Here is a 141,635-nt window from a genome sequence, read left to right as displayed (position 1 = left end):
AAGCGCTTTGCACTGCGGGCTTCCTGCATCTCACCCTCAGGCAATCCGCTGCGGTTTTATCCCGACATCCCTTTGAAATCCCAGCGAACTCCTCCCCGCTCCCCTAAGGACCCAACTCAAGGTTTGGGGCAGAGCGTCCTCTAGTGGCCCCCCAACCCTCCCACAAACACAGGCTGCGTGAGGCGGAACGAACGCTTCAGCCTTCACCCAACGGCTGGCAGCTGAGAGCGCGCTGCCCCCAGTGACTGATACCTTTTCACCCCAGCTTGAGAAGCGAAGTGCATCAGAAGCGCATCCTTCGTGTACATCAGGAAAGACAACGTGGATTATGGTGAAGTCTTCCAGACTTTAGCCCCGTGCTCCTGATTGCTCCCCATGGCACTCACCTCTTCCCCAAACACACGGAACTCTGTTGGGACAGGGCAACACAGCCACTTAGGAGCTGCTGTGTAATGAAGTATTCATAGGAAAAGAAACAAAACCGCTCTCTTCAAGCCATGTTCCAATGTTTAGGAAGGTCATCAACACCTTCCGCAGCACATCTGGCCACCTTACAAATACAAGGCTTCTGCCTCCAATTACATCCCTGTGCATAAACTCTGAGCCCTAAACCACCTGCAGAGTAATAATCCCTCCCAGGTTTATTTATGCTGCTAGCAGGAGAACTGGGCTAAGCACCAGGCACGGTTCTATACGTACCATCATTGGAATCTCGCCCCAGCGCCTGGAAGGATTGATGGGTATCTGTCGACTGCATTGGAGAAATGGGCTCTGCTAAATGGAAGCAGATTTAACAGTGGCCGCACAGGGAACAGCTCGAGTGCAAAAGGGCAAGTTCTGCAACCTACGCATTGACTCAGAAGCAGATCTTCACGTGAACTTGAACCACACGTCTTCTACCGGATCTCCCCACATGATGAATGGGATGCTCGTGAGATGTTACAGCACACGGCAACCACCACTCCCTTCCCCTCACATGCGTTTATCTTATTTTCCATCAACATGATGAATTGTTTAGAAAGGGGTGTGCAGCTCTGAGCAGGAACCAGCAGTTAACTCCTAAGCAACAGGAATGAAAGCTCACGCTTGTGTTCCATGGTTAAAGAGCTCCAGCCTCTGCTAGACTGACCCTTTCACACCCAGGGAATGCAAGGAGACTTTGGGGTTGTTCTTCAGGTGTGGGTGTTTTCCCTTCCCAACCCTTCCTTGTTTTACCTTTAAATTCCCCTTCACTGGAGGAGCTCATCACTACTTCCCAGGGAATTAACCTCCCATATTTTACCATGGAGTGAACATAAACCTTACCTGATCAATTTAACTTACTTGATACCCTTTGTATGACACATCCATCGCTTTCCAAAGCAGAAGAGGAGTTTTCCAGCATCACATGAAGGAAAACATTAACACAGAACTACCTGATGTTATACTTGGTAAAAGGACATCATACACAAGGGTGAGAGGAAGGAACACATCCTACAGGCAGTTATCCTGTGCAATACAGGTGGTCAGATACAAGTACCACTGCTGCTAATTAAATGTATCATGATCAGTTTGCTATTACAGCTGAAGTATTATTCTCAATGCTAGTGAAAAGGAAGCTTTGAACACCAAATCTGCATTAACTAAGCACTGAAACAGCACAGGAGACAAGTTTAATGCATTCTGTATTGATACAGAATGCATTAAACTCCTGACACGTTCAACAATTCCCTGAGGGACAGAAATGGACTAAGTGACCTCTTGGTATCTGCTGTCTCCAGGTCTAACAGCCAGGTAAGTGAACTTACTCTTTAACCATCTTGATATATAAAATCTGGATCAGTTCTACGTGGCTAATCCCAAAACACATCTTGCACAACTTCATTACATAAAGATTTATGGGCAGGTTTCTTTTGAGAGATTATATTCTAAGGAGTTAATCTAAAACTATGCGCCTGCACCATGTTATTAAGTGCTTTCTCTAGCATCTTAACCTTCACTTAAGGAAATAAGCACCTATGTACAAAGTATTCCAATCACAACATGATGCAAAGCCATGTTAACAACACTAAAAAGTCTTTACTGCATTTATTGATACAGAAACACTTGGGAATAAAGGTTCAATTGCATAACACTTCTGCAGGCCTCAGGCCAATTCATCCCTAGTTTCTACACAGAGATTCTTCCACTAATGATGAAAGCGGCTTGAAGTTCATTTCTCTTTGCAGATTTGCTGCTGTACTGAAACCTAAAGAGAGCCAAATACAATTCAAGTGAAGACTACTTGGAACACAAAGGGAAACAGAGCAGGTAAAAGTTCCCAGACAGCTTACAAACTATACAAGAACAGTTATGCTGCAGTTACTCTATGGATGCATACAAAACTACAGTGCAAGTGCTTGTGCACAGGGAAGATGTATTTACAGTTCCCCTTTATTTACAGGCTATAAGCAAATGCTATTTCACAATTATATTACACAAAAGTCTCTATCATGTTTGTCTGGATTTGTGGGGTTTTGGACAAGGGGTCAATTTGACAAGCTAGAACATAGATTTATTGCATATATATTTATTCAACCTTATGCAGGAAAAATAGCAGTATTCTATGTATCTTCTAGAATGCTATAAAAATCTAGCAAATGTAATAAAAAAAGGCAAATCTGGTGAAAAAACCTCAAAAGTATCTTTTAGAATTGAGGGATAAAAACCAAACAGGGATAAATGAAAGGGAATTCTCCCCCAGCTGGCCAGCTTTAGCAACCACCTCAGCATGGCTCATCAATACAAACCTGGAGCTTAATGTCATTTTTAAAGCACTTTCTTCCAAAGTGGTGTAATTAAACTGAAGGACAACCCTGTACTTTGTAGGGTATGGAAACCGTGCCACAATACAGAAAGGCACATACCTGGTATGATGGCCATTCAGCAGAAATGGCTAACAGAGGCCAGAGCCTTTGGGGAAGCACAGAGATGTGTCACACGTGGATTATATTAAACCTCTATTTACCACCACAGTCAGGATTTTCATTTGGAGAAAGAAATCCATTGCAGTTGCCAGAATTACAAGGTGGCAACTTGCATGTTTACAGGAAGCCATCAACTCAGTGGCCACAGAACTGCCCCAGAAAGAAGTTAAAATCTGAGGGAGCACAATAGCTTGGGTACCATTTGAACCAGAAGGAGAGACTTAGAAAACCAGAGGCAAACCAAAGCCTATGTGTTATGTGCCAGCAGCCACACACCACCACATTATCAGATGATGTTCTCAAACACGCACAAAAAGCCTGTTAATCAAGGAAGAGTTCTCCACCTTAGACATACAAGTTATTCCTTTATTTCCAAAGCCACACAGGAACACTGTTTATCATTAAGCAAGTTGTGCAACTCAGTACCACAAACCGAAAACCCAGCGTGTTTTTGGGAAGACAGTTTTAATTCATTCCCCCTCCGAAAATGAGGAGACAGCATAAAAACAGTAAAAGATATCAAAGTGATACCAACTTAAGTGTTTCTGATGGGGCAACACCTTAACATAGCTTCACTACCTACCGAGAGCAGGTTTTCACAACCTCCCCCAGGTTTAGGAGTACTTCACATCACCACAAGCCCAAGGGTTTCTTCTCTAGCCCTTAGTAGTTTAAGTAGATTGTTTTCAAACAGGCTGAACCAAGTAAAACTTCCCCTTGTAAACCATGGTGTCTCCTTCCATCGCCATCCCAGGAAGACTTAGGAATAAAAACGAAGAGTTCACATCCACAGAATTGCATAGTATAAAGTCCTTCTATACAAGCCTGTTGAACCATCTACTTAATAGTTGCAGGAATAAAATAACCTACCAAGTCAATCAGCTCCATTCCACCTACAGTACACGGACCGTGTGTGCTCAAGTTGTTTTCAGGCCACCTTGCTACAGCAAAGCCACACACACGAACACTCAAGAACCGCATCAGTTTAGCTTTCTAGACTGTTTTCAGGTTCCTCAAATAACTACATTCAGCTGATGTACCAGGACACAAACGACTCTGCTCAGGGTGGCACTCTGCACTTCACTGTCCAGCCCAGCAGACAGAACAGCAATCACACAACAGCAAAATCCACTGATGCTGCTTTGACAGTCAGTTCTCACAAAGCCACCTCTCTAGCATCACCTCTCCACTCTCTTCCCTATTCAGGATTACTCTGCTAACACTCCCAGAGACAACAGTCACAACCCTGCCTACCCCAGCATCCTGTCACAGCCAACCAGCTTTGCAATTCTTCACTTGCCTCCATTGCTCTGAAAAAAGCCAAATAAAACCCAACAACTTTGCATCGCAGACTAATTCATCAGAATAAGAGTCTCCCATTGATAAAACCAGTATTCTGTAAAATAGTTAGACCTTTTACTGAAAAAAATCAAGTATCGTTTCTAAGCAAAACTGAGACCAACCAAGGGGGAGCCGACACTTTTTCTCATTCAAAACCTGGATGCCCCAAGGGTAATGCCAAGAATTCTGTTGTGCTTTTTCAGATTACTGGAGGAACTAAGATTTGCCAGGTCAGTTTTTACTAATAATCCTCTTTCTCCATTAAACACACACCACGGAAAACACATGGCAGGTTTAGTGGGAGAGAGCACAGACAGCAAAGGTCTTTGGGGAACTGCTAAGGATATTAAAAGCTGCAATTCAGTAGAGCAGCCACGAGATTGAGAGCATCTCTGTGCAGTTAGTTCCAGGGACTGAAATCCTGCTTTCCATAAGCAGCTGAGCATTTCACCAACTTGCTGCCTCAGTAATCCCTGCTGTAGGATAAAACTATAGCACACAACTGAGAAGAAAGAAGAAACTCAAGTAAAAGCTATAATGTTTAAGTATACAGCAGCCGCATCCCCCAGCTAGCCTACTGCCTTGGGTGGTCGTATTAGCAGGCAAGCAAGTGGTATACATTTGTCAAGCCCTAAGTAGTACTTTATTTTCTGCCTACTTCCAGCTTTCTAGAAGGAGGAAATTACTTCTCCCTGTAATAAAGCAGGTAATACTTCAAGGGATCAGGCAAAGGCAGACTCAAGACCTTTTCCCTCAAAAAGTTTACAGGGGGATCTGGCTTTAGTTCAGAGGGTTTAGTTTCTTCCTCTTCTTGTGCATCATCCTCGATATCCTCACTGTTGTTGTTATCATCTGATGGGTTGGAGATCCGACTAGCAAAGACCTCTTTGTCCAGAAAAACAATGGTTTCCATGCGACGGCGCCGCAGACGTCTTCGTTTGAACTTTGAGGGGCTCTTGAGCCCATTGCCACTTTTGCCCATTGTTTCTTGATGTATGAGTTTCTTGATGGTTCCTCGGATGGCAATGCGAGCCAGGTCCTGCAGGCTGCGAACAGCCACTGGGGCTGCAACAAAAAGAAAGCCATAAGCAGATATGGAGAAAATCCCCCTCCAAAACACTCGCAGGAAAAAGTTGTATTTGCTCAAGTTAAATCAGGCCACTTGAATTCCCTGCTGCGATTACAGAACCAGCTCTATTCAATCCCTGTCAACTCGAATCAACTGGATTGTAACTTCCCAACCAAAATTTAATCATGCATTTCTCTCATTAACTGAAGAAAAAGAATGGGATGAAAGAAGCTTGCTATCTTCATGTCAAGTCCCCACAATTATTTTTAAGATATAACATCTTATAGATTATAAGAATGAAGACTTAGTGACTGAAACTGTGACTGTTTAATAAAGGTATTTTCCTCCTGTATGTAACTAGACCTAAAGTCTATTTAACTCCTCCATAAAATCATTTTTCCATTGTAAAGTTCCTTCAGCTTTGCCAAGTTCCTCACTTATAAAACATGAGTGCTATTTATGCTCTTCAAAAGCTGCTTTGGCCTTAGTGGTGAAAACAGGCTGGAAACCATTTGGTAAAAGTAATTACAGAAGCACACAATAAGTTATTGTATTAAAATACCTCCCACATTAATGGGTTGGAAGACTGTTCTGTCATCTGCACTTACTTGCTGCCAGCCCATAAACGCACAACGTAATTCATGCAGCATAAAGAACAAAATTTATTGATGCACACACATCCATGTACTGAAATGAATTCAAACTGAAACAAAACCCCCTGTCTTCTACTGACAAGTCCTGTGACCTGAAGGAAGTAGGGAAAAAAGTTACATGTAATATATATACAGGTCTCACTACACAGCCACCACATGCTGAAATGTGCTTGATGGACTTCATAGCACTGTACAGTGTTAGTGAGCTGCTTTTTGTCATGCAAAGACACCTTTCCAGAATAAGAACAAAGCCCAACTAATCTCTTTATGGAAGTATCTCTGTCTTCTTGTGTTCTTAAGAGGCCTCTCTACACTCAAGGATTAATCTAAAGATTGAGGCCACTGTGTACAACGTGTATTTCAAAAGAGCTAACCAAAAATTGCACAACTTTATCCCTCAAGCATTCCAGGCTCAGGATAATTCTGAACTGTTGGGCGGTGAGAGCTTTTGAGTAGATAGGTTTGTTCACAGGTACTGCTGGTGTATTTGCCATCACTATGGCACCATGGCTGGGAACCATAACAGTATGTAATTCAGGCTGTTTGCATGCGCAAAAACAAATTACCAAACATCCCACAAAGTTCAGGTGTATTTTCACAAGAAATAATTGGTATTTACAATCTATTTTATGCAATTCTGATCCTTGCACCAGGCCTCACAGATATTCACAAAGATGAACTGGGATGAAACACAAGACTTAAGCAACTGTTCAAAGAAGGAAGCAGTTGGAGTCATTGGCCTTTGAAGGATTCACAGAGATGTTACATCTAAGGTGCAGCTTATAGCCAAACAGCAGGAGAAACCTCCCCCATACCCAAGAATGTGTGTACTCACGCAAGTGAACAAGCCTTGATTTTCCTGAATCTGCGTGGTTAGGCTGAATCAAAGGAGCAAAAGAAACAGCAAGAATCTTCTTGGTTTCCCAGGCAGAAGGACCAGTGCGAGTTATCTTTGTCAACTAAACCAAAACAAAGAGATTACTGTCCATTGTGTGAACTGCAGTAAGATTTCTGAACAAAACCAATATGAACAAATGACTTAGAACTCCTTAAAGGATTAGCCCCAAGTGATTTCATCTGTTGCAATGAGCACGGGCAGTTTGGGTCACCCTGCTCTCCCAGATCATCCTCAATTCTGAACTAGAACTGCTGCATCTGACCACTCGGAAACTGTCAGTCACTGAAACATCCACTCTTGAAGGGAGTCTGCAGATCACTGGGTTTCTGTTCCAGCTCAAATCTCTTACACTACCTCACTGTAGAGTATCTTAGTGGGAAAAAACTCTGCTCATCAAAACTATCCTGACAGAGGCAGAAGGTCTGATACCTACATCTCAGCCACTCAAGTCCATTACACGAATATACCTTTACACTGAACAGATAATCTGAATTACCATCCTGAGCTCACACACAGGGCAGTTACCCACCTTTCACTAAAAGGAATCCACTGACACTAGTAAATAGGGACAACTTGCTCCTTCATAGCCACTCAGGGTGTAGTATTTTGTATTTTGCCATGAAGTACAACACTATACGACTCAAGCAAAGACTTGCGAACACTTTTCTGCAGCATGAAAGCAAGTTTGCAATTAGCAACAGATTGGAATATGTGGGAGACCTGTAGAACTATGAATTTCTTAGATATTATGAAGTGTGCACAGTTCAGTTTTCACTCACGGTGAGAAGTGGTGCCCTTAATACTTTTTTCAACCTGCCCCAAGGTTGCAAGCTGAAGGAACAGCTATTGACTGAACAGAGATCAGGATTAAGAAGAACTGAAAGAGAAACACGAGTAGAAAAGCACTCAACCTTCTCTTCCAGAGGCATGACGAGAATTCCCCCAACTTTCAACAGGTTCTTCATGTAGTCTTCATGTTCCTTCTGTACTCCAGCCCCACAGTAAACCCGGTCATACTGAGTGCAGTCTGGAGAGATCTCCAAGCAATTGCCAATTACAAAAGATGGCTCACAAAATTCAAACCTGAAAAGGAAATAAAGATGTGCAGCACACAAGAATATCACAAGTCAGCAATGAAACCCCCAGTTTCACAGCATTTCTCCTCTGAAGCCCATATACTCTAGACCACAGCAACAAGACTCAAAACCACAGAACAATGAGGTAAGAATACCTAGATGGAAACCTCCAAAGGATAACGATGTACAATTTCATACTTGACTTCCATGTAACTTCAGAAGGGCTATTTTCAGTCTCCCAATGCTGACTCAGTTATAATATGCAAATTTAAATATAAGACCTGCAGTTCCAAGTGTTCAAGCCTTTTAAGCATCACACCAGGGTGGGTTTGGCATTTTCAAAAGCCTTGAAAGGGCCTTCAGATGTTGTGGGGAGGTATCACCTGATTCCCCTGAAAGTTGCTTTGCTGAAGCCAATGGAAGTTTTGCTATTAGCTTCAAAAACTGTGATTTCACCCCTCATAAGAAGAATTTCTGCCTATAGCATTTCTGATACAGTTTGGTAGAAAAATGAATGATTCTATGATGCTTCTGGTTTTTTTTACATGCTCCAAAACTACATAAGGTTTAAGCCCTACATTTAAGGGCTGATTTTGATAGAAGTTGAAGAACAGATCCGTTCTTCTCCTGCTATCTTGTGAGGCAGCTTAATATAGCACCTATCTATTCCTAAACACCTGCTGAAGCTTTCTGCTTTTCCAAAGCGTGCCACACATTCAGAGCAGGCAGCTAACAGTGCCTGTACACGGTGTTCTAACAGCATCACCCAGCAGACACTGCTCTCAGCAATGCCAATTTTCCAATCATGTTGATTCCTGAATTCAGCTCACTTTTCTTCCATAGCTGTATTTGTCTGGAGGGAGGAAAAATAAGTATTTCTTAACACACCTATTCAAACAGCAGTAATGTGACTGAAAAAAACCCATGTGCAAGCACCATCCATGCTGAAAACTGCCTGCTGCCAGCATCAAGAAAATACAGTTCTCTCATCACCAGCTTTCCAGTCCAGCAGTAACAGCACAAGGCTGAGTAGTTTAAACTCCAGCATGTAATGACTTTCATTCTCTTCCTCCTAGGAGAGGAGGACTACCAGCTACCCAGAGATGCTTTACTTCCCTGTTTGAACAAACTGAGACTGATTCCAAAATATGACAGCTACAACTTTTATTGCTGAGGTTAGTATTGGCAATGGTTATCTTGCTGGAGAGGTATTATTTGTGACAGCAGCAAAACAGAGATTCTAAGGAGGAACGTAAATCAAATTCCAAGCACTTTTAGTACCACTAAAACTACCATCGTATTTTAAAACACCGTTTTTCTCCTCAGATAAAACCTGTTAGGCCTCCACTGAAATCAGTTCATATTTCTCTGATGTATGCTCTCAGATCACAAACATAATTATTACTGTTATCTGCAAGTTTCAAGTTGTACCTGTAAGAGTATTACTTTAAAGCAACCTTCTTTGGCTCCCTCTAACCTCTGCAACAGCAGCACTGCAAAAATTCCTAACACTCCCCCCCTAACACACATCAGCTTCAAAGGTCACACACTGCAGCTCAGCCAACCTAAGGAGCCAGAATCCTCAGATTACCCTGATGCAGAGCTGCCACACAAGAGCAAGAATTGCCATGACTAAAGCCAAACACACAAAATGAATCCAAACAGGCATTCCACATTGTTACTTGTCAAAGCTGTCACTTGTTTTAATGAAGAAGTCCAATTTCTGCTTCGCATATTCGATCACGTCGGAATGAAGCTCCACACCGTGGTTAACACCAAAAGGACCTGCAAGTTTAAAACACTAGGATAATATAACAGACAACAACAGCAAGATTGAATAGAGTCTTGGTTACTTCCTACAACAGATTGCTCCTCGAGGGTCTGCCAGTGCTCATGTAAGGTCAGCTACCTTAGTACTACAGTGGGAATTGCAACCCTATACCTGCACTTTCTGGCAGAAAATGAGGCTGCTTTGCACAATTGATTTTGAATCATTTGCTCTTAACTCTGCAGGAAATTCCTCTGTGGGAGAGAAACACTGCTCCTACTGCTGTAAAACTGATCACCTGGAAAAAGTGCCAATGCAGAACAACAGCCTGCATGCTTTAAAGGGTTGTTTGTTTTTTTCCTGAGGAATTTATTGTGTTATTTTTATACCTCCTTGCTGATATGCTAAAAGTCTCCTCAAAGGAATCAGGAACAGTCACCACTGTACCTTATTTAACAGCAAAAATACATTGGAAAATACAGAAGTTGTGCAGCCCTCATGCTTTTTATTCAGAACTGGCTTGATAACTTTTCCAGAAACATAAAAGCCTTGGAGTTAGGTATGAGCATTCCAGGTAATCTCAACAGACCGGGAGAAAGCCATGGCTGGGAGATTGGGAGCAAGGCTCTATCCTGACAACAAATACTTCAGCAGTTAAAATTCCTGACACTCCCACAACAGGAGAATACGTACCCAACAGTCATTTGCTATCATCTATCCCGGCAACACAACTGCTGGCTGCAATACTTAAGTGTAAATTGCAATTGAGTAATTGCACTTTGATGCTTTGCCTTGTGCCTACATGGCCATAAAGTCAGTTCTGATGCACTAACTGCTTTCCAGAGACTATTCCCACCTGTATGCTGCCAAGAGTTAAAACAGGATCTCAAACATGTTTCAGTGTAGGCAGGACAGTGTAAAAACAGAGCAAGCACAGAGCAGCCATAGTTACAGCTCAGCTCAGGAGCAGGAGTGCCTCATTTAAAGGGCAACAAACCCAAGCTTGCATCCAGTCCTGCAGGAATCCCATAGCCATCTGTACAATTACATCCTTGCTTGTTCTGAACTGCCACAGAAATCTAGATCCCACCCAAGCCCAGAGAGAAGGTTGCAAGAATCCTGATAAACTGGCCACTTGGAATAATGCAGTCTTTATTTTCCCAGCTACCTTTTAGTTTCTTTACTTGAGGAATGCTTCATTCCCAATTTCAAAACTCTTTAACAGGATAGTTAACATGATTTGAAAGGTATTTACCCAAGATGAGTCCAACCATAGAACTCAGGTAACCAGTGCCACTGCCAAGATTCAAAAACGACAGCCCTGGTTGCAGATCCAAAGCTTCCATCACCTCAGAGTAAATGCACGGTGCTGAGAGATGGATATTTCCATGCTTCCATGCCAAGTCCTTGTAGGCATTTTCTTTGAACTCTTCCAGGTAGTAATCTGCTCGATCAATAGCTCGGAACGCCTGCTCCACCAGTTCTGTCCTGATGTATTGTGCCTCCTTCAGGTTATCAATTAATTCATCATTATCTTCTCCTGCACTCACTGCACCTCCCATATTCAAGGGCACTAAAACTAAAAGAGTAATAAAGGTGAGGTATAGAACATGCACTTTCACACTGAATTATGCTGCTGTATACGAAGTACTTTGAGACACCTTTGGGTACTCTAAAGACCCCAAGCACAAGAAAAACATCACCTCAGTCAAACAATGAAAACAAAATGCAGCAGATCTGGCATCTGGTATCTGATACTAGTGGGGAAAAAAATCACAGTATACAAATGTGCCCTGCCTGTCTTCAAACACTACCAACATTTTACTAGCACATCAGCTTTTCTGCTGAACCCTTCATACAAAGGATTATTCTGGCTCCTATGCTTCGAGGTCATTTTCCATTGCAAATCCAACCAACAGCGCAAGTTTGGCTTGCATGTTGGAATTCTTGCCACATGCAGGCTTTCTATCTCTAATAGTAACAAGGGGAAATTAAGAGACTAAGCAGCAGAAAGAACCAGAAAACTCTCAAATAGCATTTCCTTGAATATGCCTCAGGGTGCTGATTTCACTGATGTTAAAAACCCTCTGACCTAGAGCACAGCCTTGCTTACTTTAGCAAACGCACTTTCACACAACTCATCCTTATAGCTTGAGCCACCAGCATTAATAAAGCACTTAACAACACAGCAACTGCAGAGAGAATTCCCACTGAAGCCTGTGGAACTTCTGAGCTCCTCTTAAAGCCTTAGAGGAGGTAACTGCCCATTTGGAAACTCTTCGGTGACACAGATGTACGAATTACAAACACTTCTTTCTGACTTCACCAATGTGATCATCTCCAGCAACATATCCAGGCTTGTTGCTGTGGGGCAGAGAAAAGCAGGCACCTCCCCTGACTGTGCATCACTCTAAGCATGGCTATATGCTTCCTGTAGTAAAGTATCTATAGGTTTTAAAGGAAAAGGTGCAAGGGAGGAAACACAGAACTTATTTGCCACTCAAAATTAATCTCTTTCTTCTTCCCTTCCCATTACTTAAACATAAAACCCTTTCAGAATACACATGATTTTTGCTAAGCATTTATTTACTCTGCCTTTCTCTGCTCACAATAACAACCCCAGAAACAGCAGCTTTCGAGTTCATTCCTGGGATCAGAAGATCTGCCTACGGCTAAATTGTTGGGTTGATTTGTTACATTCAGCAAGAGCAAATTATACACTTCCATTTGCAGAGGAAACAAGGAAAAGCTACAGGAGTCTAAGGAAACTTCACAGTTCCCTCTGTATATTTCACAGTATAATAACACTGTTGTTGTATATAACACACCATCCTGATTACCTGTAGGGACACAGAAACGAGGATATACTTAGGCAGGGAACTCAAGCCAGTTTTTTAATACACTCATGTCTCAAACACACCAATCCACTTCCACACCATTAATAAAACTTGAAAGAAATTGCTACCCCTCTCCTTCCTATAGTTACTCCTTCATTTTCTCTATAAAAAATAACTGTATTTATTACTTCACAGTGGAAATGCATCAAAAGTTGAAGGCTTAGGCAGGTTCACCAGCCAACTTGATTCTTTCTCTTTTTTCCTTCCTCTTACATACACAACTCTTTGCACCTGCACACATGAGACTGCTTATCTCTTTGGTCAGTCTGTTTGCTATAACATTATGCATTGAAACCTTCTGCTCCCTCAGGGTGTTGATTCCCTTAACCTTCGTCTATCTGTTCTCAGGCTTATTTGTTTCTTCCACTGATGCTCTTTTTGCTGTTAAAAACCGACGTTTTTAGCTATAAAGCATAAACAAAAAGTTGTGTCTCTAACAGTGTTCCACTTTAGATCCCCAGCAAACTTTCCACTGTACACAAGCCCCACTGGAACAACCGGTCCAACCTGGTTTTGGCTCAGCTTTATGATCACCAGCTGTTCTTCCATGTTCTTCAACATGGAAGGCTTTTTTCTAATGAAACCAAGAAGTACCCAAGTCGTGCCAGGTGTCAGCTTCTTTTGAAACACTTTTACTCAACACTAGCTTACGACAAAACGCATGTTTTAGACGCAGGATATAGTACTCTGATGGTTAAATTCCTCCTTGGATAACTCCTCATCTTTGTTTAACCTTCACTTCTCCCACTGGAAGCTGAAACAAATGAGTAAGACTTACTTTTGACAAGCTTTTTAAAACCAGATCCTCTCCCTCCACAATCAGCCCAGTTGTGCTTTTCACGCTCCTAAGCAAAGCACCGACTGTCACGAATATGAGCAGAGACCAAGGTGATCCTTCACTGGTCACAACGCAGGGAGCAAACCAAGCAGCCCCTCAGTGCTGACGCATCCCTTTAATTGCACGATACCATCTTCCCCTTTAAGAAAAACAAAGCAGAAAAGCAACCAAGTCTGACATGAGAAGCTGCATTCAGGCTCTGAAACAAAACACTTGAGATTAACACAATTTCTTGCAGGGCAAACACCAGCAGATGCACAGGGGAACACTCAGAACAATACACAAGGCACAAACATGCAATTCTTCACCCCGACAGCTTTACAGGGTAATCCCTGCTCTGACATAACATGCTCCAGAAGGAATAACAAAACTGAGGCTATTTACCCATTAGACAAAGTTACAGCGGGCACAGATTTCAATCTGATCCCTTCTAACCCTCCCAGACAACGCATTAAAAAGCCCCACGCCGCTCAGCTCAATCACTGCAGGAGTTATCATGCCGCTGATAAGGAAAGCGATGGAGAGATGGGAAGGAAGCGAAGGCAGCCTGATGCTGCTACCCCCGCCCCGGTTCAACTACACCCGGGTGCGCCAGCTCTCCGCAATGCCCCAGTCCGCGACCGGCCGCTTAACGGGGAGGCGGTGCTGGGGAAGGGGTGAGGCCCCCAGAAGGGCCATGCAGGAGCGCGGACCCCACCGCCGGAGGAAGCCGCAGCCTGACGGGGGCAGCGGCCTGAGGAGGCGGCCGGGGCGAACAGGAGCGGGGTGGGGGGGTTGGGGTTAGTGCTGCAGCGGCCCGGTGAGGTCGGGTCGAGCCGGGACCGGCCGCACCGCAGCGGACAGGGTCTCCCTGCCCCGCGGGTGTACCTGAGCGGCGGCGCGGCTCGGTGTGGCCCGGCAGGACCCGCTCCAGGACGCAGCGCCAGCCCCAGCACCGCAGAGCTGTAAACAGAGCCCAGCTGAGCGCCGGCCGCAGCACTACGCCTGCGCAGCGCGCACCACCACAGCGGGATGGAGCGGGGGGGGGCTGGAGCGTACCACTGCTGCCGGCGCTGTACCACGCAGACCCGGCGCGGAGGGGGGGGGACTGTACCACTATAAGTTGAGGGGGGAGACAGGGTGGTGAGGGTTTAGCCCCTTACGGTGTGGCCGCTGCCGAAGGGGTCCGTGGTCCGGCACAGGGGGAGCTCGGGGTGCCCTGAGGCTGCAATGGGATTGGGCACTGTATGGGGCGTGCTCACAGCGGGGTCTGTCTATAGGGCCTGCATACAGTGCTACAGAGCAGGTCTTACTGCGAACCACAGCACTGAACACGCTGGGCCCGCGGGTTAGAGCGAAGTACAGCCCGGCTCCAGTATAAACTGGGTCTAAATACTGCTGGGACAGCAGGCTGGGCTTAAATAGGGACCTGAGCTACAGACTGGGGCTAAATACAGCCTAGGTCAGCAGGCTGGGGTTAAATAGGGACCTGAGCTACAGACTGGGGCTAAATACAGCCTAGGTCAGCAGGCGGGGCTTAAATAGGGACCTGAGCTACAGAATGGGTCTAAATATAACCCAAGTCAGCAGGCTGAGCTTAAATAGGGACTGGATGAGCTACAGAATGGGTCTAAATACAGCCTAAATCAGCAGGCTGTGCTTAGCTATGGACCAGAGCTACAGACTGGGGCTAAATACAGATGGAGCCAACAGACCAGGCTCTATACACAAACTGGGCTCCTTTCTAGGTTGATGTGGTGTAGTTGAAGATGCCCCTGCTCATTGCAGAGGGTTGGACTGGATGAGCTTTGCAGGGCCCTTCCAACCCAAGCTATTCCCTGATGCTCCAGCTGCAGTTACTCTTGTGCAGCAACTTTTACCCCTTAATGTGTTATCCCAGAGGTGCTGCCACCATTGCTGATGGGTCAGTGTTGGATCCATCTTGGAGCTGCTGGTATTGGCTTCATTGGACATGGGGGAACCTTCTAGAAGCTTCTCACAGCAGCCACCCCTTTAGCCCCTGCCATGCAAGCCTGATACAAGAGACCATGACTAAATAGAGACCAAGACTCTTCTTACCTCATCGTTCCCATTGCACAGCTCCTGGGATCATCTCCCCATCCCAGTGTGGCTGTTTTCCTCCTGCTCTGTACCCTGCCCTAATTCCCAGTTCCCAACACAGGGCTGCATTTCCACACCTCCCTTTCCAGCTCAGCACCCAGTTTTCCCAGTCCTCATCCTTTTCAGGACACCTCCACAGCAACCCCTGCTGTGACAGCACGTTGTCCCAGGATCGGGGGCATTGGGTGGGTGGAATTGGGGATGGGATGGGGGTGGGATGGGGATGGGATTGGAGTGGAATTGGGGGGTGGGATTGAGGGTGGGATGAAGACTTCCCAGGGTATGGAAGCGGATGCGTGGAGCAGCCCAGCAGTGGGAGCTGGGAAGATGCCAGTCTCCAGCTGGCACACGCAGCCCTCACGCTGTACTGAACCTCCTGTGTGAAGCATGGCCAACACCAGATGTTCTGACAGCATGAGTCAGGCGTGGGGTGGGGGGGGAAACCATAGGAACATAGGGATAAACCCATTACTCTGGGAGCTGATTGCTGTTCCTCATCCTGAGCCCATGAGCGCCCAACCTGAGTCACGTGCTGGGCTTTTATTGCTTTAGTTCTGCAACCATAAATGCCAGATGTAAGATTCCGGGGAGGGGAATACGTGAGCTGCGTGTTCACCTGACTGCAGGGGCTGGAAGGAAACATGGAATATAGGGAGAATGACCAATAGCTGACTTACCCTTTGTGCAGTGGAGGGGTCCCTGTCCGCTAACGTGATCTGGCTGAGAGTTAGGCACCTAATTTAGGTTTTACCCACCTGTTTTGGCTTCTTGGTTGGAACCAACATAGGATCATATCAGGTTGGAAGGGACCTCAGGTATCATCATGTCTAGACAAGGTCCCAGCACCCTGTCTGGCTGAGTCTTTAAAGTATCCAATAGCAGGGAATCAGGGACATTGGGGAAAGGTGGCTCCTGTCACCTATCTCAGACTGAGGGGAATTGCCTTCTAAAAGTACACTTCTCTCTTCATCTGTAAGTGATGCACAGAGCACTGGATGAGGCTGAGTGATCTGTGTGACCCCTACCGCTGCAGATGGAGCCAGATGGTCTGAGCTGGCCTACGATCTAGGACTTGATTCTATAAAATGAGAAGGAACAACCACATTTTGACAGGAGGCTGCTTGAGTTAACTTGTCTGGAGGTGAATTGTGGGAGAAAGAAATAGCTGTTCCCTGCAGACACAACAAGCCCACAGTGGAAAAAATAACTACCCTGGTAAATGAGGCTCGGAGAGGAGAAAGTGAATCAGCAAGAGAGATTTATTTATGCTCTAAGTGATTATCTCAGCTCCCTTCATTAAAGCGATAACAGCAGACTCTGCAAATGGGCACGGGGTAATAGTGTAGAGGTCTGCACTTTCAGTGCGCACAAGACAGCTGCCTGGGAGAATGGGATTGTTCGTGGGGAGTGAGCCCTGGAACTCCTCCTTGCTGATTCAACCAAACCAGGACATGGTGATTGCTCTCGCCTCGTTCTGTTTAATACGGAAAGCACTCAGGTGCGATGGCAGCGCAAACGCAGGACAGACTCCTCACATGTGTGATTCTAAGGGTTCCATTCAGCATCTGCTGCCCTCGCCGCTGGAGCGGCTGGAAAAATAGCGCTTGGTTTATTTTTAGCATTAAAATGGTTAAAATGAAACAAAAGCTGCCAAAAAAAGTGGCCCATTATTGCTAGAGCAGCTGTGCTGCAGGCAGAGCTGGCTGCAGCAGAGGGGGGCACTGCTTGTGCCTCCCTGCAGACTGCTCCTAAGGCAGAGAGGAAGATGTGGAGGCAGCAGCTGCTCTCGCAGCAAGTCCTTGAGAAAGCCAGGAGGAGCTTGAGGAGTGTTTTAGGGATTCCTGAATACCTTGAGCCCTCCAAGTTGTGTTCCTGATTCCTTGGATTTCACTGGGTCCGTGAGGCAGCCTCTCCGTTTCTAGATGGAGAATTGCAGGAATTAACTGGGAGACACGCACAGGGAAAACACTTGCCCTCTGCAAATCCCCATCTCCTTGCCTGCACCCCAAACATACCTGGGGGCACAGCCATGGAAAGGGGATAGCTGAAGGGAGATTGTCTCCCCCAAGGGATAGGTTGTTTCTGCACCTCTAACTCATGCACATCTCTGGAGTGCACGGCCCAAATGTGTGCTAACAGAACAGTGCAGCCAGGCTGTGCTTTGCGTGCTGCTCCCCCAGCTTCCCACTGGCACCCAATGGCTCTGCTCCCCTCAAAGCTTTTTCCCCTTTGGCTTCTTTGAAAACACAGTTAATGCTGAGAACACCGCCCTGCAGCTCACAGCACCGGGCTCCAGTGATGGAGGAAACCAAAAGATGGCTGGTAATATCACAAAAATACTCGTAGTTAATGAAACGGAATGGTTGTGTACTTCCTGGGTTTGTGATTGCTGGTTCTTTGCGCTACTTCTCTCCCTGCTCTTTAAAAAGACCTTCCTTTCATCCTTACATCTCTCCTGGGGCTTTGTTATGCATGAGCCGTAGTCAGCAATAGATTCGGAACTCCTCCATCTGCCTTGTCTGCAAACGTGTGTGGCTTGAGGAGCCTCAGCAGCCTCTGAGAGAGGAAACAGCAGAGCAGGGTTAGGAAGCAGGGCCGACAGCACCGGATAAATCCCAGCGTTACTGTATTTCTCATCCACTTACCACAAGGTGTCTCCAGCAGCACAGGCATTGCTGCGGGGCTGGAGAGTGCAACTCAGCATCTTCTCCTGGGCAGGGACCCTCACTGGAGCAGTGCAGCCTTGGCCCTACTCTGAGCAACCTCCAGCTCTTGTCTTACCAGTGAGAATGAAGTGTCCATCCTTCCTTAATGGAGATTGTTGAGAGCAAGCCGTGATTTTTCTTGTTTTTTCCTTTATTTCCCTGTGTTCCCAGTTTCCTCCTTTTATTAAACCCGATTTCTTTTATACATAATTTGAAAACACCAGTTGACACGAATGAACTTCCAAAGTCCATCTTAGTGACAGTCCTTTAAAATGGGATGGTTTTATTTGTTTGAAAGAGCAGATAGTGAAAAGGCATTTTAGCACCTAAGTCAGGGCCCAGCAGCCTAAGCCTGACCTGCAGCTATGTGATAAACGGTTGCTTAAGTCAGTGGAGTAATTTGTGAGTGACAGGATGAGTCACATAGATCAAGACTTGGAGGAGCGTTAAATCATAGGGTTCTATTGTCACCATTTTCTTTTCTTTTTAGTATTTTCCAACATATGCTCTATTGTGTTTCCTGATGAGTTCCAGAAACATATACTATATATGCGTACACACATCTATGCATATATGTATGAATAGAATCATAGATTCAATGTAAATACACTCAGACATAATGCATTTCCACTAGTATTACTAGATTTATAGTTGACTGTTGAAGTCTATGAAGTACTGAAATAGAAAACCATTTTCTGATCAATATGTGAGAACATTGAAAAGTAAAGCTCATTGGCACATGAAGTGCTCCTAGTTTTTGTCTTACAGAAAAAAATAAGACATTCAAATTATAGATAAATCCCCTCATTTGTGTTATATAGATGAAATATATATATTAATGTAGAATATAAATGATATTTCATATATATATTTAATGAAATAAATGCATTTCATACCTTTCTTCTTTGCTTTTCTGTTTCAAACTGTGAAAGCTCCTGTGTTTGCTGTTGAAAGGCTGTTTTGTGTACCTAAGCTCTGCAAATCTGATTTTGAGTTTCAACATGACAGCAAATCACTTGAGATCCTCCTGCCCATGCAGAGGATATAGATGTATGTGTGTGTGTCCTAAAGCTCCTCTTGCCTGACTTCGTCAGAGGGCTCTATGAGTAACTGCTGAAGCAAGAGGAAGAACATATGTCTTGATTTCCACTGTATTGCACTGTGCATAACCACTGCCACTTGGAGAAAGGACTCATAAAGACCTGGATTCATCTCACTTAACTGCAGTGTCAAAGGAAAGTAGTCAGGAGACTGCTCAGCCTGAGAATGGGAGAAAGCATCACCAGAGGTCCCTGCTGCTGGGGACATAGAGTAGCAAGGTGCTTCATCCCTTCTTGGTGCTGCCAAGAGCACCAGTGAGCCCTGTTCAGTGTCCTGTCTCTCTCCATCTCATTATGACCCATCTGCCATGATTCAGGGGAGGACTGATGAATCAAAACGTCAAAAAAACCCAAGCTTTGCGTATTTATGGGGGCAGGAAATGATTCCTGAATCTTTCAAGTGATTCATGGATTAAATAAAATCGATGGATTCTATGGATTCATAAATAATAGAAATACCACAAGACAGCAGCCCCGTCCCATTTTCCTGCTGCTGCTTTGGCTGTGGTAGTCCTGCATGTCCTTACCTGAGATCTGCCTGTTGGGCTGCCCAGCCTCAACGGGTGTCCTTGGGGCTAGGCTGTCCTGCTCAGAAGGTCTTGACAAAACCTCCCTTCTCCAGCAATAAGGAAACACATTCAGATTTCCAATGGAAATTTATTCCTGGGCAAGATGCACCTTATTTGATCTCCCACCCATATTATCCTCGAACTTAAATCATTCCCTTCCTCCCACCCTGAATGTATTTATGAAGAGTGATCATATCCCCTCTTAACCTTTGTTTTTCTGGGCTAAACAAGCCAAGCTCTTTTAATCTCCACTCCTAAGATAGGTTCTCCTTCTGCTAATCACCCTGTCAGTCCTTCCCACACCTGGTCAAGGAGAAATTAATCCTTTCTTTTTCCAAAGAGAAGCCCCAGAACTACCCACGATATCCCATATGAGGTCGTTCCAACTCCAGTACTACTGTTTCTCTATGTCGACTAAATACATAGTTTGATGCATGAGCCTTTTTGCACAGCAAATGGAAAATAGATACAAATCCATAAACCAATACCATCACACAACCTTACTCAAGGAGATCTCTGTTTCCCTTGCAAGGGCATTCTACTGCTTTGCATCTGTGGGTCCTGCTCTTTAGGAGGCCTGAATCAGTGGGTTTCCATATGTCATTTACCTTGGATGAGCATCAGGGCCTTGTGTTAAAGGAGGCACAGAGGGAAGGCTTGTCTGTGTTTCACTCAGCCTTTGCTCTGGCAAAACTGCCTTTGAAATCATGGCTGAGGGTTTGAACGCCGAAGACGCGGAGTTAAGCGATGAAAAGCATTTTGCATTCGTCTCTTCTCTTTTCAAAGTGATTTTCCAGTTTTACTTGGGGTTTAATTAAATCTCTGTGACCCAGGCAGGGAATTCAGCCTTTCTTGATTCATGCTCTTTTAGGTGGCTCTGATAAGAATTTAGCATCAACAATTGAGCTAACAAGCCCCAGTGAACAGTTTATAGCAGGAGACTTAATTCTATTAACACTTTGCAGTGTCAGGACTCCACTTTGAGCTCGCAGCCGAGAGGAGAGATGGGGAAAGAGGGAGCAGATGTAAAATTTGGCAACTAAATCACCAAGATTCAGCTTCTTTGTGGGCAGAACTCATCTGGAAACTATTTTAGCTGACAACATCAGAATTTCACCTGGTCTGGCCTTTTTTCCCTTTCTCTCCTTGCTGCTGCTCTGCACTTTCTTGGCTCATTGTGATAACGCTGGCAATAAGGAGCGGAACTGAACGGTGGCATTGATAAGAGAAATGAAAGGGTAATGTGATGACATGATACTGGGGTAGGTCCTCTGCAGTTATCCTTGCCTGTGGTGGAGGTGTGCTGGAGTACAGCATGGTCAGGATAAAGATGCTTGTGCTGATGGTTGCAAATAAATCTGTTGCAAGGGAAAAATTGAGGTTATCACACTGCAGAGATGGTTCTCTTTTTGGTGGCAACAGAAATATCTTGCAGGTCTGTTGTGATTCGTAAGCATTTTGTCTCTCTCTTTCCCTCTCCTCCCTACCTTGCTTAAGGTACCACTAAAATCTCACCCTATCCCCTGTGCACTGGGTTCAGATGACAGCTCTTTGCTGTCCCTAGAGGAGATGGTGACAAAGTATGCTATGGGCACACAGACACCCTCCCTTATTCACGAGTTCTTCTGCAGCATCGCTGCGAATTGCAGTTGTCAATGGAGAAGAACGCTCATCAGGGGACTCCATCCGTAATCACTACAAAGAGGATGTGTACATCTAAGTCCTGGATGCTGCCCGATATCAGATCACTGCACGGACTGAACTAACACCCATGTTCCCTCTTCTGGAAGTGTGAAGACTCACTGAGAAACCACAGATGAGGGAAGGTCTGACAATGGTCCGGACCTCTCAGGACAGGAGGCAGCCAATGCACTGGCCTCCAAAGGCTCCTGCCGTTGTGATGCTGCTGGGTTCAGACTCGCTGCGGGAGCCACATCATGAACAAGCGGTGAACACTGACAAAGATCCTCCTGCCTTCATGTCTCCAGCTGTTGGGAATGGCCTCGTGCACAAAAGGCAGCGTCCTCATTAAATTCCATGGAGGGTTGCCATGTGGCCAGCAGAACTTCTGTTTTGTCTCATTTCGATAAGCAGCACAGTAATAGATTCAGCACCTCGGAGCATCGTAGGGTGACAGATGGGAGCTGGGCTCTGGCTCTCATAGGAAAGGCTCCTCTCAGCAGGGAGGCAGTAAGTTTCCCACCTAATCTTCTGTAACCTTCAGACTGCTAACAAGTGTAAGAAGCAAAGCAATGGGTAGTTATTAAATTAATGACTTCATCCCCAAGCTGGTAATAAATATTTTGCAGTTTTATCTCTCCACCCTGTAGACTGCTGTAGACAGACTAGACAGTTTATTAATCTAGCTTCTGGATTTATGTTATTTCACTGTTGAACAGCCTCAGCATGGTTGGGCTGGGTTATTGAACGCTGAAGCCCAAGAAGGAGTCCTCTGGCAAACAGCAAGACCTGAGGAGCTGATTCTTGATCTTGGACTTGGTGAGCTTCAGGCCAAAGACAACTCCTCTGTGGTGCTGAGGCCAAGTTAGCCCCTGTTTGAGTCCACTGCCTCCTGCTCAGATTGGGTGGACTCGGGCTTGTGAGCGAGGAAGAGGCAAGGAGAAGTTTTGGCATATGTTGGCTTCAGTAAGGGCATGACCAAGTTAACCACAGCCATGATGCTGCAGGGTCAGGCATCGTATCTTAGCATGGACAGGTCCTCCTGGGATGGTCTGGCCCTTTGTACTAGTCCTGGAGCTCAGGCAGAGCATATGTCCTTGCTTCATCCTTTCATGGCTCGTGTTTCGTAAGATCACGGATACTCGCTGTCATTCAAATAGAAGAGCGCTGCAGTTATATAAATGAAAGCAAGCTTTAATGGTTGTTATACTTCCCTGTTGACAGGGTCGAAAATGTCTTTAAATCTGATCTTACCATTTTTACAACAGTTGGTGATTTATTCATCCCACGGAAAGATGGGGATGAAGGCATCTGGAATAACGAGAGCTATTTGTCTGAAGGATGCATCATCCACGTGCTTTCCTACAGCCTCAATCCCAGGAGCCCTTCTGTACAAAGAGAAGGTCGTTTCAGGATATATCTTCCCATAAAAGTGTAGGAAAAGTGAGTGTGTTAGCCAGTGCTGGCCAGAGCCTTTAATCCAACCAAGCTGTGCTCAGTGCTGGTTGGGAGGGGAGCAGTTTCCACCCAGGGGCTTCTCTGTCGACCGCAGTGTCATCTCCAGCCCATCCAATTGCTCCCCAGCCACAGCAGCATCTTTCTGCAGCCCAAGGGGGGTGAATTTGATGCCAAATAGCATCTCTCAAGAGCCAAGTTTCTCTCTCTCCCTAGCAACCCCTTCCTGACCAGCCAGCTGTGTGTTTCTCAGGTTGTGGGAGCAGGGTGAAATGAACCAAGCATTAAGACTTCACCCAGAGGAGTTCTGGAGCAGGGGGACCAAAACTGAGGGAAATTGAGACTGGGGAAGAAACCCTTTTCTGCACACATCCAAAATCCATTGCCAGAGCCTGAGTCTCTCAGGGAAAGACTCAGTAAATGTTGACAAGAGGAAGGTACCACTTGAGCAGAAGACTAGAGGAATGGGTCATTAGCAGCTACAATTAACAGTGGCATCAGTGAGGCCAAATGATGCTCTTGTTGGTCAATGGTTTATCAGCATGTTTAGAAACAACCATATGCTGACAAGTATCTTTCCACTTACCTCCTTTAAGCAAAAGACCTGCTCTCCTCTGCAGCCAGCTCTCACCCTGTGCATGGTGGAGGAGGCTTAAGAGCTCTCCTAAGCACACCTATAAACTGACAGTGTACCATCTTAAACCAATTCAATTCCCTTCCCTGCGATAAAGGGCTCCAGTTCAGAGAAGATAACATCTCACAGTGATGGCTCCCAAAGCTGCAGTTTAATACAAATCTAACTGCTCTATTATACAGCACAGCAATTCGTTAAGAAAGGACAAGCATGCATGTCTATTAGCTCTATCTTCATAAGCAAATATTGGCACAAGAAGCTGCTCAGTGGTGCAAAGTCTAATGAACCCCCCTAAAACAATTACATGCCCTTCAGAAACACAGTGTGCCAGCCATGGGGTTTTCTCCTTTAAAGCTGTGCAGCCCTCTGTGGAGAGGACAAAACCTCCTCAACTCTCAGTCCTTGCTCCCAAGGCTGTTTCTGCCAAGGCATTTGGGACCACACGGCTTGGGGATGCAAAGCAGGTCCTACATCTGACTGCTCAGAGGGAGGAAAGCCAGATGCTGATAGAAGAACCTGGAGGACCCCTCCTCAGTCACCCCATAAGCCTGTCCTAAGCCTCTGCCAGTTGTCTTGCCCCAGGGCAGCTTGCAGACATCGAATGAAGACAAAGACCTTCCAATGAACACCCATGGCCATGTACAAGCTTGAGGAAAGGCTTTAAGAAATCATCTTTCTACCCCAAACTCTGCTTTAAATTTTTCTGTCTACAGTTTTTACCCTTTTGGCTCCATTTTACTCTGCCCTTCACCTGTGGGTATTTGTGAGCATCACCTCCTGCTGTAACCCAGCAGCACACGTGCCTCTGCGTGGGGACAGTCAGAGAAGTTCAGCTTAGTTAAACAGAGAATTGAACGTCTTGGCACTGAACCTGCCCGAAATTCCCGTTTGGCCCAACTCGCTCAGCTTGGAATGGCTTTAATATGATTTACCTTATTTCACCTTGGAAGCTACAGCTGCAGCACAGCGATTTCGGCAACTTCAGCAATGACATCTCCAACGCAGAGACCAGAGAGGAATCCTCTTCTTTGCCACAGCTTCCAGATGTGAACGCTCACCAGTGAAAAAGCCCCGTTGTTCCAGGAGGGAAATCTGTGAACATTAGAGTCAGGTGGATAAGTGAGGAAATTTTGTTGACCAAACCAAGCCATCTCCCACCATTTTAGCTAAACCTTAGAGAGAAATTTGATGAGGCTTTTTTGTACATCCAGGAGGGGAAAGCATCCGTCTCTGTGTCCCATCCCAGCGCTGGCATTTCCTGCACTGCTCCCGATGGCATCTCCTCTGCTTGTGTGCTTTGTGGGAGTACAAAGCTGTGAAATCTGAGGGATGCTGAGTGCTGGGAGTGCAGGGTGCAGCCCCCCTGCCTGGGGGAAGGGGCTCCAGCAACCTTCTGGAGCACAAGTCTTGTGAAGAACAGCCAAAGGAGCTGGGGGTGTTGGGAGCCTGTTGAAAAGAGGCTCAAGGGAGACCTTATCACTCTCTACAACTACCCAAAAGCGGGTTGTAGTAAGGTCAGGGTCGGTCTCTTCTACCAAGTAACAAGTAATAGGACAAGAGGAAAAGTTCTCAAGTTGCTCCAGAGAGGTTTAGACTGGATATTAGGGATAATTTCTTCCCCAAAATGGTTGTCAAGCATTGGAATAAGCTGCCCAGGGCAGTGGTGGAGTCACTGTCCCTGGAGGGATTTAAAGGACGCGTAGATGTGGTGCTTGGGGACATGGTTTAGAGGTGGCCTTGATGATCTTTAGGCCTTTTACAACCTAAATGATTCTATGACTAAATAAATACGTACCTTTGCTTGCACTTTTGATTCTCCCCGTCGTGGGCCTAGTGTGATTTTAGGTGCCTGCATGGCTGCATGGTGACAACTTCTTATTCTTGAAAGTCTTCAGAGAAACCAAGCCTAAATTTCCCTTTAATCCTGGAATTGAGTCACTGGGGAGAGCCACATTTGGGGTGGGCAGCCCCCATCCAGAGCTCCAAGGTGGGGGAGCACACCAACCCTCTAAGCCACAGTGCCGAAGGATGGAACCCTCTGGGGACACCGGCAACAGCTCGAAGAAAGACCATAGGAACTAAAGTCACAAACAGAACTGGGTTTTATTATGAAATAACCCTGCCAGTACATAAGGAAGTTCTGTCTGCAAAGTACATTTCCTGAGGAAAGTAGATCACAGTATTCGTTTGCACAGAATAACATGTAGCCTGCTATAACTTTCAATGTGACTCTTTATTTAAATAGGAACAGTATTCCTTCACAGAAACAAGTACTCAGTCATCACGTAACCAACACACAAACGACAAAATAAATATACAACAAGAGCACAGGTCAATGCTTTTTTTCCCCCCCTCCCCGACTTAAATATTAAATAAATAATAAATACACGATTCTCATCTCCTGTTATCAGTGCCTGAAACGATAGGAATGGAAAAGAAAGATCGAACTGAAAAGGTCTCTCTTTTGCCCCACCGTCCCTCCCCCCCCTCAAGTGCCCCCGCAAAAAAACAAACCAAAAACTTATCAAAAGGTCTCAGGTATAAAATATCTTTAAAAAAATTCCCTTCCTTAAAAGAATAAATAACAAAATATATAAAAAATAACTCGGTTGCATCAAAATTCCAAGTAGGAGTTGGAGATAGGGGTTCTTTTTTTTTTTTTTTTGCCTTTTTTTTTTTTTTATTTGGAATATCCTTTTGTTTTTTTATGGTCAAAAGTTTTAGATTTTAAGGTTTTATTATTTTTTTGCGTTTCCTTTTTTGTTTTTCCTATGGTGCAGTGTCCAGTTTTTCAAACCAGTAGAAAATTAATAAATAAAAAAAGATAAATAAATAGCAAAAAAAAAAAAAAAGTTAACAGAAGGTGTTGTCAATATAAATTACATACATCTTGCCAAAATTAAATAATTTACAGGATAATTAAACTAACTACTTATGGGTTTTTCCCCTCTCTTTCTTCCAGGAAGTGCAATTTCTCTACTTTTAAATACTAACTGAATTGCAGTCACAATCAATTTGGACTCTATTTACATGTTAAGAACGCTGTGTTTTTAACACCTCAAATTATTATTATTTCTTTTTTTCCCCCTTTCTTTTCTATTTTTGCACTTGGAATGGGTTCTAAAATAAGTGAACTCATGGAGTCTGATCCTGCAAACACTTACGGACATGAGCAAACCCACCCACCCCAGCTGCCCTGTTGAGCTCAACAGGGGAGCCAATATGAGTTGAGTCACTCGTGAGCTCCAAGGACAGACCCAGTGGCTGCTGCAGTCGCTGGGGAGCTTTCCATCAACTCCAAATCATGGATTACACCCTAAACCCCAAATATCTGCAGGATTGGGCTCAAAATGGCACCACAGTCGTGCCTTTAGGAGTGCTCAGCAAAATCCACCCCGGCTCTGCCTGCCCTGCTGCTGGGAGGGATGTGGGATGCAGGATGCGCCCCATGCTGGGACCCATCAGGGGGCTTTTCCCCTTTTTGCTTCTAAAGCATTTGCAGGAGGGGAACAGGGAGCTCCAGATGGGAACGAACATGGGGAGAGCATGTGGGGTGCTGCAGAGCAGCGTCGCAAAGACATTCATTGAGTTGTTCTTTAAGTGCACAGTGGGCTGCATGGACCGAGCTGCTTACAGAATGCTTCTTTGGAAGAATACCCAATACCTGAATACTCTTTTTTTTCCTCCCTTTTTACAGCGCTTGTGCTGTGATTTTGCAGCAAGCGTAGAACACCGAACCCAAAAATACCCATTGCCCTGTGGATACCTGCAGGGAATCAACTACTGATTGGTGGTAGTAAGCACTTTGCTTGGCCTTTAATTGGCATCTCTCTTCTTGTTGGTTTTTGTTTCTTGGGTTTTTTGCTGTTCATCACAATCTCAGCCGTTTCTCTGGCATTCGATGCATGATCTCTGGACTGGCAGTACTGCGCCACTGCAAGGGTGATCCCAACAATGAAAAGAACCAGAACTGTCATCAAACAGACTTCCAAAAAATCATATACACCGGACCATGACACATTAAAGAATTCTTCTGTAGGAAATATCTGGTATTGGCCTATTCATAATAGCTATTCTCATATTTAAGACAGACAAAGGAATACTGTAGTTGCAAACTCCAAAAGCTTCCCTGAGAACCTTTTTTCCATTGCGCTTTCCACTGGAGATCCAGAACTGCTCTTCAGATTTCTTTCAGAAAATAAAAATAAGCTACTTTATAATACTTAAAGAGTTCCCATGCCCAGTGGAGATCTGAACACTTCAGGGCTGGGAGGCCCAGCACCGGTTCAGATTTACAGGTGGCTTGCAGCTCCAGCACTTGTAGCAACACAGAACATAATTCATGTGTGAGTAGGTGATCTGGACATAGGACCATAGACAACATGAGGGTTTAAGCCAGTCAGATGCTAGTCTTGGATCAGACAAGACCCTGTTCCTGTAACGTTTTAACCCTTGGATCAACTCTGCAAGAGCATGGCAACTCAGGAAAGATGCCTGCTCTTCACCAGCTACCAAGCCCCACAGCCTGCTGGAGAATTCAGCCTTCCATCCTGATCTACCTCGTGGTCCAGGTAGAGAAAAAAATCCCACTTTTCTCAAGAAGGTCCAAAGTTAAGTAAACGAGAACATTGAGTTTGATCAGTTCCATGTCTCAGAAATGGCCTCTTGGTTACATTTTGGTCCTTTTTTTTTTTTTTTTTTTTTTTGTCTTTTTTACTTTTTTCATTCATTAAACAAGTTTTCTAACTTGTAAACCTGAATATTTGGAGGGATAGTTCCATCTTGCTTGCTCATCTCTGTCCCGCATCTCTAAACCTGGATGCCCTTGACGGCTTGCTTGATGGTCTCCAGCAGGTCCTTGTTCTCTGGGTTCTGGTAGCACTCCTGGTTGGTGTACATGTCAGTCAGTGTGTTCACATATGCATCAAAGTTCTGCTCACTAATTGGCTCCTGCAGCCAAAAAAGCCAAATAAAAGTGTTAGAAGTAGAGCAAGAAGATGCTGAGATGTTTCTTTGCAATTAATCCTTGAATTGGTTTGGGTTGGAAGGGACCTTAGAGCTCAGCCAGTTCCAACCCACTGCCACGGGCAGGGACCCCTTCCACTGGAGCAGCTTGGTCCAAGCCCCTGTGTCCAACCTGGCCTTGAGCACTGCCAGGGATGGGGCCACCAGCGCCTCAGCACCCTTATAGTGAAGAACTCTTCCTAATATCTAATCTAAATCTCCCCTCATCATCTGTGCCTGTACCAGCAGCTGAAGGTCTCCACGTTGGAGCCTTTTAGTGTGTGGTGCTGTAGGTATTGAAATCTCATCATGTAATCCCTGCTCCGGCCAGATCCTAGCTGGGTTCTTGATTATGTGCATTGGCCTCATGGAACTATTAACAGCACCAGGTTAAGCATGTGCTGGCAGATTGACAAGCTTGAGGCTGAATTAAGGCATGGAAATGAAGGGCTGGAGGACAAGAGGACTGCTGAAACATCACAGAGAGAATCAAAGGCAAAGTTAGGACAGAAGCCTGGTCACCTTGGGCTGAATGCTGCTGTGCAGCTTCTGCTTTTGAGGGGCATGGTGGTAACCTTGCAAATGCCTAACTCAGAGTTAATGGGGAGAAAAGAAAGGGAGGAGGAAGAAGAAGAAGAGGACTAAAATGAGCAGATGAGTCTCGTGGGCATTCTTTAATTGGAGTTGCCTGAAACCATGAAAAAAATATTTGCTGAACAGTTTATTTGACCTTTATGTGTCAAACACTTGACAAAAAAATAGCTCTCAGCGAGCGGTTTGCTGCCAGTTAGGCAGCTGGGTGAATGCTATCCAAAACTGCTCTGCTGGAGGATGGCTTCTCTCCAACCAGCCTGGATTTAAATACAACCCCCAATGAAAAGGATTCCCAAAAAAAAAAAAAGAAGAGGAGAAAAGATGGCAGAAAGAAAGAAATCAAAAGCTCGCTCCTCTCATCATTGCCATGGTCTTCATGAGTTGTGAGAGGACAGCTTCTCCCGACAACACGAGCCCCCATCCACACACCTGGCTTTGACAACAGTAATTACATTGCTGGGAATAGAGAGAAGGTAATTAATAGCCTTTTGTGGTTTTACTATTTTAATGCAGGCTTTTCATTTTGCAGTAACTCTATGGTAACATGCTGTGGGCTGTGAGACCTTGTTAAATTAAACAAAATGCACTCTCTTTAAGAATGCTATTCTTTGGCTGCCAGCTATTCAAAACTGAATTGAAACTACCTGCATTATAATAGGAGCTCTAAGATCTTTCTGACGTTGAGATCCAATCCCTCCTGATCTCTGCTTGTGCTGTCTTAGCCTAAAAGGTGCTGGGTGCCCTTGATAAAGTTTCCTATTTTGCGATAACGCTCCCAGATGTAATGAGACAGAACAATAGACACAAAAGCAGATCAGCAGAAAAATGACAACAAAAGGGAGATACAATGCAAGCTTCAGAGATAAGGCAAAAGTACTGATCTTATAAAGGACACGTAGGTGTGCGTAGAGAAATCCTTCCACTCTTTAATTGTATATAACCCTTATTGTGGATTGGGTTTGGCACAGCTGCCTCCATCAGGGCCGGCTGGGGTGAGCACTGTCAATGTTTCTTACCATGTGCGGAAGGCGGATATTGGCAAGACTTTGGATTAGAGCCTGGCTCAACCCTGAGAGCTCCAGGAACAGGGCTTCGTTTTGCTCCTCTATGATTTTGTTTTCCTCCTCAATGTTCTTCAGGTTCTTCTCCATGCTGGAGATCTGCAGAGCAAGGAGCACAGCAGGGTCACCAACCCTCATGCGATGGTACCCACCACCATCCACCCAAGGGGCTTGGCCATGCGTTTATGGGCTTGGATCCACATCCAAGCACACAAACCTGTGACTGCAGTTTCACCATGGCTGCTTCCATCTCCGAGTTGGACTCGTTCAGCTCACTGATCTCCTTGTTCAGCTGCTTGATCTCTTCATCGTTCTCTAGAACTGCAGGAGAGATGATTACGGGGCAGTTACCAACATCACTACTCACAAAGTAGCCTTTGCTTTTACATCCTTGAAACGGGACGCACATCTCACCTGCTTCATATACGTGTGTGTTTTTTGTAGTAAGGGTTTTTATCATCACAGTTCAATGACACTTGAATAGGTCAATATGTAAATGCAAAAGCAAATGACGGTGTAGCAGTTGGGGTCCAGCGCATCCCTTGCAAGGTCAATTGGGTCACTTAAAGATTGGGAAGATGCCATTTGACAAACTAATGCATGTCTCGATTAGAAATTACAAAGTTCATAAAACAAAGAATTATTTATAGAAGAGTGCAAGTATTTATAGGTTCCAAGCTATAGAAGTACTCAAGTTAAATGCCTGAACCTTGTCAGAGACCACAGAAACCTCAGTAACAGAACTGGAAACGCAAAGTGCCATCGCTAACAAAATTCCACATCCAGAAATATCTCAGGATTAAAAGCCCTGAATAGGTGGAAATTGCTGAACGACTGCAAGGGGTTTGTAAAACTGCCAGTGAATATTTGATTAAAAACCCCGCAAAAACCTACTACTTCAGCATCATTTTTTACTTGCCTGGAATTTCACTATGGAAACTCCTTCTTTATCGTGTCGCTCAGGAGCGGTGCTGGTAACCACCCCCCAACACCCAGGAAACCCAAGGAGTGGGTGCTCATGACACAAATCATCCTTGCAAACCTGCGGCCAGATTTGAGTTGTTGAATCCCCCCCTCGTCTGCAAAGAAGGGTGCATGGAGCCAAGACCTTTGTACACTGCAAGGCAAAAGGAGTACGAGTCCTTACCATCGCTGGTCTTGAACTTTGTGTTGAGAATTTCATCCCCTGAGAGTTTTCCTTTCTTCCCAGCAAAAGTAGCTCTTGGACACCCCGACAAACTGAAAAGCAATTAAAAACGGGTTTCATGAACTCTTGGTATTTATAGGTGCTTATGTTCCCAACAACAGCTCATACCATTTGGTGGAGTTCATGCTGTGAGACGGTTCTTGTAAAAGCTTTTTATGGCACAGAGGAAATTGCTTTATGAATAATGCCACAAAACTCCTCGTTTATAAAGCGAGAGCAATTTTCTCGAGCAAAGATTAAAAAGCACACCATTTCCTAGAAGAAGGGCTATGACAGGTCAGGAAGGAGAGATGGGTCTGGTCAGTGGTATGAAACCTTTGTTTGGGGTACCCAAGTCCTGTCTGGCATGCTAATGAAAGGACATTATATTACCAGTTTCCTTTATTTTGCTGAATCTAGTTCCATCCAGGGAGACCTTAGAGCAGCTTCCATTAGCTAAAGAAGTTATATGAAAGCTGGAGAGGGGATTTGGACGAGAACCTGTAGGGTCAGGCCAAGGGAGAATGGCTTTAACCTGCCAGAGGGGAGACTGAGCTGAGCTCTTAGGCAGAAGCTCTTCCCTGGGAGGGTGCTGAGGCGCTGGCACAGGGTGCCCAGAGAAGCTGTGGCTGCCCCATCCCTGGCAGTGCTCAAGGCCAGGTTGGACACAGGGGCTTGGAGCAAGCTGCTCCAGTGGAAGGGGTCCCTGCTCGGGGCAGGGGTTGGAGCTGGAGGAGCTTTAAGGTCCCTTCCAACCCAAACCAGTCTGGGATTCCATGATTGTCACTATTGCAATATTAAAACAATCATGCATTTACTTCTAAGTAGAAAATTGCACATAAAGCTGCAGCTATTGAGCCTTGCATGTAGAGCTGACTGATGCTCAAGTGGCATCTGCACACAGATGGGTTAGTCTATGGCAATGTCACACTCACAATGATTTCGACGTTGTGATTTACCTTCTGTGAGTGAGGAAGCTCCCATTGGCATGGCCAGAGCCGTCGCAGCCTGGGGTAGGGCAGGTCGGGCCTTCGTTCTTCAACGACTTCCAGGAAAAGGAGGAGCCATTGAGTGATCCTTCCTTCTGCCTGCGGGCTGCCAGGGGGCACCCCGAGGCGCTCCGGTGGGAGGCGTATTTGCCACTGATGTGTCCAAGCCCAACGCAACCAGGAACCGGACACCTGGGCACAGGGAATTACAGCACAGGAATGAAAAGGGAAGTAAGGAACCTGGGGAGGAGCAGGAACCAGAGCGCTCAACCCTACAGCAGGTCTGCATGATGTGGGAGCACTGCCTGTGCCCACAGGGACATAACCCTTCCCATGAACTGGTCCCTGACCTGGAAGCCCATCAGGCTGTGCAATGAGGTATCTGAAGGGTTTCTGAGCCTGTACCTCTTAAGACAAGACAAATAGACCCTGTGGCACTGCTCAGCCTCGCTTGCCTCCTCTTCTCGGTTCACTTTCCATGGCTACAGAGAGATAAACTTTTGCTCTCAAGGGGATGAAAGGGGGAATTACGGTCACCAGCCCTCCCATCCTTGTGCTTCTGCCACCGTTTCAAGCACACAGGAGCTGTGAGAGGTGTTGTGGAAGCACGGACACAACTTGTGCTGATTGCCAAGAGGATGAGGACCTCTCTAAAGGGCATCTCCTTCCTCCCTGCTCGCATCCTCCCCACCTAATGGCATACTCACTAAATTCAGCCGTTCCACAAAGCCCTTTGTGTCTATTAGTGTTTCTGCTGTAGCTTGCATTTGTTTATAAAGATACTGGTCAATAAGAAATACAGTTTAAAGTTTATTACTCAAGGGAGGTTGCTCTAAAAGAAGGGGAGGTGGAAATAGGTAAGAAATGGCAAAAATAACCCCCGTCTCCTGGCTTTGAAAGCACTTAGGGACTCAGTTTCCCCAGCAAAACACCCATTGAGCTGCTCCTGCCAATCGCGAGCTGCATTTCACTGCCCTGATTGTTTGTGTTTCGTACAAAAGGGAGATGACAGCAAAAGGATGGGGGGGGGGGGGGGGGGGGCTCTGTACATGCAGCCCTTTCCCAAGATAATTTGAAAACTGCTGATCTTGATTTTAATCAGCTGCAAATGCAGCACAATTCACTTATAATATCCCTGCCAGCAGGATCCTCAGTAAATTCATAACATCATTGCTTTTATATGATCACGAGCAAATTACTGAATCCTCAGGAGGAAAAGGATGGGGAAGGGGGGAGGAGGAAGAGCAACAACGAGACAAACCCCAGCATTTAGCGCGCAGCCGTTACAGCCCACCCATTACATATTTTACGCTGTTAATTTAACTTCCATTACGTTTTCATTGTTAACAGATAAAGCAGAGCCTCGTGGTGCAAAACAGCTGGATGGGCCTTTGCTATTAGTATTGGTTCTTTAATTATTAGCATTATTTAACAGAAGCACCAATAGCGTCTGATCAATTCGGCACCTGTGGATGCTCCTGTTTGATGCCAGGGCTGGGCTGAAGGTTGAGGTGATCTGTTCAGTCATGTCTGTAGGAAATTACTTGAGGGATGAACAGCAAAAACAGCAGGGACTCAGTGACTTTCCCCTCGGTGGTGATGTGCAAATCTCGGCTGGGTTCCAAGTGGCGCCCGGTGCAGGTGGAGGAGGGAATTAGAACCAAAGCTCCTTAATGCAAACCCACACCGGGTGCACCTTGCTGTGAGCACTGGGCTGGGGGAAGGCAGCAGGGAAGGGGTCATTGTGCTGGGTTGTTTTGTGCATCTCAGAGGAGCTCCTGCCTGTGCCATGGGATAGAGGGGGAATGCTTTCATGTCCTTATGCCACTGAGACCCTCACAGCCCACCCGGCACTACCTGCAACCACACTCAGCAAGCAGCAGAGGCACAATGAGCCTCCAAGGCCAGAATCAGCTTTATAGCCAGAAAATCCAACCCCATTTCTTGCCACTTTAGCTTCCTGGCATTTGCATTTTTAGGGTGGACTAGGTTAAAGTATACAGGGTGTTCAGTCTGGAGAAGTCTCTGAAGAGACCTTAAAGCAGCTCCAGTGCCTAAAGGGGCTACAAGAAACCTGGAGTGAGGCTTTGGACAAAGACCTGTAGGGACAGGACAAGGAGAATGGCTTTAACCTGCCCGAGGGGAGATTGAGATGAGCAAAGAACCCAACACTGGGGGAGCCACTGGGCTCATTTCTCACTGGTCCCAGCCCTGAGTGGGGCAGGAAAGGAAGAGCAAAGCCTTGCCTTCCCCATCCCACAGGGCACACGTCCCTGGGTGAGGACATAGAGAGGAACAACCACCCAACCAGGGGCTCCGGCTGCACTAAAAGAAGCAACTGTGAACGGTGCAGCAGCTGGGAGTTGCACAACAGCATTTGCTGCCCTTTCCTCCTTTGTGTCGGTGGTTAATGGCGCAGCATTCCACCACCAGCAGCAATGTATTGGAGCCAAAACCGGAGTTTTTATCCCACAGATTCTTGAGGAAGTTGCTTAATTTTTAATAAACTCGGCTAACTCCTGCTAATTACCACAGGGCTCATTTAACCGGGAGCTTTCCTTCCTGTACGCCGAGAACACAGCAGATGGCTCAAATACCATCTTCTTCCTAAAGGTCCTTCCCCCGGCTGGCGCATCCCTGTTTCCCGCAGGGCTCTTCCGCTCCCACAGCCTCCCGCTCCGGCTCAGCCTCTGGTCCAGGGCAAAACCCACATACACAGAGGTATCCACCGTGTTCTGCAAGGGCAAGACCTGCCCTGGGGCTAAAATGAGCCCAAATAGATGCATTTGGGGACAGGCTGCTGAGCCAAAGGGGTTTGGGCAGATAAGCCAGTGCTCGTGGCAAATGGAAACTCTAATGGGGTTAATAAGGTTTTCTTTATCCCTCTCCGTTTCCTTTTATCCCTCTCCGCCTGCACTTGCTGGGTGAGTGGACAGGCCCTGGAAAAGCTGGGAATGCTCTGGATTAGGATCTTGGAGTCAGTGCTGGCCCCAGCATTGCTGTAAAGGCTTTGATGTCTTGTAGCAGCGTGAGAGGTCAAGACGCAGACCCTGAACCTCACATCAGGCTCTGAATGCTGAGCCCGTGATGCTCAGCCTTGCTAAAAGTCAGGACAAATGGATTTCACAGCAAACGAAAGCTGAGTGATTTAAAATCTCCATTCCCACTAGGAATAAATCCCCTGGGATGTTTAGAAAAAATCAGCCTGAGGCAGAGAGAAAAGCTTTTTGTTTGCTTTGGGTATTCAGCCATAGCAAAGACCCTACAAAACACATGTAAGTCCAAGTTACTGGACCTTAGTTGGACTCAGTTCCTGTTTCTGCTGCATTCCTGGGAGATAAGCACCACCAGCACCCCTCACCTGCCCACTGATGCCCAGAAACCTACAATGGTTGGTTTGTCTGTGGGGTTTTACCCTCATTTACAACACTTTAGGAATTATATAAAGCACAGGTAGGAGAGGAACTGCTTGCACCCAGCAGCTTACCTTTCACATCCACAAAAACAAATACACCATTATCTTCCCACTGCCCAATTTTCCAATCACATTCCAACACCACAACACCATTTTTGGGATTAGGGGAAAATTCCTCCCAAAAACCAACAGAAAAGCTTTGGCTCCAGCGCGGGCAGATGATGCTCTGAGCATCATTGTGCTGCTCCGCATAAACCTGTGCAAGGCAAAAGGGGATAGAGCGAAAGGCTCCACTCAGGAGGTATCTCCAGACTTACTTCATCAGCTCTGGGTCTTCTTTGTCATCCTTTGTCGGGGTGATCTTGATCCCACTTTTCTTGGCACGAGGGCAGCCTGACAGACTGTGGTTAAAAAGAGAAGAAAGGCCTGTCTCACTGGCAGAATCACTGCATTTGCTATTCCCCCGCTTCAGTCAGCTTTCCCTTGCATTTGGCACAGTGTTTTTGATCTCCCTCGTTTTGCAGCTTCACATCACGGGGAGAAGTCAGGAGGAAAAAAAAAAGATAATCAGAAATTGAGGGAGATGGACAGTAATTAATGGTGTCTAGATAAGAAGATCTCTGCTAACAGCCTGCGATGTTTAATGGAATTGTTGAAACAGAAGGCTCAGATCTCTGCTATTAATGCTCTAAAGTGATAATAGAAGTCATAAATAGGTAGCATTATTAACAGGAACATTGCATCAGCTAAAATCTGACCCTTTGTCTTTTATGCTGTTGAAAGGAGCTTCTAATCAGATGCTGGAAACATCAGAAAAAAAGGAGAAGTCAGATTAAAGAGATGAAAATAGGCTTCAGTTGTCAGTAACATTAATGTTTTATTCAGAACTTTACAACTCTGCCCACTGCAGGGGGGAGAAACACACACAAAAACCCCCAAAATCAAAACAGAACAGAAAGAGGCTACAGAAAAACTAATTGAAGGGAGATCTTACCTTCTATGCGATGCATAATTTCCTGTTATGTGACCGGAGCCATCACAACCAGGAGTAGGGCACCTGTGGAGGAAAGGGAGGCTCAGATTAGCCTGGGGATGGGAGCAGGGGATCGGTGCTTTGCAGCAGCTCATTGCAAAGAGAAAGTGAGGGACTGTCAGCACAGAAGCAGGTTTTTCATCCTGCCCCTTCTCCCTCCATAAGAACAAGGCCTGGAATATCCACCGGAGCCGATGTATGATGCATGATGGTGGTGTTGGAGAGGAACATCGGTGGGAAGAGGTGGGATGTCGGGAGCACAGTGGGTGGTGGCTCCCAGCTTCTGTCCCCCCTCCTCACAAAGGGGACAGCTCAGGAGATGACAATAAGCCAAATAAAAGATCTTCAGGGCGATGGATGTCATCCTGAAGCCATAAAGAGACAGCAGATGCCATCCATGGCCGTTGGGCTGGGTATAAGCCTAGGCAAAACCCAGAACAATAGCCTACAGCTCTGGACACCTCAGCCACCACCAAAAGGAAGCCCAACTGAAGGTCTCAGCTCTGGCCCCTATGAGTGAGTGGAGCAGTGATTTCCACAGATGCCCTTAGCTTTGCAGCTTGGAAAGAGCCTTCTAAAATGTCCTTTTGGGTTTTTTTTTTGTCACAAAATACCCAAATCCTCCTCTTTGCACCAGCTCTGGGAAGGGTTTGGCATTTGTGGAGCAATGAATTGTTTCCATTGGTGAAAACTTTCAGCACCTTATAGATAAGGTAGGGTGGGAGAGCAGGGACATGTCCTGGTCCTAGAAGGGTGTCAGGGAGACTAAGTCAGGAGCCAAGCTCAGCATGCTCAGACCCAGGAAACCATAAATACAGACAGGGCTGGTGCACTAAGAGAAGGGACACATCCAGCAGGACCTTAGAGAGGATGCACGCTCCGTAACGCATCTGGAAGTACAGGCTGAGGAGATGACAGTGACATCTCCCTATTATGTGCTGTTAAAGTAGAAAGCAAAACTATTTCTTTGTTGTTCTTGCTTCAGGGCGGGATGGAATTATAAACCCACTCCTTTTGCCTTGCAGGACTTTTAAAGAGGGGAAGAGAAGTGATTTGATTTTCATTTTTAATTATCTGGAGACAAATCATACCGACAGAGACCTTTTATTGAATGTTCCAGCCTGGAGCTATTTTTTTTATACCAGGTATATTAACCCCTGAAATAGAATTTATAATAGAAACACTGACATGGCCTTATCTGAAGTTGTGAAAAGCTCTGTCTACGCTATCTGTAATATCTCCAAATCCTCTTTCCCTTCCTTCCTCCTCTGCTCCCATCCTCACTAGGACACAATAGTCCTTGGGAAATAACATTTAAAAGCTTTGTTTTGTCCAGAATTCCTCTGTTTTACGCAGTAATTTGATACAAAGCACTGACACTCGGTACCCAAGGGGAGCAGGGGATGCTGCCCACCAAGGCTTGGTGTGATGCTCTCTTAGGACCAACCCAGTTTGCTTTCTCTCCAGGTCCTTACTGGCAATGGGCACTGTTCCTGAGAGCTTTTAATATCTTTAACACTGATTGCCTGATCACTGGCTATTCTTTAAGGCTGTTGGAGAAACACCAGTTCAGCAAAGCTCTCTTAAGAGGTCCTTTTCAAAATGTATATTGTCTATAATGCATGATTAAGTGTACTTAGTGCTAATCATGCGAGTCCTTTCCATCCACTAGCATATTCTATTAATATCAACTAATCCAGCTACTTTTCCACCTCTGTGATAAGGAGCAGGCTTTTAACAAGCATTTTTCCTGGCACAAGGATTCACATTGGTGGTGGAGTGTGGAGCACTCCCAGCCCCACAGTGCACTACAGGGCACCAAAGAGGGATTTAGGACTTTACCAATCACCTTAATGCCCAAAGGGGCTCCTGCCTGACTCTGCTATGGCTTCAACATCACTGCCAGCACACAGGACACAGGGCATTATTGGTTTTCATTATAAGCCTATGCAATATGAAGTCCGCCATGAGGTTTTCCTCTCTGTAGAGGCTCTTCAGTTATAGATTTCAGTGTCTAAATAACCCTGAAACTGGATTCAAAGCAGGGAGCTCAGAGGAGAATCAGCCTCCAAAGGTAAGCTGGATCCATGGAAGAGATGTTGAAAACAGATTTAAATGAGGTTTCCCCCAAAGGTGCAGGTTGGGTGGAGGAGATTTAAGGTCCCACCAGTGTCTCCATCTCTTTTAAATAAGATTTCTGTTAAACCTCTCTTTAGGGGAAGCAACCAAAGAGAGCATTTGGGAAACCCTCTTGTGAAGAAACCCCCCTACTGAAAATGAGGAGTTTGGGGAAGATGGAAACAAAGCTGCAAACGGGATTCCAAGGAATACATTTGAATGAAAGAGGCAAAACCAGATTCCTCCCTTCAGGATCGGAAATGGGAACATAGGAATTCGGGTGCCCACGAGCCCTTTACCCCTGGCTCTGGGTCCAGCCTCACTGGAGCCTTGTGTGCAGTTCTGGTGTCCTCAACATAAAAAGGACATGGAACTGCTGGAACAAGTCCAGAGGAGGCCATGAGGATGATCAGGGGCTGGAGCACCTCCCGTATGAAGACAGGCTGAGGAAGTTGGGGTTGTTCAGCCTGGAGAAGAGAAGGCTGCGTGGGGACCTAATAGCAGCCTTCCAGTACCTGAAGGGGGCCTATAGGGATGCTGGGGAGGGACTCTTCATCAGGGACTGTAGTGACAGGACAAGGGGTAACGGGTTCAAACTGAAACAGGGGAAGTTTAGATTGGATCTAAGGAGGAAATTCTTTCCTGTTAGGGTGGTGAGGCACTGGAATGGGTTGCCCAGGGAGGTTGTGAGTGCTCCATCCCTGGCAGTGTTCAAGGCCAGGTTGGATGAAGCCTTGGGTGGGATGGTTTAGTGTGAGGTGTCCCTGCCCGTGGCAGGGGGGTTGGAACTGGATGATCTTGAGGTCCTTTCCAACCCTGACTATTCTATGATCCCTCACAAATCAAATTCCCATGGAAATTAATAGGAGCCAACTGTCACTGTATCCTGAATGGCCCCTAAAATTGAGGGTATTTTCCCAGCTGTGCCTCTTCCCTAAAATTAAGCATGTGCCTTTATCCGGGCTTTGGATTATTTGAAAGACATGCGAAAACACTGAATGAAAAGGCACAAACTAGGGAAAAGAAGCCAAATGAAAAAGAAGGACATTTTCCTTGTGGGAAGGAATTCCCAAAGGAAATCTGCCTGGGGTCCAGCTTATTTCTTATCACTGCCCTGAACCCCGCTCCCAAAAATAACCCTTCCTCTATGCCACTGCCTCTCCTCAATGCAGCGTCTGGAGGTTGGACCCCATCACTGCTCTTCGCAGGTGGATTTTGATCGGCTCTTTGAAAGGAGAAGGGAAGGGATGGAAAAGCAAAAGCAGAGCAAGAGGAGGGGGGGGCAGGGAAGGGGGGAAGAGAGAAAAAAGGGTGGAAATAAAGAAAAAAAAGGAGTTTCAAGTTGAGCGCAAACATACTTGAGGTCAGCAGAGTGGGCAGCCATGAGGTTTCTGAGGCTCTTGTCAGCAAGAGGACAACCAGAAAGGCTGAAAGAGAAGAGATGGAATATCTGGATAAGCCAAAAAAAAAAGGGGGGGGGGGGGGGGAAGGGGAAAAAAAGGGGGGAAAAAGGAAAAAGAAAAAGGGCTGGGGAGGGAGAGGGGCAACAGAAGGGGGAGGAACAAGAACCAAACTAAAGGACAAAAATCAAGATGTCTTTAGAGCCCAAACCATGAGCAAAAGGTTGACCCACCTGCGGTGAGAGGCATAGTTTCCTGTTATGTGTCCGCTGCCGTCACAGCCTGGGGTTGGGCAACTAGATAAGAAGAATAAGGAGGATAAGTGGATGGATTCACCTGAGAGCCATGGATCTGCAAAGCTGGCTCCTTCCATCAGACCTCAGTGTGTGTCTAATGTTTGCACGCAAGCAAATGAGCTCTTTCCCCATCAGCTGCCCTTCCTCCTTTTTTTATCCCCCAAAAGATCACAAACATCCTGAAAAAAAAAAAACTGAAAAAATTGGAAAAACTTGTGGAAAATGTGAAGAAAACATTTGGAATACGGAGCTGCTTGGTTTGCTCGGTGGCAGTGGGAGAATTGAAGCAGCTGGTTGGGTGGCACGGACAAATGGGCATGAACACCCTGTCTGGGTGCTGCCAATGTGGATGATATTTGCCATACTGAAGCTGCAGGAATCAGCTTATTCCTTGAAAGCCTCAGATTTCAGCTTTATGAAATGGTTTTCTTTCTTTCAGCCCTTGTATCCGCAAATAAAAGCTTGGGAATACTGTTCACAAAGGGAATGAAAGTAATCTCCGATTGATGCACCTGAGGGATCCTAAAGTGAGGATGGGCAGAAGCTGCCACATCCCGTCTGCTGCATTCCCCCTTTCCCTTTCTGCTGCCTTCCCTGTGAATTGCCCTTGTGCAGTGATGGAAAAAGGTGCCATTCCTTATGGGTGTCCAGGGAGTAAAACCCAGTCTGTGTCTGAGCAGTGGGTCTCTGGCACAGTCATGCCCTGCCTGCCCAAGGTGTGCAAGAGTGGGGATGTCCTGGGATACCACAGGGATATCCTGGGACAGTTCGGCTCAAGGTGGGAGGAGAAGAGAACTCAAGGGGCTCACCGTTGCATCCTCTTCACAGCCACAACACCCTCACAAACACAGCAAGCCCTAGAGCCAGCACTGATCTGAAGATGCTCAAGCAGCAGTGATGTACGTGGTACCCACTTGTGCACCAACAGGAGAGTGACAGAGGTGAGGAGCATCTTCACAGCAACTGCCATCAGCTACACCCAGCCCTGGACCATCAGACACAGTGGGCAAGTCTGCTGCTGTGTTAACTACAGCTAATTCATTACAGCCCTTGGGCCAGAAAGGAGCAAGGATGCTAAACAGGGAGAGAAGGCTCAGGGCTGCCCATAACACCATTTATTTATTCCAAGGCTCTTTCTATTTAGGAAATTTCTCTACCCTTGTAATTCAATTAAAGCACAGGAGGATTTCAAGGCTCTACCTCAGAAATTGCTGTTCGCATCACTGCTGGGTTTTAAAAAGCCTTTAGAGCTTTGCACAGGGCAGCTGCTCTGTGCTTGGCTCATTTAGGGAAGATGCTGCTGCTGCTCTGCCCCCACGGATCTCTTCCCTGCCTGTCTGTTCCTTCAGCCTCCTGCTGCATCACCAGATAACAATCTATGTTGTATAGGGTCAGCAAAACCATGCCCTGTTTAACATATAGGAAGGTCAAATGCACAGGAAAAGCCAAGAACAGCAGACCTGCTGGGACATCATGGTCACAACCTGCAGACTGATCCCAACCTGCCATTTGGTCAGAGCCAGGTCCAAGCTGCAGCATTTGGGTCAGACTCTAAACATTAACCACTAATTTGGAGATCATTGTGGATGCAGAGCGATACCCCATCTAACAGAACAGACCTGGGTCTGTGTTTCCACCCACCCAGTGCCATAACTACATAGACATGAGCAAGGTCAGGATCTTTCTCCAATGTGAGATGCACCATGACAGCCCCCATCCATGAATCCTGAAAGCACGCATTTTGTCTCCCACCAGCCTGGCTGTGCTGGGTACGTATTTGATAGGTCTTGGGGGCAGAACTTACGTGAGCAGCTCTTTCTTGATGTCCTTGGAGAGGAATTTAAGCTTGAAGTTGGTTAAAGTCACCTCCCCTGGGTATTTTCGTTCTTCAAAGTTTTCCTCCGACACTTCTTGCTCATCTGCTTCCGAGGAGGCAAAAGAGTGGGCAGCAGGCTCTGACTGCAAGAAAAACAGACAGGAAAAGTGGTTGTCGTGGTGGTCATTGCTGCTGAGCAATGGGAAAAGGTGGGATCCCAGGTTCCTCCCAGTTGAGAGTTAGCGCAGCATTACTGACACCCTCTGTGGTACCCACACCAGAGATCCAATCATTTCTAATCTCTAATTTCATCGTTTTAGAGGAGAAATGTGGAAACCATGTCTGTACAGGGATTTACACCTGGTTTTTCACAAGGTTTTGGAGGGATGAAGATGGGCGCAATCCCCCCACGCTCATCCTCAGCAGCACCTAGCTCAAAGGACAAATTAGGGGTTCTGGGGGAAAATAGGACAACCACACAAGCAACCATGGCATTCAATCCCGCAAGAGGCATTATTCAAGCATCAAAAGTCACCTCTCACCTCTTCCGGCTCCTCTTCCCGCTGACGGTTTGGTTTGGTGTAGTCAATGGGCCCATCCCATTCATCCTGGCGGGAGGTCTGGCTGGACTGGGGGGAGGTCATGGTGCTGCTCGTGGCACTGGTGCTGTTTTGGCGCTGGGACACGTCTGGGGACTTCATGCTGGGACTACTGCTGCAGCTGCTGCTGCTGGGAAAGGTGCTCTCCCGCTTGCGGTGCTTGTTCATGCTCAAATCCAGAGTCCCGTTTTCATCCACCTCAATGTCCATGGACTGAAAGGTTGGAAACATGCCCAGCGTTAGCAGCTGCCAGCAATTCCCAGTGCGCATCTTGCCCCCGTTTGTCTTTTGCAGTGCAGGGGGCAGGTTATTCATGTCCCATCCTCTCCACAGTCAGTTAGAAGGAACTGAATGGAAAGGGATGCTCTTTCATAAACAGTTCAGAAACGTGCCCTGTACTACCATCAATGTGGTATTTTGGCTCAGTTGTTGAACGCAGGCATCTAGTGCCATTTAAGATGCCCCATGGTATCTGAGACGTCTGCCCAAGGCTGAGAATGCAACACAGGACTTGTGGAAAACCTGCATTCCTCTGAAAAATAGCTGGAGATCAGCCTGGACACAACTGGGGGATCTCAAATGGCATCAGACACAGAGCAGTGAGCAACTGAAACCAGCTCAGACTCTGGCTGGGAATGATGCTTATCTCAGGTGGGTAATTTGAACCGTGATACATCTCCATAACACACTAAGAGCCAAGATTACCTCCTCCAAAGCGCATCACCCCAAGCAGGGAGCTAAAGGGTGGCGTGATGAGCATCTGCATCCCCTCTATATTTAAACAGCACAATGAAAGGAAGGGTTAAAAAAGGGTATTTCTCCCATCCCAAACTTCACGCTTTAACCCACTCTATGGCAGCTGGAGCCGCTGTCACGCTCAGCTCACCTTGCCAGGGGCCTCTTGCTGCTTGGTGCTGAGATTCTCTGGCATCTCCCAGCAGCGGGTGGAGAGGTTGAGGATGGCCGTGGCAGCCATGTGCGCAGCCTCAGCATCCTGCGAGTAGTCGAAGCCTGTGGAGGAAGATGAAGTGCTCTTCACGTAACTGCTGGAGGGGCTGTGGCTGGGGGAAGAGGCCTTTGGAAAAGGTTTGGCTGGAATGAAAGCAGAAGGAACAACACAAGGTTAATGTATAACCAGCACAGAGAGCGGTGAGAGCTTAAGTCAGTCTGACACAGCCCCTGTATGAGCAGATCCAGGGCAGCCTGTGGTTATTACCGATCCACGGGCTCTTCTGTTGCTTTTGGAATGATGTGAAAACCTAATTCATTAACGACTCTGCCACCAAGTCCCCAAAACATGAGTGCTTGCCTTCATCAAAGCTGCTCCTCAGTGCAAGTGGTTAAAGGAGAAAGCTTAGAGAAGCTTCCCAGCTCTTTCTTCATTGTTCTCTCTATGTTCATAACTTATCTGCGGAGCTGACGTACAGGGAGATTTCTTGTAGCGGCGTTCGAAAACTTACCATTTACAAAATTCCATTAATGGCAAAACCGTGGCCATGAAATACGAGCTTCCAATGATGACACCACTGAAATACGGGCTTTCTGACAGCTGACATGTCATGAGAGTACGCCTGAATAACAGGATTTATTACCCAGCCGCGACGCTGCTCTGCTGCCGTATAACACAGCGCAAGACAGGGCAATCCTGGATGCAATTTCTCTTTACGCCCTATGAAATGAAAGCGAGCGTTTCCCAGGGTCAACCCACCATAAAAGTTGCCCTAATCCTGAACCTGGTCCTGTCTGAGAGGGCCCTGACCCATGCAAAGTCTGTGGTTTCAGAGGGTGCAAACAGGGGATCATCGGATTTTGATCACTCACAGGATTGTATTTTGAATTCATCAGCAAAATCTTCAAATTCTTAATTTTGGGGGGAAAAAATTCCCCCTTCCAGTTGGAATCTCACCCAGCAAAGACTCATAAGCTTTGGCTTGATGGCAGCAAAAGCAGCAAGACAATCCTGGTTGATATGGCTACAGAGCAAAGCGATTTCATTATTCCCATTACAAACTAGTCATATAAGGCACTATAAAATGCTAATCTTCCCAAGGCCTGCTTTCTCCCTCCTTGTGTGCGTATATAATGCATATTGACATTAATGGGAGTTATGCACACACATGCGGGGCAATATAAATCCCTCTGGATGAAGATCTCTTTCAAATAAGTTCTCAGTGAAAGGAACAGATTTCCCTGCTATGATTGGCAATCATATTCATCTTGTCGCTTTGATTAACTCATTGGAGCTTTGCCCGCATGGTTATTCTTGTGCATGGCTCCTTGGTTTCGAGTCCGGTTTAATCCATGTCTTTGCAGCGGGATGCGGGTATTTGCCAGCCCAACCTGACAATATCCCGGATCGTGAGATGCCAATTTCAATTTCACACCGGAGGCTCAGCGATGCTTTTCCATTTCATAAGTATTTCTATCACTAATAGACTCGCAATCAGCAAATTAGTAAAATAAGTGAGGAGAAAAAATAGAAAGGATTATCCTAGTGGGTCTGCTGGAATTATTTTTGTCAGTACAATTACACTGAAAATTCTTTGCTAATATTGCAAATAACACAATCTATTCAGCGAGAGAATCGCTTGTGCTGGGAAACAAATTACTTTTCCATCAGCCCTAACCCAGGATGACAGTGGCAGTTGTGCTCTCTGGCCTCCATCCAATTTCATTGTCTGATCCCGTACAGATTTAGTACTGCAATAAAGGGTGCTTCCATTGTAGTGCAACAACCGGGATGCTTTCAAGTACGAGCACTTTTTAGAGAGCAGCTGCATCAGGATTAAGCAGGATTGTGGAAGTGGGATTAGCCAGACACAGAAGACCCTCTTGAGGCTGCTGACTTCTGCAAACTGGGCTCCTAAATCTAATTCGTTTCCTCTCAAAAAGATGTCTTCAGGTGCACATTTGGTGTCAAAGGGAAAGTGGATTTTAGCATCATCTATCTCTCCGCGCAGCATCCCTCCTGCTCCTGGCAGCCCAGCCCCTGGGGGTTTATTTAACCATTTCATTATTACCCACTCTTTCCTTGCACAGTGCTGTAACCAGTGCAAGGTCCTTGGTACAGAGCAGAAGTGGGTGGCTACGGTAGGAAAGAGCTAGGAGATAGGAGGTGGATGATCGATAGATAGCAGAGCTGGAGAGCGGAGCACAGCAGAGAAGACAAATGTGTGGAGCGGGTCATATATAAGATGGAAGAGAAGAAAACTGTAATCCATTTAGCTAGATGAGGAAAGACAGATCAATAGATATGAACTGCAAAGCAACAGGGATAGACTGAGGACAACTGTGTAACTTATCCCACCTAGACACATCACTCACGTTAATATTCCCAACCATTTCTCCTCCTGTTCTGCAACAGCAGGAGGGATCCAGCAGCCCAGCCCCAAGACTCTCCCATCACCCCAAACCCAGCCTCCCAAGAGCTTTGCAGTACACTGAGAAAGGCAGAATATGCAAAACCCAGCCCATCCCTGCTCCCGACTTACATTTAAAGGCTTTAGGTGAGGTTTCGCTAGTCTGAATCTTTGGGGCAAGCATGCGTTTGCCAAAAACCTGAGCATCAAAACTTGCATAATCGAAGGTGACCTTGGAGTACTTCTCCAGCTCCTTGGCCAAGTTGGCCCGGGGGGTTGCTGGGACCATGTTGGGCCGGTAGCTTCCGTACTGAGGGATCTCCAGTTGCTTCACAAAACACATAGGCCTGAGGATGAAACAATGAGCAACAGTGATTTCTCTTTTCCTTGAGGAGATGGCTGTTGGGAGGGGACCAGTCTCAATGGGCTGCACATTGCCCCTGAGGAGTTACTGGGGAAGAGGGAGCAGTGACATCCTTCTTGCTCTATTGCGCATCTAGCTTGGGTCTCTTGGATTCCTTCCTTTCTTTTTCTATATTTTTCCTTTTTCTCTCTGTTTTTCTCTTTTTAAGCAAAACTCTGAGGTGTCAGTCTCATCCAAACCAATACCCTTGAAGGCTGCTATAGTGTGGCAGCATTTTCCAAGAGCAGAAGACACCTGAGCATCACTCATTTAGGGCACCGATGACACAGGAGAGCACATGAAGGCTTGAGGACCCCAGTTTAGCTCTGCTCCCTGCTGCAGGTTCATTGCAAAGGCACCAGGGTCTCTTCCCTGCCTGCAGAGTCCTTCTTAAAGACCTGTTTCTGCTGAGCTGCCTATCATGAATCAATTTGTCTTGCATATAAATTGTATATAAATGGCCTATTGTTATTCTCCTTCCCGTGACCTCTCTCCACCAGCGAGTCCTCGGAGCAGGAGCTCCTCGGAGCATGGACCATCCTCGTGATGGCTCCGCTGCAAATAAATAAATAACGGCCCTAAATGGCCTTTCCAAAGCAGCGAGAGCTGGAGCACCAGGGTGCTCAGCAGTCCCGGGGAGCAAAGAAAGAAGTTAATCAGACCTTGAAGCCTTTGTGGGAGTGCTGCTCATTGCTTGTACTGCGGGTTTTATCCTGCTCTCGTTGCAAAATAACTAACCATATTACACTCCATCTGTAGGCTCATGAATCACATCAGCTACGGAAGCCAGCAGCTACCAGGGATATCCTTAATGTGAGACAGCCCTTTCTCTCAGGAAGATAGAGATGGGTGGAATGACAGAATAAATGTGACTGGTTTGGAAATGAGTGGCAGGTTCCTCTCCTCTGAACCGTGCCGGCTAAGGGAGAAAAGCGAGTGGACTCATGTGAAACTGCCATCGAGTGATTTATACGGAGCCTAAATCTCCTCCTCCCGCTCCCTGAGCCCACCCTACTTATAATGCTAATATAATAGCCATCATTCTCTGGCAGTTTGCATTGCAGAGCAATCGGCACAAATGCCTTCTGCTGCACTGGTGAAACCCTTTGGCCTGTAGCCTCAGCATTAATTGATGCTACAGAAGCAATTCATTGTCCTCAATGCCCTCCCTGGGATCATCAATTAAATATCTCCCCACCTTGGCGAGACCTATGATGATAATAACAGGACTCAGCAGTATCCAGATACAGCCGGAGGGAGCCGTGAGGGATGCTCCTGTGAGAGTGGCAGCACAGGGAGGGCTGGGGCAGCGTTACCTGCTGTGGTCCCACTTACCTGAGTATCCGGTCGGAGTTGGAGCTGGTCTTTGAAGGATCACCAGACTGGGTTTGTTGCTTTTCATGTGATTTGGCTAATTTCTCAGCAGCAGCAATGGGGCACCCAGATAAACTGCGGGAGGGTTTTTAAAGGAAGAAGAACAGAGAGAACGAAGCCAAGCATGAGGGATGAGCATGGAAATCTTCATCTCAGGCACCCACTGAGCCCATGAGAAAAGTGTTTGCATTTAAAGGTTTTTATTATTATTTAAAAAATCATTAATAACTATTATAATTATCATGTTTGTTATTAATATGTATAATAATTATATTTATTATTACTGCTTTTAGTCTTGGCCAGCAGCAAAGCAGCCAAACACCTCCAGGATGAGCCCTGGAGCATCCCCAGGGCACAGAGGTAGGTTAAGGCAGCAACTCCCCTGAGCTGAGCACAGAAGGAGATGGAGCCGGTTTCTTTGAGTGGTTTTAGCAGTTAAATGGCATTTTTGCAGTTGTATTTATGTGGATCCTTTGCAGGGAACCTTCTGAGGGGCACTTGCAGGGAAGCATTTACACTTCTGATGTGCAGGGCTGACAGCACATCGGTGCCTGGGGGAGGTTGGGGGCTGTAATGGCTTTTACTCACATACACCCTAAATGCGAGCCAGGTTCTGTCTCTTTGGGACAGCTTGGCTCTTACAGCAATTGCTTAGGGAAGGTAAAAACCCCTCCTAAGCAGAGCCCAGATGCTCCCAGTCAACCCTAACCCGTCACAGGCGCCTTTATCACCAGAGCAGCCAGCACTGAGAGAACCCAAACCCAGCCCCGTGTGAAATTCAGAGCTCTCGCCCCAGTGGATCTCACCCCAAAGCTCGCTCCGTAACCCCCTAACACCAGTGGATCACCTCGGTCTCACTGTGATCACTTCTGCCTGCACCAAACCCAGCTTCTCAGTTAACCAAGCAGATTTCCTCGATTCTCCTCCAGCAGCTACAGCGAAGCATCCTCCAGCTTCCTCCACGGCTGAACGAGTCATGCCACAGACTCACCTTGCGCCTGCAAACGCATCAGCACTCACGGAGCTGTCACTCTCTGCCAGTTAAGCTCAAGTGCAGCGAATGGTAAATCATAAATTCATGAGTGCATCCCTGCAGCAGAAGCTGCTCTGGCTTTTTGAAAGGTTTCTAGCTTTTAAGTGCACCATCGCCTCTTCTTACAGCCTTTCTGTTTGTAGAAGTGCTCAAACGTAGCTGAAGCCAGAGCATGGGGCGTAATTATAAGGTCCCAAAGCACAACCCTGTCCCTTCCGGACCACATCTGGGCTGAAGTCCTACAGCAAAAGGACCTAAGTTCCAAGGTCGATAATCATTTCAGCCTAAATAGCATGGATAATCCCAGAAATCCTGTACAGTGCCACATCACTAAACACAAACATCACCCTGCAATCAGCGTCACAGGGCACCCTGTGCCAAACACCTCTTTCATGAACCCCCACCTCCATAATCCCACCTGGAAGCATTGCCATGCCCTATTGCTCAGCCAGAAATCACTGCCCCATCATACTTTCCCATGTTATTCTTTGTCTTGGGATCATCCCTGCTTTCCTAGTCTTAGTTGCCCCATCTCTCAATACAAGAGTGAAGCCAGGGCTTTGGGGGTGGTTGCTCTGCTGCCATCCTTGCCCTGGCCATTAGGGAGAAGAAGTCAAAGCTGGTACCTCCTGTGCGTGTTGCGGTTGCTGTTGACGTGACCCTGTCCTGTGCAGCCTGGCGTGGGGCATTTCAACACGTTCTCGTGCATCGCCAAGACTTGGGAGGGAGAAAGGGAAGGGGAGAGGGGAAGGGAAGCAAAAACAACTTGATAAAAATCAGAGGGAAGAGAAAAAGACAAAATCATCAAGTCTTGGACTTCCTAGAATCCAGGGAATGTGAAATGCTGTGATTAGAATTTGTCTGTGCAAAGAATGAGGGATTTACAAAGCAGCAGCACTCAGGTCAGCACTAGATTAGCATCTCCGCACACAGCTTGGCCTCCTTTGCCTATTGGAATCTGGTTCCTCCCATCCCACCACCACCCTTTTGGAGCCAGGTCTCCCAGTTTCAGGTAGTTTTGAGTGGTTGGAAATTGTCTCTCTGCTTTCTGCTTAGGACTTGTCCTTTTTTTTCTGATTTCTCTATTTTTCTGGTTTAATTTTAATCCTCGGGATTATTGCTTCCTGCAGCACTGACCTTAAAAGCACAGAAAACGCTTTGATTTGCAAGCTTTTCTAAAGCACGGAGCTTGTGTTAGGGGTTTATTAATACCCTTTTCTTGCATTCAAGCTGTACTTCCTCCTCGTTTCCTGCAGTTGGGTGTTTATGGCAGGTCTGCAACCTTTGAAATTACTGATAAGGAAAGGCTCCTTTTTTTGCTGTCTATTATGGCATTATCATAAACATACAACATTGATTTTTATGTACATGCGCAGGGAAAGCTATTTCAGATGCTGGTAGAGAGGTAAAAATAAAATCTCCATGCATCTGTATATATAAAAAGCTGTTATGATGATGATAAATGTTTTCTGTGGAAGAGATGAATCTTGGTATAGCACCTTGGGAGTATTACAGTGACGAGAGCATAAGAGGAGACCGGGCTCTCCTGCACAGCCTGAACAGCTCCTCTCCTTTGCCATACAGCAGCACCTTCAGCACAGTTGGACAGCAAGAAAGAACAGTTTCCCCTTTTCCCAGTGTGATATCCCAAACAGGGGAAAATAAGTGACATTCAGTGTAAGGATGGGAACGGCTTAACACACCTCCGGAGGTGGGTAGGCGTTTTTAAAGCACCTCTTGGATATGCAGAGAAGGGATCTCATTCTCCACAGGATGGTGCTAAAAATCTTTAAGAAGGGTAAGGCTTCTTAGTGAACTCCACAGCCACCAACCATGGATAGAAACATCCCGGAACAGCTTGGAAAGGCACCATCCCATGCCAGGAAATATTATACCCCAAGGATTAGCATCATGCTTGCTCTAGGGCTTCAGTCATAAAAGTCACATCATTTGGGACTATTTGCAGAGTCCTTTGGCCTCAAGACAGCCCTGCCCATCAGGTGTGAAATTCCCCTTAGGAAATAAGGCTTCAGACTAAATTAAGCACCGGGTATCCCACCATGTACTCACTCTCCGGAGGGATCCTGTCTTTGTGCGGACAACCAGAGAGGCTGCGGTGGTGAGGGTAGAGTCCCGTGACGTGGCCGGTCCCATCACAGCCAGGAGTTGGACATTTGATTTCTCTCTTCTCGGGTCTTGAAGGATCTAAGGATTGTGGGGAAAAGGCAGTGGGAAGCAGGTGAGGGATTTGGAGAGGGAGAAGTCAGAAGGAGAGGAAAACTGCTGAGGATGCTTCCCACCCACTTTTCCTGAAACAGGGAGAAACCCTTTGGGTTTGGAGGGTTTCTTCCTGAAGGTGGATTTACAAGACTGGAAACTCCAGAAATTAATATCAGCAAAGCAATTTGAGTAATGAACCAGGCTTGGAGCATGGAGCTGCTCACAGTGATGGAGCAGGCAGCCCAGCTCTGCACCCGGGGGACTCAACAGCCCATGCCAAGTCCCCTGTGCTGTTGTGGCCATTCTCCTGCTACTGCTTTAAGACCCACTTGGATTTTAAACCAGCCCTACTGCTCGGGCTGAGATTTAAGGCCAACAACCAGTTTAGCCAGGCAATTCCCTTGCTGAGATGCAGATGACACCTTCATGTTGTGCATTCAGTGTTGACCTCTAGGATATCCCCATCCCTCTGGGCATTGAGGATTTGTGGCTGAATTCCCTCTGTGAGCCCCCCAAGCAGCCTATTTCTGACGGGGTGCTGAGCAGACAAGTTCAGCTCTTCCACTGGGCATGGGCAGGAAGGAGGCACGTGTCCCCATACCTTTGCCGTAGTAGCTCTTTCGGATGCTGTCCAGGGGTTTGCTCTGCTTCTCATCCACCGGGAAGTGCTTCACGTGCTCCCCCGGCAGCCGGCCGGGCTCCCGCACAATTTTCACCTGCTCGGCTTTCAGCGCAATGGCTTGTTCCAGCAGCCCCAGGTTGCCCCTGGTCATCATGTCGTACATCTCCGACTCGTCAGTCACCGCTGACTTCTGGGATCGGGCATCATCGTCTTTGTCATCATCCGACCGGACCTCCACGATGACCGAGTACTCGGGCTTCGGGCTGAACTGCCCTTCACAGTGGCTTTTCTGGGTGTCCTGAGAAGTGTGAGGAGCTTCTTCACAGATCACTTCCGGAGCCATCTCCTCCTCCTCTTCATCCTCCTCTTCTTCTTCCTCTTCCTCCTCCTCATCTTCATCCTCTTCTTCCTCCTCTTCATCTTCGTCCTCCTCCTCCTCATCCTCTTCTTCTGCTTCAGCCTTCTGCAGTTTGCAGGACTCCTCGCAGTTTGCATCGTCCCGGTGCTCCGGACACAACTCGCTGCTGCGTTCGCTGGTGACCTCGATGACTTCCTCCGCATCCTCCGTCTGGATGATGATCTCCTTGTCGCACTCTTCCTCCACTAACTCCTCCTCCTCTCCCGCATCCTCATGCACCAGATGCACAACGCTGGATGGGGGCTTGGAGCCCTGCAGCTCAGCCTCAGGCAGCTGCCCTTCGATGGCGAGGGTTTCCTCTGCTATTTGGCCTAGGTTTAGGAGAGAGTTGGCGATTATTTCTTGATAGCTGCTATAGTTGGCCTTGCTGGGCCCAGACGTACTTGTTGCTGTGTTCTGTCCGTAGTGGGTTGATTTTGCTGGGCTTCTCTCTGGGAGGGGGGGAAGGAAAGGAAAGGAAAGGAAAGGAAAGGAAAGGAAAGGAAAGGAAAGGAAAGGAAAGGAAAGGAAAGGAAAGGAAAGGAAAGGAAAGGAAAGGAAAGGAAAGGAAAGGAAAGGAAAGGAAAGGAAAGGAAAGGAAAGGAAAGGAAAGGAAAGGAAAGGAAAGGAAAGGAAAGGAAAGGAAAGGAAAGGAAAGGAAAGGAAAGGAAAGGAAAGGAGAAAAAGGCAGGAAAAGGAAAAAAGGCAGGAAAAGGGAGAAAAAGGAAAGGAAAAAATAGAAAAAGGAAAAAAGGAGGAAGAGAAGGAAAAATGAGGAAATGAAAAAAGGGAAATTAAAGAAAAAATGAGCAAAAGAAAAGAAGGGAAAAAAAGGAAAATTAAAAAGGAGGAAAAGAAATTAATTTTATAAGCTCATGAACATCTCTTTGTCTCACTCCAGCTTAATTGAAGTCACAGCCTGGCTGTTATGCCCCTGGAGCAGCCCAATTTATTGCATTAGGGAATGGCAGGTACGAAAGGGATTTCCATGTGGAAGCTTTTGTGGAGCTCAGACGCATGCAGTTTCCCAACCTCCCCGCTGTTGGCAGGCATCTGGCTCCCAGTGCTTCCCAAACCAGAGGCTCCAAACTGGGACCCCAGCTGGATGCCCAGCTCATTTGCCTATCACTCCTCCTCTGGGATAGCAACTGGATCCGTTGGGATTGCACACTCAGCCGAGCCCCTTGAGGCACTGATGCAGGACCCCGGCTGCCTTCCCCGCTGCATCCGAGCAATGCAACGAGCCCCTCTGTGCTTTCCATAGGTCCTTCCCCAGGGAGCATCCCTGACAGAAAAGCTCTCATTTGAAGACACTAGGGACAATCTGTGCATATCATATCCCCTCAGTTAACAAGAGCTTTGCCGTTGTGCTTCTACCAAACATAAGTGAAAGACCCATCATGTACGTAATACAGAGGAGCTATAACTCCTGGTTATTAACACTCCCTGCCCCTTATTCATCTGCAGAGCACAGCCCTGCGATCAGCAATGATAAAACACCTTCTGAGGGCTCGGGGCTGTGGGTCTCCTCCTGCTCCACCACCTCTGCCTCATCCTCCTCCAGCGTCCCCTCCGACTCATCGGAGCCAGATTCCTCCTTCGCCTCGGCCTCCTCGCTGCCGTCGCTGTCGACGTTGTAGCCCTCATCCAAGGCCAGCTTGAGCGGATGGGATTTCCTCTTGGACACCAGATGTTCGGCCTCCGCATCCTGAAGTTTCCTCTTCTTTGCTAGAGGGCAGCTTTGTAAACTGCAGATGGGATCAAGGAGCAGAGTGGAAGCATGTCCGAGTGAGAAGGGCATGGCTATGGCATCAGAACCAGTTAGGCAAAGGCAAGTGGGACAAATACACACTAAAAATACCAGGTCGTTCAGCAGCCCAGGTTTTTAGCTGGTTTAACCCTTCATGACCAGGAGATCTGCTCTCAGACCTTGACTTTGTGCAACTGTGTCAACCTTTTCCAGCACAAGGATGCTGGGCTCATTCCAACAGTCTGGCCCCTGAGTGGTTGCCCTGGGAGCAGCAGGACCAGCAGCTCCCAGCACCGCTATGAAACCAGGCTGGGTTTCTGGGTCATGTCTACCAACTGCTCTGATTTCACCATTATAGGGTGATGACAACCCTCAGTTAAGGCTAGCACGACCAAGGCAGACAACATGCTCTCATTTCCCCTCCCCGTTCACAGAGGTGCCAAGCAGACCAAAATCTCTGCCTGCCAATAGCACCCATCAATCCCAGGCACCTGACCCAGGTACTTCTGCCATGGTTTGGGGTCTGTGGGAAGGCTCCTGCCAGCCTGCAGAAGCAGATCCCCCGGGATCTCTCACAAACTGATGGCGAGGCTGAAACAGGTAGGGTAGATTTGGGGCAGGTGAATGGGGTTGCTTCTGTGAACCAGCCTCTCCCCACTGAATGCCTGTCTATTGGTTTCTTGCTTGCATTTTGCCATCCCCATTACCTCCAACCCGTGCTCACCTTCTGTGCCTTGCATACTTCCCACGGATGTGTCCTGAGCCGTTACAGCCTGGGGTTGGACAGCTTGAGAGGGAAACAAGGAGCCATCAGGAGCAGCAATAGGACTTGGAGAATTCATTTTTAATTAGAAGTATATAGACTATGGTCAGTGAAACAGATCCTGTGCCCAAGGAGCAAAATAACCACGAAAGCAAAGATAATTCCCCTCAAACGGTTCAGCTTGGCCCTTTGAATTCCAAGCGAGGAGGGCAGGAGAGCAGCCTTGCTGTTTGCGAAAAATTAATGAAATTACTCACCCCATTTAATTAAATGAACGGTTCATTATGGTTTTATGAGTATGTTTAATTAAAGATTTGCATGTGTAAGAGCAAGCTTTTAAAAAGCAGACAACCACTGCACTCTGCCTCCCGGTTCTACTCTTCAGCTTCCTTCCTCTCCGGTGCGGGAGGAAAACGTGGGCTTTTCACCTATTTGATGGCTTGTCAGGGAACTGGGGGTCCTTGCAGCAAGAAATGGGTGGCTTTGTGGGAAGAGCAGGTTGCGAATGGAGCGAGATTTTAAGCAGGGCACATGGAGTAGAGCTCACCAGGACAAAAACCCTTAGGAGCATCTCAGAGCCTCCCTTTTAGGGGAAGGGATGGGGTTTAGATGACCAGGTCTCCCAAATCCCCACATTTGTTCCTGCTGCTCTGCAGGAGAGGGTGAGCTAAAGACTTCCAGGGGCTCAAAGCCGCTGCTGCCTTTGCCATACCCCACTCGCTGCATCCCTCAGCACATCCCTGGCAGGGGTAATTAGTCCCAGCTCCAGGAGCTATAAGAGCTCCAGCTAAGAAGCATTAAAGCAAACATTTTCTGGCAAAACCAGATTATGGCATTGATTATAGGATGCCCAAGTGATTTGCCTGATGTCTGAGGGATTCTGGAGTCGTGTACGATTAATAACCTCATTTAGCATCGTATCACCCTCAGCCCGGGAAGTTGTAAGCGCTAATGAAATCTTTTGATGACAGCGCAAAGGGAGAAGACATCGGCAGCCCAGAGGGGGGTCTGACCAGCCTGTTATTCCTGGAGTAAAAGACACAGGACAACATTAAATAGGACCAAGTGCCAAGTCAGGCTTTAGGGACGCAGAATTCCTGCTCTCAGCAGAGAGCTCAGCCCTTGCAGAAAGCGATGGATAAGGAGGATGTGAGTGCACTAATGGATGCAGCAGCTCTGGGTGCACCAGTGGGTTATTAATGACTCAACTCCCCAGAACACTGCAGAAATCAAGTCACTGCGTTCAAAGAAGAGAATTCAACCCCAAACTGTGATGAGAAAGGGCTGCTGAGCTGTCAGGAGAGGAGGAGTCTGACCTTCAAGGAGACCACATTGCTTTAGCTTAGCAAAGCAGCCTTGTCTAGTGGAAGGTGTCCCTGCCTGTGGCTGGAACTAGATGAGCTTTAAGGTCCTTTTCAACACAAACCATTCTATGATTCTAATGCTAAGAGGGCAAATGATGGCAGCCCATCCCTTATGGGGACACAGCATTCTATAAGTGGGTGAGAGCTGCATCTCCTGGACAAGATGAAGCCCCTGCTTTGCTCAGAATCCAACTCAAGATGCTGGCATCCTCCAACACCGTCACTTTGGGGATGGCTCCCAGCTCATCCCACTGAAGTGCACAATTGGAAGAGGGAGCTCCCCCCTTCACTGCTCCCTCTGCTGATGATCTATTTAGTTCTAATTGCCCTCAGTCATGACTGAAGCTGCTCTGTCCTGAGCAGCCCCAGACACCCTCTGAAGTGACTGCACACCAAAAGACAGAGCGGCGTTTATGCTACCAGTGACTTGCCTGAAAAAGCCCTTATTCAATGTGAAACAAGAGCTGCTCTGATGAAGATCAGATATTTGATGTGGAGAAATGCAGCCCGCGGTGAAAAGTAAGTAGGAAAGAGCCAAGTGGGGTTCAGCATCGAGGTTTTCTGAAGCAGGTGGTGATTTGGGATGTCTGAGGCTTTGGAGTGTCAATTTAACCCCGTTCAAAGCACCAGCACAGAGGTGATGCTCTGCATGCACTGGGCTGGGCTTTCCTGCCCCTCTTCTCCTCTGGGGAGGTTTCATGTGTTTTGGCAGGAGTCCCAGCAGAGGAAAGGGGCTTTGAGGTCTATGAAATCCACTCTCCTTCCCCACCAGAGCTCCCACACCGACCTGCTCTCCCCCTCTCCTCAGCCTGACAAAAGGATCTCTTATTGTCATGCAGACGATGCCCTGCTTCCAATTAGTCGATTAATCGTCCAGTTATTCAGGCAATTAGGTGACAGCTGCAGAGATGGCTTTGTGGAGCACTCTGTCCTGCCCCTTATATATGTCACCTGCTCCAATTACCACCTCCACTCGAGTGCTCAGCAATAAAAGTTGGAGAAGTGGCTGTGTGCCGCCCGCTCCTCCCATCTCTCCGGAGTAATAGGGGAGAGGAGCAGCAGAAATGCTCTCAAATTGGGTTGGTTTAGGTCCAATTACTTTTGACACAACACGGCTTTCTAACGGAGGCTGCCAGGAGAGGCATCCCCTGCTATTAGTGCCTGTCCAGGTTAAAGACTCCTACCTCTTGCATAAGCCCTTGTGCAGGGTTTAATAGGAGCTTAGAGATGGGGGAGGCTGTTATTTCTAATGAGAAGCTCTGTAGAGCTGCAGAGACTTGCTCCTGCTCTTTTGGCTGCTGCTGTTGGCGTGCCAGTGCTGCTACATCTGTGACAACAGGACCTCCGTGATTCAAGAGGTGACATAGGGCCAAAGAAGGAGCATCTGGCATGAGAAGTGATGTGGCTCAATGTTGTTTGAGGGCAACTAGAGGATGTAAAATAATACATAGAAAAGAAGCTCTGGTTAGTAGGATGCTGTCCCTAATGATGCTGCAACCTAGTGTGGGCTTCTAGTGTTAGGTTTTGCTGGCGTTTAGGTCTAGGGTGACACAGAGAGTGGCTGGAGGGTTTTCAGTTCAATGTGACCCGTCCAGAGCTCATGTTTTCATCCTGTGGCTCCTCTGATGGTGCTGTCAAGTGGTGTTCTGAGAACTTGGACACAAGGAGGTGCCCACCAACATCAGCCCCCCAGCAAGACCTCCACCCCCTTAGTCCTATGGGTTCACTGCCCTCACCCAGGTTCCCAGCTAGGGGCTTCCCTTCCCACCACCAAGGAGGAGCTGGGTCCTTACCTCACCTCCTGGCCGATGAGCTCCGTGGGCACTGGGGCAGGACGCAGCAATGGAAACAAACACAAGGTCAAAACCACAACAGGGGTGCCCAGCATCCCTCCACCCCAAGACATCGCCCTTCGCTGGGGGATCCTCTCCTGCCTGCAGCTGGGTTTCTATCGCCTTCACAGGCATCCCATTTGGGAAAGAGAGGACAAATCTATCCTGCCATCATTTACTGCGTGCCAGCCTGTAGTTCACTACTGTTTCGCTGCAACAGCCTCATTTACCTCTGAAACATCAACAGGTACAGCCACGTTTTAATTGTCACCCTGGTCTGATGTGGGAGCCCCTGGCTATGCTCGGACACATGGTAGGGGTTGTGTTACCTGGCTTTTAAGCTAAATAACTATTTGTAGGGGGGTTAGGGATTATTCCCCACTTGTGAATAAGAGAACTTCTCACTGCTTGCAATAGCAACATGCAACATCACCGCATCACTGCTGAAACCTTACATCCAGCCGGGAATCTAAATAACCAGGAGGAAAAAAGCCCCAGAACACAAGCCCACATTTGCCCAGGCTGAAAACCATAACACGTTTGCTCAATTTGTTCGAGCTAATTGGGTTTCCTGGGATCCAGCTCCCGGTGGGATGACTCACAAGCCTCAACAAACTGAAGGCAGCAGCAAGTCCCAGGGCCGGTGCAATAAATCACCTTTTCACATCCAGAAACCCAGATTCAGGTGTGGGGAATGCAGGGCGCAAGAAAATAAATAGAGTCAGAGCACTCTCATTAGCGACCCGAGCCACATGCAACCAAGCAATGAAACCCACATACCCTAGCTCAATTCAGCACCATTGCCAGCATCTGGGTTTGGTTTTGTTTGTGAAAAGATGCAGATGCTGAGAAGAGCAAGGAGGAATTGCAGCCAACCCCATCCACTCCTCTCTTCCAGCTACTTTTCCAATTCATTGAATCCAGAGCCACAGAAAGGAACCAAACCGGAGAGGCTGGTCTGTAACCATCACACGTGCTATGGGACCACGTGAGGTACCACCCCATGCTCCGTATCAGAGCATCTCCCCTTCTCGCAGAGAAAGCACCCAAAGACCTGCACGTTTCTTACAGTTGGGGAATGAAGAGCAATCAAGCCTTGCTTTAACAAGCCGTTTGTCCTCACATCCCTGCCAGGGACAGCCTGTTTCCTCCTCCAGCATGCACTACTTCTGCCAGGCGCTCTCAGATGTGCAACTTCAAAGCCGCTGGCAGAGTGTGCATGATGAAAGCCCCAGGAGCTGATCTGAAGCTCCAGTGATTGTGATTCCCCCCGAAAGAACAGCATGCAAAGGGGCTTTTTTAACGTGGTTACTTCACCTGTGTGTAGGGGATGGGGGATTAAATACCAGGAGGACCTGTGAGAAGGTTTGTGGTTGGGAGTTTTCCAGGCTTATAGACGAATTTTGGTGGGGTTGGAAAGGGGGAAGTGAGAATAGCTTCAAATTAAGCCTGGATTTGGAAAATCAAAGCTTATTTGGAACAAGCGAAGCAGGGGGAGCTCAGGTCCCTACATCCCCGTGCTGCGGGATACCCAGCTGCTCACCTCTGATAGACTTGGATCGCGTGCGTGCTCTCTTATCATCATTTTCTAAACTCATCTGCAATAGAAAGAAAAGATAGCCGTTGAAAGACGACATGAAACTTATCATTAAAGGACGCTCTCACGTGTGGTTGTTGTTCTGTGTAAATACCTGGGCCACAGGGAAAGCTTTCCCATGTTTTTGAGGCAGGTTTCGTGCACTGATTTCATTGTTCAACCCACAGTGCCCACATTTAGCAACCTTAAATCAACTTTTACATCCCAGGACGCGAGCACTCTGCCTGTTGGGTACCACGAAAGGACAGCCACCCGGATGCGATGGAAAACAGCTGTGTCTGAGACATCGCCTCTTAAGGGCAGAACTGATTTCTTTGCATTTATAGCACACAAGTGCTGTCAGCACCCAGGTGAATAGCCAGCACATATACAGAAACCTCTGAACATGCAGCTGAGCTGATCTCATGCCCAGGAAGGGCAACTTTTCATGTAGTGCCCTAAAGAGCAACCTTTTCTCTCTGCTTTAAATCTGACACAAAGAAGGTTGCATCTAAATAATCCCTGCAACGTGGACATCAAACAGGAGGCTCTGCAGGGAATATGGGCATGAATAAGTAACATCAGGGACTTCAAAGTGCTTCATATTAATTAAACATCACAATATGCCACAAGGTAGCGTGAGGCTGAAGTGCAGCCACCTCTGGGGTGCAGTGGTGTCAGGGGAGCTTTGAAATCAGGCTGTGCCTGAGGTGGGAGCACCAAGAGCAGGGGACCTCCAGGGCAGGGCAAAAGCCAAAAGCGGCGTAATAGAAATGGGGCTTCATTAAAGTTGTCATTGAAGTTGCTGAAGTGGTCAAGGAGCTGGGTTTATGTCTCACCGTCGATGCAGATGTTGTCTGCACGCAGGTGAATTTGGCAGCAAATGCCAAGCGGGTGCACAGGAAGGTGGATCCCTGTTAGTTTGGGAACAAGACAATTTGGGGTTTATTGCAGCATTGCCATCTGGGACATTTCCTCCTATGATAATAAGAAGCAGGGAGAAAAGGGGAGAAAGGACCATTTGCCATAATAGAAACAAATTCTCTTTGGAGCATCCTCTAGAAGGCCAAGCTGGAGAGGGATGCAGCCAGCTCCTGTGCCAGCCCCAACTGGTGAGTCTCCATAGCTGACCCTCCAGCACCCAGACAGAGGAGGCACAGAAAGCTCCTATCCCAGCTGAGGAGCAGGAAGGGACACACATACTGAGCACATGCTGCTCCGCTGGTGGTGGGGATGATGCACACACGATACATACCACCGCATCCCCCCATGTGCCTTAGAACTTGATGGATGCTGCTCACAGACCCCAAGCAGAAGGGTCTGGGCATCCCCACTGTTCACCCTCAAAGCCTGCAGTGCTTGTTTGGGCCTCACCTGTCCCCCCTGATGTTTGGGGACAGCAACGGGGGGGTAAAGAGACTATTGGGCAGGCAGGGAGAGAGGACCAAAAACACCTCAAAAGGGAGGGATAAAAGAGCCCAGGTGCCTCCCTCCAGAAATGCAGCATTAACACACAGTGATTTATGCGAGTTGTTAGATGGGGAGATTGAAGAGGGGGGCTGAAAAGGGGGGGTGTATCAAAACCTGGAGCAATTTATGCATCCTGTCAGCGTTCAGCTCGTGGCGCCGCGGTGTTGTGCTCCCCGCTTATTGCAATCCTCCCAATAACACAGCAGACAATTACTATAATTTGTATTTTTAAAGCCCCAGTTCCCTGCGGGCCAATGGCTCACGTTTAAAGTGTGGAGAGGAGCAGGTGTCAAAGGGACTTCATTACATTTATGAGCCTTTCAGCGTCGGCGCGCGCTGAGCGAGGCAGCCAACGCCAGCGCTGCACACCGGCGGTCCCACTGATCCGTTTGATTGCCGGGAGCCTGCCTCCAACCAGAAGGGGTTTCAGAGAAAGCTTTCCCCTTTGACAGCTTTCCTAGGGAATTGGCACGTGTTGGGCCTTGGCAGTCCGGGGTTCCTGCAGGGAGTTATTCAGAGGCTGCGGGAAGTGTAATGGGCTCTGACCACATGAAGAGGAAATGCTGGGATCCTGCAGGGACAGAGCAGAGCAAAACTTCCCTAAAGCTGCCCCTCCAGGGCTGGAAGGTGGGAAGGGCTCAAGCCGCTTGTCTATAAATAGGGGAGAGCCCGTTTCGTGCCATGTTTGTCTTTAGAAGGATTAGGTATCGGATCCAGGCTCCTCACTAAACCCACAGCACCTCATAAAGCGATGCCTTCCGTTGCCTCGAGCACTACTTTCAAAGCAGCCTCAAGCGCACCGGGAAGACAGGAGCACACTCAGTAACTACATGGCCAAGCGAACAGAAGCCACCTAAAGCAGGGATGGACCCAACCTTACTGAGGACCCAAGGATGGAAAAGCCAAATAGGGTGCCCAGAGCAGCCTTTAAAGAAAAAGCAGCAGAAATATGAATTACTGGGGCTTTCCCCTTAGGAAGACCCCAGAACTTGGTTAGAGAGCTTAACACAGCCCCACCACTGTGTATTGAGGCGTTTCACTTAAAGCACCGGAGCGATGGAGCGCACTGTGCACTCCCAGACTCTGTTTCCTACCATCAGGCTCCTTTCCTCAGCTTAAACCAACAGCAGCAGCATCCTTCAAATAAAGGAAGAAAACTTCCATTTCCCACCGAAGTGCACAAACACCAAGGAAAAAGAAAAAGATCCGTTTCTGAGCTCAGCCCCTGCTCCTCCCAGGCAACTTAAATTAACTGACATGGCCATTACCGCGCTTCTGGAGCCTCTGTGGTTATCGGGCTCGGATGCATGAAGGTTACATGAAACCACTGTCCTTTATTGTTTGCCTCCTCAGCGAGGAGCCCTCTAGACAGATCGTTTTAATGCGAAATTTCAGGTCACACAGTGCATGTTTGCCGTCTCGGAGGCTGACAGGGTATTTTCATTTGTTCTCTCTCTCTTGCTCACACAATAGCCGGGCTGAGGAGCTATCTGGGTTTCACTCTTATTATTTTAACTCTGAATGGAAAACAAAGCAATCTGAAAGGAAACCTGCAAAGAAATGATTGCTGCCACATGCCAGCCTCGGAGTGGGTTAGCTCAAGCTAGGAAAAGACAGATTTATTCTGCTCCTCCTCCACCTTATCACTGGGTTATCTAAAACAAAACAAGCACCTACCAGGTTTCCTCACCCATCAGCCACAGGATGATGCAGGGGAAAGGACTCTGTGCTGTGTCTTAGCATCCTTGCTCCAGGATTCAACTCAACGCTCTGCCACTGACACTCAGGGTAACCTTGAGAGCATCGCTTCATCTCTGGGTGCCTGGTTTTCCCCTCCTCTTCTCTTTAAAGGCGCTGGGTGCAGGAGCTATTTCTCACCATGTGTTTGCCCTGCACTGAGGAGCTTCCCCACACAACCAAAACACAAACTCTACCAGTGATGTCCCAGAGCTGCAGATCTAAATCAGCGAGGTTCAGACACACTCAAAGCCCAGTTTAACCTGGGCACAATGTGAATTTTAACAGCCTGTTTCGACAGCAGACGTCTTGCTCCGCTGCCACGACTGCAGCGATACAGTGTGAGAACAGCAGCACGGATCTGAAGTTTAATTTCGTGCAGTACCTACAGGGTTGATATTTTCTTCCTCTTTCTTATCTTAATACACATTTCCAATGGAAAACGGAGGTGCTAACATAAAATCACTGGAGCCTTCCATGCTCTGATGCCCAGGTGTGCCTGGGCTTGGATAGCTCTATGCAAATACACCATTAAGGGCCGTGCTGAAATTCCCCACGGTCAGCGGTAATACTTTATATGTATTCAGGAGCACCACGGAGCTCGGAGAAGATAAACGCGCTGAAAAAGCCTTCAGCTGGACAAAGGGAGGTGAGGAATCAGCAGGAAGGTTTATTTTAGCGCAGCTAAAGCAGCAGAGCTTCCATCCGTGCTTATTTGTGAATACAGCAAAATGCCATGTGCAGGAAGCTGTGTCTGAGCTTTCGAGGGGGCAGACGGACAGACAGAGCCTCTATTTTGAGTTAGAAAAGCAAAATTCACATTGGCCTAGCAGCAGGTAAAGCAGGAGGAGGAAAACGCCAGGAGAAATGGTATTTTTCCCTACAGAATATTTGAGAAATGGTTTTCTGCTTGGTCCTTCCCCTCTTCCAGGTCCAAAGAGCCCCTTCAGTAGCTCCTAAGGGAGGAGGCAGTGCTGAACACCCTAATGAGGCAGGACCCACCACCACCATTCTATCCGGGGCAGGCAGAGTCAGAACATCCACCTCCCACAACCCTGATTCAGGGCTGCGTTCAAAGCCAGGATGAAGGAAGGGAAGGGAGAAGGATGCTGTGTGGGAAACCTTCACCATCACCAACCTTATCCCAAACTCCAAGTTCTCACCAGGGAAGATTAATCTGCTGATTAATCCTCACTGTTGTCTGCTGCTCCTTTCCTACCCAAAGATCACTTTATCAGCACAGGCAATGAAGGGAGCAAATCCCCAGGTGGATGTAGACTATGGAGCAAATCACAGCCAGGCAGCAAAACTGCCCCTCAGCACCCACCGACTGGTGATGATGGATTTGAATTTGTCCTGATTTCACCTCCCTCTGCTTTTACTTTTTTGGAGGCTTTTATTCCCCACCCCATGAGAAATCTGCCTTTAAGAACACAATAAATAAGGGGTGGTGGAGGAAGAAATACCCTTGATCAGGAGTTTGCTTCTGCTTATAACAAAGGCTCATGGTAGCTCCCAGCTGCTATTTTATAACCACACTCAGGTTGGGTTTTTCTCTTTATCCTCCTTCCTTTAGGGTTTTCCTTGCTGCTTGATTTAAATCCTTCTGACATTCCACCTATTGTGAGTCCCGTCCTCAGCTGAATAAACCACAGTCTGCCTTTTGCTTTGGCTGCTTCCAGGAAAGGACACCCCATGTGGCGTTTTCAGGCTTGGAGTCAGAGGGGGAGGATTTTGCCTCGACATCTTCAGATGCAAACCCACAGCTTGTGCCCACCTCACATTAAACATTCCAGCTGTGTCACAAACATCCTCCTGAAGCCGTGCTGTCAGCTTGTGTTTGCAGAAAGGGTCCAATTCCTACCCTAAAAAGAGCCCAGTGCTCCAAGTGAAGTGCTTACCGAGCAGCAATGCTCTATAGGGATGGCAGAGGCATCCTCTGCACGAGTGAAGCAGACCAGAAGAGATGCTCCCCAGCATCACATTTGACACAGCCGCAGCTGCACCGTGTGCCTCCACAGCATCAGGCTGGGGTGATTTCACATGCAGTAGTTTAAGTTGACGTATACTTTCTCCTCGACTGTTTGCAAGTGCTACAACACGCAACCCAAACACTATTTAACACACAGAGAGACCTAAAGTGGCTCCATACACGCAAACAGCTCTCAGGCCAGAAGAGGAGGGGTAGGAAATACAAATATCACAGTTCTTCAACCTCACTGTTTTCAAGCGCAGCAATAAGCTGCCTTTTTCCTAAGATTACCCTCAAGTGGCACGATACAAGGTGATTGCTGAAATGAGCTACGTGTGTATCCCCAAGGACCACAGCAGCCAGTGCTCGTGGCAAGGACATTGTGGTGGCTCCATCAACGTCAGCCCTCCCCATCCTAACAGCAGGCAGACTTCAGCAGCAGCCTGCCTGCTATTTAGCAGTACCCCCCCCAGCTAGCTCACCATGGCACAGGAGAAGAGGGAATATCTGGGTGGCAGATTCATTCCTCCATCAGCCACCACGACCCAGGAGCATCCATACGGATGGTCTCAGCTGGCTCTGTGCGCCGAGCACCTCTCTCCAGCACTCTCCAGAGATCCCATTTCAAACCCATCATGGGAAATTTTATCCCATGCCTGGACTTCTCTAAAGGCAAAAGATAAATCAGCAACCGTGCCCCGCATCCCTTTGTCCTTCACTATTGCTCATCCTGTGGATTACGAGCTGCAACTGCCATGAAAAGCTGCATTTAAATACAATATGTATTTTTGTGTTTAAGTGCAAGCATGTACACGTGGTGCAGATCCAAAGGTTAGAGAGGGATTGAGACATACAATATCCAGGGCTAAACTATCCTAACTTCTACCAGGATTTTAGGAAAACATAGAAAACAAATAGCCCGCTTCACTGATTGAAATCTTGTTTAATTTGCCTAAATGGATTTAAAGCAATGCGTGGGGAAACCTGCTCATCGAGGTGGCAATAGCCTTATCAAAGCCTCCTCCTTCCCTCTTCCTTTCAAGTTTAATTTAGCTTTTATAACAAGGGACCAGAATTCCTCTATTGCTCACTCACACCCCAGTCTTGCAGGCAGCGACGCGCAGGATCAGGCCCATACGTACCCTTGACATCCCACAATGTGACTCTGAATGCTTTGCAGGACCAGCGTTACCAAAAGCTGCGGCTTCCCAAACCCTCCTCCCACTTCACAAACCCCCTTCTCACCTCCTCCTGCTGACCCCAGGCCAGTCACTGTGTTAGAACACAGATAAGCAGCAAGAAACAGTCAATATTAGCTATGTGCCTGGCAAAGGCAGAGCACTAGATGAGCACCAGGTACCAGGAATATTACCTTTTATAATCATTGCTTTATTAACATACAACAATCTCATTAAATCTAATCTAAGTGCTTATTTGGCAGGTTCAATAGAAAAGCCTTAATTGAGCTGGGTTTAAATATAGCAACAACTGCTTACTCTGCTTTCTAAGAAGGTGAGAGCTTTCCTGGCGACACCTGCTTGCAGCTGACAGCTTGTTAGTGAAGAAGGATGAGGTTTAAGGATGGATTTTTGCTGGTTTGGGGTTTTCCCAGCGCTCGGTTTATTTGGGGATACAGGAAGCATCAGTAACATCAGTCTCCCTAAGAGGGCTTCTTCCAGCACCCAGGTGGGTCCGAGATGGTGCCTTACTACCGAGAGGCCAAAATGGGACAGGATGTGCCATTTGCGTAGTGAGCAGCACAGTTCTATGCTTAATTAAAGCTTCCTAATCTGCTGGCAGTGAATCTGCCAGGAGGTTTGACAGCTTTGGCTGGACCCCTTTCATCAGCCACAGCTGCAGCAGTAAATGAGCAGCTCTGTTGAGTCCCCAGGAGCTGCCGGGGTCCCGGTGGGGATGAATGCCCCCCTTGTCTCCTCCAAAGGCATCACAGCTTCACCTGGTGTACAAGGGGCTCCTTCCGACCAGCCGGCGCCTTGGAGAAAGGGCCCATTTTAACAGGCCTGGGACTGACCTAAATACCCAGATCTGAGCCGCCCTTGAAGGATGGGACCGGAGAGGATTTAAATATCTGGATTCAAAGCCAAATCTTGGCAGCTGGAAGCCCCGAATTCACCACGCAGGAGGTTTGGCTGTAGGAAGGAGACAGAGACTTCCAAGCCCTGCCCATCACTTTGGGTACCGGAAAGGCTCCATCCCCCAGGAACCACCTGGTCTATAAGGGATGGAGCAGCACATCCCATGGCAGGGGGTCACCACATTGAAGTACACACTGAGGGGGGGACCGGGTGCTTTCTGCTCACCTTGATGCGTGCGCCGTGCAGGCTGGCGGCTCCCTCGCAGCTGCTGATCTTCTCTCCACAGGTCCACCTCTGGTTCAGCAGCTCACCCCGGAACTCATTTTCTGGGGAGGGGAAGAGGAGCACAGGGTCAGGACACAGAGTGCGCCCGGCACCCCATCAGCAGCATCAACCGGAGCAGTATATATTCCCTGCCTGCTTTCTTTAATTGCCATATAAATCCTGCCTGAGGGTCTCTATGCCCTCAGTAGCACCCCAGGGTGTCTTGCCAAGGCCAAGAGCCCCAGACATGAGGAACTGTGCACCCTGAGCCTACCCTGAACACTGCAATGCTGCTCAGCTTGATCATCAATTGGAGAACAGAGTATTAACGGTGCTGCCACTGGGCTGGGCAAGGAGACTCCCTGTGCCCCTGGCAGCTGGCAAAGGGCTTCCCCCTTGAGCTCTCTTCTTCAGGTTCATTTGCACATCTATAGGGGTGGATGGGACCCATTAGCTGGGCAGCACTGAGAGCACAAGGGAGGTCCCCACAACAGCTCTGTGTGACATCAGTATTTTGGGAGCGAGTCCTTACAGAAATAGGCATTGAAGGTGCAAAACAAGGGTCTCAAAGTTAAAACTCTCAGACACAGAACTGCTTTGGGAGCAAGGGAGAGCAGGCAGAGAGGAGCCTCTATCCAAGGGGAAATACTGTGGGAAATGCATCTTGTACAAGCAGATTTGGGGCGTTTTCCCTTCACAGAACCCCAGACTGGTTTGGGTTGGAAGGGACCTTAAAGCTCATCCGATTCCAATCCCCTGCCACGGGCAGGGACTCCTTCCACTGGAGCAGCTTGCTCCAAGCCCCTGTGTTCCACCTGGCCTTGAACACTGCCAGGGATGGGGCATCATCTAATACAACTCCAAACACCTTTAAGGGGCTGTTACTGGCCCTGCAGCAGCTGGACCAGCACGGAGGAGCTGCCATGGCACAGGAGCACACGGCACGGCTTCCCTGCTGTGCAGTTACCGCTCACAGTGATGAGATCAAGACCATTTGCTTCCAGACTGTGGCCTCCAGGCCCTCAGCATCTTTGTTGCTTCGGGCACCGCTGCTGCGAGCCTCCCCCTGGCATCTCACATTGCAGCTCCCTCTGGCACCGAGCACTGCACAATGTACTGCCTGTTCTCCAAGCCTGGCTCCATTCATCTACCACTGATGCATAGGGAAAAGGAGAGCATCCTCCAACGTGAGGGGATACACACATGCCAGCAGGCTCATCACTTCGGCTGCTAATAGCCTGGGGAAGAGCTCAGGGCAGAGGTTTCCTTTCTGCTGAGCAGGTTCCTTGACTTGATGTTTCTTTATTGGGGTGATCTCAAAGACAAGGGAAGCAGGGAGAAGGATGCTAAAGGAAGCCTGGGAAGGTGGGTGTTTCCAGCCATGGATAACTTGCTGACAGCGTAGGACACCAGCAGAGCAACTTTCCATCTGCTCTGCAACAAAGCAGCTTTTGGGACAATACATAGAGAGTAGTTAGGGAATTTATTCCTCCCCTGCCTGTGTCTGTTCCCCACCTACAAGACATTAAGGAACAACCAGTATGTCCCAGAGTGCTCTTGCCATAGGTACATTGAAAATCTGGGACAATTCAATCCTATGGTGATGTCCAGTCCAAGTTAGTGCCTACCGTAAATAACCATGAAAGTCACCTTCACGTATTTATCCTAAAGCAGAACTGCTCAGATCAGGAGGGGGGCTCTTCTAGGTTTTATGGGAGAAACATCTGCATTAGAAACTTCTCTCCTAACCCTGTCTGAAGCACCTTGTTCCAGCCTGGACCCAAAGGAAAGGCACAGGGCTATGAAACAATATTAGAGATGCCAAAACATGGTTCTGCTCTGGAGAAGCTCTGAGGAAAAGGCGCAGGGAGGGACAGATGGCCAAGGCAGCTGATGGAGCCAAGCAAAACGTGGGGAAGAAGCTACAAAGGGAAAGAGGAAAGAACAGAAGAGGAAAAGGCATCAAATAAGAAGAAATAAAGATGCTTCTATACTATATTCGTAGGACAGCACAGCCTGCCTGCTTATCTGAAGCCTTTCCCTGAGCATCCTTCTCTGGTGTGTTTTAAAGAGGGAGCAACCTCTCTGGGATGCAGCGGAGGCAGGAGCAGAGAGTGGGTTAAACTGCAGAAACAATAGATCCTGGATGCAAGAGAACCCTAAAGATAGCTTAGAAGAATTCTGAAAGGCTGAGAAATGGTAAGATTCAACCCTGAGGAGTTAAAAACAGCATTAACACATACGCACATTCATCCTCTGGGCCTGTTTAGCTCACGTGTACCTAAGTCATAGACTAAGGGTGAGTTCTGGATGCTGCCATGGTAAATCTGGCTCAAGATGCCAGCTTCTCCTTGCCACAGGGCCAGTCCCAGCCTTCTGCACCTTCATCCCTGTGAGGAAGAGGAGGGAAGGGGCTGTGTGTTGGGGTTAGGAGCCTCGGCCAGGCCATGCCAGCTCAGCACCCTCCTGCCTTCTCCTGTCCCTCTGCCCTGCCCGGCTCAGATGGCCAAGGCAGCTCCGTCAACACACGAGTCAGATTTCCTCTGCTCCCTGCTGCTTAAACGCATGTGGTCCCTGGAGAGGATCAGTTTGCACTGCTGGCTGTGCCCTTTCCACCCTGCGCTCAGCAGAAACGAAGCTCACTGGTTATGTGAAGTACACTTCTTTTAACCCCTCCCTGGCCACCCAAGAGGAGATGTAGGATATTGCCCTAAATGCAAGTTTTTCCCCACGCGGAGCAGTTCAGCACATCCTGAGGTCCCCTCCTTGCACAGAGCTGGGACATGAAAGCTCACAGTCAGGAGCGCTTGCATCCATGAATAATAACCTGGATGCTCAGCTGGTCTAGGTCACTATAGATCACTGCCCGATGTTCACATCCCAAAGGAAATCCGCTCCATCCTTGGTACCCACCACCTAGCCAGGACTGGATCACACACTGAGGACCCTCACTAGACAGGCTGCTTTTCCTCATCAGCATTTGTGACAATCCAGCACAACATCAGTGTGTCCTCTTCCAAATGAGGCTCTTTCCCCAAACCTTGAATCAATTTGTCCCCTTCCCTCCTTCAGAAATGCCTATAGAGAGAGATCAGTGGGGGAATGATGCACTGAGATGTGCAGAATCCTGGTGTGAAAGAGCAAGTTCTGTGAAGCCTCAGAAACCCTCATCAACTCCAAACAAGAAAGTCAGGAAAGCTGGGATGGACACGCACAATTCAGGGTGGAAAGCAGACTCGGGTGGCCTTTACTTTCCATTTCACCGAGTATTTAAGCTAAATGACTAGAAGGAAACCAAATCAGTCTTTGTTTGCTCCCCCAAGTGCAAGAAAAAGGGAGTGAGATTGCTCTTCATCTTCTTTTGCAGGCACATTTTCCATTGGAAACCTGAACTCTGTGTTAAGGCAGCGGCAACGTGCTTGAGAAGAGGCTGGGTCCTTCCATGCCCCGCCAGACAACACGGGCTCAGAGCAAATCCAGCAGCAGTGTCAGCGATCAGGGGGTGCCCTTTGGACCCCATCATTCATATGAATTAAAACAACCAAACACCAGACCAGAACCCTCTCAAAACCTAGTTTTACATTAGCTGTTCTCCTCCATCCTCCTCTGATGGCAGAAGTGTTGGTTTAAGCCCCTCTCAGGGCACAGAAATACTGTCTATTCAATGCAATTACAGCTGTTTTCCATGGCACAGCGACGTTCAGGGCTTCAGATTTAGCTTCCCAAACATGCATTTAATTTCAGATCTGATACTGGATGTTAATTGTGTATTGCACAGTAAACGACTGATCATTAAAACATATTAATTGAGGTTTAACAGCTGTGTAATAGTATTACATCTCATACTTATCAGCAAATTTGATTTAATAATCACTTAGGATGGGATGTATGGATGGGAGATGCAGCACGGCCAGCTAGATTGGGGGGTGTTCGTTTACGGACCTAAAGGTACTTGTCCTTAGCTTGTTTGGAAAGGAGCTTGGCAATCACCAAGCAGATGTTGAGCTTTGATGCTCTCAGCTGCAGAGCTTATGTGGGCAAGCCCCACTGAGTTTACAGCCTATAAAGGGAGAAATGGGGGAGCTATGTGGAGTTTCTTCTTATAAAACTGGGGCCAAGCTGCAGGGACCTGGCCCCATGACTATCATAGAATGGTTTGGAAGGGACCTTAAAGCTCATCCAGTTCCAACCCCCTGCCACGGGCAGGGACCCTTTCCACTAGACCAGGTTCATTTTATTTTACGCAAGTTGAAAATGCCATTGCCCTTGACAAGGGATATGGATATCCCAGTCCATATGCCCTTGGCTGGTCTCCAGGGCAGTTTACCCAAGTACTCCATCTCCTGCTGCTCCCCTTCCCGTCTCCATTGCCATGTTAACCCAGCATATCCCACTCTTGCATCCCAGGACTTGCTGCTCCTCATCCCCACATCATTCCCAGCCACGTCCCCTCTAGCCGAAGCAAAGAGCTGGATGGTGCCTTGCTGCACTGTGTGGCCAAGTACAGCCCTGCATGTCCTGGGGGCAGAGGAGAGGAGATGAGCACCAGGGTTTCCACCTGGCTATGCAAAGGGCACAAGGACATTGCTAGCGCGATGCTGCTGTTTCTCCATCTCCAGCCACAAGAGCCTGCCACCCTCCTCCCAAAGATTCCTGCAATGCCCAGGTGCCAGCCAGCAGCCCAGGGAGCATCCCCCACCTCAGCTCCCTTCCCAGCACTGCATGAGGTACAAGTGACTCATGTCCTCCTTGCCAGCCCCATGCCACCTCCCCTCTTGGCTCATCCTGCTTTTGACGCCATCAGCAGCCACGTCAGCCCATGTGGCCACCTCAGCCGTGCCAGCTCATGCTTTGCCCTGCGATACCTGAAACCTTGGGATGATTTTAACTCACTTTGCCATGTCCTTGATGGGAGAGGGGAATCATCCCTTTCCCCACAGCCCTGGCACAGGACACAGAACAGTTGGTTTAATCACAAGAAGAGTCACATTTCCCAAACATGAGAGCATGTTGCAATAGGAAGGGAAGAAGCACCAGAACCCTTGAAGAGGGGGCAAAGCCCTCAGCACTGGGGTTCAGCAGCAAGTTAAAGACCTACAAGGATTAAGGGATAGAGATAACTTTGCCATAGGACTTGGCATGCAGAGTCCCCTGTGGCTGTGGCTCTGCCATCCTTCCCCCAGGTCCCTCTCCATCCCTGCCCAGCAGCTCTTCACCCCGAGTCCAAGTGACAGGACAAGGGGTAACGGGTTAAAACTGAAACAGGGGAAGTTTAGATTGGATCTAAGGAGGAAATTCTTTCCTGTGAGGGTGGTGAGGCACTGGAATGGGTTGCCCAGGGAGGTTGTGAGTGCTCCATCCCTGGCGGTGTTCAAGGCCAGGTTGGATGAAGCCTTGGGTGGGATGGTTTAGTGTGAGGTGTCCCTGTCCATGGCAGGGGGGTTGGAACTGGATGATCTTGAGGTCCTTTCCAACCCTGACTATTCTACGATTCTGTAAGTGCTCTAGGGAAGGACCAACATTTCGTCCCGTTTCTCTCCATCACCCAGAACTAAAGGAGCTGAAGCCCTCAGTGCACCTACAATGCAAAGGAAACAAATGAGGGTACAGCCTCTCCTCATTAAGAGCAATATTCACGCTCCAGTGTTCATGGCCACTTAACAAGACTTTTTATTAGAGTCTTTTTTCTTGCTCTACAAAGCGGCAGAAGCATCCTGCGCAGGAGAAGAGACAGGAGAAGGTGTCTTTCACCTTCCATCCTTGCTTCACTTGTTCAGTCTTTAAGAGAGGAAGGAGTGCTGTGTGCCCACAGCAGCACTGCTGCTTGTGCACTGTTCTGAAGTATATTGATCAGAAAGATTAAAGAGTGAACACTGTTCAACATCCCATCTTTCCCCAGCTCTCAGGTTATGCTGACCCTCTCCAAGACAAGAGCAAGACCCCAGAGCCTCCTGCTTTTGCCCTGCCAGCCTTTAAAAGTTGCCCAAAATGTGAGTTTTCATCCTGCAATAGGAGCTTCATACGAGCTGCTGATTAATTCCCCTCCAGACATACCTGAACCTGTACAAAAGTAATTATTAATAACAGTAGTAATAATAATGTTTTAAAATAAGAAACAAAATACAAGCAAGCCTCCGTTTATCACTTCCAAACAATGAGTGCCAGCATCTCCCTTCTGCCAGGCTTATCCACAGCATGGACCACTCCTGCCACCAGCTTCATCTCCAGCATCCATCCTTATGCGCACACAGAGGGAGCCCTGCTAAGCAGCACTCATCTGCGTGCGCCCAGCAAGTGTGCAAAGAGGCATGTAACGCACCACGCACACAGAAGAGCATCTCCCAGAAACAGGATGCCGCTTCTTTCTTCTTGCACATTTCCCCTCATTATTTGGTTCTAATTTGGCTTTCCTGGTACCTTCTCTATTCAATAGGAGCCAAATGCAAACCGCGTCCCTTAATCTCCGCAACAGCAGCTCACTGCTGAGAAAATAATATAGATGTAACTTCCAGCATCACACACTTTCTTTTCCATTTATATGCAAATGCCGACCTTTCACCCAAGCTGTCTCAAAGAAGTATTTCCTTAAAAAGGCAAATAGCACGTTGCAGGCAGTTACTCTGGCTGAGTCTTTCTTTTATTATTTCTTTTAACCTTACCAGCACTGTAAAACACAACTGCTAAACTGCACCCCAGTCATAATTACTTTTCATACCAAATCGAAATCCTCCGTGGAGCTCGTGTGTGGAAACACCAGCAGGAGAAATCAGGGCAGAGAGATGGTTTTACATAGCCATGTCTTTGGCCAGTGGGAAGGAAGCGGCTCCTTGCTGCCAAAGGGAGTGACCTGATGGCTCTGGGTGAGGTTACAAGAGCATCTTCTGGCTTGTAAACCCCTTTCTATGGTCCTGCTAAAACTCAAAAGCCCTCTGGAAGGGGAAACCAACCTGTGTGAGTCACAGAGGTTTTGGGGTGAGCACAAGAAGTGTGACCCCTGGCATTGCCAGTGTCGGACATGGATGTCCTTCCCCACCCGGGGTGATCGGAGAAGATCTTTACGGTTGCATATGTGCACAGTGTTTCTGTGCTGTACAAAGGGACTCCGGGGCAGCATTAAGTTGCTGGGGGCTGAAGATAAGCAGTGAGAAGGGTAGTTGAAGAATGGGCGACAATGAGATGATGCATACAGAGGAACAAATGACATTAGGGGATTCCAGCTCCCATAACCCCCTAGATCACTGCTTCTTCTCACAGCCATTGAGAGAAAGGTAAACCTCCAGCTAGGCCAGCACGAGTGAATTTGAATCTGCTCTGCAACCTCACCCTAAACCCACAAAGGCTGCAAAACCCACACTGCTTCTGCCTGAAGGCCAAGCTGGGCACACAGGGGTGTTCGAGCAACACAAACCCTTCTCCCCTACAAGACCGGGGTCCAACAGCGCTTACTCGAGCAGATGGTTTTCTGGATAGGGATTCCTACCACGTGTGAAGCCAGGTCAAGCAGAGGAGGGAGACGCTGCCAGGAAAAGCCATGGAAGAGGCTGGCAGCAACTGTGACGCAAAGTTAGATGACTAAATGGGCTACTTCCCAGCTGCCAGCTTGTCTTTACGATATCAAGCCTTTCCTCTCCACTGCCGTATAAGAAGTGAAAAGTTGACACGTAAGCGTGTGTCACCCAGAGTCAGAGAGACAGAAGCAATAAGGCATAAAAGGAGGTGAGATCATCATGCAGCAGCAACTCCCCTGGGGTAAAAGGCAGCACCACACAGTGCCTGCTGGCTCTCAGCCCCCCACCAGCCTCCCCTTACATAGCATGGGCTCAGCACACTCAAACTGAAGCCCATTCCCATGCCAAGCCTCCCGGAGCAGGGGCACGCACAGGGTACCGTGCTGCCCACCATGAAGTGAGGCAGTTTAGCTGACCCTTCAAATGGCTTTGTTCAAAAGGAGCCTCTCCCCTGCCAGCAGTAAGGTCACAGCCTCCCCCCCCCCCCCAGGGTTATCACCACTGAACGGGGTGGCTGCTGTGCGCTACCTGCTTGAAAAGGAGAATCATCAAATACTTGAAGTTTATAGCGCTGCTTTTAGTGCTCCTGCAGACCCCAGGTAACTGAAATTAAAGAGCTAAGTGATACCTTTCTGTCCTTCCAACAGCAGCCTGCACTAGCTTATGACTATGAAGTGGGGACAAGGAGGAGGGATGGGGCAGAAGCTGTGTGCTTCTTGGAGCAGAGCAGCCTTCATCCCCACTTCCAGCCACATTAGGTTTGTCCCAGTACCAAGCCAGGAAAGCCAAAGTCCCCCCAGTGATGCGCTCTCTCGCTGGAACCCACAGCCAAGGATTAGCTCCTATCCCATAAGCGGGAAGTTTCTACTCCAAATCCTTCTCCCAATCCTCCCATTTCCAGGAGCGTCCTGGCTCTTGACACAATGCTCCCTGCACAGCAGGGAAGCAGCCAACCTGCCAGAGCCACTTTGCTTGCTCCACAGTGACCTGCCACCCCAGCAATGGGAGGGAGCCCAAAGTTACTAGGGGATACAGGAGAGGAGCTGACAACTCCATGCTCCTCAGACACTGCAGGCAAAGTTAACTCTATAGACTGTCATGTATTTTTAAAGCAACCACATTGCTCCCAGGCACTATTTTTACTTGGTTTTTTAAGTACAAATAAAACGGAGCAGCTCTCTCCAGAAGGCCATTAATCCTCCTCTGCCTCTTCCATTCTTGGAGAGAGCGTTTCTCTGGGCAAAAGCAGCAAGTTGCTTGCTGACTAATTACATCAAAATATTGAGGGCAACAAACAAACCTTTAACTCCACTTGCCAGAAGCTCGCTAGATGCAAAGCTTCACAGTTATGGAGGAGAGATGAATGCAACAGAAGGAGAAGCCGGGGCTGCAGGCACGCTCATGGCCACATCAGCTTTCAGAGGCATGGGGTTTCTTTCCCCTCTGCAAAATCACTCGAGTTGGGCTCTCTTTGCCCAAGATAACTTCAGCCAGAATATCACCCACCCAAGGCCTTTGATTTCTGACAAAGAAAGATGTTCTACCTTTACCGGGGAAAGGAATGGATTTATCTTCTCTTTCGTGCATAGGCACTTGGGGTTTGGGGGTTGGATGGGGCTTTGAGCATCTTGGTCTAGTGAAAGGTGTCCCTGCCCATGCCAGGGGGGCTGGAACTGCTTTAAGGTCCCTTCCAACCCAAACCATCCTATGCTGACTAGAAACAGATCCTACAGGGAGGCTCTTGCTTAGGCATCAAGCCCCCCCATTCCAAGATAGCTTTCAAAGCACTTTACTGAAATTAGGCAGCTTCTCTCAAAGCCCATCCAACACCTTCACTTATCCCAGCAGCCTCCCCTTTACATGACCCTTCCCTGCCCCAAAACGTCCACCAGCCATTCAGCCAACTTCGTTTCCATCCCATCACCCTGCATTGCCTGTACAGCCAGAATGGGAAGCGCCAGTGCCAGAAGAGGAAAGCCCAATTCTGCATTTAAATGCTAAACCTGATGTTCTTCCAAGAAGGTTTGGCTGTCCAAGAGCTAGAACAGGTGACTCAAAGTCAAGCTTCGGCCCCAAGCCTGTGGCTGCCTGACAGATATCCCCTTCCGCCCCTCAGAGCTGCCTCTTCCAAGCCGGAGAGCACCAGGAGCAGGGAACAACTCCGACTCTGAAACATGGGTTAAGCCAACTGCTGGGGTGGTTTCTCTGCACAAGGTGGGTGTTTTTACACACAGGTAATTGGGTACTCATCACAGAGCTTAACAAGCTGCTCCTGGGGAGCCCGGTGACAAGCGCAGGGCAGGGTTATTCACCATCAAATTGGGGGTTTCAAGGGATTGCTGAAGAGAAAAGAAATTCAAGGCGCTCGGTGTCACCAGCCGGCTTTGCCAGCGGTACCTTGGGTTTTAAACACCGTGTGCATGAAAGCTCCCCCAGCGCCTCCTCTTGTACCTTATAACAATATTCACCGGCGGATCCTCCTAATGCGGGGTTTGAACCCATTGCTGTAGAATGCACCTGACTGCTCGGCTCGCAGAGAGCCTTGAGGTAAGTGTGCCCACGAGCTGCTGCTCAGACACGATTATGGTCCTCAGCACCAAACAGGTCTGATCGCACCCACAAGGAGCGAAAGGCGTCCCTAAACCAGCCACGGCCCCGACTTGCAGGTAGCATCCTAGGGAGAGCCACGCACTTGCCAAATGGTTTCAAATGAAGGAACGAAGAAACCCGAGTCTCTACAGCAGCTTATATTTAACTAGAGGAAAGGCAGCTTACACAGCAGTTTCGGAAACATATTGTCTTACAGCATATTGGATATTTGTATCTTAACAGCTCAACATCGATTTCTTTTATGTAAAGAAAGGGGAGGGGGGGAGAAGAGAACTACGTGCCCTAAGTTGTGTTAGCTCCAAAGAGACGCCTGTGCCGCTTGGACTAATGTTTAGAGTAATCAAAGGCACGAACTCATGTATTATGTATGGGAAACGAGAGTTTTCAGTCTTCTGCAAAAAGGAATCTCCAGCGTTTGGTATTTTGTTAGCAGGCTGGCACCATATGGCTCTCCCCTGCTGATATTCTTTCACACCAGAACTTTATGTTCAGATGCTTTAGTTAATATTTTACCCAGCAAGCATAAACAAGATGCAAAGATTGCAGTCGACAGCAACCTTCTCTTCAACCGTATACCCACGTTACAGGGGAAGGCTTCTTTCAGCAAGTACTTTACCGACCACATGCCTGGCTTTTTTTTCCCTTCCTTAGGGATCCAAGCTGAGCCATTTACTTTAACTGCCTTAGCATCAAACAAAACACAAGCTGCACACCCAGGAAGGACGTTTTCACTCCCTTCCTACTCTGTTCTCCGGCTGATCCAAGGCAGCACTGAACGCATGCAGGTGCCACACACATAGAAGTTGTATTTATGTACAATTTAAGGCTGCGCCTCTGCCTGGGTTTAGTTTAAGACTAGATTTCCTGCCAGGAATCTCCACTATTGATGCACCAAAGCTCACAGCCTGCAGCAAAGCCTAAAGCACCGACAGCCTAAAGCAACCAAGACCAGCAACACAGGGCATCCAACTCGAGGGGCTCCACCAAGACGTGTGTTTTCCCCCCTACCCTGCCCATAGTGAGACACAGAATCACTTTGGCAAACGGCAGCTTAGAGATTTAGCTCCAAATATTAACATTTACCTTTCCTCCACCCACGCCCTCATCCAATATTCTTATTATTCTTTAATATTCTTAAAACAAATAGGAGGCAACAGATGTCTTCCAGCCCGCACTCTTCTTAATGAGAATATTGTAAGAATGGAAATCAGGTCACAAATGTTTAATACTTTGTTTCAAAAGTCTTCAGCTTCTTTAAAGAGTTCCACTAATCCCGACATGACAGATGTACAAGGCAGTTTTGCTCGGGGCAGATTAAAATGCTCGCTCTGATTTGCTCTTTCATTTGGGCTGATTAAAATAACACTGCAATTATTTATTTTATTTCTTTTTTTCCCCCCTCCATGTGCTGACTTCAAAATAAGAGGGAAAGAATAAAAAGTGACCAGGAAAGACCAGAATGATCACAATAAAAGCGCATTTATTGTTGTTCAGATAAAAAACAGCGAGACAAAAGGAACCGAGGGACAACCAGCTCATAGCCAGGTTAGCGTTAAAGCTGTGTTAAAGATAAAAGGGGGTCCTTTCCAAACTATGGGTTTTTTTTTTTTTCCATTTGAAAGTGTTTATTAATCTATTCTCTCTGAAGCAAAAAGTTCAAGGAAAGACAAAGATCAAAAGTATTTTAATTCAGGTGAAAATTCTATTTTTTTATCTTTTGGGGGGGTTTTAAACCAAACAAAATGGAAAGCAGAGCATTGCAGAGCATCGCAGTTTATTCTGCTGCAAGGCTGACACTTGCTGGGGAGGACAAGGGAATCTCAACCATCCTATCATCAACCAAGCTGTGCCTGGAAATTCACTGTTTCCCTTTCCTTTTGCACCCTTCCCTGGACAAGCTTTCGCAGCTCACTTCATTTCCTCACTGCTATAAAACACATGGGACATTTGAGTCACATACGAGCATCAATACACCAGGATGCTCTGACTGTATCAGGGAGGTGGGATGGAGCCCCAGTCACACTCACACCCTTTATCCTCTTCCCACTCTTATGTGTAACCCAGCCAGAGCCACGTGTGCCTTTGCCCTCTTGGGTCTGCCTGAAAACAGCTCCCAGTGCTGCTGGACCAGTTTCATACAGGCTCTGCCTCAAAGACTCACATAGCACAGAGGCATCACTTTAAAAAGCAGGCAGTGATGCTCAAAATGCAGGCATTCCAGTGGTAAAGTCCTGCTTTACAGGAACCAACTTTTCACGCTAAGATCCCAGGCTCTCAGTCTGGACCTTCCGGTCCCAGAAACCTTCTCTGCCTCCCCATCCCCACCTGTAAAACCGCAGCAAGGCCTCCCAGAACTGTTGTGGGGATGAACAACCTTAACAACAGAAAAACACTAGTTTTGCATTGTATTTTTAGTGTTTTAGCTCTTTTTTCCTTAAGAATCCAGCTTGTGCCTCCTATAAAAGAGTCCACAGAAAATCCACAAAACATTTTGAGGAGTTCCTCTATTCGGGTGTTTTTGTCATATTTACAGTCTTTAGACATAAGTGTTCAATACGTGCTCATGCCTGAGATGCCCACACCTCAGGGCCCACCTCCAGCTATCCCCATAGCACTAAAACACACACCCGAGATGCTGCAGCAAAGCAGCTCTGAGAAGCCATGAGATGCCATCCTACACTGCTCCTGCCCTGCAGGGGAAACGCATGGAACCTGAACCAGCAGGAATCTGCTCTTCACCTTCCATGTCCCAGCCCCATCCCACAGAGCCAATCCACCAGCAGCTGCTCCCAAACTCAGCACAGGCAAAGGCTGAACCTCCAGGAATTCCCTCCAATGGATTAACCTGCCAAGAGGGGAAACTTCCTTCTTCCACAAACTCCTTTTCTCCTTGGCAAAGAGATTTGCAGGAGATGGGGCGGCAGATTTCCCTCCCATCTCTGGAGGAAGCAGAAGGGATGTCCCAGCCCTGCTTTTTGCCACTACTCCTGGCTCCCAGATCCCAGAGCAGAAATCTCATTCCACCCTAGGAGCAAGGTATTTCATGGTCTCTCTCCCACCCCAGAAACTCCACAGCATATCCATATCATCCCTATTCCCCATTCACACCGTGATCTCCTCTCTAAGGACTAGGTGCGGGATCAAGTTTCTGCTTTGCAAGGGGAAGCAGCCTTAGAAGCAATAGCGAATATTTGAAGAGGAAAGGAACACTTTAAAATGAGGAAGACAAAAAAGATGGAAAGGAGAAAAGATGCGGAAAGAGCGAGTTTTCCTGAGAGCAACTTCTCCCTGTCCAAGCTGGAAAAACACCTGGGAACCGAGAGGATGGCTGGGAATTAATCCCTGCCTGATAACCCCTTTCACACAGCCGCTGGAGGGTTATGTCCTAAAACGACAAATAAACCTGGAATGTGGGACCACCTGAGCCTCCCTGCTGCTGTCAGCATCCTCCTCTGCACAGCCAGGCAGTAACCAGCGTGAGTAAACAGCTCAAAGAAGGGATTTATTGGGGGAAGAAGAACAACACTCCGTGGTTTATTCTCAGCTCTGGAAGTTTACAGCGTGGATTCTCCACCCTCAGCTCCCATGTATAGGAGGAACAGCTATAAAGTGACGACAGGAGATGTCCTTTGTCATTAAGGAAAGAGCTCTAGCAACTAAGCTACCCAGTTCACAAGTGTAAAAAGAAGTCCTTCCATTTACAGCCCAACACACGCACACAAAGCAAAGGGGAGATGGGGCCTTGCCCCCTCTTTGCCATTAAACACTCCCCTCTGACCTCCCAGCAGTAGAGCAATGTTCCCCCAGCTCCCTGCCTCATTTCCAGGGCTCGTTTCATGTCTTCTGGGAAGCCCGGCCCAGCCGTGGCAATTCCCCCCCCCACTCCAGCCTTTACTGTAAATCTGCTGCTTCCCCCTCCTCGCCCTGCTCTTGGGGGGCACAGGGTCCCCCAAGCTTTCAAGTGAGGGGGACACCAGCACCCCTTGCTAGTCAAGCACCCCCAGGTTGCTCTATTCCCCACCAGACAGGAACCGCTTTAAATTGCACTGATTTTGGGGGGCTCAGCAGTGTAAACTCACTTACCCCCCCCCCAAGCACTGATGCAGAACCAACGTGGGATTTGGGGGAAGGGAGAAGTTTGTATTCCCAGGCTCCAAGGCTGCGCAATTCAGTCCATTCAGGGTGCGCTGCTCCCCCTCCACAGCCCAAGAGCAGCAGCGTGCCCCATTGAGAAGCCAAGTTTGGAAGCATCACCCCAAAGCCCATGTGTCCGGGAGGGGAACGGGGGGGGGGGGACACTTTATCACTGTCTGCTAAGATGGCAGCTGCTCTGACGCTGAACTACGTCTTGCAAAGTCAGCCCTGCCCTCAGCATCCGACTGCCGGGAACCACGGGGGGAGAGAAGGAAGGGGGAGGTTTGGAGTCTCACTCACTCCCAGCCCAAAGGGGAGGGGACACCCCTGTCCCAAAGCCACCAACGCCATCCTTGACATTGACCTGAAGCACTGTCCCGCAGCAGGACGCCCCTCAAGCCGTGCCAAGCCCCAGAGACCCCCCCCTCGCAGGGGCTGGGAGCTGTATTCCTGGCTTTCCTACAGCCCGAGGTGCTCCCGCTCCCCCCCCCCCAGGCACTGCTGTTGGGATGGGAAATCACAGCCCCTTACTCGGGGATGTGCAGGGGACAAGCGGAAGCTGCCTGCTCCGATGGGACCCCCGGGGAGTTGCCACCCACCCCCAGGGTTGCTCCCCCTGCGCTGCAACAGCACCCGGGGCAGACCCGGACCTGCTGCTCTGGGATGCACAGACCCCAAATCCACCGGGAGCCAAGAGGCAGCTCCCGCCTGCTTTCAGGGAAGGGATAAACCCAACTTTGTGGAGTTTTCCTACTCTTCTCTCCTTTGTGCAGTGGGGATCCCACAGCCCCCTGCAGCACTCACAGGAAGGAAACACGAGAAGCAAAAGTGAGTTTGCCTTGGTCTTCCCGAGGGAGGAGAAAGCAGGAAGGGAAGGGGAGAAGGGGACAAGTTGTGGCCGGGCCGCAGCAGCGGGCGATGGTTTGCGCTTTGCACAACACGCGCCTGCTCCAATCTGCGCCGCTCGGGAACAATAAACAGGATCATACAAAGAAGTGGAAAGGCGGCATCTTTGCTTCTGGTTTCTATGACAGCATCAGAGACAAACCAACTATAAACTCTAATTCCTGGATTTCCCCCCCCCCCCCCCCCCCCGCCCCAACCCCCTTTTGTCTGCCATTAATTAAAGTGGCCATATGGAAAAGGCTGATAATAACAGCAGATGAGGCAATGAGAGAAAGGGAAAGGGAAAGAAAGAAGAAATAAATAACTCAAAGTAGCGGCAGGGCGATGGTGAGGATTTAACCAAGGGTTTGCGCTTGTTTTCAGTGGCTGCTCAAAGCAAAAGGACTCAACAGCAGTGGGGGGAGCCGAGATGGGGGGGGGGGGGCAGAGGGCAGCCTGCCCCCTCCCCTGCCTTACAGTTACTCCAGGGGGGGCTGGCATGGCCCAAGCCCCTGCTCCAAAGGGACTGAACCCCTCGACCCACCCCTTTGTGTGGGATGAGCCCCTGAGGATACTGATCCCCCACCCAGGGAGGGTCTGTCCTACCCACCTGCAAACTGCACCCCAAACTCAGCCAAACTCACCAGGGTCAATCACAGCACAAGCACCTCCTCAGGACCCCTCTTCCCTTCATGCTCCCCCCCAAAATCATCCACAAAACAGCAGCAGCAGCAACACAACAACAAAAACTTTGCTCAAATTGATAACGAGATTAGCCAAGCAAAGCCTCTTCCCAGCTAAAAATAAGAACCCGCAGATTTCAGTCGTGGTCAATGTATAGAGAGAAATCCACCAACATGGCACACGGCCCTTGGTCCTCGCTGCTATAAATAGAGAACTCTGAAGTGGTATTGGGGAAAAGGGGGAAAAGGAAGATAAATAAAAGGAGGAATAAAGAGGAGTCTGCCAAGGGCAGGAGCAAACCCCAAGCAGGAGACCCAACGGGCACCACCAGCGCCCCGCACACGCATCCAGAGCTCCCCAAAGACCGAGGAGTAGGAGACAGCAGCCTGGGGTTGGAGTTTCCGTAGTAAAGGGGTTGGGAGAAGGGGAAGGGAGGGGGGCAGAGAGGGACGCGTGGAGCCCCGGCCCCGCACCGCCATCAGCACCTCCGAGAGCTCCGCCGGAGCGTCTTCTGCTAACCCCGCACACGCTTCCCTCCGGCCGAGCATCCACCGAGCTCGCGGTCCACGCACCCGGCAAGCATCCTCTTCCAGGGGGATTCACAAAGTTTCCCGGCTGAAGGCAATGTCCTGCTTTTTTCTTTTTCCTCTCCTTTCTTTTTCTCCTTATCCCCCCCAACCCCCCCTTTAATAAATCTCCTTTCTCATCTTATTCAACCTCTTTCCAGTCAGAAGCGGATCCTGTCCACAAGCGTCTCGCAGCGAGCGAGCAAAGATGGACCTGGGAGCGCGATGATCATGGTATAAAAAAAAAAATCCCCCTCGGTTCTCCGGTGCAGTTTTCCAAACAACAAGCCAGGCTCCGTGCTCTAAAGGCAAAACGCCTGCGTCTGTTTACATCGACTGCGCGCTCCGAAAGCCTTTCCCCTCGGTCTCCATCCAAGGGAGGGGAGGGAAGGGGGGGGGAAAGAAGGGGGGGGTGAAAGGGAAAGAAAAAAGCCAACGTTATCTGCCTTTGTCAGCGAAAGAACATAATATTGACTTACCTTTCCCCACAGCTATTGTCTGCCCCTTTACAAAATGACATCACGGAAACCAATCATGAAATTTACATGGGGGAGGTTGTGGGGGGAGAGTTCTTGGAGGGCAGCCCACTTCCCTACACCAGTAACACGCGTGTAAGACGGGTTGTTGGTGTCAATTAAATATCTGATACTCCTTAGTGTGTGAACTCTTAAGCCTGCTAAAGGCAATGTCTCATTTACTTAATGACCGCTCTCATTAATGGAAATGGCACAGAGGGGGCTTGCTGCGCCTTCCCTTTGTAAATACACTACCCATGAACCCTTGGGGTTGCAATATATCTGTTTACTCTCCGAGGTGAAATAAATTTACAGTATAGCATCAAAGAGAGAGGCAGAGAGAGATGGAGCCGCGGACTGGAGCGCACCCAGAGTTGGGGCTCTCCCGGCCCCTCTTGCCTCCTGCTCCCCCTCCCCGAGCCCCAGCAGAAGGTGAAGGATTTTACCCGAGCTGATTCATAATTAATATGCACGAGGCTCGGGGCTCCTTTGATAGCAGGCACACAAAAGGACGGCAACAAGAGCCGTGGCGTGTGTCCCCCCCTCCGCGCATCCCAGCGCGTGGTACGGCCCAATAATTCCTAATAGCAGCAAGCAGCGAGTGACAGATGCCCTGGGTTAGCACAGCTCCAGCGAAAGTACTTTACAATATTTATTGGTGGTTAGGAAGATGACCTATCACCATAAAGAACAGACTGGGAAATTTATCGCCCCTACGAACCTGGAAGTATTGCCTATTAGCTGATATACATATTCAAAAGCAAGCGGTTAAAAGGTATATAAATATTTTTTTTCTCCTCTCTTTAAAATTAAATAAGAAATGTCAGAGTATTCCCAGCAGACATCACCTCACCCCGGGAAGGACGGATTGTGGCTCAGGTGGTTACATTTTGGACTTCGTGATGGGAAGGAGAATAACACAGGGAGAAGTCCTAAAAGAAAACTGTGACTAAAACAGTTTGGGGATTGGTTCTGAGCAAGTGAAGTGCGTGTTCTTCCATTACATCACTTCCCAGGAGCTGCTATTATGCTTCTGTTCAGTGGAGAGCTGGCCACCCAGGAGGAGAAAGCCCTCGCCAAGCTGGAGGGATGCTCTAGGGACAGACCCCGGCCCCGTGCAGCAGGAAGGGCATTAGCACATCCCCTCTGTCTGCCTGTCCCCTGCCAGACAGGAGCATTAGCACTTGGACTGCAACTTTTTGGAAGCAGCAGGGAACACACAGGAAGCCCCATGGGATACGGGGGGGGGGGGGGGGGGGGCAGGGGGTAGTCACCTTTCTACCCAGTGCTTTTCCCTGCACCCTCACACCACCCCCAGCATCACTGACATGATTAAGACTTTACCATCATCTTAATAAAGACTTCCAAAAAGATGCAGGAGCGCACAAATGGATAGAAACCCCAGGAGCCTTTAGAGAGCTCCGAGAGCAGAGGCAGAACCTGGCACAGAGCTGAATCCTGCTGGGGATGTGCTCTCCTGCACCAAACTCCAGCTCCAGAGCTGCAGGAGAGCTCCAACCACCCCTTCCCAGGTCACCCCTGCCCAGGCCACGTGAGGTGCAATCACAAGGAGGAAAAAACCGCTCGAGTGCCTGAGGTTTCAGCCCATGTGTTACGAGCTTCCTTCCTGGCAGCGTGGGCCATTGGAAGTGCTGCATGTAGCCCATCTCACCCACAGACCATTCTGGGGTGCACAGCAGGGGAGAGTGAGTCAGTTCTCCACCTCAGGTGTTTTATTGAGAAGCTGACAAAAATACTAGTTTCAAACTGTTGAGGCCGCCTTGGAGGCTCTTCTGGTGCCGTTTTCCATGCCTTGTGAGCCTGGTGTGCTCCTAGACCATTAACATAAAGGAGGTATTCAGCGGAGAGTACTCCTGAAAAGCCGCTTTCTATCTCCTTTGGACACACCACAAAAGACAGGGATATTTTACATCCTAAACCTTTGGCATTCAGAAATTCTATTAAACTCTTATCTGCAGGCAGCAGGCCTGGTGCTACACTGCATCTCCATTGTTCTGCACCCGCGATAGAATCAAAGGGAGGGCCGGGTGGACTCAGCTCCTCTCTGCTCACAATGCTGCCTGGTCCCCTCCACCACTACTTCACTTCGAGACGCAATGCTAAAACTTGAGAAACAAAAGCACAACAGACAGGATAGAAGGCAGGAGGGAAGTGTGTTTACGTGCATGTTTCCACACAAATTTATGTACACACACACACTGCACGTGTGTGAATCTGCACATCTCCTGGGGACATTCCATCTGGACACAAGAGGGAAAAATTTCACAGTCAGCCATTGGGATAACCTCCCAGGGAAGTGGTGGATTCCACTTTTAAGACTCAGCTGGACAGGGTGCTGGGACATTTAGTCTAGGTCATGCTTCGCTAAGAAAGGCTGGATCAGATGATCCTCGAGGTCCTTTCCAACCTAGGATTCTATGACTCTATACCTGTGCCTCTCCAGCTGTTAGTACATATTAATTTTTGTCACTGTCGTCGCATTTATTAACATGCAACTCACCAAGGATCCCTAAGGCAGCTGACAGCATTGATACCATTCAATTAAGCTCTGGGTTGCAAGAGAGTGTTTGGTGTTTCTTTGTCCCCAGACTCAGACTTCCTATTCCCCTCAAACCCTTCCAAAACACTGCAAACACCCAGCACCGAACCCACAGTTTCCAATCACCTCCAACTTCATCGGCCAGCAGAAATTCCCATCTCACAGCTCCCAAATCCCTCCTCAGCCCCCAGTGTCTCCGGGCACACATACACCATCCCCACGCCGGAGGAGCCCGAGGGAGAAGCGAGGCCGTGTGTGGTCCAGGCGGGCCACGGGTCAGCACCACGGCGGCGGACAGCTCCCATCACCCCACCGCTCATCACCCTCTTCAGCATCTTGCAGCCTTTTTTGGGGGGGGATTTGGGGGTTTTCTGACCTCTCCAGAGTCACTTTACAGCAGTTTCCAGGGAGGAAATAATTACTGTGTGGTCCCAGGTCGGGAAGAGCTGCCGCTTCCCTATGGGAGCCGCACAGCAGAGAGATATTCAATGCATATTCATGTATTTTCACGTCGAGGCAGGAGCAAGAGGGTCACTGCCTGCCTGTCCCCTGCAGAAGCGAATGCCAAAAGGGTTTGTAAAAGCAGGTTCACTTTGCACACACATCTCTGTGCAATTTATTAACAAACGTAATAATAATCCTGCTCTGCTCCTGTTTTCAGACCAAGCGTTTCAAGTTTGAGATTATTCAAAATAAAGCTGCTTTTGCTTGTGTAAATACAGGCATAAAACCACCACATTGCATTTCGTTGGCTTCTTTGAGGCCGTTTCAAAGCAAATTAGGTCTCAAACTTTATGCATTTGTAATTGGCACCAACTTCTCCGGTTACCAGCTGGGGGTGAAAGATTTCCTTTTTTTTTTTCCCCCATTCCTTGTTTCTTTCTGAAAGCTTCTATGCAGATGGGCTGACTGCCTTAATGCCTCAGACTACAATTAGTGCTGTTGTATGCCGAATAGAAATGGCCAGCATTAATATTGTATATGGAACAGCTGAAGGGTTGCGCAGAAACCTGCCCACTACAGGCCCCTGGCAGATGGAACAACATGCACAGGCACAAAAAAACTTCTAATAACCCTTTGCTCGTTCTCCAGAGCGCCCCTTCCCCCCGATCTGGGCGGCTCCTTCCCGAAGAGGCAACGCCTTTGTCTCACCCAAACCTTGAGCTCTTTTTCTCCGCCAAGAACAACAATTGGAGCAATCACCGTCTTTTTGCTCGCATTATCCCTAAACTTACTCCTTTGTTCCCGGGTTAATTCAGGCACCAAAACACATTCAGATGAGCAGGCAGCAACCAACTTTGTACTTAATGGCATCCTCCTCACCCTTTTATTATCCAGCGGTGTGCAAGTGGGGCATAAAAGTAAACTAACACGCAAAAGCAAACCGAACACCACAGCCCCCGGCAGAAGTGTGGCCAGAAACAGCAGAAAACAGGATTTTCTCCCTCCTCCCCACCCAGTCCTTTGTAGTTACGCGAAACCCACAGCAGCAGGGACAAAGCCCCGCCGGTGCCCCGGAGTGGCAGCATCCACCCCCCCCTCCCCTCCCCTCCATCCCCCGTAGCCCTTCGCAGCTGAGCCCGGTACCGGCAAACACGAGAAACCTGCGCTCTGAAACCTCTTTCCACCGGGGAAAAAAACATCATAAAACAAAGGGGAACGGAGGACTTTGTGGGTCCGCAACCCCCTTTTTTTGGGTGGCTTAAGCAGAATTAAGCTGCTGGAGGGATTTAGAGGGGAAACGGGGCGGAAACCGCTCAGGAACACACATCCACACTCTCACACCCCCTCCCCACTCTGCCGGCAAACGGCTACGAACCGAGGAAGGTCCCGCAGAGCTTCATCCTTGCCGGGAGGCTGCGGGAGCCGTGGCCCGGGCGGGAGCGGGGCCGCCACCGTGGGGTTACTCCATCCGCCCTGGGAAAAGTTGCGTCCGGAGCAAAAACTTATGTGCCGCGGCGGCCAATGGGACCTCGCCGCAAAATCACTGCGGCGCACTCGGCGGCCAATCCGCGGGGGCCCCGCACAATGGCTCTGAGGGGGGTGTGTGTGTTTGACCCCCCCCCCTCCTCGCTATCCCCCCCCCCGGATGGGCAGGGAAGTGGGGAAGGGCACCCATCCTCGGTAGTGTGAGGGGCTCACTACTGCCTTTCACTGGGAGAGAGGTGCAGTGATAACATCCACATCCCGGAGGGGGTAGGACCCCCTGTCCGGGCAAAGCAGCCCTAGGAAGCCTGATCTACATCCACTATGTCAGTGAGACCCCAAAACACACTCTGTGTGCTTGTGGAGTGAGAATCCTCCCCAGCTAACCCTAGGATGAGCGACCGTGTGGCTCTGAGCAACCAGTGGTCAGGACACTGGACCTCTCACATGCAGATGTCTGCTTAGAAACACACAAGTCCAATTATAGCCACACATTTGAAGCTTTAGTTGAGTCCAGGGTGCATGGGGAAAGGAAAAGGGGGAATTGGTTCTGGGAGAGATCTGAAATGGAAGAGGATGTCCCTCTGCCTCAAAGGACAGATGGCAACATTGGACTGAACTCATCCCAGCTGGAGAAAACTGGCTACAGGCCAGTGAAGAACACTCTCACTGGCCTTCCAGATGGAAAAGCAGGGAAAGAGTTAGCAGGAAATAATAATAATAATAATAATAATAATAATAATAATAATAATAATAATAATAATAGAAGAAGAAGAAGAAAAGCAACCAAGATTGTGATTAACATGTATGATAGCACTGAACTTTGTTACCCCATTGGCAAAGCACCCTCCCAGGTTGTGTGACCCACCATGCTCTGCCCATTGCCTTGGATAAAACCAAGCCCATCTCTTTCTGTAGTCAGCCCTGGCCTTCAGAGAGAGCAAAGTTCCCTTTCTGAAAGTAAGGGAGAGGAGGGATTGCCTGGCAAAAAGCTGGATCATCAGTGTCAATCTCAGCATTGTGACCCGGGTGGGCAAATAAGTGCATTTGCAGGGAGAAAGCCCACCCAAGCCTCAGCTTGGGTAATTTGGGAAAGGGGGGAAGGCTGTGCTTGGAGGGACAGGTGGCACCAGTAATAAGGAGCCCAGAACAAAGCTGATATTAACTAAGGAGAGTTGAATGCAATTTATCTCAGCAGGACAAGCCTGTGTATTTGGGGGCTTTATTATCTTATAAACATAAGGGGGGATGCAGTTGGAATAAAGGTCAGCAAAGAAAGTAGAACAAGAGGCTAATTCACTCTTTGGTGCAAGATCCAGAACTCTTTGTTGAATACATCCACTTCCTTAACCCAGATTTCTTTGAAGGCAGAGGGCTGGAAGAGGGATTGGGGAGGAACAGCTTGGCTGGGGCAGAGGGTAGGGGAATATCAAAGTGCACTTTCTCTTCTGCACATCCATCAAGGTCTTCTACTGGTGTCAGCAATGTCAAAGGAAGTAATACATATGATCATCATCGGATTTAATTGAAACTCAGGAATTAGAGTCAAATTAAAAGTGTAACTGTGGAACATGTGGGCTTCTGCTCTTAGCGGGACCTGGATAAGCCATGCTTACTTCAGCCAGATCACTCATCCAGGCTGGATACGGCTCAGGAAAGGAGCTGGAGCCGGCCCCCTGTACAGCTACATCTGCCTGCAGAAGTCTCTGTACCGAAGGGGGTATGAGACAGCCTGTTTGGGGCCTGGCACCTCTTCCGTCTTTGAATTAACAACTCTGTCTTTGCAGAATATTCTGTGCTTTATTGTCCCTTCAATCCCCACCTTGGAAGATGAGAGGTGACATTGCAGAGAGCTCCGCGCTTGGAAAATGACTTTCAGAATGGTGTTCTGGCAATTTGAAACTTTCACTCTCTTATCTTCAGCCTCTTGGGGCTTCAATGGGAGACAGCAAAGTGCCTCTTCCTCCTCCCCTCTTTTCTTTTCCTCCCCTGTTCTCTTGCAGCTGCGGCAGCCGGGATTCAGCAAGGTCACTCAACTCCATCGCTTCCTGCATGCAGGAGATCTCAAATTAAGGGGTGTTGGGAGCAGCCTGTTGAGATGAAACAGCCTTCGCTCAGCTCCTGCAAGCAAGGAAACAAAACTCATTCACAGCAGCTCCAGCCCGGCCCACCTTCCCTGTGCATTAGCAGGGGAAAAAGCGAAGCTGTGGAGGAGCAAAAAGCAGAGCAAAATTAGTCCATCCTTGAGCTGAAAGCACATTCATCAAGCAAAGGGAGTCCCCAGATGTCATTATCAGGCCTTGTGGCTGCAGCCGCCTTGTCCCCTCCTTGGTGTTTTCACCAGCATCTCATCCTGGTTCTTGTTTTCCCCCATATTCATGCTGCCGCCTCCCCTTTGCCCCTTCACTGGTGAGGCAGAACTGGTCCTGGCCCCCTCCATCCCTTGGTCTTGGAGTGCAGTGCAAAGACACGGGAGCTTATCCCTCTGGGCTTGCCAGCAGCGTGATCCTCTTCCCACCAGCCTTAGTCCTGTGCAGGCTGAGGGTACTTTGGTGTTGCATGTGTGTAGTTTGGTATCTGAAAATATGGAATAAAATAAATACAATAAAATAAAATAAAATAATAAAGTAAAATAAAAAATAAATAAAGTAAAATAAAATAAATAATGAAAACTAAAATAAAAAATAAAATAATAAAAAGTAAAATAAGAAATAAAGTAAAATAAAAAAATAAAATAAAGGAAAATAGAAAAGAAAATAAAATACAATAAAATAATAAAGAAAAATAAAAAATAAATAAAGTATAATAAAATAATGAAAACTAAACTAAAATAAAAAAGTAAAATAAAAAATAAATAAAGTAAAATAAAATAAAATAAAGTAAATAATGAAAACTAAAACAAAAAATAAAATAATAAAAAGTAAAATAAAAAATAAAGTAAAATAGAAAATAAAATAAAATTAAATTAAAATAAAATAAAAAATAAAATCATGAAGACATTTCTCTTCAAACACCATCTTCCCAACAGCCTGTGCTATACTTGCCCCCCCACAACAGCCCTGCCTTTTTCACAAAGGGGATAGCTCCAGTCATCTGATGACTGGAATCTGCCTCCAGTCTCTTCCCTCCAGCACCTCTTTCATGGCTGCACCAGGGGAAGCCAGAGAAGCAGTATGCAGATACTGTCAAGCTCAACTTGATAGGTACTGTCAAAACTGCCAGAGTGTGGTGACAATAAACATTTTCGCTGGCTAACAATTTGCTGCGAAGGGGGCTGACCCTGAAATCGAGTTCTGCTGTAATGAACACTCCGACTCCAAATATTTGCATTTTTGCTGACAAGGTTCACTCTCCAGGAGATTTCCTCCACCCGTGAGCAATCTGCCTCAAACGAGACGGAGGATGGATGCGGGTTCCTGAGCCAGTTTGTTGGCTGCTGTGCAGGAGGGATGTGCACATGCCCAAAATCAGCCACTGCGGATGGGTGATGCCTGACCGCGGGAGCTGCTCAGCTCCAGGGTGTTGCTCGCCTTCACTGAGAAAGCCTTTTCCTGTTGGGTTCTGTATGGCAGCGCGATGCTGTCAATGCAAAACTAAAGGTGATGGTTAACCTCACATAGCAGATGGGGAAATTGAGGCACGGGGTGACTCAGGACCCTGTTTGGAGTGGTTTTGTTGAGCCAGACACGGAAAGGAACAGTCAGTGCTGACTGCCCATCACTCAGCGCTGTGCCCCAGCCACACGGTGGGAGGAGGCTGAAGCCCTCCAGCACTCTAAGCAGCTCCGTTTGGTGCTGCAGCTCATTCCAGCACATGGAAAGCTGGGACTGCCTGCCCTCAGGAGCTGCTGCATTGCCTCTTCTTCCACTCTCTTTAGAATGGCAAGTGGTTTGACCAAGGTTACAGAGACCAGCAGAGTGAAGAGCTAAGCATCACGTTCCTTAGCCCAGAGACCCAAAATCCAGCTGGCCCCAGTGTATCAGAGATGCTCAAAGCTCCCTTGCTGCACAGGCAGAGATGCAGTGCTTACGTGTTTGAGGATTGAGTTTCTGAGGACAACTATGCCTGTAAGGATGATCCCAAAATTAGTGTCCATTAATGATGGACAAATGACTCTGCCTAATTCCCCAGGGGCAAAGTTTCCAGCCTGGATAGGCTGAGGATTTACTTGCACAATTCACATCTATGGAATGTGTCCTCCAAAGCTTACCCAAAGTCGAGCACCTCTCATGTTCTACACCAGCACAGGGAGAAGCTGCAGGGCTTGATCCCACAATATCCAAGATGCTGCACATGGAAATGTCCTTTGGGTCCGTGCACACCCGCATGGCTTAGGTCTCACACATCCCACTTGACTCAGCGTCAGGCATGGGGCAGAGCAGCAGCCAGGACAGGATGCTGCTTTCTAGCTTATCCCTTCAGCATCCCATTGCCACAATTAATCTTTAATACCATGAAAATACCCCCAAGCAGGCAGGTTCTCACAAGGAGATAGGAGAGCTGGATGTCATTTCTATTCCTGGCACTGTTTTTTTAGGGTGGCCATGGGGAAATGCCTTCATCCATTTTCCCTCTGGCACTTGGCTTCTGTATTTTGCGTAAGAGGTGCTCAGAGTTCACCATGCCTCTCACCACGTCCATCAGCAGTGCTTGCCACACTGGGGCTGTGATTTCTTGAGAGCCCTAAATTCCTAGACAAATACACAATAAATTGTAATAAAACTTCACACTCCTGCAGGAACGTGGGGGGAAAAAAGACAGAAAGAATCCTTATAGGTTTGCAAAAAGGACATAAAGGGAAGAAAAGCACGGCTTATTTCATTTTTATCTCCATTTCCCTTCCCTACTGTAATGAAAGGCAATTTTCACCAGCAGAGTGTTGTCATTTAGCTGAAGAAAAAAATCACAGTTTTGGCCAGAGAGGATTATTTGGGTTTTTTTTACCCTATTCCTGACAGAGAGCTGTTGTGTTCCTGGTAGCACTGTGCCTTGGAAGGCACCCAGGCTCCAACCTCCATTCTCTCCAGTATGGCCATCCCACACGATGCCTCTTTGCTGGGCTCACCATGGTACTCAATACAGTGAGAGAACAGGATGAGTGCTGCTGTGCCCAGTTGTGCTGCATCCTTGGAATCTTCTCCCTACGGTCCCTCTGTACGTCTCTACTGGGACTTTTTTCCAATGCTTCTTGCTACAAGGGAGTTTCTCAGCACTGACAAACCTGGTTATCATCCTCTCAGCCCTGCTTGGATTCTCCATCTCCAGGTGGGCAGCCTCAGGTTCCTCCTATTTTTCTTTTCCATCATAAACTGTGAGCCAAAAGACCCTGGTTAAACAAGCTGAATTCTCCAATTCACCATTGACTGCAAAGACATGATTCCTCCTTTTCCCTCTTCTTCCCTTCATTCCCTCCTCTCTGGCACAGGACAATTACCATGGCTCCCAGACACACACCACAAGCCCCTTGCCAGCTGAGCCATTTCACCCTGTCCTCGTTGCAAGCCGTGCTGGGAAGCCCATAACGCACAAGGGAGGGATAATTACTAGTCCCAGCACTGCGATGATAATTAATACTCTGCTAAAAGGAGCGCTTGTCAGGTCAGGGAGCAGGAGGAGGGATGGGAAAACAAACAGGCGAAGATAAATCCCGAGCAAAGGTTTGTGAGGAAGGGGCTGGGGACAAGGGGCAGGAAGGAGAGCGGTGAGGTGCAGGTATCCAGGGCAATGGGAATGGGGTCTGTGCTCAACCACAGGCTCTTGGAAAGCTGGTGTTTCGCACCCATGGGTGCGCTACTGAGGGGCTTTACTCCGCATTGTATCACAGAACCCAGCCCCATCCTCCTTCAGCACTAAGAGACAGGAAAACCCAGGAGCCAGCAACACACCAAGCCAGACTGGACCGTATTTGCCCCACTGGGGAGGTGAAAGGAGTTGGGTGAAGCTCCCAGTGTCCTCTCAACTGACAATGGGAAAGCTCTTTGCATGGTGGGTCCTGGATGGGCCGGGGTTTGCCAGCCAGGCTTCTGCGTGCATCTTGCTGCCTGTGTGTCACAAGGACTGGAGGTGAGTTTTGCTCTCCTAATATTCACTTCTAACACAAAACTCTCTTCCCTGTGAAACAGGCACTATTCCATTTTCTGTCTAAAAACTATGTGTGGTATTTAGCAAACAGCTTTGATCTCCAGCCCAAACCAACTCCATCCCTGAGTGAGCATCCCACAGACCTCACACCAGAAAAGCAGGATATCCAAACAAGTCGGAGCATCTACTCATCCCCCTTTGTGCACACAGAGAGCTCCTCGTACCCTAACTTATGGCTTTCCCCTCTTCAAAGCTTTCTGAATTCAATACTGATTTCACCATTTGGGGGACATCAGAGTCCACCTTCTAACTGAGGATGGAGAATCATAGAATCATAGAATCATAGAATAGTTAGGGTTGGAAAGGACCTCAAGATCATCCAGTTCCAACCCCCCTGCCATGGGCAGGGACACCTCACACTAAACCATCCCACCCAAGGCTTCATCCAACCTGGCCTTGAGCACTGCCAGGGATGGAGCACTCACAACCTCCCTGGGCAACCCATCCCAGTGCCTCACCACCCTAACAGGAAAGAATTTCTTCCTTATATCCAATCTAACCTCCTTATATCCAATCTAAAAGGTGGAAAGGTGGAACAAATAGAAAGAATTCCATGGTAGCAATGGGGAGCTTGAAACCTAAACGTCATAAATCAAAACTCAATAAATCTGAGTGAGGTGAAGCGTAAGAAAAGGGAAGGTGTCAGAGCAATGTGGGCTTGGGGTTTTCCTCAAGGAGAGGCTTCTGGACAGCCCTGGGGTTTGTCCTTCTCTCCTTCGGTCTCATCACCTGAATGATCAGCAAACCGCCTCCATAGATGCTGTGTATCAGCCTGTTTGCAACGCAGTTAAACCGAAAAAGACAACCCAGAACCCATGGTAAAGGGTGGGAGAAGCAGAGGAGTGCTGGCAAGGGAGAACAATATGTTTTCAGACAAGCTTTAAAAAGGAATGTTATGTTAATACGAGTTTGGCGTCACACTGTCATAACACCATCAAAATGACATGCTGCCACCACTAATACGACTGTTTAGGGAATAGGCAACATGAACAAAAAAGCAATTCGCTTAGAAACAAACTGGGATGAGTCTATACTGTAAGAAAACAGAAATAAGCTGCAATCCAAGGAAGGACCAGACAAATGCTCTGTGGTTGCAGGTGACAGTGATGCAAATGGGAAGCAGAAGCTCCGAACAGAACTTGCTCCTTGTTTTCCATGACCTCTTAGCCTTCACTGAGATAATCTGCTCCTAAGAGAGAAACAGTTTAAGGACAGCTGTTCTGGCATTAATTAAAAAGCCCTACAGTCCTTCCCTAATAGACCCACTTTCCTCCCAAGATCTTCTTCCTCCATTTGCTTTCGTACCTGACCTTAATTAAGTCCAGTGAGAGGAATTCACTCCTTCAAATGTGTTAAAAACGGATGTTCTCAGGGCACCTGCGTCTGAGGAAACTGATTTTTGAAGCCCGTGAATTACGTGAAGAGGGGACATTTTCAAGCTGAACGCTCCCTTTTGATGAGCACGAACGGGCTGCTCTATGTTAAAAACCATTCCTCACGCTTTTAGAGCTCATTTGGCAAGAGCTCAGCTGGTAGGGTGCTAAACAGTCACTTGAAGGACTACAAACCTACGAGCGCATTGAGGGTGAGTCCTTTAGAAGGGAGATGCAGCATCACTTCACCTGAGGATGCCCTTCTCCAGGGATAGCTATGGAAACACGCAGCCCGGCAGCGCTGACAGAGGCTTGTTGACCAACAAGATTCTGGCACAAGCCCTGTGGCTCAGCCATGGCAACAGGGCTGGTGGCGCGGCGGCAGCTGCTGCTGTGCACAGGGAAGAGCTTTTCAAAATACCACGGCTCAAACCCATGACAGAACACAAAAATAGCAAATAGGAGCGAAAACAAGGCTGCGCGTGAAATAGGAGCCAGGAAGGATGTTAGGTACAATTATAGCTATTGCCTGCCCCAAATCTTCCTGGACTTCTAACTCAATGCATCATCACTATGCACAATTCAAATGCTATTTTTTATTTGGTCAGAAAATGTCGAATTTCCTCTTTATTTTTCTTTTTGAATTCTTGATAATGTGGTCAGAATTAAAGCTGAGCTGTATCCGACTAAGGCCAAAACACTGGCATTTGTTGGTCTCCCAGGGAGAGGTTGCCAGCCCAAGTTTGCCTCCACACAGTCATCCCTTTAGCCCCAGCCTCTGCAGAATCAGCCCGTGGGATGAAAAAGGAGATGCTTATCGCCTCACTCCTCATTTAAATCTGATAGATTTATACTCCCAGGTATAAATCGGATAGAATATGCCTTAGAGCCTTTCTGTGGGGCACCTTTAATGATAATTCCATACCTCTTGTCAGAGCCTGCAGAAAAGGTGATCAATCAAGGAGGGGTGATGCAGCGGGACGAAGCGTAAGCTTCTCCAAAGCCACCCCATCTCCAGCTGAGCCTCGAGCGAGCTAAATTCATTCCCGGTGTCAGTCCAGTGAAGCACACAATCACGCAGGCAAGATTTTGGGCTGTGCTGTCTGGTTCCATTAGGCCACCCCACCAGGAGCTGCAGAGATTGCGGCCAGGAATTTGCTTATGGAAGAATGAAACATTGCCCCGTTCAATCTCTTCCTTCCCACCTGCTGGGTTTTGTCTCTTAAACACCTGAAAAACAAGGCAGGAAGATTTGCTCGGAGAGCTTTGACCCATGGGTTGGTTTCCTCAGCTTGCTAACAGCTGAGCATTTCAGAAAAGCAGGTCTTTGCCATGCGGGATGAATTACCCATGGTACAGCGGATGCACAGCGGTAGGCTGGGTTCTGCTGGAGCTGGGCATTTGCCATGCTTTCCTAGAAAAGCTCTCTGCTGCTCTCCTTGCAACATTAATTCTGAGCAGCAGAGATGGAATGAAATGTACGTTTGAAAGCAAGCCACGAGGCAGAGAGCAATATTTAGCTTTCCTCTCCCAGAGGTCTCACCTGTGTTGGCACTGGTTTAAAGATGTTAGAATGGGATTAAGGGGCTAAATCAGATGTTTTATTAGTTACAGGAGCCCATTTTCCTTGCTAAATAATTGAATGTGTGCGCTTAAGGCAAGAGTCGAGGCTGGCTGCTGAAAGGGTGTCCATGGAACTCCAGGCTGAGATTTCACAGAGGATCAAACGGAGGGTGCAGCATCAGCCTGCCTGTGAAGACATCTGGGTCTTCTGTCATCTGGCGTGGATGCTGCATGTTACTGGGAATAGCAGTTCCTGGGACATTTCTGGCAAGGATTTACATGAGGAGATGCAAAGGTCTGGAATTTCTTTAAAGGAAATACGTTTTCTTCTAAAGAAGAGAACAGGAGCTGAACTTCTGTCTTCAAAAAGGGGTTTTGCTTGTCTTCTTGTGGGCCAAATGTGTCTGTAATGAGAATTCAAAGGCCTGGTTAGCTTCAGGTCTTTATGTAGCTTTATCCAGTCCAGGAGATGAAAAAGCCAAGAAACTTGCAGCAAAACCATTCTTATGAATATTTCAACTCTTCTGCAGGTTTAATAAATTAAAAGTCTTCTGCAAATACGTTGGAGCTTATTCATCTCTGATAACACTTGGTACCTTATTATTTCTAACTGAGCTACAGAGAAAAACACATTATTATGGATTTTGTGGTAGATCCTCCAATTTATCAACCTAAAAAGATTTCCGAGCAATAGAGACTTTCTATGCAAGTTAATATGTCATAGGCTATTTATCACCTGGGGTTTGCTGAGTCCGCATTCCTAATCAATGACTTGACAACCTGAGTTAGGGAACACTTAAAGATGATACCCATGCAAAGTAAGGGATATGGCTAAAGCAGGTTCGGCCTCCAGGAGGGGATACTGGCTACTTTGGTCACCCAAGGTGTCATGTGCATATGTGGTTGCATTGCCCAGGGATGGCACCAGCAATAAAACCATGATTTCCTCACCTGAGCAAGCATTACTCCTGCAGAAAACCACAGCAGCAGGCACAGAAATACCCCAGGACTCAGTTGATGGTGGAAAACTCTGGATTCCAAGATGTATAATCCCATTCTGCCTCCTTCAGCTCTCCCTTGGTCCAGCGGCAATGTCCATCCTCACAGGCATTCATCACATCCCTGCCTCGGTGATGCTGCTTTTGTTTCCTGGCACCTCTCCCAGAGGTGGCTGCCTCTGCTGGAGGTGAAGGATGACAGAGTACACAGGGTGTTATGGGCACTGGGAGGCTTAACACACTAAATAAATGTAATGAATATATATGATTTCATTTCCCTCCTACCCCAGATGCATTTCTACACTTTCATTTGATCTCGCTGATGTACTGCAGCCTCGCTCCAATATAATCTACACAAACTCCATATGCCATGGAAGGGAGCTGGGAAGCTTGGCAGGTTGGAGCTTCAGGTGAAGGAGACCCCAGCACCACGAGTGCATGAACCGGGAGCTGGCAAAGTCCCACATCCCACTGCATACCTGCCCTGAAAGCCACGGGGGCTGCAGCTTCCCATCCCGTCCTGTTTCATCCTGTCCCATCTGCAGTCCCAGTCCTCTGCGCACGTACACGTGCGCTCCTGCTGTGTGGGGTCTGTGTGCTGCAGACCTAGAAATGTGACAGCAAGGCAGGCGTCTCCACACACATTACAGACTCACGGGAGGGACAGGGATGCTCAGTGGATGGGCGCTGCATCCGCTTCAGCAAAGGAAACCCATCCTTCAGTCCATGACGGATTTATTCCTGTGACCCAGCAAGCAGAGGTCAGAAGACCCTGACAGAAAACAAATGAGGAATGGCATCTTTCAGGAATCCCTGCGGTAACTTCTTTCCCCTCTGGCTCTGACACCTCTCCTATCACACAGAGCCACCCACAGTGGAGGGGCTGGGCAGAGAAACACCCTTACTCACCCTGGTGCTTGCTCTTGGCCATCTCCTCCCAGCTACAACCCAAAGTGCTCCTCAAACTTTACACACTGTTGGAGTAATGACTTGTAAAACCACCCGCCGGCATCCCCCATTACCCCTGCGTTGGTTCACGCTGCTCCTTACAGCTCCCGCAGCTGAGCAGTGAGTTACGTCTGAAATAAAACAGATGCATTAGAAATGACTTTGCCCAGAAGCAGAGGCACGGTGCAACTTTGCACGCTCTTGTTTATGTCCCTCTGTCAAAGCCCATGTCCCCCCCATCCCCATCAGCGAGCTGCTACGGGTCTGTGTTTAAACCCCATCTTGGGAGCCCCTAAATACAAGGCAGCACGTCCATGGGTACAAATCATCTGAGCCCCACAGGGCAAGGACTGAGTCCTCTTCCCCTTAACTCTTCCCACTTGCTTTCCAAACTGCCCCCAGTTACAAGGGGTGAACACATTTAGGGGCAGGGTAATTTATTGCATCCATTTGTGACGAGGACAGCGTGCTGTCAGTCAGAAAGCAGGGGAAGAAACGAATTAGCTGCGTTAGTTTTCTTCACTGCTTAATTGTTCCTGAGAGGCTGAGTTCTGGGGAGGGCGATGAATCATTGTTTGTGAAATATTTCTTCCAAGAAGATGACTTGAAAAATACATTTATAATTTATCACAACCTCTCGCGTTCTCGGGGAACGGCAGCCAAAGGAGGAAAGTTCCTCCCTCCCCCATTCATTATCGCTATAATCTTATCTCCTGCACCCTCTCCTCACCCTTTGAATATTACATCTCCTCCCGCTTGTGTGCCGAGGTGTAGCGGGGGGAAGCCGGCGGGGAGGGGGGAGACTGGGAAAAATCATCACATATTTCAGGCTGGCTCTATTTAAATGAGTTTGGGATTGTGCTTCTCTGGAGCAGATGGCCCTGGAGATAATGATGCCTGAGCAGCGAAGGCTGGAGCCCCTCTCTCCTGTTGCCATGGCAGGCCACGGGGCTGAAATGGATTCTGCTTATTAAATTTGCGAGCTCTTGTGTACTCAGGATGAATGGCGTGCAGTCATAAAGAGGCCCAGCCTCCTCATGGCGCTGGATAGTTTTATCTTAGAAAGCCAGGCACTCTAACTCTGCCAGACGAGGGTCTCATTAACCTATTAACAGCAGCCGTGGAGGAGCTCAACCCACAGGGGCTTTGAATGGGGAGAGCAGGGTGTTTCCAGGAACGTGCCACACGCCGGCGTTCCTCGTGGCTTAAAACCCCGGGTGAGGGCGGTCGATCAGCTGTTGGCTCAAAAAGGGGAGAGCTTCGCTCAGCACACAGGCACCCACGTGTTTCCCACACGTGTCTGTATGGGACATAACACCACAGAGCCCAGCGGAGCATCCAGCACCACCGTTACGTCCCATATGGAGTTGGGGATTCACCGAGGCAGTGATGCTCGCACTCAGGTTTGCTTCGTATGGTGTGGCGAGACTTAAAGTAAACCATTAAAACTTCATAAATCAATATAAAACCAAGTTTAGCAGCACTATGAAGCATCGTGTAGTCGGGATTTTGCTTTCCGCTGTACTTTTCTGTAGAGCTGCTTTACAGAAACATGCCGATGGTTTGGAAGAATAGCAATTTGATGTGCAGTGAGGCAACATGCATTACATTAGGATGCAGTTAACTTTGATTAACCAGAGGTTGGTAAAACAGCACTGCACTATATTTAGTTTCACATCACATTTTTTTTTACGTGTTATTATGCAAATTTTTGCACGAGCCTTATTTCAAATGCAACCCAACTCTGTTTTCTTCCCTGCTTAGGGGGAATCTGCATTCCTGCATGGCCAACAAAAGCCCACCTGACCGAGCTGTGCTCCTTGCTCAGGCCCCATCCACCTGCCCAACCAACCCCATGATATGAAATCATCACATCAAAGATTGCCAGCGCTGGGCTTTTACCCTCAGGACTAACATGGAGGTGAGGGCTGCTTGCTCTGGGGCAAATCTTCCCACTCTAAGAGGAGAAATCAGAGACCAAACACTTGCAAACACCTCCATCACATACTTACTGATGGACTTGGTGTGGTCTGTAGCTGTAAAGTTGGTGGGAGGTTTTTCCCCATCATTGGGAAAATATTGATTTGGTGGAAAGGGAAGCATTCATGGACCATAGTTGGGGTTGTAAATCTCCCTTCTTCTACAATAGCTAACAGGGAGCTTGGCCTCTTTGAGGCTTAAAGTATCTTGTCATGTCACTGCAGAGTCACACAGAAGGGGCTGGAAATGGTCCAAAACCTCCTCCTCAGCTTCCAAACCCCTCGTCACAACTGCATAAAAGACAGTCATTGAGCAGCGTTGGTGCAAATAATCACCAGTACTGTGGAAAGATCATCCTGGACTCCAAAACCGAAGCACAAAAGTCAAATCCAGCCAAATTTCTTGGCATTCAATCCCCCTACCTTCAGGCCAGATGTCCAGGTTAATACTCCTAATGAGATAGTGGCAAAAGGGATGTTCACAAGAATTCACTTGGCAAAGCCAGCTGAATAGTTAGATTTAACACTGCTATTCATTTCAGTGAGTGCTCAGTATCTACATCCTGCAGCTGGCTTCAGAAACCATGGTCTGATCCAGGGCCTCTGGACATCTCTGACATCTCCCCCATCAGCTGCTGGCCTCAGAGCGGCTCCTGCAGCCTGTGCGTCTTTAAGCCGAGATGATATGAAATCTAACCCTCGCTCAATATCAGCTATTTAGAAGGCACTGCAGACCACAGGAACACGTGTCCAGATTTCCACAGAGCTCTCAAAATACAGCCCCAGCAATACCGAGTAGACGCAGTCTGCATTTTAAAAGGCTGGTTGGAAGCGCTGGTGTGGTGTTCATGCATTTACCCATTTCCAGCTGTGTCCCCCAGCAGGTTTCCTGACCTGGGCTGGCCACCCACACTGGGCTATAGGCCAGCTTCATGGATGGGTTGGGTGCTAGCATGTGTAAGCCTAATGTAGTCTGCAGGACGTATCCAGGGTCACCTTAGGAGGCTGCCTGAGAGCAGAGGGCTGGAGCCAGGACTCCTGCACATCAGGTTGGTGCTCCCAGCCCTAACCCACCGCCCTCTTTGTTCTGAAATCCCCATCAACAGGGAGGGTGAAGGAGAGGACAGGCAAAACGCTTCTGGGGCAGCTGCCTACGAGTGCAGGCCATAGAAAAGGGATTAGCTCTGTCTTCAAAATGCAAATCCCCTTGACACACGCCAAGCTCGCAAGCACTCCTGGAGCCGTTTGCCCAGTCCTGACTTACAGCTTTTACACAAGCACGAGCTTGCCAACTTAATGTCGGAGGTATGAACACCGGTGAGTTAAAATGGAGCCTACAAATGAAAAGCCGATTAGCAGATATTAGAAGGACATTGAGATGAAGAGGCCACAGTGATGGAGAAAGGCTCCTCGCCCCCACCTTGGTGCATAGCACAACCTCCTACGTGGTCTCTATGATTTTTTTGCCATGTCCTAATCCCCTTGCACAGAGACAAGGGGATGTCAGTGGGAAGAAGGGCTTCTGCAGACTTCTCTGTGTCAATTTACACAGAAATTACACAGAACCACAAGAAGAAAAGGGCATCACGCAGGCTCCTTGCTCTCCAAAGCAGCCTTATGCAAGGTGACTGGGCAACAGGAAGGTTCCCATTGCCATTAAGGAAAATACTAGAGGATTTATGGAGAAATGTGGCTGAAAGGCTTTCAGGTAAGAAGGCAGTAAAGCTGTGCTTTAGCATCACTCTTACAGCCCCAACTTTCGCATTCCTACCCTGCACTCAGCATTTACACACATTTCCCTAACCTGGGTGCTCATTAAACTGGGAGACTTGGATTGCCAAATCATGAGTCAATTGAGAGCTGCCTACCCATCAGATAGATAGACTAAGCTGCTGCAAAGAGGTGGTGTTGGCCCAAGCCAGCAGGAGTTGGGATGGTCAATGAGAAGCTCTGCCAAAGCCGCTGCAGTCTAAGCAGTTCACACAAAGCCAAATGCAAACAGAAAATCTCTTTCCCTGATCTCCGAAACAGGCTGAAATTCAAATGGGTCAAAAGGACTCATAGGAAGGGAAAGACTTGGTGACTTCTCATCAATGTTAGTTAGTCCACTTCCTTCTCCATTATCCCTTGATGCAGCATTGCTCAAGGGAGGCCGTATCAGGTGAGTGCAGGAGTCCTTCCACTCATGGGCTGGCAAGGAACAGAAGGAGTGAGCAGGAGATGCTGAGATTGATGATCAAACATCACTGCAAGTTTCCTGACAGTCAGTTTTACACCTTAGGGTTTATGAAGCGAACAAGGAAAAGCCACTTGAGAAACACTGGCAAAGGCAAGTTTGAAACACAAGGGTAAAGACTGGGCTTTTCCCTCCCTTTGTTACTAAACAGTCAATTTGGAACCCGAGATTTTCACGCTCCTGAATGCCTCTTGTGTCTTCCCAAAGTGGGACATACCCACAAGCAATTTGATAAATTGAAGCCAAACACTTCAGTCACAAAGCCAGCTTAACTTCACAGGGAAAACAAGGCCAGCATTAACCCGGCTTTCTTCAAGTAACGTTGCAGTTTTTTCTGTTAAGAAATAAATTACTGGCTCCGGGAGGAAGAAAGGAATCGCTTTGCTGTGATAATTGCAAGGCACACAAAAAAAGGTAATTTCTGCCTGACTTCCATTTAGAGAATGGCTCAGCTTTCCCCAAACAGCCTTAGTTACCAACAGAAAGCAAGCACTGAAATATGCAAATATTTAAAAACCAGCAAGCAAATCCCTGGAGAAGAAGGAACAAAAAGGAAGAGGGGGAAGGGGTGTCCGCAGATACAGACATTGCAGGCTGGGGGCTGCTTTTCTGAAGCCTCCGGGAAGTTTTCTCCAGGGTCAGCCCAGGAAAACAACGGCAGGGGGACATGCTCCGAGATCCAGCTCCCAAAGCATCCTATACCCACCTGAACCACCAAAGCAGATCGCTCCCGTGCAGGCTGTGATGTGTGCAGAAGCCTCAGCCTGCCCTCACACCGCTCTAAGCAGGATATTCAAATGCTCCTTAGGCTTCGGTAGCAACACCCCAAAGAAGGGACAGCCCACGCCTCTCACCTCTATCCCAGCTTGGATGAAGACCAGGCAGAAATTCCAGCTCTGTTTTACACCTGGCTGGCATTGAAGGTTATGTTACAAGTCATGAGACCTGCAGATTTAATCTCTTTAATCAAACCACATATATTCCAAACCTTTCATCCTAGTAACTTTGCTTGCCCTTGACAACAGGGTCTATGTTAACTGACTGGTCACCCTTAGCCCAAGAAAGGACCATCTGCAAGGTGGTCTCATTTGGGGGTTTTTCCACTTTCTTTGCTTGTATATTGTTAATAGTCTCAATAAATTTGTGCTACCAGTTACACCAAGAGTGTTCCCGTTCCTAAAGTGCTTTATGGGCAATTCAGGTTTTATTCTGTTGGCTAGTGACTCCCAATGTAAATGGGACATGTTGGGGGTTATAGTGCTCCCAGCCTGGGCAGGTTTCAAGTTCAAAAGAGGCAGAAGGAAATCTTCCTTTGGGAATTATTTGTAGAGCTGGGAAGGAAGCTCCTTGCACAAGAAAGAATATGATGCAAATTCACGGCACAAAATATCCCTCAAAACCAACGTTGTGGAGAACACAGGAAATGCTGGAGCTCCAAATCACTGTGATTAAGTAAAGGATTTTGGAGGAAGCATCTTGCTCTTATTCCCACTGCCATTCTGACCTCTACAGCCTGTTCCTACAGGGAGCAGCTCCTACGGATCTATCAACCCCAAGCACATCCCTCCTTCCCCACCCCGCAGCCCATTCCCTGGGTATCCCATGGTGTCGGTGACACCGGGGAGCCCTGCCCGAGGTGGGTGGGTGGCAGAGGCAGGCGCGCGTGCGAACCCGAGGGGCTGGGTGCATTTTCCTCCCCGCACGCTGACACGGCTTCGCTTTTGTTTCCCTGAGTAAATAGAAAAGCCACGGTGGCAGGAAGGAGAAAGGCAAGGCAAGGGCTGGGTGAGCAGCGCCTGTTTACAATGACAAAGGGGCTCTGCCACACTTCGGGGAGGAAATTTTCCTTCCAGACTTCAGGCCTCATTAAGTGAGTGGGCACAGCTAATAGGCTTTGTGTGCGAACGGCCCCAGCCTCGCAAGGTCCAGCTGTCACTGGGGCGAATGTCAAAAATAACAGCGGGCTCAGCCGTTCTCCACCCCGCTCCGGCTCTAAAATTTATCTTTCCAAGGGGGAGGAGCAGGCGCTGAAAAGTAGCAAGCAATTAACGGGAGACAAAAGCAAATGGACCCGCCGGGGCTGATTGCAGGAGAAAGGGGGAAAAGTTCCCCTGGAGCTGGGCTGGAGGAGTTGGTGGGGAAGACATAGAAGAGCTTGAAGAGCCCCCGTTGTCAAGAAGAAACTCGTTGCGGTGATAAATGCATAGGAGGATGCTCAGGAATTGAGGGTCCCGGCGGTCCCTCTCCTGTCTCCCTGCCACGCGTCTTCGCTCCCCGATATCTCCCTCACAGATGGTGACTCCGAAACAGCGAGCACATGTCTTCTCTCGGCTAATCGGGAGGTCAGGCTCCTCCCAGGTTTAGTCTCTCGCTGCCAGCAGAAAGCTGACAAAATTATGCAGAAATAAATATGCTTCTATGTTTAACTTCTCTCTTTCACCCCATCCAATCTCAGCCTGCCCCGAAACAATATTTGCATGCGTTTGGTTTATCCCCCCCACTCTGTCGGCTCCGTCTGGAGGGAGACGCGCAAATGGCTCGTATTTGTGATGCGTGTGATACGTCAATGGGAAAAAGGATTTGAACACCTCCAGAACTTTAATAGCTCATTGGGTCTTGGCATCCACAGTCCCGCAGAACCTGCCTGCTGTATTTTCAGCTCACCTCGAGCTGAGCTTGATTTCAGGCAGCAGCATCGCAAACTCCAGAGCTTGCCACAGTTTCTTTGCTTTGACGGATGTGCCTTTACTCCATACCCGTGTTTTTAAAACACGCGGGGTCATCCCTTCACTTTTACTGCTAAAGAGTGTATTTCCATCAGCCTTTCAGCCATTGAGTCTCTGCATCAAGGCAGATTGTGCCTGAGCAGCCTGAACTCATGATATTTACACAGCTTTTTTCTGCTTCTGGGTAGAACACAAGCTACCAGCAGTGGGTTAAGTATACCAGACAATTTAGGGGCTAATCCATGCCTCTAAAATGGAGATGTGTTTTCTTTGGGAAAATCCTCCATAACCCATGTCTGGAAAAATGGAATTCCTGAAACAAAGGCATTTCAAGGCGTCTGCCTTAGCACAAGGGTTCAGACCACAAGAACAGTTTGGCCTCACAGTATCCCAGAAGAACAGGTTGGGGATTTCCTACCTGTAAGCCCAGGTAGAGCTCCAGGCTGCTGGGAAGGGCTGGGGTGTGCAGTGCAGAGAGGTCAAGGCAAAGGATGCCTGTGATAGACACAGTCCCAGAGTTGCTCAGGGCACCTTCTCCAGAGCCCGGCAGCCTCAGAGAGGAGATGCTGACACACCTGATTCAGTTCTGACTTCAAACAGTGGCTGCACACCTTTCCCGTGCCCCATTTCATTCCCTGTTTCATCGTGCACAGATACGCTGCGATAAAACAGAAAGAAATCACGTAGGAGGAAGTTTCGGGTTAGTTTGAGGTTCAAAATATGGCCACAGAAGAGGTAAATCGCGCCTGGAAACCCCAGAGGGCCCCTGAAAGCAGCACAGAAATTTTGCCTGAATGAGCCACGCTGGTGAGAGCTTGAGCTCTCAAAAGACACAACAATACACCTTGATGGGAAGGAAGCAGCGAGAGAGAGCCTACTCCAAACACATCTGCTCAGATCCAGGGTTCAGCTTGTTGCACTTGTACGGGGAAATCTGTGCAAACAAACAGTTATTGAATGGGTCAACGGAGCAGGGCGGCTGAAGGAGCCCAACAATGGGGCGGTTTATTCACTTAATGTATGCCAAGGCCATTCACCAGGCAAGCACCTCTTAAGGAGCCACGTGACGAACAGACTCAATTTGCCATTTGCCAAGGTCATGCAATTGGGATGCCGTGGACAATCTTGGATAACGGGAGCTACAAGGATGGGGAGGAAGCTGCCCCGTTTCCAGCGCTTCCATGGTGCTGGGGTTTTGTTCTCTCTAATTGCACATTGGAAGGGGAGGAGGTTGCTGGGCTGCTCATTGAGATGCAATGCTTTGTGGTTTGAGTGGTTTACCTTCACAACACTTGGGAAGTCAATGTGTGTGCCCCATGTCTCCACGTGCCCCTCCTCCATTGCCAGTCCCTCCATTGCCAGCCTCGTGTCAAGTGGGGTTTGGAGTCCAACAGCAAAGGCAATGTGGAGCCAGCAGCATCTGGGGAAGGACATGCAAAAAGTAGGTGGTGAGCTCAGTGTTTCATTCATAAGCAACCTCCGTGTTCTCTATGCTGCAAAACACCAGAGATCCAGCTGTGCAAACAGAGGGTTTGACAAAGTCATCCTTCCCTTCTGCCCAAGGACCCTTCATGGCCGCTCACAGCTCCTCTGCATTTATTTGCTCTTCAAACACAATTGATAGATAACCTTTCTTTAAAGTAAAGCAAACAGACTGTTTATGGACCCTGGCAGTCTCCGGTTGGAGTTCCTCCAGCCCTCCTGAGTGGGGGCGAAGTGATTGCAGGCTGTAGTTTTTCTCTGCTTGTTGATGGAGGTTTTGTTCAACCCTCCTTAGCCTGCAACATCACAGAATCCCAGCCTGGTTTGGGTTGGAAGGGACCTTAAAGCTCATCCAGTTCCAACCCCCTGCCATGGGCAGGGACACCTTCCACTAGAGCAGCTTGCTCCAAGCCCCATCCAACCTGGCCTTGAACACTGCCAGTGATGGGGCACTGCTGCTGCTGAATACCCACCTGTGGCATGGGATAGGGACTCAAGGTGGTGGGGATGGGGTTTCACACCATTTGCACAGGCAGATGGGATTGTGCTCTGGGTAAGACAGCGCAGAGCACCCAGAGCTGTTGGACAGCCAGTGAGCAGGATCTAAACACCTGGATCTCCAACAAAGACAGCAGAAGGGGAAAAGCACGAGAACAGGCGGATGAAGAAGAGAGGAGGAGGAGCAAGAGAAGTGGCAGGAAAGGGAAGAAGGAGGAGCAGACAGGCAAGGACGATGTTGCATTTGGGGGACCATCCTGCACCTCCTTTCTTGCTCAGCTGGAGGCTGCTCCTGATCCCACACACACCAGGGTGGATGCGGGACCGCTTTGCTGATGGGTCCCCCAGGCTGCCACAATAAGGTGGAGATTTTGGGGGGTGCACATTGTCCATCCTTACCTCTTTGCCCTCACCAGCGATCCCCTTCCCCCTTGACGCTGAGATCCACCGGGATTTCCTACGCATCTGTATGCAAATCACAGGCTGCCAGCACCAGGAGAGGGACTTTGTTCAGAGCATCCCTGGCACAGCTGCTCTGCTTCCCGGGGCTGGGCAGGAGCCCCTCCGGCTGCCTGCACCGCAGAGCTTGGGATATGGAAACACCAAGTAGGACACTGCATGATGTTAGGGAACGATCCATCCAACAGCCATGGTAAATGAAGCGCTAAAGGTCTTGGATATGGGCAAGGGAAAATAAAACCTGCTTTTGTGAAGCATTGGAATAAGGGAAGCAGGAGGTAGAATCATAAAACAGTTAGAGTTGAAAGGGACCTTAAAAATCATCCAGTTCCAACCCCACAGGCAGGGAGAAGCAAGAGCCAAGAGCCAAGTCTGGGGAACCAAATGTATTGACGTGGCTCCTCGTGTCCAGCTCAGTGCCTGGCTAGGGAACAATCTGCTCGCAGCCTGGAACATGGATTCTTGCAGCTGAGACTTGGTGGCAGGACTTCAGTTCCCTCCAGCCCAAGAGACACAAAGCACAGCTCCCTCCCCGCTCCCACATACGATAGCTTTGCTTTCCTTCAGTATCTCAGCCAAACCCCCCCCTCCTTCTGCCTTCTCCTTGGGTAATCTTTTTCTGTTAGAAACCCACCACGTTCTGAATATAAAGCCCATTGTCTCAAAACCCTGTTTGTTTTCAGCAAGAAGCATTTACAGAGCCCCAGCGAGTTCCCAACAGCCTCTGCAAACACAGAAACCTGAAACAGCCTGGGAGGTGATTTTTCAGTCTCCCAAGAGAAGAGCACTGAAAATCTCTGCCGATGCTAAAATGAGCCATTGCTCCCTAAAATAGAGGATTATGTTAGAGGTGCTGGCCCTGAGGAGCTGCACGGGATGGTTGTCTGCTGGGGTGGGCAAACCACAGCCACCCCATGGCACCACCGAGCTCTCCTGCACTGGGGCAGCCACCACCTCCCCTTCTCACCATTGGAAATCATAGAATCCCAGCCTGGTTTGGGTTGGAAGGGACCTTAAAGCTCATCCAGTTCCAACCTTCCAACCAGGGGACACCTTTCACTAGAGCAGGATGCTCAAACTCCATCCGTCCTGGCCTTGAACACTGACACGGATGGGGCAGCCACAGCTCCTGGAGAGCAATATGAACCCCCCCCCGCCATTGACATGCATGGTGCTCACAGGACAAGCGAAACCAGCATAAGGTGGGCTTTTTACCAGCATCAGGCTGACGGTTCAGCTCCATGCACGGGCAGCTGGGGTGGGAAACCTGTGTGCAAACTCCTTGGGCCTCTCTGGTGCCGTCTTCCAAGCGCGTTGTCATTTGCAACTCAAACAGCCGGTGCCTCAGGGGATCTGTTTATTTCCTTCTTTCTGCTGGACCAGATTCTTTGGCTCAACACTTTCGAAAAGCAGATTTTATTTTTCCCTTCATCCCATGTGACACGGATGCAAATGGGGAACAGTAGGATGCCGGCTTATCTTTTATTTGTGCTTTTAGGTTATAATTGCAGTCTGAATCACTGACTTTTAAGTTACGCAGTGTTCTGCCTCAGCAGAGAAAGGGAGAGGAGCGGAAACAGGGAAGGATCCCTTGAAGTTCAGTAACACCAAACAGCTTCGCCTTCAGACAAAAAAGCATTTGCAAGTGTTCCTCCCATCCGTTAAAGGCACAAACTATTTCCGTGATGAAATAATAAAGAGAGTTAATTGAGATGGAGGGAAACAAAATAATCGAACGAGAAAGGCTGCTTTGGTTCCTGTGTGACCATTGCGCTCACGATCGCGGCATCCTTTTCCTAGCTCTGATTTGGGGAGTTCACTGTGTTTCAATTAGCCCCCAAAACCGTCGTTTTGGTGGATGGCAAAGCAAAGCTCCCTCTCCTTACCCTCCCCATCCATCCCCTGCCTGATGCAGCGAACTGTCTGGCTGCTGTCACTGCATCCATCCCCGTTCCTACTGCGGCTGGCGTGTCCGGCCACGCCACAACCTGCATTAACACATCCCATAGGAGCCAGGACTGCCGGGTCCGTGCAGCCACGGACACGAGAGGCAATAAAGCAATGTCAGCTCCGCTGGCTGCTCCCTCCTTCCAGTCCCCCTGCAGGGATGGAGAGTGTGATCTTGATGTAAATCCCCAAACAACGTGGTCTCAGCCGTGGAAAGGGGATTTTCCCTCAGTGCTGAGCCCTAACTTCCTTTTAAAGGATGTACATGTTTGATTAGCCAACCTCAGCACCCCCATGGCATCAGGTCAGCGTAATTAGAGACCTTGTGTTAATGAGTAAACAACGGCTCAAGAGCCTAATTGACACTTCCAAGCCCATGCGTGTTGCTAATTGCCAGAGCTGAACCCACAGCCCCTGAGTTAACACATAGTAAATCCTTCCTTTGAATAAATTATTCCCTCTATTCCCAACACCCGGAAATCTCCAGCACCAGGACAGGGGGAGAAATACGAGCGGCTGCGATGGGTGCTGCAAAATGCAAAGGGCTGGGATGGGTGCTGCTAAATGCAAGGTGTTGGGATGGGTGCTGTGAAACGCAAGGTGTTGGGATGGATGCTGCTAAATGCAAGGTGTTGGGAGGCGTGCTATGTGCCTTTCTGCCCTGTTAAAAGCCCATCCTGAAGCTCCTAAGCAGACAATACCATCGCACTGCCCCTTGTGCCCCCGGCAATGACCCTGCAGGACCACCCTCCTCGGAGGTGAAGGGTAAAGCATCCACCCTGCTCCACCAGCCCTCTCAATCTTCCGCAGACAAAGGCTGTCTCGGGGGAGCAGGTCCTGGGGAGGGGGCCGGGGCAGGGCTGTCTGGTGGGAAGCAGCGAGGCTGGGTCACACAGGGATAGGTTTGGAGAAGCAGGAGAGCAGAGGGGAAAGGGCAGCCCTCCCTTCCCACCACCCGCCTGCCCTCGCGCACTCCTCCTGGCCTTTGCTTCCCAATCCTGCTGCTCCCCCCAGCCCGGCCTCAGAAAGAAGGAAAAACCAATGTAATTCATGGAGGTTTTCACTCCCAGATAATTTACGGATGCAGCATCTGCCGGACACGGGGCACACTGTACTTAATCTCAGCATCCATGCCCTCTAGCCTCTTTCATGATAAGTTTGGGTATTATTCAGGCCTAGATGATCGTTGAAGGTCTGTTCCCAAGTGAAACATTCTGATTTATATTTTTCCCTGTAAAAGAACCCCAAAAAGCACTAAAAGTACCTCTCTTTGTCTGATTCTAATCTAGCACGTTCATCCAGGCAAACTGCACAGGGAAACTCAGCCCAAGAATCACACCTCATCCCGTGAGAGCTCAGTCTTGGGCAGGACATGATGAAAACAGCCAACCAGCCTTCATTTCTTCCCTCTGCACACAGCAGGGGCTGAAACCTGTCTCATCAAGTAAAGCCTTCTTTAAATTAGGTTGATATTATGGACTTAAGAAGCTCCTGGTGACAGGATCAACACAGACATGCTAAAACAAATACCTGAGCTGAAAACAGAGGTGGAGGCGATAGACAGCAAGCAATAGGAGCTTTGAAATGCCCCATAGTGCACAGCTTGGGTATCTTGGTGAGAGACATCCCTGCAGTTCTGCCTTGATACAAAGCAACATCAGAGGATGGAAGTGGGAAAGGGATGTCTCCTTCTTGTCAAAGAAAGAGACAACCCCCCCAGCCCTTACCAGCAAAATCACCCCCCAGTACATTTACCAGCCAAAAGCTGCTTCACTCCAGCTGATCCCCTGCCCGTGCAGAGCCTAATTGTGAAAACCAATTGTGAAGTGCACTGGATATTTACATATCCTGATGCCCGGGTTAGTGCAGCATCACTCTGGGCTGCACACCCAGTTGCAGACCTGTCCCTGTGTCCCCATCCACAGACTCCGCGTGTCCCCAAGCAGGGGCTGGAGCAGGCAGGCCAGGCTGGGCACAGACCAGATGCATACTTTCATATAAGACTCACTAATGGCCTTTCAGGTACAACATTATTATTTTCCTCTAATGGCTGCTTTTCTCCCTTTCTTCCTGGCTGGCTCATAAAAGGCACATCATAACTACAGAGGGAGGGGGGGAAAGAAGGCGAAAGCTTTGCAAATTACAGCAATCAGAGAGCCTGAACCATTAGGAGCATCTGGGGCTGCATTTTACATAACAGTGGACACTTTCTTTGAAACAATTACAGCTAATAATGAATTAGGATTGACTGGGCTGTAAACGTTTCAAATTGCAATTCAGAGACTGTCACTCCTCACCATCCCCTTCTCGCTGGAAGAAAAACCCTCTTAATGCTCCACACAAGTACTATAGTGGGGATCGTGCAAGATGAGCTTCTCCATAGCCACCAGTGCGAGGTCCTGCGCTCTGGTCTCATCCTGTTGGGCTTGAACAGGAACACAAACCTGTTCGATTTGGGATCTTGCCTCCAAACGTGGCCAGTGGCAGATGCTTCAGGGAAGAGTTTGCTGCGTAAACTGATGTATCAGGGCGCTTTGTCCTTGCCTGTTTTGACTAATCCCAGTTTAGGGATGGATCAGCAGGCTGCCCTTTTCTTCTTAAGGGGCTGCTTTCCAAAGGGAGTTGCTGTATTTTGGCCCATGGGGTGCCCTGCCTCCAGCTGCCCCAGCCCCGGTAAGCCCAGTGCTACCCTGACATCTCCAGTCCAGTCCAGTTCCAGGTTCTTGTCCCATTCCGTGGGGATCTTGGCTGCCTTGGGGCTCAGATCTCACACGTACCCACAGCTGAGACCATACCCTGTTGGTGGCTCAAAGTCCATAGAATCACAACGGCTTGGGTTGGAAGGGACCTTAAAGCTCATCCAGTTCCAACCCCCTGCCACGGGCAGGGACCCTTTCCACTAGAGCAGGTTGCTTAAGCAGCAACCTTAAGTTCTGCCTAGTTTGGGGCAATGAGACCCTTCAGGTGTAGGGAACTTAAGAAGTGGATGAGTTTAGTAAAAACTGGAATTGTTATTGCTCTTCTTACCTTGTCTCTGGGGGTTACACCAGCTCTGCAATGCCATTGAGTGGGAACCCGCCATACAGACATAGACTGGAGCTGTCCCAAAGCTGAGACATCCCTGTTTCCAACCCCCCCCAGATTCCCCCAAGCAGAGCAAGAACAGAGCCAGGGGGGCACTGCAGCTCAGTTCCCCACTGTGGCCTACACAAACCCCTCCAGCTGGGCTCCATCTCCCACCACAGCTGCTTGAGCACCCAGGTACCCAAACACAGAATTAAGCAAAAGGCATCAATTCCTTCACTTTTGCTGGCATATAAACCCTTCCTTCAAAAGGCAACGAATATAGAGGCAGAGATTGAGAGGAGGGAGCATTCGCAGCCCCTCCGCTGGCAGTGCAGATGTGGCATCAATGGGGTGATCTCTACCCTCTCAAAGCCCCCTTCTCTCCCAAGTTGGCAGGTCCTAAAAGGCCACTTGTTTTGCAAGTTGGCTGCTGTGTCGCCCATCATCTCCCGGGGCAGCAGTGTCACCTCAGGTCTCTGAGACCCTCCACACTGGCTGATGCTCATCCCTGTCCCCATCTCACTCCTGTCGCCTGTTCCCAGGGGCGTCACCAGCCATAACCAAAGCACAGTGCATATGAAGGGGCAGCCAAATCCTTCCAACCTCGGCCCTTCTCAGAGGAAAAGCAGCACATTCAGAGATGAAAGGAGGCAAACTCAACCTTTAGTAGAAGAAAGACCACACTACTGGGTCAGATACACCCCGAGGAACTTATTTGTATCTATCCCTCGGTGATATTTGAGTTTTGAAATGCTCAGCAAGCTGCTCCATTGACATCAATCCACAGGGCACATCTGCCACCTCTTGCACCCCAGACCCACCTTTCTCCCACAGCATCTCTTTCCCTTCTATGGGAAACCCGCAGCCTTGCAATAAGCTGCCTATTTCATAGAGATGGCTCACACCAGCCTTAAAACTCTAATTATAGAAGAATAACAAGGCTCTAAAGCTCAGAAGCACTTAGATATTATTTCAAGCCAACCAACGAGGAAGTTACAGCTGCTGTAATTAAACATGACACAGAGAAGTCAAGCATTAAAAGCAGGTTCATTAAGAAAGCGCCGGGACTCAGTGATCCATAAAGGCAGGACCTTGTAGTCATGGGCCAGCCAGAGAGAGATGCAGAGAGGGGAAGTCTCACCCATCTACCCTGAAAAGGCAGCAACAAAGCTACTAATTGTGTTTGCACTGATGATAACGAGCCACTGGCAGGACTTTGTGCAGTACAGCTCAGTCACCGGCTGCAGTGGGGTGCCCTGGGCATCACCCCATGCTGGGACACTGGCCAGGCACCATGCAGAGTCAGCACCACAGCACCCATCACTTTGCTTTTCACTCATGTGCAAAAGGAAGGGGGAGAATGTCAGGTCCTGCTTCATCCTTCCTGCTCCCTCCCAGCTTTGATTTCCCTTGGGATAACATGCTCCGGGTATCCCAACTCTAAGCCATTAACTCTTCTCATGCGCTAATTAAGCAGATCTCTGGGATGGGTGCTCAAGTCCAGTGGAAGCTGGAGCAAATGAGCATCCCAGGGCCATAACTCACCACCAAGCCATCCTGACCCCAAAGGGGAGAAAAGCCCACTGTGTGTGTGTGGGTGGTGGGGGGGGGGTGGTGGTGGAGATGTTAACCATAGCCATAAAACCACCCTCCAAACACCCCCAGACCTGGAGCAAACCCCACCAAACCCCAGCAAGATGAAGAAGAGGGGATGAAGAATAGAAGAAAGGAGGATGAACAGCACGACCCCCCCTGACCCGGAGCGTGCAGCCCTGGCTTTGTGCAAGCCCCTTCCCCCCTAACTCCTGCCTGTACAATCAGGGCAGCTGCCTGGAACGGGGCCGGCTGCCGTGGAGGAGAGGGCAAGGGGGCAGAGAGTAATTTATTTACTCCTTACAATGTGCTGTTTGAACAGACTCCTAAAGAAAACGGAGGAGGAAGCAGCGCTCTGCCAGGAGGGAGGAAGAGGAGGAGGAGGATGGGGGGGGGGGGGGGATGATGCGAGGCTGAGGGAGTTGGTCCTAAATGGATTAAAAATTTACCCTCCAACTGTGGGGCTTTAATTGATACACGGGGAGGGGGCGAGCAGTAAGATTTCCCTCTAATTGTATTAAAGATACACTAATTAGGTTGATTAAAACCAGAGAGGCTGCTTCTTTCTTTCCCCAGAAGGCCTAAGGGATGGCAACAGGGAGGGGGGAGAAGTGCCAACAGATTGGAGTTCTACAAAAGAAAGGAACGAGAGGGAAAAGTGCTCAGCCCTTACGAGAGGTGCACCAGGGAGAGCAGGAGCAGTGTCCCAAGCATGTTAGGATGGCCAAAGCTTTGCCTTCCCCCACGCAATGAAGTGCCAAGGAGGCAGAGGCACCCTCAAAGCTCCAACACCCCAAATTCTCAGGCTTTACTTACCTGTGGTGCCCTAAAAATGCAATTTGCAGTTGTTTTGCCCATTTTGTGATTTTTAATCAGTCTTACCCATACAAATCACTATAAATCCTGGCGGGTATATAGATGTGCACGCATGTCATAAAGCTTTAAAATAGGGACTCTACTTTTCCCACAGAGACTAAACCTAAAGCAGTTGGTTTAAATGCTTAGTCCCCTCCTAAGTGATCCTAACTATTACAGGATGAGCACTGAAAGGGAGAGGATGGACAAGGTCACCTCAATCATTAAAACTTCCCATTGGTCCCTTCTGATCTCTTGTGACGCCAACCCTCCTTACAGCACCCGCTGAGTGGGGTCTGAAAGCCCATCCGAAAACCTCTTCAGAGCCGATGTCATCTTCTTACCTGGGAATTCCTGGTCTGAGGAACCACCCGAGCTTTCCTCTTTCTGTAAGAAAGACAAAAAGGTGCTTTTCAGCCCCAGGAAAGTTTACCCTGTGACAGGTTTTATTGCTCGTGTATGAGGCAGTGGCTAAGTGAGCTTTCCAATGGCCAAGCGGTAAAACAGGATGGCAAAGAAAGAGCTGTGACTTTACGGAAGATAAACAACATTGTGTGTTTTCTTCCCCCCTTCCTCTTCCAAATGACCATTTTCTCCTTAGCCTGAAACCACGGGATGAAGGGCAAACTCAAATTGAGGAAGGAAGCTGATGCTTCCATTACTGCATAATCAGGGACTGAAACTGCCATCAATAGAACCGCCTTTGCAACCCAGCAGCTTTCAGATAAACTCGAGTGAAAGGAAGAGCATTTTCTTTGTGGGTCTTTATGTTCCTGAACCACCACCTCCCTTCTGCCCTTTCCTCTTAATGGTTGGTTAGAAAAGAGGAGAATTGTAGGGCTCCGAGATGTGTGAGCTCAGGATACGCAGCTAAAGAATGGTTCAGGTTGGAAGGGACCTTTCAAGGTCATCTATCCAGAGGTCTGAGCCACAGTGATGCCCGGAGAAGGCAACTAGGCCCAAAGAGACTGGAAGAGTGACTGAATTGCAATCACCCAAGGGATGAGGAGACCGGAGGCAATTTGCCCCCTTTTCCTCTTGAAAGACCTCATCTTTCAGGCTGCCCAAGCCTGGATCTATCCCCGCACCCGAGTTCACCCCTATAAAAGCTGCTGGTGTTTCCTCTCTACATGTGTTTCAGTTGGACATCAATACAGGAAGGTGGTTATCATGGTGCAGTTCGTGCTTGCTAGGAAAATTCACCCTTGAGCATGACTGCATCCCCCAGAGCAGAAGCGTGGGGTGATTTTGGGAAGCTTGTTAGGGTTAAGAGCCAGATCCACTCCCGCCATGTGGGAATTAAACATGCAGCTAATAGGAGAGGGGGGAAAGGGTGTTTTTCCAAACCCAAAAGGAGTTTTCCCCCTTTGCCAGCACCAAAAGGGTGCTCTGCTTGCCCAGCCTGCCTGCAGGATGCTGAAGCAGTGGCTGGGACCACAGTCCTGAAGCCAGCCAGCCCATCAGTTTTCCCAGCAAGCACAAGCTTGGGTTTTCTGCATGAAGACAACTGGCTGAACTTGATTTAAAATCAAACCTGGAACTTTCTTTAGCAGATTAGGATTATCGTCAATATTTCATGGTGCTGAGGCAGCTTCTGGGTCTCACTGAAGCCCTGGGAAAGCCTCCAGCCAGACATTTGTAAGGCCAGAGCATATCTTTTTCCAGGAAATTAATGCTCACAAATTGAACCTGCTCAGCCTTACATGGTTCATCCAAATCCTTGAAACAGCACCAAACTAAGCAGGGACTGGCAAAGACAGAGCTCAAGACACAGGATCCAGCCTGCCTGTGTTTCAGCAGCAAAACCATCTTATTCCATCACTCCCACCTATAACTGGTATTTGCTGGTTTAAGCTGGTGGGGCTGCTGTTTCATCCACCAGCAGATAACTGGGAGGTGCTGCAGCAAGAGAGTAAATGGTGTGTAAACTTGATTTCTCTCTTATCCAGTGACACCAGCCAAGCTATCAGTGCTATTCTGAGCCCGTATTGACCATGCTCATCAAGACCCGAACTCCTGAGTCAGGCGATTTGAAAGCAGATATAAAGACTCCATGTTTTCTGATCTTTTGCATTCTAATTTAGGCAGTCTAAAGGCTTTGGCAGGGCAAGGGTGTGCAATTGCTGCACACCAGAGCTGTGGCAACAAGCACGCACTACAGCAGAGCCTTCGCATCCTTTCATCTCCAAGTGATGGGGCGCAGAGCGGAGCGCGCACTCACTCACTCTCCTCTTGAAAGCATCTCTTGGCTTCAGAAGCTTCCCCGTCCCCTTTGACAAACACCTCCAGCCTTTGTAGGCGACTATCACACTCTGCCACAAGGGATGTGCCCCGCCAGCTATTCCCTCTGCTGCACAAAAAGCGCCACTTTAAAGACGGCTTTTGATTGTATTTGAGTTGGCTGATATTCGAACAGTCTCCGAGCAGCAGCAGTTCGCTCTGGCTGGAGGGACCCCAATGCGTGCCCAGGGCATGCCAGGAGGGTTTGAAGTGTGGTGGTGGATGCTGGCAGGTGAGGAACAACCAAGGCACTTCCCTGCAGCCCTTTGGGTGCTCTGATGCAGCCAGACTTGAACCAAGGGTGCAGCAAGGGAGTAAGAGGAAGGCTAAGGGACATCAGCATCCTCACCCAGCTCCCAACCCGCTCCTGCTTTGCTCCCCTCTACCAGGTCAATGTTTGCATTTAGAATATTCTAACCACCATGATTCTAAGTGAAGAAAAAGCAAATCAAGCTCTCGCTAGAAAATGACTTGATTACACCTTCCCTTTGCACCATGGAAATGACAACTGAGGTTGTAAGACAGCGGCGACCTCAGCTACCCAGGTCTCCCATTGCGCATGGCTTTCAAACTACACAAGGCAGCGACTGGAAGTAGTGCCGCGCTCGCTGGAAAATGAAGTTTTAGGAGGACTAAAAATATGAGCAAATTTAGGTTGAGGAAAGGGGAGGAGGAGGAGAACGGATCTAAAAAATGTCAAAACACTCAGATGCAGCATTTTTAATGAAATGTTTCACTTCGGAAATGCCAAAACATTTTGTTTTGACATTATCAAAATGCAACTTGATGGTATTTTGCGTTGCAACAGCATGGATTGCTTTGTAATAACCCAACTTAGAGGGGGCAAAAAAAGGAGGAGAGAAATGCAAAGGCTTGATGGCTACCAAAACAAAACAAACTTTCCCCCATCCTTCCAGCAATGCGCTGACATGGAAAGAGCATTTCCTTCGCTCCTGCTGCCATTTTGCCAACAAATTTCAGCGTTTTCTGTTTCACTTCACATCGCACTAATGAGCTCCCTTCCTTTTCTGCACTGAAAACAGACTCTTGCCTTCACCCGGCTTCCAAGATCCTCCCTTCTAGAGATGCTCTTCCCAAGTTTGGCCTTGCCACAGGAGCTGGGATAAATCCCTGTGTCCAGGGCTCAGCCCACTGCATCTCCCAGCCCAAAAAGGTTTTAATGCAAGCAGCAACCACTTTCCCTTCCTTGGGAGAGGAGCCTCATTCTCTCTTGCTGTGTGCTGAGCATCCTGCAGAATGAAACCTCTCTCTGTAGCATCACCCATACCAGAAACCACGCTTTCCCTTGGTCTCCTGACACACTTTAGAGGCAGTGCTGGCCTCCCAGACTGGAGGAAGCAGTACATGAACCCAAGGAGACCATAGTTCAGCATCACACCCAAACCTCTTTGGTGGTAGGGCAGAGGGGAGAACTTCAATCCACAGCCAACCAGCAGCATCCAGCATCCTGAGCCCTCCACCCCTGCACAGACAGTGATAAAATGGGCCATGAAAGTTTATCAGCCATGAACCAAATGGCTGTTTACATGTGTTTATTATGCACTTATTTGTGATCTGCAGCCCCGCTTGTAATGCCTCATTCATAATAGTTACTATCCTGGGCTGAGCCCCTGTAGCCTGACGTCAAATGGGTTCAGGGAGCTGGGGATGCGTTTCTGGAAGCAGTCCTCATGAGAAGGAGAAAAAGAAGCATCCGATTAACCCTCAACCCCAGCTGAGGGCTCCAGGTGCCCTCAACGTGCTTTTGGACATGGGGTAGGACTCCTCAACCTGCCACGTGGCAAGGGGAGCCCATCGCATGGCACAAATCCAGGCTGAAGCACAGATGTTAAGGGCCTCTCTGGGTAAATAAAACCCTTGCAAAGGGAGAAACACAAACAAAAAGAGTTGCAAGCTGGGAAAAGAGCAACGGAAAGCTCAAATCACCAAAATGGAACGAGGCAGGTACCTTTTGCAGGCTCCTCTTGTCGTCTCTAAGCCCAGGGATGAGTGGTGCAGCTGAAGGGATTGGAGCTGGGGCAGCTTTTGGCTCCCAGGACAGGAGGATGGATGACTCTCTTCTCCCAGGTTAGGAGCTGAGGCCATTGTGAGCAAATAGGCAAAGCCAAAATAAGCCAAAAAGCAGCAAACCTGCATGAGGAAACAAAAGCAGACTTTGTCAATTCTTGATGGAAAACACACACCCAAGGAGGCAGCACTCCATGGGGAGCCAAACCCAGCAAATCCTGGCAAGCTTTCACTGAGGGAAGGAGGTATCAGAGACCCACATAACCCTGGCACATCCCTGAGCTGTGCTGCATTCGGCTGGCACAGGGTCTAAGCTTAGGAATAGGCCATCAAAGCCTCAAGCAGCCCTTTATTTCGAAGGCTCAGACACGCATGTTTCACTGTGGGATATTGCACTTTACTCAGTGCAGAAGAGATCAAAACTAATGAATTGCTTGCACACCCCCTGCACATGCAGACCTGTATTTACATATGGAAATTAAATCCTTGGCTATGCAAAGCCAAGCACATCCAATGGATTTACAGCAGGCTCCTTACCAAAGCTTGCTTGGAAGTGTCTTCACAGCGCCAAGACTTGGGGGCTGAGCCACAGCTTGTCCCCCAGGTGCCTGATGGCAAAGGGACAGGGAAGTGTTTGAAGATGCCCTTGACCATGGTGCCCTTGGCACTGTGGTTACCCCTGCAGCAAGAGCACGTTGTTGCCCGGCCAGCTCCGCACCTCAGAGGGGGAGGTTGGACCCAACATCCCTCCATTTGCTAATGAGACTTCTGCATCCTATTTAAAGGACAGTGCTGCTTATTAAGCAATTTACTCCTTTCTAATTGAAATTATCCAGTATTCCAGGTTTTGTGCTTGCAGCTGAGTGCTCCCAACTGGCCGCACACTCAGTGAGAGGCAGAGATTTAAATACCCAGCCCCTGCATGGGTGGTGGTACAAAACAGAAAGGGAGAAAGCAGCAGCCCCCCCCCAAATGCGAACTGTCCCTTTAATTCCTGTCAAGGCTGAAGCCCACAGACTACAAAAACAACATTTTAATTTAAATTCTGATTCCACATTCATTCATGGGAGCTGGCTCTGAGCGGGGATTTCATTAAAGGCTTTAATAGATTTTATAGGACTTGTCAGATCCGGAAAGGTTATGGAGCAAATGCATTTTCTCTGCTTCCAGAATTTCAACAACGGCTCGGTAAACAAATTTACCATGAAAATGCAAGGAGTCCAACCTTGTACAGACAAGGAGAAATGAACTTCATCTGAGTGACTTAAAGGCATCAGGATGCACTGTCAGTCCCCTACCCAGCTCGCCTCGCTCCGCTCCTTTCCCTCAGTATGCTGCACAGCTCCAATGAGGTTTCTTTTTTTGGGTGGAAAACCAGAAAAGGAGAAACATCTTTTCCATTTGGCACAGTTGGATTTGGAGATATTAACAAATGTTGGCAGCTTTAGCAGCAATGCATGGGCAGGAGTCTTAGGAGCGGCTGTTAACAGAGCTCTCATCTGAGCATAGCTCGGACCTCGTGCAGCTGACTGACCCAGGGCAGTGGGCTTTGCAAGTAGAAGCTGCTTTGCTAAAAGACCTGGGTACTGGAGCAGAGGCTCTCACACATCACCTTCATTGACCTTCAGCTGAATGAAGGTGGTGTATGGGAGAGTGAACAGGCAAGAGAGCTAACAAGAGCCTCAGCTTTGCTGTTAACCCATCAAGGGCTTCATGACCCTTTACTCCAGGTCCCTCATGAGAAGCCTTTTCCATTCAGCAGGGAGAATCAAGGTGATTTTGATCGCACAAGCTGTGATAAAACATCCCTTTGCCAGGGTTTCTTCCACCTGCATTTTGCCCTTGACAAAATAGCAGGTCCCAATATCAGGCCCAAGAAGAGAAATGGTGGCCCATCATGGAGACACAGTGCTGCTCAGCCGCAGGATGGGCGCTGGGATGGCTGTGGTGATCAGGAGGTGTCGGGCATCCCTGGTTAGAGCCAAACCACAGGAATCAAAGGCTGACCCCTTGGCAACCGAGTCGTGGTGATGCTGAACAAAGTGACCAAAAGGCCTCTTGTTTTTGGATGAGCTCTGTTAACAGAGATGAATGTCAGAGGAGATTTTGCCTGAGCATCCTTTATAGGCTGTATGGTGGCATCACGAGAGAAATCAGCTTGGAGAGAATTATAACTAATGCAAACCCTCCAACCAAAACCTTTTTTCTGCTGGAGGGTGAGACAAGTTGATGACTTTATTATTATTATTATGGCGATGGTTATTTTCCCTCCTTATGACTTTGCAGTTTGAGATTGACAGGGCCTAACACAGCTGCTCTGGATCCTTTCCCAGCTCTACAAAGAGAGATGCAGTGTGAAAAGCAGCCGGGAGGTTCAAGAGCTGGGAGTGGGGATCAGCGGCTCTGCCACAGAGACCCCATGGATGTGGGATGCAACACGGAGAGGTGGAGAACATCTGGGAGTGCCTTTCACTGGGAACAGGCGCTGCAGGTGGCTGGGATGTGGCTGATGGCTACGCTGTAATTATAGGAAGCTGAGGAAAGAAGCAGATTTAAATCAAGCGACTACTGAGCTCAAGCATGAGAATTCCCTATGTAATTTATGGTGCATTAAGTAGCCTAAATATTCTGTCCCCATGAGTTACTCTAATAGCTAATAGCTCTCATTTTGAGTCAGTTTTTTCTATGATTCACCTTAATTTTGGGGTTTTTTTCCCTAGTTGGCATGTATCACGTTAAAATCTCCTCTTTAGGAAGCCTTGGCGGGGCTGTACCTGTGAAACACATACAGATGCAGCCTCGGGGTTCTGCTGACACATCTAGGACACACTGACAGCTATTTGGAAGGTGTCAAACAGACTGGATGGTGCTTCTGAAGACTCATCCATCCCAGCTCAAGAGGTAACAGGCTCTGTGCAATCAGTTATAATGCAAAGAAAAGCCATGTTGCATTAAACCAGATGAGTATGATGAGCACATGCAGACCAGAGGGTCGGAGATCAGAGAATCCCAGGTTGGAAGTGACTTCGAGGATCATTAGGTCCAGCCTTTCTAGGCAAAGCATGACCTACAGGAGATGTCCCAGCACCCTGCCCAGCCAAATCAGGCTGACAAGCACTGAAAACCCCTGGATATCCCTGATTCAACCTCCTGCTTCAATCAGGACTAAGTTCAGCATTAAATCAGGATGTCAGAGCCTCGTCCAGTCAAGCTTTGTAAAGGATGGAGATGCCACAGCCTTTCTGCCAGCACAACTGTTGTTTAGACCGCCTCCTTTCACAGGAGACAGGAGGCACTTTTCCCTCCTGGCTGGGATGCACCGGTTTGTACCTCACTTTCAGACTGCTCTGATGTGCAGTTCGGTGGGAGCATCCCCCTCCTCACTTCCTGGTGCCTCCCATGCACACCTCGCACAGATCACACACAGAAAGCTCTTTTAACCGCGTCCAGCAAACTGGCCTGAAGTCAGGACAGGGCTGCGAGTGTCCAGAAACACCAGAGCCAATGGGACCAGCAGCAGGAGCACACTATCCAATCACAAAGAAATAGGAATACCTTTTTCCCTGCTGCCATCTGCAGTTTGGGCTGCGGCAGGAGGCTGGGAACCAGCGCAAAGGCAGCAAGAGAAAGGCTCAACCCCAGGTAACGAGAAAGCATCTCCAAGCCCGGGCTCCTCCACCAGCACCCGGGGATGTGCTGCCATCTATTGATGCAAGGGACACAGTGTCCTGCTTAGGGATGCTCTCGGCAGCAGCCCTGCAGCAAGGATAACTTCAGTGTCTATGAGGTGCGAGGAGCTGCGCAGACCCGAGAGCCTGGGACACGAGGTTTGGTCCCTGCTTTAAAAGGCTTTGCTCCTAAAAAGGCCCCAAAGCTGGCCTTGAGCGTGATGTGGTGCGAAGTACGTTCTGTTCGGTGGTTTCTCCTCTGGCTGAAGGTAGAGGACAGCGTCTGGAACACCTTCAGGCACTGCTCTGAGCTGGATTTTCCAGCATGACCCTGTTGCTGCAGAAGATGGAGAGAGCTCTGCTGTGCCAATGCACCAGAGACAAGACCCTACACACATTCAGGGATAGGCGGCCAGGAAGATTCCTGCCTTTCCCTTTTCTCTCACGGTGATTTTTGAGCCCAGTCGGTCTCCATCTCCTCTGGTGTTCTGGTGAGATGTGAGGGCACGAGGGGACAGCGTCCTCTCCATGGCATCACCTCAATTGTGAACGCTGCTTTACAAACTCCAGATGGGATTCTAAGCCTGTTCCTGCTCCAGGAACACTGACATTTTTAGCCTCATGCATAACCTCTTCCAGGACTAGCTGATGGCGAAGGGATGAATCCCTACATCTGCGTCTCCTTGGGCACCACAAGAAGCTTTCGCAGCAGGAAAGAGAGGAGGAGGAAGATGGCTGAGTAACCACATGGCTTGGAATCAAAGAATCCTGTTCTCTGTAGCTTTGGCTTCCTCTGTATAGTTTCACATTCACCCTTTCCAGACAGCTTCTTGATTTGCATCTCCTGTTCCTCCTTCCTTGTGCTCCTGGGGTGGTGGGATGGATGGAGAGAGGAATTCAAACCACACTGAAAGGGCACAGCAGAGCTGTTCCAGCCACGATGTGATGCAAGGGGTCACACGGACCTTGCGTGACCAGGGATGCAGCAGGAGACAGAGCAAGCATTTAATCTAACCTGAGCTTCTAATCCAAGGGAGGTTCAAAAAGAACAGTAATAAAAGGCTCTAAGTTAATTTTGAGCTGCTTTATTTTGGGGCACGCAAGGAAAAAACAGTAGAGCCCCTGCCTGGGAAAGATCTGGGGGGGATTGTTCAAACAAACATGAGTGATGATGCTTTAGGATAAATAAAGCAGAGAGGATGCACACTGGTGCGTGCTATGGGGGAAATGAGGTCAGGCTCCGTGAATGGTTCCTTAGCGAGCAAAGACAACTTCAAAGTGCCTCGAACTTGCTTGGGAAAGTTTCCAAGGATAAAAAAGGACCCTGTGAGCTCAGCCCCCTCCCTCAATGCAGCCTTTGTGACGCTCCCACTTCCAGGACAGGCAATAGTCCCTTCCTGCTCCCTCTTCCTCCAGCCCCGGAGCCGCAACAGAGCCAGGTTTGTTGGCTGGCACAAAGGGAGCACACAGCATCTCCCCCAGATGTGCAGCCCTCCTCCAGCTGCCCCTCTTGCAGCACTGTCCTGCTTCTCCTCCCTCCAGTTACAGCCAACCGCCAAGTTCCCAGTTTCAGCCCAAATACCAGCTTAGTTTAGCCCAACGGCCACCATCACCCACATGTATGCTCTGCCCTGACTGCTCTGAGCCCAAACCTGGAGCATCCTTCGTGCTCCACAGAGACTATTGGTCACCCCAGGGACCCAAGAGGGGTGCGAGCACCATCATTTCCTGCAGTGCTAGGACTTGGCAGAGTGGAATTGGCTCCCTCCACAAACAGATAAGAAAGGAACAAGACAATACGGCTTTTCCAAGGGCTACCAAGTAAAAAGAATAAGGGTTATTTGCGAGCAAACTCAGCAGCGCACAGGTAGGCAGAGCTCAGTGGGCTGCAAGGCTTTCCCAGCATCGTACTAAATTATCATGTCTGACATTTACCCCCCTTCCAAAGGGCTAAATCATTCCTTTGCTCCAGATACAGGTCAGTCGGCAAACAAGCTTTCAGACACAATTATTCTGCCCTGAGAGGATTCTGCAGCTGCTCCTCTTTTTCCTCGAGATCAATACCTAAAGGATAATCCTGGAGATTATCCCACAGTTTGGTGGTGTTCGCCCCAGCTCTCTTGTTCGCTTTATTTCCCTTTCAGTATCACAACTCCTTCTGGTGAGAGGGGCATGGGGGGGGGGGGTGTTTTTCTATTCCATATTGCCACAACTGAGACTTGATTTCACAAATTGCTTCTACTTGGATGGAAATCAGTTCTGTTGACTTTTTAGTCCCATTGGAACACAGCAGATTCCAGGCGGTGACTCAACCCCCCTCCGAAAGAGCAGAGCAAACAATAGCAACCACCTAAACAACACCAGAGCAGATTTCTTGCTTCCCAATCTAGCAACTGTGGTCTTTTAAAGCAAATCAAATCCGTGGGAGTTAATTCCCCTCCAAGTCCCGTAGGCAGAAGGCAGCAGGGATCAGAAACACGTTCTTTGATGGGAAGGGTTATTTTTATTTGGTTTTAAGCTGTCACACGGTTCCATACCCAAAATAGCGGCCCATGTCTATTTATTGCTGAGAAGTTCCCAGGTGGTAAACTTGAAGAAACAGGAGCATCTCTAGGTCACTCCCAGGGCAGATAGGCTGCTACTAAAAATCAAGGTTTTGCTCAGAATACTTGCCACAGATTGGGTTTTTACTGCTCAAGAGATCAGATTCATTAAACTCCCCATCCATCAAAAGCATCCTACATGTGGGATGAAGGAATCTTCAACGCCTGAGGGACTTCTGAAAGATTGCTGGTATTTGAGGGCTTCCAAAATCCTCACATCCAGTGCAGGACCCCGTCCATCTCTCCATCTTCACCCTCCCTCTTCATTTCAGCATCGCCAGAGCAGGATTGTGCTGAGCAGCTGCATCCCTGAGCAGCATCATTTCCCAGCAGGAGCTGTCTCCATTTTCACTTGTGCCATGAGTAAGAAGCAGAAGGAGATGCCAGACCTGCCCACAGGCAGTGTGAGCTCCAGGCCAGCATGCAGGTACCCCCCAACTATATCACAGCACTGCATCAGAGCGGGGTTGGGTTGGCCAAGCAGCTCTCTTCCAAAACCAGAAATATCACGCACCCTTCAGTCCTGACCTGCAGCCCTTGCCCTGCACCTCTCATACCCCCAGAGATCCTGTACAGGAACATCAAGAGCACTAAACCACCATAAGAGTCAATGCAAATCTCCCATTTCTTCCAAGAGATTGAACTGAAATCGGACCTTTCCAGCATCAGGCATATTCCCCATGATCATGGAGCCACAACCAAAAGATTTCTAAGGATGTTTTCCAATGCATCGCATTTTATCCTTCAGCTTCCTCTAAGCTCTAAGGTAAGGAAAAGGACCTTTGGGTATGAAACCCACCGGGTGCCAGGCAGGAGAAGCGACAGGGTTACAGTCCCACAAGGTGGCAGAGCTCCATCACTCATCGGCCGCCACAAGGAGAGGATGCTCCAAGCTCCCTTGGAAACACCTCGGTTCTGGGTCGGACCCTGCGACCCCCAACCCGGGGGGACCCCTGCAAAACACTGCTGGTGACAAAGGGCTCCTTGCTTTGCTGCTTCATTGTTTCCCAGTTTTCCCGCAATGGGTATGAACTAGGCATGAAGCTGCTTGGAAAGCAGGAGGAAAGTCCTTGGGGTTTCTGGCACAAGGTGGAGGGGACAGAACAGACAAAACCCCCTTTTTCCTGTTGTCTGGAATAAGGTTTGTAAGGAAATGTTGCTGGGAAAGAATTAGGAATTTCTTAACACAGGGAATTGTAAGGTGGGAAAGAAAATGCAAATTCAAGCAGGCAACAGCTGCTGTAATGCACTATAATACATATATAAATTATATAGATGTGCTTCAGAACAGAGGGGGGGGGGGATTTTGCTGGGGTTTCAGCCCGGAGGCTGAGCGCAAAACACCCCATAAGAGCAGAATTCCTGCCCTTCAGCGTTGTACCTGGTGTATAAAAATGCCCGTCTCTTGCTGGGCTCACACCTTCACTGCCATTTCCTTTGATAAAGCTGGAAAACTGGGCAGGCGGCTGGGAAGCACCATGGCTGTGAGTGGTTACAGGAAGGAGGGATCCTCATGTCCAAGGGAGAGAACTAAGGAGTGAAATCCTGTCTCTTCAGCACCTGATATTAGGTTTTCAGATTCCAAGCTGTTCAGGAAGAGGCAATTCCTCCACTCTGGAGCTGCCCCTGTGCAGTTAAATAAATGGCAATAAACTGGCCATGGATACATTTCAGCAGGAAACTAAGTTAGTTTCTAAGCTTCAGAGCAACCAAACTCCCTAAAAAGTCTGAAAGAACAAAGAAGCAGTAAGAAAAACCATAATAAGCAGCACTATTTTGTTACGGTCCTTGATCACTTTAGGAAGAGCTGCAAAGTAATTGCAACTACCAGTCCTTCGCCATCCTATGCCAATAGTGAGGCTAACCCTTGCTCCACACTGAGTAGAGACAGGGATGGTTTAGCCTGGGTAAAGCAGCGCATTCCTGCAGGCATGGTTTATCACTGATGTCCTTGGACTTTAGAGCAGATTCCTGGCTGTCTCCCCCTTACACTCAACAGGTCTGAAGTCTTTTCTCACTAAGGACTCATTTCAGAGCTGCTGGGTTTTAAATAACCAACAAGGCACAAGTTTGGAGATGTCTTTGACAGAGGGAAGGGCAGTGCAGTAAATGGGCAAATCAAAGCTTCCACGCTCCGAGTGGAAAGCAGAGATGTGACCTTTCCTGAGGATGCTCTCCGAAGCAAAGGGAAGCGACAGCAGGAATTTTCCACTGGAGGAAACCACGCTCAAAGGAACGGGCTAATTTGCTGAAGCCAAATTAAACCTTCCCTGACTCAAACACCCAAATTGACAGCCTGACAAAACAGTTACTGTAGCAACCAGAGGGGGGAAAAAAAGCCACACAAAACACAGGTTGTTTTCCCCTCAACGAACCAAGGAAAATCAACTTCTAATTGCACTGAGCATCACCATGGGTGTCAGTGGCAAGGCAGCCGCAGTGGCTCAGCCGGCGTGGGTTGCATCAAGGGTTGACACTGTGACGCTGTGAAACCAAGGCAAAGCTCACGATCTGTTATTGCAAACCCTTCCTCTTCATCAGCCTGGAAAACGCTGACACCCTGACTGATCTGTTTGCCTCCTTTCTAGGAGGAGAAAGCCCTTAAGGAAGCCACAGTGCGAATGCCCCAGCAAAGGAAAACAGGTTCCAAAGAATCAAATTCTAATAACTGGATTTGGCTCATGGGGCCAAAGAGCTCCAAGTGTGTTATCCAAAGTGGTATCTACCAGCCCTATCCATCAGTTTGAGCTGTGCGGTTCCTTGCAGTAAGGTAGTCAGCAGCCAAAGGCTGACGTACCCCAAAAGCCAGGACCCTCAGCTGCCCTGGGCTACCACTGCCCCAGGGGCTACTCTCAGGCCTCTCCACCAGCTACATGTGGTAGAAAGGATCCCAAAAACTCCACTTTCACAACCGGGACACACACAGCGTCCCAGTTGGTTCAATAATTCTCTGCTATATAAGTGGCTTCTGCTTACACTCTAGTTACTCCTTCACTTCTTTCAAACAATTTGCATTTATGCTGGAGAAGTACCATCAGTCTGGGGCTGTTTCATGGCAGAGGATGCTCTTGCTGTCAGCACTTTGTGGGCCACAAGCTCTGCAGATCACACCATCACCTCAAGGGCTTTGGCTCCTACATCTCTGTGCATCGGCCGCATCCACTGCCCTGAGCATCATCCCTCATCTTGAGGCTCCAAACCCAATGAGACAGGCTTAGATAAAGGCACATTTGTTGCTGGTAAGTAAAAACCTCTAAAGAACCCCAGCACATAAGAATAAGCTCTGCACACATCCCACATCTCCAAAGAGACCTCAGATAAACCCAACAGTGCCCTGTCTTACAATAACAGCAGCTTTCACCCACTCCAAGAGGTAATTGCTGGCTCCACAGATGCCTCCATCATACAAATTATGGATATTTTTATCTTGCCAATAGAAAACCCAGCTTGCGCCAAGGAGCCAGAACTTGCCTGCGAGTCCCTTTCCATGCTGCAGGGCTCATCCATGCCCCACCATGCCACGGGCAGCCTCGCCTGCCTTGCTCTATGCTCCTTTGCTGCCTCTTCCTTAACAAAGCAGCTTTTAACTCTGATGCAGTGCTTCCAGTTCTCAGAAACAGCATGGAAAGGACATTACAGTCCCCTTGGGTTTATATAAACATGTCCTGTTTATTACCCTTTGCAATGAATGTCTGAGCTGAAACACTGTTATTTGGTGAAAAACAGTAGAAATTGGAGCCATCCCTCAATGCGCTGCGTGAGGCTGGGACCATGGCTTGGGAGCTGGTTGAAGGTCAATAAGGTCCTTATTAAAGGAAGAATTTTCGTAATGGCTTAAGAATATACTCTTATACTCTTCAGTGACTTGCTTTGCTCTTCCCAGTCTCCCTACTTGCCTCTAGCCATGCCCCTGCATGACTGAGCACATAGAGTGGCAAAGCCCCGTTGAGCCTAACTCCAGCATCCATAGGGTACTGGTCCCAGCACCATCCCAGACAGAGATTCCCAAACCAGCCCACATACAAAAGAGTGTTTTGCTTCTCCCTTGTTTACATCCCTTCACTGAGTCATCGAGTAAAACACATTTGGGGGTATTTATTCTCCTCAAAACTATCATTTCCAGCCTGTGATTCCAGCTAATTTACAACCCGGCCCTGCCAAGCACCAATGAATTATGGAGAAAGATTCTGGGCAGGTTTGACACCGCTCACGTTTGGAGGAATAAATGGGAGCAGACTGTTAAATATGATTATTCTCGCCTGTCTTTCCTTAGGGTGCCTATCGCAAGTGCCACGTGCGTTAATTAATCGAAACAACACATTTACATGATTAGGGATTAACTCCTGTGCTTCTCCTTTGGCTAATTAGCGTACCTATAGATCTAGTTAGGAAGAAAACACCTTGGGGAAAAACGGGAGCCTTCAGAGCTTATTTCATATAAACTGGCTGTCACATTCAAGGATTAGAAAAACGCTCACTTCTCCCTTCTCTCCCATGACACCTGAGATTTGCTTGTTTTATTTCTCTTGACTCCCATGCAGCATCCACACTTAGTTGTATCAGGAAAACACTGCTGGGTTTGTCTTCCCTCATTTTGCTCCCCTGTTTCTTGTTGACTGTCATCCTCAGGCTGCTCACAGGCTCCGACTGTCAATACACCCAGGTGGAAAAGAATACTTTACAATGGGGGTTTCAATCTGGTGGATTCATTAACTTTCCCTGCTCAGATATGCCTCCAGGTCTCTGCGCTCCGCTCACAGGGATCCGTATATTCAACATGACAAGCACTGTAAGCCCAGCTCCGGGAGTCCTTTCCCTGGCCACACTTTTTGGATACGACCACCCTGCGCATCCTCCGAACCCATCTCCTGGTTTCCATAGCAAATAGATGGGATCATTGAAATCCTTCCAGGCTCCATAGCAACATTTACACCTGGGCTCCTCCACTCACTGACATCCCTCCTTGCTCACATCTCCCCTAGTCCCAAAACTGTTTGCATCCCTGGTTTTCAGCCTGTGATCCCATGAAGCCGGAGGCATCCTGGCAGTACATGGCCGAAGGGATGCTGCACGCCTTCCCTGAGCTACCTGCCTTTCAGGGATGGGTCAAGTTGTCCTCATAATCTCCATCAGCTGCTTTAAGCTTGCAAGAGGCTCTGACCTATTCACTGAGCTGTGTGGAAGGGCTGGTGAAGTAGGGGCTGTTAGAAAACACACAAAGCACTGAAGATTTATTGAGAGAAATAAAGGTATTTAAGAGAATGGAGGCTTTTTGCTGCTGGACCTAATGCATGTACCCATCAACTCAGATTTTAAGCAGGAAAATAATTAGCACTGAATAAACAATGATTACTTTTCCATGGACTTTTGGAAGGAAAAACTTTTCCAGCTTGCTCTTTGGGGAATTCCTGCCATAGAGTTGTGCCTTGACCCAAAATTCAAGGAGGCACCATTGCATTTGCACCTCTCAAGACCATTTTTTGTCTGATGAGAAATCAAGCTCCTCTCAGATGGAGACCTTTTTTTTTCCAGGGATCCTGCATCTGGGCAATCCCTTGGGAACATGTCAAACACTGGGAAGCATCAACAGAACCAGAGCCAAGGCCTCTTAAAGACGCTGTGCTCTAACAAGTGTTAGTGACAAGTGGTACGCAAACGGGCTGCATAGACCCAAATTCCTACTCCTTCCAAGAGCACCTGGATTAACCAATCGCACAATTAACTCCAGAGGAACCTTGAGGAAAAGCAGGGATTCACTTTTCACCACCAGGATGACTGATCCTGATTTAATTCCCCTTTTCCCTTTGCAGGAGACAAAACAAGAGAGAAGAGGTAAATATTCCCAACTCCAGATGCAACACAGGGCTTTGACTGTAACCACAGCCCATAAAGTGCTTCTTCCCCAGCACAAAGGGGCACAGAATGTTGACTTTCAACACCAAGTAACCCTTTAAAGCATTACCTGATTGCACAATAGCTCCCTGCCACTGCTCAGGGGAAAAGAGGCTTTGCGTTCCCTATTATCCCATCGAAGCTTTTAGAGACCTTCCTAGAGGCTTAAAGGCAGCACTTCAAGGTGAAAAAAGCAACAATAAAAACTACTTGTCCCTTCAGATGCTGACTTGTATTTGTTTAAATGAGCCCTGCCTGAATTCCCTATGAACTAACCAGCTTCACCATCACCTCAACCCAGAAGCAGCTCCACTCGTCCCAGGCTCAGGGAAGAGGAGAGTTAATTCATTAATTACCTGTAATTGAGGTTTATTTCTTCCCCCAGCTCTCTCAGTGCAGGTTTCTATGCTCATGGCAGGCTGAGGAAGAGGAGGCTCAGTCCCATCCTGCTGCTGAGCTTCCTTGTAGCAGAACACAGCAAACTTCAATGAATCTTCTCTGTGTTACCCCTTTACAAGGGCCTTCATTTCAAAGTGCACGGAGATGTTTGCTGGGGTTTCTCTGCAGCATCAGTAGATGATGTGTTAATATTCCCCCATGCAGATCTGCCTTCTTCGTATCCTTGTTAACACATTCACATAAACACCAGTGCATGCATGTACTTTACTTACACTGGGAATATTGCCCTAACTCCTGTGTATATCAACATCTGAACATACAGACATTGCACCTGAGCTGTGAGCACCTTTGCTGTGCAGATGCAGAAAGGACCACGGCTGGTTTTTGGTATCTGCTCCCAGGATCCCACCACCCAAGGGTGCCTGGGGAGTGGATCCCCCATGCATTGAACAGACAGGAGTCAATATAAACCTATATAAAATAGAAAAGCTTTAGCTAAGGTGAGATGGGAACAACTCCTGTTGGAAAACCTCCTCCAGGGGCTTTCAGGAGAAACCTTGTAATGCTGCTGAACCGACATTGCTGCCACTCATGTGGCCAGGTCCCCTTCTAGGGCCAAGGAAGGGTCACTGCGCACACCAGCATCAACCAGCCTGTTGCAGGCCTAAACCTGTTGGTTGTGAAACAGATTTAAGAGGCTCCTCCTGAGGACCTTGTTCCCACCCCAACAAGCAGCAGGCAGGGAAAGCGATAAAGCCGGGTCCTGTTATTGCTCCATTTGCAAGCAGCCATCTGGGGAAAACGTCTCAGAGTCTGAGCATCTCAGCCTGTGAACGCGCCTCACAACGGGGACTCATCAGCAAACGGGGTATTTTAGTGATTCACACGGTTTCCCTTATTGAAGGCTCATGAACTCATTTTGGAAACCCAGGAAAAGCGCAAGGCTCACTGCTGGGAGAAACGCTTTATTCTAAGTGCAAAGAGATCCAGCAAGCTATTGCAAATCAAAACCCCAAACCAGCTTTTTCATTCACTCCTGTGCTATGACCCTTGGTTGCCACCTTTAGATGCCTAAATATACAAGGCTTGCAAGCTAATGCAGAGACCAAACTAAAGCTCCCATGAAGCAAACTGCCTTCAAAGGCATCATAGAATCATAGAATAGTTATGGTTGGAAAGGACCTCAAGATCATCCAGTTCCAACCCCCCTGCCATGGGCAGGGACACCTCACACTAAACCATCCCACACAAGGCTTCATCCAACCTGGCCTTGAACACTGCCAGGGATGGAGCACTCACAACCTCCCTGGGCAACCCATTCCAGTGCCTCACCACCCTAACAGGAAAGAATTTCCTCCTTAGATCCTAAACTTCCCCTGTTTAAGTTTGAACCCGTTACCCCTTGTCCTATCACTACAGTCCCTGACGAAGAGTCCCTCCCCAGCATCCCTATAGGCCCCCTTCAGGTACTGGAAGGCTGCTCTGAGGTCTCCACGCAGCCTTCTCTTCTCCAGGCTGAACAGCCCCAACTTCCTCAGCCTGTCTCCATACGGGAGGTGCTCCAGCCCCTGATCATCCTCATGGCCTCCTCTGGACTTGTTCCAGCAGTTCCATGTCCTTTTTATGTTGAGGACAGCATTTCTAGGTCATTGAGGACATCATTTCTATATTGTCTTGAGTTCTTTAAGTGTCCTACATAGGATTCCTGCAGAACAAAATATGATGGCTACAAAAGAACATGTGGATTTTTAGGCTCCAATTCCACTTCTCTTTAACACCACTCATTGCCAAATGTATTGTTCTATTTCATTCACACTAACTCCCACCAAGACAACTGAAATTCAAACAAGCTAAGTGCTTATTTATCTTTTCTTGAACTTGCTTTGAATTTAAATCTCTGCTAAATAAGCTCTGATGGTTGAAATCATTTGAAAACAACACTTTGGCTTAAAGGGAAAAAAAAATCCTGCAGCTGAACATCATCAGTATTATCCCTTCTTCTTGATTTTGACAGGTTTTTAAGCAAGTAACACATGAGCTTACAATGGGGAGGTTCAAGAAGCCCAGGAAAAGAAAAGGAGAAGGAAAAACCCTGCTACAGAAGCGTTTCACTTGACACTCCATTAGCAGTCGGTCCTTCACCACGCTTTAATTAGTGGAGCTGTTGGCTGTGGTCACACACAGTGCTTAAAGTCCTTCCCTGCAAGTCCAAAGTTTATCTATTTACACTGACACCGCTAATGAAGCTGGAGGAGAAGCAGACGGGTTGGTCCTCGGGATGCATAGTGCAGGCTCCTGCACTGGCTAACAGGCAATCGATATTTGCCTGTCAAAAATCTGTGGTGTGACTCATAGGACCAAACTTAGACAGGAGGACAGAGGCAGATAAAACAAAGCAATGTTAACAAGCGTGAATCATGGCAAGAAATAGGCCACTTGGAATGTGTTTTGATGATCTTTAAGACCTTCTAACCCAACCCATTCTATTACTGCATGGTAGGAAAGCGAGAAGCTCTCCTGAGGATGCATTGATCAAGAAGGTCCAGGCTCCTCTCTAAGGATGAGTGCAGTGATGCTCTTCAGCATGCACAAGGAAGAAGAAGAAATCTGGTGTCATGGGGGGACACCAGAGCCTGTTTCCCCCTGCAGTGACCCCCTAGGATTCTGAATTTAGCAGAGAAAGGTATTAAAGAAGCAGCAGCTGGAACCTGCCACTAGAAAACCCACTGTGTCAGTTCAACACCAGCTCCTAGCAGGGAGGGAGACAAAGCAGCAAACCACCAGCTAAAGGAGAAATCCTCCATCATTTGGGAGCTGCGTTCAAACCAAGGGCACAGAGAATCGCTTGCTTTTGTCAGGTGTCTTGGATTTATTTTATTGAAAAGTGCAGCTATTCAAAGATTAAAAGAGAGCCCATAACCCACGAGAAGCGCCGGAGTCTCACAAAATTAGCCCACATCTTCCTTAACCTGATCCAAAAGCATCAGAGCTCGCGTTTGAAAGACTCTGAAATACTTGATAACATTGCAATAGTCTCAGCTTCAGCTTTGAAGCTCTCCCCGAAGACTGGATTTTTCCTGTCTCTGCATGGATTTATAATCACCTGCCAACAACTGCGCCGAGCCTGAGCTATTGGGGGAGTTTCATGCTTTGAAGTGACGATGCATCAAAGCCGGAGCGCAATCGATGCCACCCTCGCATCACCTCCAGTCAAACACCGACATGTGAGGAGGTACCATCGCCAGCTCGTGCTAATAACACCTATTCCCTGCATACAGATAGAGTTGTATCTGCCTCTATCCCTTCCTAGGACTTGGTGGGATTAAAGAGGAAGAAACAATGACATCTGCCCTTCTTGTTGGGTGCGATGTCTCCGAGGGCTCTCCTGCTTGAATGTGTCTGATACAGACAACAGATATTCCCTTGCACAAAACAAAGCTGGTATCACTGACAAATAAGTTTCCTGAACCACAAGGATGAGACTGGTTTATCTCACCCCCTGCTTCATGTGGACTAGGTTTTAAGCAGCACTTTTTCACCCTAAGGGGAAACTGAGGCAGGCATCCAGCACACGACCACCCCAATGGGCCTCAGAAGGAGCCCCAGTCTCACAAACTCCACTTTAGCTGCCTTCCATCTCATAGCCTCATGTAAAAAAGGACCAAATGGCAGGTTTGGTAGTTGTTATGAAAGCCTCAGGTGTTCATTACCCTCTCAGGCCATACCACTACCCAGACAGATCTTGGGACACACTTGTCCTCATTGCCTTAGGGACTGTACAGGGCTTCAGAGGTGAAGGGAGTACATAGCCAGAGCTCTAGCACCAGTTGTTTTAGGTTTCCATTTAAATAGAAGTTATAGACACTGTAATAATTACTAGCACTGATTGAATGCAGCTACAAAATCCTCCTGCAGAAGCTGCTCATCTCTAGTCATTACAACGTATGCACGTGAGGGAAGAGAAACGCAGGCATCTGAATAAGCTTTTCTGCTCCCTACCCAGATGGATGAGACCTTAAAAACAAGCAAACAACCAGCCCTCCCCTCCAAAAACAACCTAAACCAAACCTCTTCACTTTCCTTTTGCTGAACAAAACCTGAGTGCATCAGACTGTCACTAATTTTCCTTCCTGGCAATTATTGATCTGGTGGTAGCGTGACTTTAAACGGTGACAATTATGCCTATAAGATATTGTTCTCTTAGAGAAATCTATAATCCTAATGTTCTGCATCAGTATTTGGTGATTTGCAGTGGGAGGAAAGGAGAAGGAGGAGACTGAAAGGGACCCAGACCTTGGGGTCAGCACAGGGAGGATGGGGAACCATCCAGCCCTTCAGAGGAGAAGGTCATAGAGGCAGGAACCTGGGGACCAGCCCTCAAGACTGATGAAGCTACTTAAGATTTTGAGCACAATCAAGTTATTCCCAAGTTACCACTCCCTTGGGAACCTCCATCTCCCATCCTCCCCCTGCCTCATCCTCTTGCCAGACCCCAGCAAACCCTCAGATGGGGCTGCACAGCCATATACTGGTAGAGAAAGACCCGTGGCTTGCTCACACTTTCCTCCCCATAGGAAAAATCCAGCCTGGGCTTTGCCTTTCTTACCCCAAGCTCACCTCACCCCACAGCATCCGCAGGTTCACTCAACCCAGCATCCTCATAACCCCAAGGACCCAACACACAGAGCATATCCCACAGCACATAACCAACCACCCAGGCTGTCAGGGTAAAGGAAGGGAATAACCAAAAGCCAAGCACTTGCATTTCCGCAGCACAGGTTTCACAGCTGTTTGCATCTGGCGCACGGATGCATCATGCACACGCAGCAGCCAAGCAGTTGGAGCAAAGCACGTTGTGGCCAGGCTTGCCCATGGAAACAGTGATTTTCCCCCAGTGAAGCAGCTCTGATTAGGCAGCAAATCATGAAGAGCAAAATCGGAGGCTGGAGCTAAATAGCCTGGCCTTCGTTACCAGTAATAGGAAGCAGATGGCTCTGAGCAGCAGCAGAGCTTTGATTTGGGGGATTTGAAGAAATTAAAGCTTTCAGAAACAAGAAGTAAAGCCCTTCACTTTTTTGGTCAATTCCTTGTATCCTTGGGCTTCTCAGCCTCGACTTCACGTCCATGGGGAAAGCTTTGTGTTTTATAGGAGTTTAATATGATTTAGTGGGCACACAGGTGGACTAGTGTTTGCTTTTGCAGCCATAATATACAATGACTTACAAAGAAGCCTAAGAGAAGAATAATGTTCCTGTCCTTCACGATGAAGGACTTATTGCTGTTTTCACATTATTTGTACAAAAACCAGTTTGAAGTGGTGCTGGGCTAGAACAGTTGAAAGCAAAAGCCAGGATGAGGATTTAAGCACAGGCACACACACCCTTAGCTGTCCTTGGGCAATTAAATGGGCTCGAGGAAAGTGCCATCTTTACACTATTTTTCTACATAGTCAATGCCATCTGTACAAATGGATGCAACATCTTCTGCTGGATTTCTATCTCTCAATCCCCGTATTAATTGAATTGTCAGGACCATTCCGCTCCAACATGCTTTAACCTGACTTTTTGGTTTCATTTGTGCTGCAAGAAGATTTATGGGCATGATGCTGAATGGTTTTCGGCCCCAGCAGGCACAAATCAGTTTGGTAGAGGTTGGAGCAATCAGGATTCTGGGATGGTTTTGGGGCCAGCTAGGGGTGACCTGAGTCCATGACACAGCCTGCAAGTGTCCATTCCCATTGCACATGTCCATGGCAAAAGTATCCTGCAGCTTCTTGGCCTGGGAATGAGGTTGGGGTACATTATTCAGAAGCAAATGTGAGGCCATGTTCCCCTTCATCACCATGACTAGGCAGATTTCATGCGGGAGATGTTCATTAACATTGATCCCATTTATCCCTGCTCTGATTCCACTTATTGCTGTGCAAAGCCAGGCAGCGTTAGCACCTCATCAATGCCTGTGGCACAGGATGCCAGCTCATTTACTGTGTGTGAATTAGCAATGCAAAGGCTGTGCCAGCATTTATCTCGTTTCCCAGAATATGGAAGGCTCAGTCAAGCAGAGCTCAGCCTCTCAGTAACTCAGCCCCTGACTATTGCAGAGCTCACCAAAGTGCTTAGGAAAATAATGATTTGGTTTGAGAACATTTGGTTTGAGACCAGAGAAGGAGAACTCAGCTCACCCTTACAGCAAGAGAGATGGAACATGGCAGGGTTTGCTAGTGAGACTGCTTGGAGCTGAGTGTGGCTGCTGCAGTGGATCCCCTAAATGGAAACCACAGCTCCAGCACACAAATCCACAGAAGACCATCCAAAGCCAGGTTGGATGAAGCCTTGGGTGGGATGATTTAGTGTGAGGTGTCCCTGCCCATGGCAGGGGGGTTGGAACTGGATGATCTTGAGGTCCTTCCCAACCCTAACTGTTCTATGATTCTATAAGACCAGCACTGAGGCTCTCAGATGTCCCTAATTCCCTACCTCCTCCTCTAACTAAATAAATGAAACAAAACCTCATCCAGCTGGTGCCTTTGCCACCTACCAAAGAAGTCCCATCCTTGCCTCTGAGTCTGGAGGGCTCATTCCCATCTGAGGACCATCCTTAAGGAGGAGAGCGATGGCAGCTTTCATGTGTGCTGCCTGTCACCGGTGCAGCAGCACTGCTGGTCTGCAGAGAGGTCCATGCTGAGCACAGCCCAAAAGCAGCTGTTTGCACTGACAGAAGGAAGGGAGAGAGAAAACTAATGAGCTTCTCTTCAATTGAGACGATTGCTCTGACCTCTTTTTATCAAATATGCCTGTAAATAACCCATTTCCTTCCAACAAGTCCATTGGGGATGACATTTCGCTCCATCACATCACAGTCAGATGTTGTGTTATTAGAGAAATCTTTCCTTTCTTTGACAAATAATTGCGTGCCTTGCAAAACAGTTGCATGTTGATGGAAACGGCATTTTCACTAAGAAGCCAAACTGTTCCCCCCCACGATGCTGACAAGCTCTAATCAAATGGCATTCACAAGCATCCCCTGGTCGGAATCTGTAGCATCATTTGCTGCTGAATCCCCTCCCTGGGCTTTCATAATCTCTACAGCTTGATTTTTATCCTGGTTTCCAAAGGAGATGAGGTTTCTGCACCTGTGCTGGTTGATCTGGATGCTTCTCATGTTCAGTTCACTACCAGTGTTTAAAATCATTTGGTTATGGGTGGAAGGATGGGTAGAATACAGGATGGAAGGGTCTCAAATATGAAGTTTGTGAAAAGTTTGGCCTGAGCAAAGCAAATTGAACAAGCCAGAAAGTTTCATCCATGACATCTTCTGTTGGCAAGGTGCTGCTGGCCAGTTGCCACATGCTGGTGGACCAGTCTGCATCCATGCAGCTGGAGAGCTGCCCTCCCACTGCCCTGCCTTGTCCAGACAGGGATGGCCACAGGGCAAGACACAGGATCAGGGTTACTGATACAAAAGAGGACACGTATGGGATAAAGGATCCAAACCCATGGGACATAAAACCTCATTAGTCCTCCTGCTGTATGAGATGCTGCAGAACGGACCCATGAAAGCAGAGCTGGTGGTAATGGGAGCAGGATGCTATAAAACATGAATCACAGGCTCCAAATGAAAAAGAGGAAGTCAGAACCACACTCTTCTAATATTATTTCCTGACAGCAACAGGAACACTTAGGGGAAAGATTAGAGGAGCTCTGGTACTTGGAGCTCTGCAAAATGCTACAGAGCTCTTCAGGGGCAATGCTAAACAAAATTGCAGTCATAAAAAACCCTGCAATACAAATACACCAACCCCCATTTTAACCAGGTCTGCATGGAGAACTCACATGTCTGGGGGACAAGGAGAAGGGATCACCTCTGGATCTCTAGATCATACTAGGTAGGAGTTAGGTAATGGAGAAACGTCCCTAGTAGTAACGACATTGAGTCAGTGGAGCCAGGGGTGTGGGGAACAGTGAAGTCTCCAACTTTATGTGATCTGTGAAAACAGGCTAGGAAATGATAGATCAGATATAGGTAGATGGAGGGTGGTTTTC

General features: G+C 48.3%; 2 protein-coding genes and 2 long non-coding RNA genes across 4 annotated transcripts; all 4 read right to left on the bottom strand.

Moving 5' to 3' along the window:
• Window positions 1–2,038: 2,038 nt before the first annotated feature.
• On the bottom strand, window positions 2,039–14,477 carry PCMTD2 (protein-L-isoaspartate (D-aspartate) O-methyltransferase domain containing 2). Its single transcript, XM_065691567.1, has 7 exons — window positions 14,353–14,477; window positions 13,426–13,624; window positions 11,006–11,329; window positions 9,665–9,767; window positions 7,818–7,989; window positions 6,844–6,967; window positions 2,039–5,351 (listed from the first exon to the last, which is right to left on the bottom strand). Exons 3-7 carry the CDS (start codon window positions 11,310–11,312, stop codon window positions 4,969–4,971), a joined length of 1,089 nt encoding a protein of 362 aa, XP_065547639.1. The 5' UTR covers window positions 11,313–11,329; window positions 13,426–13,624; window positions 14,353–14,477; the 3' UTR covers window positions 2,039–4,968.
• A 14,060-nt stretch (window positions 14,478–28,537) lies between these two features.
• Window positions 28,538–88,842, bottom strand: MYT1 (myelin transcription factor 1). The gene is made up of 23 exons (XM_065691311.1): window positions 88,753–88,842; window positions 67,433–67,533; window positions 59,900–59,954; window positions 58,318–58,348; window positions 55,122–55,184; window positions 54,146–54,395; window positions 52,230–53,097; window positions 51,479–51,613; window positions 50,035–50,125; window positions 48,337–48,450; window positions 46,731–46,945; window positions 44,126–44,250; window positions 43,183–43,452; window positions 42,629–42,783; window positions 40,762–40,824; window positions 40,487–40,555; window positions 36,972–37,034; window positions 36,295–36,378; window positions 32,533–32,754; window positions 31,535–31,626; window positions 30,605–30,708; window positions 30,343–30,486; window positions 28,538–28,678 (listed from the first exon to the last, which is right to left on the bottom strand). The coding sequence occupies exons 1-23, from the start codon at window positions 88,775–88,777 to the stop codon at window positions 28,538–28,540; spliced, it is 3,480 nt and encodes a 1,159-aa protein (XP_065547383.1). The 5' UTR covers window positions 88,778–88,842.
• A 1,265-nt stretch (window positions 88,843–90,107) lies between these two features.
• Window positions 90,108–104,886, bottom strand: LOC136020449 (uncharacterized). The gene is made up of 5 exons (XR_010615334.1): window positions 104,804–104,886; window positions 99,957–100,013; window positions 98,888–99,116; window positions 97,299–97,603; window positions 90,108–90,980 (listed from the first exon to the last, which is right to left on the bottom strand). It is a non-coding gene; the product is annotated as an uncharacterized LOC136020449 (long non-coding RNA).
• Window positions 104,887–106,818: 1,932 nt separating this feature from the next.
• LOC136020523 (uncharacterized) lies at window positions 106,819–121,148 on the bottom strand. Its single transcript, XR_010615359.1, has 4 exons — window positions 120,973–121,148; window positions 117,068–117,110; window positions 108,105–108,243; window positions 106,819–107,481 (listed from the first exon to the last, which is right to left on the bottom strand). It is a non-coding gene; the product is annotated as an uncharacterized LOC136020523 (long non-coding RNA).
• Window positions 121,149–141,635: the final 20,487 nt, after the last annotated feature.

This window comes from Lathamus discolor, chromosome 11 (assembly GCF_037157495.1).
Source record: "Lathamus discolor isolate bLatDis1 chromosome 11, bLatDis1.hap1, whole genome shotgun sequence".
NCBI classification, from domain to species: Eukaryota; Metazoa; Chordata; class Aves; order Psittaciformes; family Psittacidae; genus Lathamus; species Lathamus discolor.
The sequence above is the reverse complement of the archived record's forward strand: the minus strand, read 5'-3'. Positions and strand labels throughout refer to the sequence as shown.

Bases quoted from the DNA above. Each gene is read 5' to 3' on its own strand.
- MYT1 (XM_065691311.1), bottom strand. From the start codon at position 88,777: ATGAAGCTCTGCGGGACCTTCCTCG. The intron at 58,349-59,899 runs GTGAGCAGCTGG...GTCCTGCCCCAG, and splicing joins GCGATCCAAGTCTATCAGAG to TGCCCACGGAGCTCATCGGC. The intron at 54,396-55,121 runs GTGAGCACGGGT...TCCCATCTGCAG, and splicing joins AAGTATGCAAGGCACAGAAG to TTTACAAAGCTGCCCTCTAG.
- PCMTD2 (XM_065691567.1), bottom strand. From the start codon at position 11,312: ATGGGAGGTGCAGTGAGTGCAGGAGAAGATAATGATGAATTAATTGAT. The intron at 7,990-9,664 runs GTAACAATGTGG...TTTCCTTTTCAG, and splicing joins ACAAGTGACAGCTTTGACAA to GTTTGAATTTTGTGAGCCAT. The intron at 6,968-7,817 runs GTTGAGTGCTTT...GTTTTGGTTTAG, and splicing joins TCATGCCTCTGGAAGAGAAG to TTGACAAAGATAACTCGCAC.